The sequence below is a fragment of the Callorhinus ursinus genome, unplaced genomic scaffold, assembly GCF_003265705.2.
Source record: "Callorhinus ursinus isolate GAN/ISIS: 27379988/994484 unplaced genomic scaffold, GSC_fseal_2.0 scaffold4, whole genome shotgun sequence".
In the NCBI taxonomy this organism is placed as follows: Eukaryota; Metazoa; Chordata; class Mammalia; order Carnivora; family Otariidae; genus Callorhinus; species Callorhinus ursinus.
In genome coordinates, this window is record NW_027397066.1 from 65,216,499 (window position 1) to 65,347,998 (window position 131,500).

At 38.8% G+C, this 131,500-nt stretch overlaps 1 protein-coding gene across 3 annotated transcripts; it reads right to left on the reverse strand.

The window, feature by feature from the left end:
- Positions 1 to 7,783: 7,783 nt before the first annotated feature.
- PRKG2 (protein kinase cGMP-dependent 2) lies at positions 7,784 to 121,524 on the reverse strand. Of its 3 annotated transcripts, none has more exons than XM_073891181.1 (19): positions 121,518 to 121,524; positions 106,435 to 106,908; positions 78,515 to 78,681; positions 74,376 to 74,489; positions 72,856 to 72,961; positions 69,324 to 69,387; positions 62,597 to 62,674; positions 60,917 to 61,011; positions 56,929 to 56,997; positions 45,104 to 45,202; positions 43,360 to 43,513; positions 41,230 to 41,366; positions 39,011 to 39,100; positions 36,819 to 36,960; positions 20,633 to 20,796; positions 17,231 to 17,353; positions 16,231 to 16,293; positions 11,868 to 11,934; positions 7,784 to 9,742 (listed from the first exon to the last, which is right to left on the reverse strand). In XM_073891181.1, the coding sequence occupies exons 2-19, from the start codon at positions 106,893 to 106,895 to the stop codon at positions 9,647 to 9,649; spliced, it is 2,289 nt and encodes a 762-aa protein (XP_073747282.1). In that variant the 5' UTR covers positions 106,896 to 106,908; positions 121,518 to 121,524; the 3' UTR covers positions 7,784 to 9,646. The 3 variants fall into 3 exon arrangements, with proteins under 3 accessions (XP_073747282.1, XP_025743322.1, XP_073747283.1); XM_025887537.2 differs by lacking the exon at positions 121,518 to 121,524 and adding an exon at positions 116,628 to 116,758; XM_073891182.1 differs by lacking the exons at positions 45,104 to 45,202; positions 56,929 to 56,997; positions 60,917 to 61,011; ... (5 more) ...; positions 106,435 to 106,908; positions 121,518 to 121,524 and having other exon boundaries at positions 43,383 to 43,503.
- Positions 121,525 to 131,500: the final 9,976 nt, after the last annotated feature.

Consider the following 131,500-nt stretch of genomic DNA (forward strand, 5'->3'; position numbering starts at 1 on the left):
GGATCGAGTCCCGCATGGGGCTCCCTGCTCAGCAGGGAGTCTGCTTCTTTCTCTGACCCTCCCCCCTCTCATGTGCTCTTTCTCTCAAATAAATAAATAAATAAATAAATAAAATCTTAAAAAAATAAAGGATATATTTTTTAAAGATGATGTTATCTATCTAGACACATACATATCCTTACATTTACATATACATATATGCACACATACATATACCTGCATACAGATACTCGCTCACCTAGAACCGGGGAAACCCCAAGAATCATCCTTGCTGGCGTCCTCTCTTTCTCTCATTCCTCACATCCAATCCTGTCACCTCTCTCTAGACACTGTCCCACCCATGGCTCCTTGTACATGACCCATTTGACATTCTTGTCTGAGCCAGCTTCCATTAGTTTTCCCCCTGAATTAAATAATTCAACTGCCTGCTCACCAGGTCTGCTTGCTTCCTTTATTCCCCAATCTACGCTCCATCATGGTGCAGCCACCAAAGTGATCTTTGGAAAACATAAATCAGATCAAGTCACTCCCCTGCTCCAAAAGGGGAAAAAAAAAATCAAATGGCTTCATATTTCATTTGGGAGAAAAACCAAACTCTTTACTGTGGCCTATGAGGTTCTCCTGATCTGGTCCTGCCTACCTCCCTGAGGGCTCACTCTATGGGAAACTTACAAGACCTCTTTCTTTTCTCAAACATGCCAAATTCACGAATAGCCCTACGGCTTGTGCGTTTGATTTTTCTGCCCGGAACACTCTTTCCCAGACTGTCCCAAGCCTGTTTCCTTTCACCACTCAAGTCTCGGCTCAAATGTCACCTACTCAGAAAAGCATTTCCTTACCACTTACTCAAAGTCACTCTCCCCTCTTCTCAGCCCTGCTCTGTCACATTAGCCTGTTTAATTATATTAATAGAGTTTATCACTGTGATGAAAGTTTACTTTTTATTTTTGCAAAGGGAAATGAATTCTCCTTTTAAATTATTAATGTAGGACGCCTGGGTGGCTCAGTTGGTTAAGCGACTGCCTTCGGCTCAAGTCATGATCCCAGAGTCCTGGGATCGAGTCCCGCATCGGGCTCCCGGCTCAGCGGGGTGCCTGCTTCTCCCTCTGACCCTCTCCCCTCTCATGCTGTTTCTCTCTCTCTCTCTCAAATAAATAAATAAATACAAATCTTAAAAAAAATTATTAATGCGATTTTGTTTTTGCCTTCCTAAGAATAAATCTTGGTTCTTTTCTAGAATCATTCACCTGCTGATTAGGATTAATTCCAGTAGGGTACTGAGAAAGTCTTAGGTAACATCAAGCTTTTGAAATTCAAAAGCCACCCTTTGGTCCTGAAAAAGGATTATCTAAATTCCTCTATCTCCTTTAGCTTCTAAAAGGTCAGACTTTTGTGGAAGAGATCAGAGAACTTTATGTATATAAGGGAAATACAGACAGAAAAGAAAGACCAGGAAGCCTGTCCTTTTCTATCCCCTGGAAACTGTGGAAGGAAGAGGGAGGAAAGGTAGCCCCTCCTTCCCACACTTGGGTCTCATCACAAGCTGCCCTCAAGCAAAGCACAGATAGTAACCTTGGGGCCCCAGCACAGCCCGCAGTATGAGGCCCCGAGCTAGAGTTATCCTGAGTCCCCTTGCCTTCTACAGTGTAAAAACAGGACCTGTAACTCTGAAGGTCTGGCTAGGGAAGGTTATCAGAGGAAATTATCTTCGTAGGAAGCAGGTGGCTTTGTAGTGAGTTCTGAAAAGCAGGTCTCAGCTAGAGCCGGAAGGGACCACGGTCAAACCCCAAAAGCCTCTAGTACCAGCAGTAACTGAGAGGAACCCAAGTCATCAAGGGACACCATGGGCCCTGTCTCAGCCCAGAGACAACAGATGATGAGCTTCCCTCACCATAAACTTCTGCTCCAAACATCAAACAATTAGTAAGTAGTTACCTGGCCCTAGAGCTTTGACTCATCCTCCATTTTGGTCAGGGATATAACTAGAAGAGAGGCTAAATGAGAATCTGAGCATTTTTGTCTAAGAGACTGGACATTTTCTAGATAATGGTTCTCATACCCCGTGGTTTATCAGAACCATCTGGGGAGTTAAGAAAGCCCACGGAGGCCCAGACTTCTAGAAGTGGAATGGGGCCTAGGCCTTGATACCCATTTCATTCCCTATTACAATCTGATGCCCACTAAAATTTGAGAACCACTTCCCCTGGAGGGACTGTTCCAATTATTTGTTTGGATTAACTTTAAACTAGAGGTGACTTTTAATCCTCTCACTACCCAGTAGGTGGAAACTCAAAGATGAGATAAACTACAGATATATATTTTTTAATTTACATTTTTTTCTATGTACATTCAACTTTAATGTTGAGTTCAATTATGTAATGCACTCTGTTTAATAACTTACCATTAGCCTCTTGCAATTAGAATATATGCTTCATGATGGGAGGGATCCTGTCTATGTTGTTTACTGCTGCACACCAGTGTCTGGAACAGAGTAGTCACTCAAATATTTGATGAGGAAATCAATCAATCAGTTGATTAATTAACTAATTAATTCATGCATAGGCATTTAGTAGAGAGAATTTGGTGTCAGGAGACACTCTCTGGGTAAGGAAGAAGTAGAGAAACAAGGCATTGAAACTCTGGCAGAGGCAGAACAAAATATTTTTCCAAAACAGCCCAAAAATGTTTAAAGAAGTAAATTACCTGTCCCTATCAAGTGAAAGGCTTACTTTGCATCCTTATATCAGAATTGAGAGGTAAGGAACAAATAGAGTCTGTAAAAATTTGACTTGAAGATTTAAGTAAGTAGGTGCTGAATACTGGAGAGGCCTCTGCCACGGTCTGTCACCTGGCTGGAAAGTGATGTGACAGAGTGACATGTGCCGTTGGCGTCCAGCAGTCCTTTGGTTCCTTGACCTTTCCGATATCTAGCTTACCTGATTCAAATTTTTTTAAAAGTAAATCTGTTCCTTATCATAAGATATAAATCTAATGTATAAAACTTAGAAAATATAGAAGAAAAATATCCATGATCATATTACCTGGATATTATCATCACTATTAACCTAATGATCTAATAAATAGGAGTGTTCATTAGGACTGTGATTTTTGTCCCTCTGCTGTACCCCCAGCATCTATGAGTGCTTGGAACAGCACTCAATAAATAACTGTTGAGTGAATTCATTAAGATATGCATTAAATAGTTTTCTTCACAGTCGTTATCCATTAAAGAGGATTCCCCTTACTCCCTTTGATCTTTATAGGCCCTCAAAAAGAAAAATATATGTTTATATGTTTTTATTAGCCCTTCTTTACTTTCTTTGGCTTTGATTCATGGATTGTATTTTTAAATATTTCTACGCACACTTTGTAATCTTTTGACTCTCCTTCCTAAATGCAAAACTGAGCACAGACTTTATAAGAGACAGGCCAAGCAGAATATAGAAGAGGGCAACTTTCCAAATCTTGCATTTTATGATCCATTTAGCAATCTGAGCATCCTCCTGAATTTTAAATAGTAGGGTTGGATAGTTGACTCATAGTCAGCTTGTGTTCTGGTGTGACACCTGGCTTTCTCCCATCCCCCTTGAGAGAAGCTCCATTTGCTCTACTCAGTTTCCGGGATTGATGCATTGCTGGTGTTTTTCCTTTATTACATCAGATTTTCTTCTGCCTTTTTTTTTTTTTTCATTTTCTCAATGCACATCTCCTTCCTCGAAACAAATTTCATGTTACTTTTCATTATACCATTTTTAATGTAGTAACCAACAATAAAATAAAAATATCTTGGTTTTATATCTTTTCAAAATTGAAAACGCTCCAGCTCTTATTCAATTCAGAACTTGCCTATAAATCACCCGAGACAAATTGTTATTGCTGGTTTCAACTGAGTTGTGTGGCCTATCTCTATGTCCCCTTTGATAACTAGTGGGTAGAAAGAGAGGAAGAAAATCTCATTACTTAAAAATCCAAACTAAATAAATCATATAAGAATAATTATATATTATATATTTTACTAGTTTTGAAATTGAGTGACTTTACACTTTGTCAATTTAGCTAAGCCAGAAATAGACTGTCTCCCAGGAGTCCCTTCTCTGTATGGTTCTGAGTTAGGCTCTGGCCACAGAAGAAATCCACATAAGATATGAAATGCGGAAATGAGGAGCAGCCATATTTCTACTCTGGAGGTCATGCAAGACCAAGCTACTGTGGCGGCTCACACACTCTTGATCACTGGTCACCTAGCAGCCAGGTCTGTGGTTCCTCCAGCTCTAGCCAGATTGCCCGGTCGGCGTCCACAAATCCCAAGCCAGGTAGACATGCAGGGTGCCAGCTTATCCTGCAGGTCACCCCTATGACCAAGTTGGTAACCATGAAAGACAGAAACCGGTTCCAGTTTGTCCTCCTGAGTCCTGGTTTGTCATCACAAATTGTAGTTTTTCCTCAAGGATCCCAGTGTGTCTTCTTGCATCCACAGATTCTGAGTTGGGAACTGGGGAATTGTTTATGTGGCTACTCTGGCTCATGCACTGTCACTAGGTACAATCAAGGTATAGGCTAAGGTTCCAGTCTCAACTGGAGGCCTATCTGGAGGAGCATCTGCTTCCAATCTCACTTCCGTGGTCATTGGCAGGATCTAGCTCATCACGGGTTGTGGGACTGAGGGCCTCACTTCATCACTGGCTATTGGCCAGAGGCTCCTTCAGTTATTTGCCACATGGGCCCTTCCATAGAGAAGCTCATATCATGGCAGCTGGTTTCTATCAGAGCAAGCAAATGAGAAGGCAAGGGGGTAAACAGGAGAGAAGCAGAGTCACTTTGTAACCTACTCTTAGAAGTGACATACCATGATTTTGATTATAATGTTTGTTAGAAGGAAGTCACTAGGCTCAGTCAACACTCAAAGGGGAAGATTATAAAAGGGCATGAATGCCATAAACAGGGGTAACTGAAAGCCATCTTTGAAGTTGTCTACCATACCTTTTCAGACCAAAAGGCCTTCTGAGCATCTTTTTTTTTTATTTTTTTTCAAAGATTTTATTTATTTATTTGACACACAGAGAGAGCAAGAGAGAGAGAGAGAGAGAGGGAGAGAGCACAAGCAGGGGGAGCGGCAGGCAGAGGGAGAAGCAGGCTTCCTGCATGAGCAGGGAGCCCGATGTGGGGCTCGATCCCAGGACCCTGGGATCATGACCTGAGCCGAAGGCAGCGGTTTAACCAACTGAGCCACCCAGGCGCCCCGTTCTGAGCATCTTAAGTATGTGCTGTGCACACCCTCTCTTAAAAAAAAAAAAAAAAAAAAAAAAAAAAAAAAAAAAACTTTTAAGAATCATTTTCCCTATAGCATCTTCACAGGAAGATGTGGAGTATAGACTTTGTCTAATGGAGTGAATCACAGATTTATACATAGGAAGCTCACAAAGTTTTTAAAGAAAATATATCAGCTTGGAATGAAGAGACAGAGACAGACAAATTGAAAAAAGTCATTTCTACCACTAAACAGTTGCAGGCAGGAAACAGGTTAAGAAGTCTACCCAGCTGCAAATACCAGCCATATCTTATAGAAAAGGAAGGATGACTTGAAAGGCAGAACCAGGATTCTACACAATGAGGCCAAGAGCTATGGAGAACGACTGATGGGGAGTATGACTGGGCAGAGAAAGCAGAGAAAAGGTACTATGTGTCAGGCCAGATTCCAGAATTTGATGGACTAGTGACTGCTTCGTGCCTCCTATCTTCTCCCTCTCTGAATGCAAGTATCCATTGTGGTTATTACCATTCAGTGTTGGAAGTGTGCTAATAGATGACTTAGTTACTTAGTTCACAGGCTTCCAGAACTAAAAGAATATATCCACAGAATTACAGCTGAGGATCCTTATCTACACTCAAATGGATTTAGAGGGACAAAATCTTAGATCTTAAGCTTGAGCCTGATGCTGTAATAAAATAATATTTTTAGGGAGGCTCTTGGGAGGGAATGTATTTATTTTGCATATGCAGTAATATTATTCATCTATGACCAGGAAGTGGACTGTGGCAGTTTTTAAAATTGCTTGTAAGTTTTATGAAACTCTCTTCCTTAAGTCTATGTTCCCTTTCCTCAAATCTGGGTGGGCTTTAAATGTTTCCACCAACAGAATATGGTGGAAGTGATGTCATGTGATTCAAGGCTGGTTAGTAAAGGATTAAAAGCTTCTCCCTTGTTTCCTGGAATATTTGATTTTGGAATCCTAAGCGTCTATGGAAGTCTGACTAGTTTAAGGAGGAATCCCAGCTGTGGAGAGGACATGTGTAGGCACTCTGGTCAGATGTCCTAGTCTTTGAGTGGTCTCAGCCTGGGCTCCAAAAAATGGGGGACAAGGCCGTAGGTGATTCTAACCCCCAGCCACTGAGTCAGCTGGGGCTGTGAGTCTTTCCACATGATGCCCCAGATGTTGTGGAATAGAGACAAGTCATCTTCACCATAAGTCTGAAATCCTGACCCACAGAATCTATGATAATGGTTGTTCTAAGCAACTGAGTTGCAGGGTAATTTGTTATATAGTCCTAGGAACTGGGATGAAGCCATGAAAAACCATAACAGCAAAATTGTGAAGGAAATGCATATTCGAAGCCAGTGTTTAGCTTTGAGGGCAATCAACAGTGAGTATGTTTATAATTACTTTAGAATCATGTGTGAATGAGATAATGGATGTAAATACTCCTAGCACAATGCCTATAGCAATAAAGAACAAGGGTTTATTATCATGCCAAAAGAAATATATGTATGTATTTATTTCCAAATGGTTATTGTCAATGACCTACAAATAATAATACTCTGGCCCAATGCTCCAAAGGTTTACATGTACATCTCCAAGTTACAGATGGGTAAAGATGGGGTTTGTTGTTCACACACATCTGGGCAGAGCTAGAATTCAAACCCAGGTCTCTTTAACTCCAAATCTCTCACTTTTTTTTTTTTTTTACATTCCTCTCCCTCCAGACATTTTCATATTTAGAGAAAAGATTAAGAAACTACGATTATGAAAAGTTGGCCCCACAGAGAAGAGGCTCAAGAATGAAAACTTAACTTTGCACTTGGAAAAATGAGAACAGGAATGATTTGATGATTAGGAATATGATGGGTTTCTATACTGGGGGATTAGGAATATGACGGGTTCTGTATTTTTGAAGAATATATTTACATATATAACCTTAGCTCATAAAAAATTAGAATTTAGAAAAGTAGGTGAGCTCTTAATAAAGTGCTTCATTTTGGTGAGGATTAACTCTTCATCTTACATAGTAAAGTTTGACCCACCATCTTCACTTCATGATTTAAAAGAAAAAGATGAATACTGGATTTAATTGGAGTAACTGTACATACAGATACCAATGATACACAGGTTCAGGGCTAAATGGTTATTAGGTCCCCTTTAATTCTAATAGAGACAGTAACAGTAGCTCCCTCCCATGCAGCATTATTTCACAGATGTCAGCAAAGGACTCTTTAGGTATCCTTCTTAATCCCTGAACCAGGTCTCTAAAGTAGGTACTTACTACTCTACTATGTCTTCTTCTACAGATGAGAAAGCTAGTACTTTACTCAAACAAGTGAACTCAGTTTCCCAAGGTCACCCAGCTAGGAAAGAGCGGAGTTGGGATTATATGATGGTTCAATCCCTCATTTCTTCATCTTTATAAAGTACTCTAAAGGAAACAAAATAAAATCACACGTGGAGATGACATACTGATATGGCCAATCACAGGCAAAATAAAACTGCAGTACTCTAAGTTGGTTTTTATTTGTATATATGTAAGTCTTTTTTGAATTACAACTATTGTTTTCCTTTGAGAATATCATTGCTATTATAACTGTATAGTTCTAATATCCATCCAATGCATAAATTTTCTACATTTATAGGTGGGTAATTTAAAAATATATACATGGAAAAACATACAATGCTTACAAACCAAATGCAAATAAAAATCTTTAAAAATCTTAGAAATTCATTAAGCAGGTTATGTTGATCCTATTAAAAATGGTTTGTCTATGTACAATACATAATCTTTAAAAATACTACTCCAAGAAACAAAAATTCTTTGGTTCAGCAAAAAGATTCTCTAAATGTGGAAATTCAATTTGTTAAGGATGCACCCTCTTGGGTTGGGCCTCACTTAACTGGTTTGACTCTTCAGGAAACATATAGCTGACTCTTTCTGAATGCTGAAAATATGGGTGGAGAGTGGGTAGAGGTTGCTTTTCCCATAGAACATTAGCATGTGAAAATATAACCAGAAGCTTGAATAATGCAGGAACTTAGATGTTATTTTTACTCTGCCAGATCAAAAAGATACAGAAAAAGTCTGCTTCCCATCCATTTGGTGGGATCGTGGTTGATGCATGACAACATTCTCTAGTAAAGTTCTTCGGCGCTGGTATCCAGTGCCATTGAAACTAGTCTATTCATCATCTGGAAGATTGTGAGGAGGAGACAGGAGGGCACATTCTGGATGTCCCTTTTACTTAAGTCCCATCACTTCCTCAGCGGCTTGTCTACCTTACAAATCTAAAATTATAAACACATCCATGACTCAAATCTCTTTAAAAAGAGTTATTGATGCAATAGTGATTACAGGGCATCAACATGAGCCAAGGAGATATTCATTAAAAATTAACTGTGGTTATTCTATACTCTTGATTCATTAATGGCAACAAACACAAAACTGGCCAAAATATCTCAGTTGTAAAGAGTCAGCAACCTTACCTATTAGAAATTATTCTCTTCTATATTTAATCAGAAGGAAACACCTTACAATTTTGTGCCTGCGTGTTTTCTACTTTGTGAAAATATTTAGTATATAAGATAAAACCCTACCAGAGGCCCAACTACTTGACCACTCATTATAACTACCTTTAACAAGGCTTTCGAAAAGTCTCTGAGGTATCACAGCTCGTCACAGGAGAACAAAAATATTTTTTCCTTTATTTTTTCAAAGTTCCCCAATGGAATATAATTACTGGCTGGGTGAATTAACTCATTTATGCTAGGAAGTGGTACCATTGACTAATACTTAAACTTGCCTTTCCCCAGACTAGTATCAGATGCATGTTAATATGTTTCTAGGTTAAATCAGGTGAAAATCAAGAGCTTCTATCCACTACAAAGATTTCTGCAAACCACGGGTTTGAGATGCTATAATGCTTACATGGAATTGTTGAGAGTAGGGGAAGTCTTCCAGAGTTCACCCGTGTTCTTCCTTCCATTTGCATGACTTAGTTGCTCAAAGGCAAGACACTTTTTAAAATTTACTAGGACTCAAAGGAGACAAGTATGATTGGGATGGAGCAATAGATTGCAGAGAAAATTATGCCCCCTCAACAAAAATTATTCTGACTATGGAGAGGGGAAGAGAATTGCTTCTAACATTTGAGAAGAGCAAAGAATAGAATACATGAATAATTCAGAGCATCTAAATGAGACATTATAACTCAGAACCACCTTCATATTCGCATTGTCCACCCAGCTCATGGGCAGGGAGTTCTCTTCTTTAATGGTCTCCCCAAAGACATTATAATACTCCAGAGAGAGAAATGATCACTCTTGGATCATTGGTCCTTATAGTCCTCTTCCAGGTGTAGAGGCAATAATCATCTTTTCTTCTGTCAAAAGTCTTTATCCCAGCCTGACAGCTCATCTGGAGGCACTCCTTTTTCAGGGGGATACTTGTCGAAGTAGCTGTGGTCTGTGGGTCCACTGAGCTAATAGAGGAGGAATTAAACCAAAGGTGAGGATAATGCTGACTAAGCATGTTATATACGGGTAATGCTTTTTATATCTGAACACTGCTTTTATACTGCAACCACTGGTAAGTTACATGTAAGGGGACAAGATGACCAACTATCATTTTTGAGTCACACTCTCAGCCTCTGAGATCTCCCCTTTAGTCCAAATGGATCCAGTCACTGCATTACATTCAAAAGAAGCTACCTGGCTTGAGGAAGTATGTCCAAAAGAAAAGGTGACAGAAATGGTATCTATTTTTTTTTTCAGATTGAAAAACATTTTAAAAGTAAACATTTTTTTTTTAAAATCAAAATAGTTGGTTAAGCATCTGCCTTCAGCTCAGGTCATGATCCCTGGGTCCTGGGATGGAGCCATGCATCAGGCTCCCTGCTCAGCGGGGAGTCTGCTTCTCCCTCTCCTTGCTCCTGTGTGCTTGCTCTCAATCTCTCTCTCTCTCAAATAAATAAATAAAATCTTTGATAAAAGTCAAAATTTGCCACTTTTAAGTCCTTTTTCCACTTTATAAAAATTTCTCACCAACCTTGAATTTCTATATGGTTAATTGACCCGTATAAAGTTTCCAGAATGCCAAACAAAGGGCCAGTTCAAAATATTATTGTCCTTGTTGAAAGAGTGAAATGATTCTGGAATTAAACTATTTTACAAAGCAGGTGGTTTTCAATTCTTTGCTTTCAAACAAATTTTAAAAGTACCTGATTGAATTCTCCGCTGATAGATCAGTAAAAATACTACTTATGATAAATCATAATGTGTTTTTTGGGAAAGTGGGGAGATCACTCAGAAGGCATTCAAAGTGACATTGCTATTATAAAACCCTCCACTCCCAGTTACGTATTTATGTGAACACAATTCTCAGCACTTAAGAGCCATATAATTTTAAAAATGAATAGAATTGATGTGGAGCCTGATCCCATTTTTTTTTTAATAAGTAACATTTCTCCCCCGGTACATAAGTAATTTCTCCTCAAGAAATATTTGTTAAATACTTGCTTTAAAAGTTTGCAACATATTTCTGTTGTTTGATACTCCATGTTATAAAAATGTAATTACAACTGAATCCAGAAGAAATATGTGTGTTGTCACAGAAATTCCTGTTTGTCACAGGAATTTTAAAATTTAGAAAACTATAGTTGAAAGCCATTTAAAGAATAATCAAATACTAGCAGGCATAAAAATATTTTTACATAAGATGAAACTTTTTAGGGAAAATGGGATGGAAATATAAAAATATAAATTCAGAGAGGAAAAGGAATTATGTAATATTGCTGTCTATGGATTTTAAATGACTAACGGGCATCCAATCTCACCGGTATTTAGATTACATTACATATATTTAAAGGAGTAATGTTTTACTTTAAAATGTCAATATTTACAACATACTGGAAATCACATCCTCCACAATTTAAACAAGATGTCAATCTAAAAATGGTTTTAAAATTCCTTTAAGGAGAACACAGCATGAAGTGTAGAGGGTGTTGACTGAGGTCATTCCTGAGTCATTCTCCGCGCCCCCACCCTTCCCCACCCTCAGTTAGCAGATGTTCTGTTTAATCCCGAGCTATGATGTCCATCCAACCAGCCACAGGTGGTGACTGAGCACCCCAAAGGTGGCTAGTCCAAATTGAGACTGCTGTAAAATCCATTTGGGATTTCAAAAACAGTATGGAAAAATAAATGTGACATCTCATTAATATTTTATGTTGACTGCATATCAAAATGACAATTTTTTGATATATTGTAATAATTAAAATTAATTTCACCTGTTTCATTTTACCTGTGGCTAACTAGAAAATTTTAAATCATAGTATTATTCATATTTTACTTCTAGAGCCCTCTGTTAGCCTGACCAACATTGATTACCTGGGGACTTAGATTTATATGTAATTGGTTCCTGAGAACTGAGCTGATCTCCATCAAACAAGAAATACTATTTAGTCCCTATAATCACAATTGCTATGACATTTTCACTTAATTTTTAAAAAGTATTAAAAAAATCTAAAATGTGGTATACACCCCTATTCTGTTTATGAAAACAAAAACTAGAAAAAAATTAAGAAAGTAATATAGCAGATACTATACCTCTCTCTGTAAAGGTGATGGAAGGTTCCGTGCTTTCAGTCCCTCCCAATTAAAACCATTTAACCACCTGAGAAGTAGAAACAGTACAGAAGAATATTACTTGCCCGATAAACTATCAGCCGTCGAGTTATCTGTCAGTCCGTTTTGTTGCCCTCGCCCTGCCTGCTACAGTGCAGCTGCAAGTGTGGCGGGTGGGGGAATGCATAACCATACTGGTTGTCTGGTCTCACCTTAAATCCATGCCCACTAACCTCAAGGGGGTAGTTCATGCCGCCCAGCAATTGGTCTAGATTTCCCTGTTGTCCCACTCACTGTCACTCTCCCTTAGACCCATAATTCATACTTTGTCCTCTCTCCTCAAACTTCCAGAAACCACCCCCATCCTCACTCCCCGAATGATGACCTGACTTACTATTTCACTGAGAAAACTGAGCTGTCACAATCTTCCACCAGTCTATTTGCCTGCCTGTTCACATCTGTGGATCCCTTTTCTCGTGCACCATGAGTTCACTGCCTTTGCTTCTAGGGAAGGTCAGCTCAGCTCCTGCACTGTGTACTTGATCCTGTGCACTCCTCTATTCAAAGGCATGCTCCTGTCATTCCCCTCTCTATTGAATCTTCAATGCCCACCTGCTAGATCATCCCCATCAGTTTGGAGACATTTTATTTCTTCCAACCACAAAACACCCTCCCTTGACCTGAGCTCCCACCCAGCTTTCACTTTGTTTCTCTCCTCCCATAGGAGGAAAACTCATTGGAAGTTATCCAATCACTCTACTTACCCATTTTCTCCTGACCACACTACAATCAGCACCCACCCCCTCCACTCCTGTGAATCTCAATTCTCAGTTTTTGTATTATTTCACCTAGGAGAATTTACCACCATTCATTACTCACACTTCCTGAAATACTTTTTTCACTGGCTTCCAGGACATGTTATCCTACTTTCTTGGGTGCTTTCCCTCGTTTCCCACAGCTATTTCCATAGGACTCTGGTGTGCTCCAGGGTATCTGAAAACTGGCTAGAGGCGAGACCATGCAGGTCTCGTAGAACACAGGATTTTATGCTTAATGGGAAGCCATTAGAAAGTTCTAAGGAAATAATGGAATCTAAGCACCCTTCCAAAAGATAATTCTGGCTGCTATGTGGAGCATGACCACAGGGGGCTATAAGGAGGCAGGGTGGTGGTAGAGGTGTGAGGCTGAGGGCTGGGGAATTTGGGTGGCTGTCACACTCCTGTCTGTCACCCACGCCAAAAATGATGCTCTTCCATCTTTTCTAATCTCTTCTCACTGCGGGAGTTGGTTTTCATTCAGTCCTTGACTGGATCCCCCATTCCAAGTCTAAGCTTAGCAAGAATAAAAATACTATAAACAGAGGGAAGGCTCTAGTACATTCCATTTCAGGTGCCATTCTTAACCCAAGGGGCCATTTTAGTATAAGCTGCTGAGACACTAATCAAAGAGTGAAAGTCAGACAGCAACCCTAACTGTAAGGCTTCCCCTGTCCTTGCTACAAAACCACAGAGTCCTCTCCTTGATCCACCCATCAGCTTCTTGGCATAGACTGAGCTTCATTTTTAGGGATTTCTAGGTGCACAGTCATGTGGATTCTTTTCTTTTGCCACCAAATACTGCCACAATTTCTTTTAACATATTTTACAGTGCTCTCTACCCAGAAGCTACTCCATAAATATTAATAAAAATCATTACTGTTACCCTACTGAATCAAAGAGCCTATACATTTCTTGCTGAGTACTTGCTACAATTTGACTTACGGCAATATTTACTTAACATGAGTGGCCATTCACTTAACACTTGGCCTTTTGACACTAACCACATTTTAAGTAACACAAGTGCCAGCATGCATTCATGTGTAAAAAATATTCACCAAAGAAATATTAGCAGCAATGGCACATAAACTGCTTCTTCATTTTTAGAAGACTGGTAGAAGCTATTCTGGAGAGTAATTTTAGCAGCTAGAAATATTACAGGTAACATTAAGGCACTTGAAACAAATTATTCCTCTATCTAGCAGGAAAGATTTAATTGCACCCTACAAATATATTATCCCTCTTTTCAGATAGGTGTTGGGAGACATGATCGATGCCTAGTTCATACGTTAGCTCAGAAACAGGGGAGGGAGGAGCTCTGATCATGTTTAGTTAAGATGATTTAACTCAGAATGGACAAACATAACAATATGCCATGTTAAATTGTATTGTTTTTAAATACAAAGTTAAAATGAATGGTTCATTTTATTTTAGAGAAGAGTGAGAAAATCTGATGGCAAATTTCAGAAAGATTTTCTTTTTAATTCCAAGAGTATACACAGTAGAGAAACTATAAGCCTTGAAGACTTACGGAAGGTTTTAGAGCATTCCTACTTAAAGGCAGGTTCTTAACCACCCCCCCCCCCCGCCCAGCTTTATATTTTAAGAAACACTAGGAAAATCAGATGAAATAATGTCTTTGAGCTCTCTGAGCTCACTGAAACGCACTGTGTAAATTTGGTCCATCTTATTACTGAACTCTTCCCCATGCACTGCACTCCAAATCTACCCTTACGTGGCCAAGAACATCCCGCCTGTTAAGAAGAGTGGGCAAATTAATCCCTACAGGGAAGGAAATTCAAAATTCTTCATTACCATGCTGAGGTGAGAAAATCCTTTAGCTTCAGTTTGCATACGCACCCAATCACAATTTGACAGCTACATTTAAATGAGCCTCAGGTAAATAAGAAAGAAAAGATAAAACCAGAGCCTGTTAACCCAACCATCCGGGAGCAAAACGTGAAGACGCTTCCTTAATGAGCAAAAGGAGGAAAATACATTGGAGGAATGACTTTAATTGATGGGATACTTGTTTGCTCAATATGAATAGTGTGTTTATGTGTCATTTTATAATGAGAAAAGAAATTGTAATAACTGCATGGAGAAAGAAAGATAAATTGGAATCTAAGACAAATAATGAGCTTTACACTGAAGGCAATCCAAAGGATGACAAAGAATAATAAAAATACTATAGGCATTTTCATGTCTATAAAATGCACAGCTGAGTCTGTCTCTTTCATCCTCCCTCCCTCCGAACACACCCTTAAGGCAAAGCCCAATATGAATTTACAATGTTGAATACATGGCTTTATTTCAAGTGAGTTCATGAATAGATAGAACAGGGTTGGCAGCCTGCGGATTTTTTTTTTTTTTTTTTTGAAGCTGCACCACTACTGTTAGGCAAAATGAATAGTGTTTCTATTCAGAAGCTTTTCTCCCTTTATTTCCACACTGTGTTCTGTGCCTCTAATTCTTCAGGAAAAAATATCCAGATAGGAATGAAATACTGAAAGGTGTTTTCGTTTCTGAACATAAACACTTCAGTGTGTTCACAGGTTGTCAATGATGAAATTCTCCAATTTAGTTTTTCTGTTATCAATAGTACTATCAGTTGGTGATATTTTTTGTATATTGTGAACAAAATTAAAACATTTTGAGGATTGCAGGATTTAGCCAGGCATCAGTTGTTTTAAAAATCTGAAAGGCTTGAACTCTACATATATAAATCAAATCAAAGAGGATGATTCATGGAAGTTATCACTGGTTCTGAAGGCCAGCTTCAGAAATCCACAGAAGTGCAAAGATGCATGTTAGATTATTGTATAAGGCTGAAACAGTGTTTGAGGTTTTGTGGAAATCAATGTACTTTATCCCAAATGTAAAATACAATACTAGGCTCAAAATTTGGAGAGCTAGTCACAGGAAAATTGTATTTAAAATAAATATATATTATTAACTAAAACTGAAATATAATACTATTTAACAGTTGATTTCTCTTTAATGTTGACAACAGTGACTATATTGTACTTTAATCACAAATCAAAGGTCAAAATTAGAACTTAATTTCTCTATAGAATCCAAGTTGATATTCTTAAAAAATAATAAGGGGCTCCTGGGTGGCTCAGTGGGTTAAGCGTCCAACCCTTGATCTCAGCTCAGGTCTTGATCTTGGAGTCATGAGTTTAAGCCCTGCATTGAGCTCCACACCCAGTGTGGAACCTACTTAAAAAATAAACATAAAAATAAAAATAGCAGTGTATAAAAAGCTAAGTTGCTATAACTTAAAGACGTGATTTTGTCACTTGTTTTAGAATTTCATCCATTCTTGATGTGAACTTTCAGCATTAGAGAAATCACCTTGAGACTGATTATTTTAACTGCACCTAGTAAAACACAAATTAAAAATAAAACACCAAAAAGGAAAAATTGAGCATCTGTAAAGGGGCTCTTGTGACCTACAACAAAAGCTTCAAGATTACATTTTTCTATAAATTTCTATTATTTTTCTGGGCCAAGCAATAGCTATGTACCTGTGTTTCTTAATGTCATTGATTCCATTCTTCAGATTTCCAAGTCTTTCTGTTGGATTTTGCCTAAAATAAAAATTTATTGAAAGGCAATTTATAATAATTATGCTTTGGTGAATTTTAAATGAAAATTTAACATTTTTTCTTTATGTATGTATTCATTTATTCAACAATATTCATAGGCCAAGCAGCTGAGTACAGGGAAATGAAAAACACATGCCCCTCTCCAGTATACACACACACACACACACACACACACACACACACACACACACACACACACACCCCGGTGCTTTAAATGAGCTATGAATAAGGATGTTATCTTACCAACTTTGCTGACAAAAACAGGGAAATCTTTAGAGAATCATTTACATCTGAGCTGGAATCTTAGAAACATGCAGAGATTTCTGTTGGCAACCCACAACTAGGTTTCATGTTCTAAATTTACTAAATGCTAATGCTTTAAAAAACAGTTCAAATGTGCAAAAAAAAAAAAAAAAAGAAAACAGTGACAAAGTAAAGTTTAAACACAAACTCCAGAAGTCTTCTGTTCTCCAATATATTATTTTTAAGGGTAAATAGAAATTAGGAACAATTTAAAATAAGGCCAGAGAGGTACTGTTTTTTAAAATGAAGACTGACAGAGGGCAAGGAGTGACACTTTGTCACCACCACTGGTTTTCTCTCAAAATAACGAGGTTGTTAATTAATTACTCTCTTATTAAGCTAATGTTCTTTTGCCCTAATACAGATAAAGATGATTCCCAAAGATAAGCTGATTGATAACTACAGATCTCTTTTAAACTGTAAGTAGGTACTGTGATTCTGTAAAATGAAGTAAACTCAAACTCCTAGTGAAGAAATGATTTTCTTTAAATATAATTTAGTTACACAGAAAAGTACAAAAAGTAAGTGCATACCTAATTTTAAATTGTGTGGACACAGAAATGAGAAGACTTCACACATTCCCCAAGAAGTAGGGGTTTTTAATTTTCATTCTCACCTGCAAAGCCTCCGAATCAAATCCTCAGGTCGTCTTGTGATCTTTCTGGGAAAATCCATTTTTTCAATTCCTTTGAGAATCAAATTGTAGGTCATCATTTGGTCAATCCCGGAAAAGGGAGGGCTGGAGAAAAGCCAAAATAGGACACTAGGACCAATGTGTCAGACACATTTACCACTGACTTTCTTACGTTTTCTTCCCTCCCTCCTTCCTTTCTCATTAGTCATTGTATTAAAAAATCTGGATATATGCTAGAAAATAATTTCATTGATTTCATATCACTTAACAAATGACACACATACACATACAGATGATTTGTCAGTTGGCGATAATCACTAAAAAGAAAAATCAAGGAGGGGACAGAGTGACAGAGAGAGGTGTGATCTTCTTAAACCTGGTAGATGGGAAAAGCCTCTTTCATAAGTTGACAATTGAGCAGTGGTATCAATGAAGAGAAGGTGGGAATGAGCCTCACTATTATCTGTAAGCAAAAGATTCAGAGAGAGCAGGTACAAAGGCCATACGTCCGGAGTGGCATGGGTTGCTCTGGAAACAATGAGGAGGGGTGGGTTGCTGGGGGAATGAGTAAGGAAGCAGGAGAGGGGTGGAAGTGATGAGGGCCATATCATGTGAAGCTAGTGGATGATGCTAACGGCCTAGGAATGTACTCTGAGTCAGATGGCGGAGTTTACAGCAGAGTAAACTTTTTAAGAAAAAGTGTGTCAAAAATGACCTTTGACAGTGCTAGCAGTGGGGGAAGGAAGGCCTGGTGGCCTGAACTATGATGGTAGAAGTGAAGGTGGTGAGATGTGGTTGGATTCTGGATCTATTTAGATGGTAAAGCCAATAGGATTTGCCAATGTTGTGAATGTGGTGTGTAGGAGAAAGAAGGGATTCAGGAATGATGCCAAAGTGTTTTGACTTATGGAATGGAGCTATTGCTTACTAAGAGAAGAAAGGCTAGAGTGGGGGCCGAAAGTGGGGGTCCAGAGCATGTTATGAAATGTCCAAATGGAGTTAGGTTTTAAATGTCCAAATAGAGATGCTATGCAGGCAGCTGAATTTGTGAGTCTGGCATTCAGGAAAGAGAGCTGGAGGTGTGATTGTGGGGTGTCATCAGACAGGATTTCTGGCCATGGACTTGATATCAGCTAAGGAGTGAGTAGATAGAAAAGAGACCAAGGACTAAAGTGGCCCAATGTGGAGAGGTCAGGAGGATAAGAAGGATTCATCAATGAAGACGGAGATGGAGCCATCAGTATGGGAAAATAAATGAGAGAAAGGGAGGACCTAGAAGGCATGTGAAGAGAGTACTTCAAGGGAAGCACTGCTAAGGTGAGTAAGAAAGCTTTGGGAATTGACCACTGAATTTGGATAACGTTCTAACTCACATGCTTTGCTATTAAAAATACTTTATTCTGTTGTGTCATTTAATTTGAAGATGACTTTCATGAACTACTCTGCTATATCTTGGCCATGCTTGAGACCTTTTGCTAGTGAGTTCCCACTCTCAGGAATAAACATGAAATAAAGTTGGTGCAACAATCTATGTCTTGCTTGTAAAGAAAATAAGATATGAAAAAATAAAAAAAGAAAATGAGGTATGAAACAAAAAGCATTGCTCTATTTTCAATACTTTTGTATTTACAGTTATGTTGTGTTTGTTGTGTTGTGCTGTGTTTTGGTTGTTTTTCTCATTTTCATTTACCCCCTGACTCTCTAGAGTTCAGGGCATTTAAAATTAACTTTTCTCATGCCCTACCCTGAAAACCTTTATAAGAACAATTTCTCAAGTTCTCGACAGTTCAAAGCCACTTTAACAACTCCAGGTTATTGGGGATCTCCTTTCCTTATTCCCTCACTTTATTTCCTTATTCCTTGTAGAAGCTTATTCCAGCTGATAAAGACTGAGTTCTATATTCCCTAGCTACCACATGATCCATAATGTATTTCTTAGAAATGCAGCTGACAAATTTTGCAGGGATGAGGAACACATTCTTGAAACAGAACTCCTTGTGTCCCAAGACAGTAAACATCTTTCTCTCTGAAGGACGGTCTGGAGAATTTTCTATTCTAACCATCAAAATCTTAAGCAATGACTATTTGAAAATGAATACAGATAATATAAAATAATCTTTCATATCTGTTTGCTCAATGCACATGGACAAAGAAGTTGAATATATAGCCACAGGTAATCAAACGTTAGAAATTTGCAGTATAAAAGTTCCAGGTCTTATGAAACTCTTTTTAAGTATGTGTTGAGACTTGAATCCCCATCAAAGGGCTCATTCCAGCATTTCATATGCCATTCCATAAGCAAATCTGCTCTGAAAATAAGACTAAGAATATTTGCTTATAAAGGTCTGTAAGGATGATCAAAACAGTTGATGAGAAACAGAGGGAGAAAACTGAACTCTATCCTGTGGGGATGTCCATGCATTACATTGAAAATGCATATGTATAAGGCATAGGTGTATAATGGAAAGTGTGTCATATTTAGGGTTAGAAGATCTGCGATCAAATCCCTGACCTTACGCAGGTAGCAGGTAGCTCTCTGTTCTGGCTGTCTAATCCATAACATTTAAGTCATAAAATAAAAAAATTCCTTCTTTAACTCCCACACAAATTCATAAAAACTAAACTAGAGAATACACATGTAAGAGCTTTGTAAACTGTAAAGTGCTTTACAATGTGAGGTAATAGTACATAGAGCCTATGTATGTATGTGTATATGCATGTGTAGGTGTAAATGCATGTGCACTTATGTGTATGCATGCACGCATGATGAATATTTGGGATCCTGGATTCATTAATATAGCCCTTTAATCCCTCCAGGGGCGACAATTCAATTTAAACTGCTAAACCTCCTGCTGTGTCTGGTCTCTGTTCATTAGCACCTCTACAAGACGGCTGACAAGAAGATTAAAATTTAAATCCAGCAATGTTCCTTTCTCTTAGGTTTTCTGGTTAATGATTTATTGGGAAGATAGAAGAATGCAGCTAAATTTAGTTTCACTGTTTAATGGATTTAATTGGAACATGAATACAATTTTCTCCATTACAAAAAATATATGTGAGAGGAAATAATAACAGCCCACAGCCTCAATTCTTCTCCTTATTCTTACAACGGAATTACCAAAACCTTCACACAGTTAACCTGTTATCTATAATAACAGGCCTTGCCATTTTAGGTAAACCAAAGCAATTCTGTACTTCTTTCCTGTACCTTCTGGAATGTTTTCTCCATGTTATAAACCAGCAAGCAAGCTATATGTAAAATATACAAAGGGGAAAAGTCATCACACTTAATTGAAAACATTTCTAAAAATTAAACTCTTAAATTATATATTTTTTATCATTAGTAAATTATTTTCATACTTCTGTGAACTTGAAGGTACTTACTTGCCGGTTAGGAGCTCATACACTAGAATTCCCAGAGACCAAAAATCCACACTGAAGTCATGTCCTTTGTTGAGAATGACTTCAGGAGCTACATACTCTGGAGTTCCGCAGAATGTCCATGTTTTCTGTCCAGATCCTATTTTCTTAGCAAATCCAAAGTCAACCTGGAAAACAATGTCAAAGACATTTTCAGAGACCATAAAACTCATGTTCTTCTTTACGTCTCCCTCTAACTTCTCCTATCTTCTGTCTATACCTCCACCCTTCCTTTTTCACACACACACACACACACACACACACACACACACACACACACACCACTGACCCTCTCATTTATTCTTTTGCAGGACCAGGTATAAATCTAGTTACAATGGAGAAAGTTCCATGCACACACCTCTATGCCCATGACACCTAGAAGATGAGAGGAATGGCTAGCGTAAACCATTACAACAAATGTAAAGCTCAGAGCAAGCAGACAAATAATTTTCTAATCAATAGTGGCATTCATTGGGAAGAGGAGAGAAAGGGGGACTGATCGACCCTGGTGCACCTTAAGCTCCATCATAAAAAGAAAAGTAATAGCCAAAATTGAGAGTTTGGGAAAGGGACCATTGTTGAGAAAAAGAGAGTCTTAAAATTCTGATCCATCTTTAAAAACCATGATGTACAATGTCTGCATCCTTTACATTCTGACATTCCATAGAAAAAGCCAGGATCACCTCTTCTCAACTTTGGCCAGACTATGGACACTTTGAATCCTTCTCCCGCAGTTCAGCTGTGAATAGCACCTGAATGACCTTATTTGTCCTGAAAAGACACAATCAGCACCACCATCGGCCAGGCTCTGTGCTAGGCTTACAGATACAGAGCTGCCTAGGAGAAACTCAGAGTGTTGGGAATACTTACACATATGCGATTAATATTATTTCATGTGATACATCATAGAGTAGAAGATTATGCATAGGGCCAAAAAACACATACTTCTGGAACATTAGGGAAAAGACCACTGGGGAAGATGTCATTAGGAGGTTGATATCTGAGCTTGGCCCTGAACGAGGATCAGGAACTCTCCTCGGGGAATAAGCTGGTGCTACCCTCATCTGTCTTTTCAGAATAGGCCCCTCCACTTCTCTGAGACTCTATTCAGTGAACCAACTCTGTGCACAGAATAGAGACTGGCGAGAAGGCTGGAGCAACAGGAAGACTCACTCACTGAATGGGGGCAGTGTACATGACTGACATCCTGCCCTGCAAAACAAACAGTTGGTTTCTGTCCACAGGCGTTATTTAGCATGTACTTTTCATCTCCAATACATACAGGTATTATTTAAATAAAACCGCCCTTTACCTCCCTGAAGTAAACAAACGCACAAATTATACCTGAGCCTCAAGGTTCACATTTTAAGAGTTTCATTATGCACATGGGCTATCACAATAACATGGCAATGATATTGGGTAAAAGAATAAATAAATAAGGTTAACATATCAAAATAGGCCCTCACCTGAAAGAGTATGTCAATGAACTATAAAATGCAGCCCTCATTTATTTATTCGAATACTAATATTTAAAGTCTTTGTTTTATCTTAAATAAATCTCTTAGAAATTTAGCTTTCCACTAATGCTTTTTAGTACTTATCATGCAACAGCAAGGATTTCCTTATTAGAAAAAGGGAATTTAAGCAGCCTAATTTGAAGTGGGATTTTACTGTTTTCTTTTATCTATACAAAATGACTCATAAAGATTTTATCTAAGGGATGGCTGGGGATACTACGAAATTAAAATTTGTAACCACCTGAGATTAGCTTATATACTTATTCCTCAGAGGAAGAACCAATATGAAAATCCTAGCTAATTTTATAAAGACTGAAATTTAAGAGACAAGAAAGCAATGCTTATAATTGCATTTGTGTGTGTGCACATATGGAAATATTATATTTTGTTGTTTTATAATAGCCTTTCAACACATTTTTTTTCATTGCATTTAAGTTTTCCTTTTAAAACTGATTGGGTGTTCATTAGATGCTTAGGAGAGTTTTTCTAGCTCTGAAAATGGTGAATTTTAATTTGAATAGCTGGTTTTGCTTTTGTAGTATTTAAATATTGACCCACACAGATGGCTATAATTATACTAAGATTTTAAGATTTATGAGAACTTACCACTTTTCTTTAGTCTAATCTTCAACTTTAGTCTAATCCATTTGGTCAGAGGAAATTGACACTCAGACTTACCCAAAGTCACATGCCTAATCAAGAAAGCCCCAGATCTTCTGATGTCAAGTTCTGTGTATTTTCTATAACCATTCACATCACCTCTGCCTTATACCACTGTGGATTCCACCACAAAGCTTCAGCCTCTTTTTTTTTTTTTAAAGATTTTATTTATTTATTTGACAGAGAGAGACTCAGCGAGAGAGGGAACACAAGCAGGGGGAGTGGGAGAGGGAGAAGCACACTTCCTGCCGAGCAGGAAGCCCGATGTGGGGCTCGATCCCAGGACCCTGGGATCATGACCTGAGCCGAAGGCAGACGCTTAACGACTGAGCCACCCAGGTGCCCCAAGCTTCAGCCTTTTTAACACTATCTCTTCGAGGTCACAGAAATGTAAGTTCCTTCCTTCACTCACTGAATAGCTATTGAATACCAGTATGTACCAAGCACCAGTCCTCTCAGAGATAGCATTCAAGAGAAAGAGAACTAGCATAAAAATAGAAGATCATATATAATAATGCCAGAGAGTGACATACGCTTGCAGAAACACATGGCAGAGTGGGGTACGGCAATCAATAGGAATTTTATTTTCAATAGGGTGACCAGGAAAGGGCTCTCTGAGGAGGTAGCATTTGAGCAGATTTCAGCAGGAATCTGACTGAAATAAGAAAAAAGGATCCATAAAAATCTGAGCAAGAGTGATTCTGACAGAGAAGGAGAAGCGTGAAGGCCCTAGCCTTTGGGAACGTGCGTGGTAAGTTCAAGGCTCGGCAAGAAGGCCAGTGTGGCTGGGCCACTGTGTGTGAGGGGAAGAGAGACAGGAAGCGAAGGCAGATTAGGTACTGGTCTGGTAAACCCCAGAGAGAACTTGTTTTTTTTTTTTTTTTTTTTTTTTTTGTCTAAGAGGCCACTGGAGGATTAAGAGAAGGTTATACATGTCCTGAATAATGTTTTAAAGGATCATTCTAGAAGGCAAGAAAATATTCCCACACTTTTAAAAAAAAAAAATTCTACTCACAAAACTGAGCTTTCAGGAAGAATATCCAGAGAAGTTACACACAGGTTTTCTCTTGTCTCTATTAAATTTCCATTATGAAAAGCAGCTTACATGATGTTGAGAGTTTAAAAACATCAAGTCTCCAAAGATTTTAATGAACTAGAAGGTTTTTAAGATGCTTCTAAATCTGCAGTGGTGATTGCATCATTCAGAAATAGAAAAATTAGCATTGTGGCTTGCTGGAGCCTGTGTCCAGTTAGTATTAGCTTTTTCCCAGAAGTTTCTCTCTGGGTCAGTAAATTTGTCAGCTATTGGTTCTCTTGGTCACATAAAAAAAAATGGATACAAAATGACCAGTCTAATTAAGCCAAGTGAGTCATGGGGACATAACATTCCAAAAAAATATTTATGTGGAATTTTCAGAGCACCTACTTTGCCCAAGTCTAGACAAGGGTACAGTGGAATCTGTTTATCCTGTCTGCAACAACCAAAGATGATTTCATGTCCTTGTGATACTAACGTCCATCCACTAAAACGGGCAACAGTGGATGGCTTCCACTGGATGGGAGTGAGGGAGGCTAAGGTATGCATCTTTCATGGCAACAACCCATTCTTTATTCACCCAAATACTTAGTGCATTTACTCGGAAGTGGGCAAGTTGAAGGGGAGCTCTGCATGCAAGAGCACAAACTGAAAAAACTTTTTGGACACTCATCTCCTATGCCACCACCTCTCTGAAGCCTTCCTTGGATTTATAGAACCAATTCCTTTCTCCTCTGAGGTGTTTAACACTGTTTATATTCCACAGTTACGTCCCTTGGGGCAGCATTCTCTAGTTGTGTGTGATTAAATCTAGCTCCTTGAGGAGAAGCATTATATCCTATTCATTTTGTAACCCCTACAGCATTTGCAACACAGCAGATGTTCAACACCTGTTTGGTGAAAAAAATTCTGAATGAAGAGATAACTGTTAACATCAGTTTTGATAAGATATGTAAATGCACATGTATATGTATGATCTTCACAACAGCTTGGGGAGCAAGCAACTGTTATCCCGATGTTAAAGAGGAGAAAATTAAAGTCTAGTATGGTTGTGGATTCGGGAGGTGAGACTTGAACCAGGTTCCAAAGGGAACCTTCCCATTATATATAAATCGATGAGGAAGTAGAAGATTTTTAAGAGAAAAGAAGCAACATATATTCAGCACATTGGTGGGAAAAGCTAAGCTAATAAGTACAGCTAATAATGGTCTAGCAGAAAGAATATAGTGGGAGCTGATAATTACTTTTATTTGTCAAGTTAGAAAAAAACCTGAAACATAAACTAATGTGACCCATATGCAGGTTATAAAGCACGAGCATAAAAGCACGCCCCATAGCTACTGCCGGGTTAACGGAGCAGAGCCAATGCAGAGCCCTGTGTGCTCCTTCCCTGGCGTCCTACTGCACACTGCCAAGAGTCACCACTCCCCTGACTTTGGTGTTCGTTGGGTACTCGCATTCCTTTCTAATTTTACCACATATTTCAGATCGTTAAGTAAAATAAGTTCTCGTTTTTAAAAACTTCAGATAAATCTTACATCTATTCTTGGGCAAACTGCCTATTTTTGTTTAAAATTATCTTTGTGAATTTAATTGATATCAGGGTACATTTATTTTCACTGCTGTTTCATACACCACTGAATTAACATGAAATGATTTTTTCTGTCCATTATGCTGTTGATGGGCATTTGCCTAATATCTAATTGTATGCTATCACAAAAATGCTTCTATTAATATCATTTTCCATATTACCTAGCAGAGGTTTATGTAAGATGGTAGAATTACAAGATCAAAGATGCAGTGTCTTCAATTTTACTACACATTGTCAAATTACTTTCATTAGGGATCAGACTGCACAACCCACCTCCTCCCCCAGCAGTAATGCACAGAGTTCCGGTTGCTCTACATCCTTACTATCCTTTAGTGATAACAACTTTTATTTTTGCCGTTTGTAAGTATTAAATCACTGCGGTTTTAATTTACATTCCCCCCACATTAGTAATTAATGTGAAGGATAGCATTATAATTTGGATATCTGAGAGAATTTCCTCCCACCCTCTTCTTGTTTGCTTTCAGAAATGTCTCTTGGCTAATTCTTGGCTCTTGGTTAGTCTATATAAACTTTAGAATCGGTTTGCCAAACTTCATGAAAAGCTTTGCTGGAATTCCACTGAAGTGTATCTAATCTGTATATGATTTTGGAGATTTCATATCTTTGTGATGTTGAGTCTTGCTATTTTGAAACGTCTACATCTTTCTGATTTAGGGTTATGCTACAGTGACTGTTGAACAAACATATCTAAGAAAGTATAAAAGCTTAAACTCTACATTAATTTATTTCTCTTCTCATAATGAATTTTCTTGAGCAGTAGGGGGATCTCTAAGCAGTGGGTCAGGGACACAGGCTCCTTCCATTTTCTTTTTTTAAAGATTTATTTGAGAGATTGAGAGAGAGAGAGAGAGAGAGAGAAAGAGAGCGTGCATGATCAGGGGGAGGGGCAGAGGGAGAAGGAGAACTAGAGATGAATCCCAAGCAGAGTCCCTGCTGAGCACAGAGCTCGACATGAGGCTCAATCCCAGGAGCCTGAGATCATAACCTGAGCTGAGATCATGACCTGGGCCGAAATCAAGAGCCAGACACTCACCCGACTGAGTGACCCAGGCACCCCTGCCGGGCTCCTTCCACTTTATGGCTCTGCCAACTTTAAACCTCAGTATTTATAAGCCCCAAGTCATAAAGACTGGGTGGAGATCATCTGCAGAGGTCGCTATCACCCAGGCCTGATCGTGGTACACAAGCATGTCAGCTCACACTTCACTAGCTAGAACTGCACCACTGGGCCACAGTCAGCCACAAGGAAGAATGGGGTATGTTGTCTAGCTCTGTGCCCAGAAGAAAGAGAATGAGCCTATTAATCTACATGTTTTTAATGTCTTTCTATAAATTCGTCTACGTTTCTCAATAAAACTCTTACATTTTTTTAGATTTATTCCTAGATACATATTTTTATTTCTATTATGTAAACATATATATATCTGTATGCTTTTTAAAAGGGTATTTGTATTCCTATTTATCAACTACGTTTCTGATATTTAAAAATACACTGAGTTCTTATATTATTAATCTTATATCCAGCAATCATACTAAACTCTTCACTTAATTTTAATAATTTGTTGTTATATTTTGGATTCCTACATAATCATATCACATAGGAAAATAGGTTTTGTTGTTTATGTCTCCATCTTTCTTCTAATTTTATTTATATCTTCCTGCATTGGGTTAGAACCTCCAACAAAATATAGAAGTGCTTATTTCACTGACTTTTAAAAGTATACTTCTAATGTTTCATCGTGTTGTACAGTGTTTGCTCCAAATCCTTGTTAGGTATCTTTCATTGGGTTAATAAAATTTATTTCTATTCCTGGTTTGCTAAGATTTTATCACAACTGAATGTAGAAACATATCAAAATTTTCTTTGCATCCACTGAGGTGATTAAAGAATTGTTTTTCTTTCTTAATCTATTAAAATGGTGATTTGGTTTAATAGAATTTTTAATGTTAAACTATGCTTGAATTCCTGAGATAGATCCAATTTTGTTATGATGTCTTGTTACAATTTATAGTCAGTTCGCTAATATTTTACTTATGATTTTTACACTAAATTTATGAGCTGGATGGGACATTAATTGGCCTTCCCTAGGAGTTTCCTTCGGAGAATCAAGTTTACAGTAGCCTCACAGACTAAGATGGATATTATCTCTTACTGCTTTCTGAAGAAATTCACATCTGATTAGTATTATAAGTCCTTGAAGTGAATTCTCTGGATGTTCAGCTATAGACTATGTCTGTACAAGATTCCTATGTCAAAGCTCTAATCCCCAATATAATGATATTTGGAGGTGGGGTCTTTGGGAGGCAATTAGGCCACAAAGGTGACATCCTCATGAATGAGATTAGTGTCCTTATGTAAAGAGACACAGGAAAGATGATCTGTCTGCCAGAGGACAGTGTGAGAAGACAGCCATCTGCAAACCAGAAAGAGCCCTCACTGGAACCTAAAGATATATATGATGTCACATATATATACTCACATGTATAGTATATACATAAATAAATAGATATTTCACAGATAGTAGTAAAGTTGCCCAAATACTTTCTAATCCACATAAATCTCTACTTTAACTGAAATGATGTTCCTTCATAATAGTATTTATCTGTACCTCTTCTCTGTTTTCTTTTGAACAACATTTCCAGTTTGTTACTTTTATTAGTCTTTTCAAAACATCAACCTTTGGCTCTGTATTCCTTTTATTTCATCATATTTTATTAATTAATATTCTTAACTTCCCCCCCATCTTTTCTTTGGTTTTATTGTTTCTCCCATTTCCATCTTCTTAAGTTAAATGCTTAGCTCCTTAATTTTTAGCCTTTTTAAAAATTTTTTAAAAAAACTTTTTATTTATTTATTCATGAGAGACAGAGAGAGAGAGAGAGAGAGAGAGGCAGAGGGAGAAGCAGGCTCCCACGGAGCAGGGAGCCTGATGCGGGACTCGATCCCAGGACCCTGGGATCATGACCTGAGCCGAAGGCAGACGCTTAACCATCTGAGCCACCCAGGTGCCCTTTCTTATTTCCTAGTTGAAACATTTAAAACTATAAATGTTACTCTATCATTTTAGTTGCAACCACATGTGTTCATATGTAGTGTCTGTTCTGCAGTTCAGTTTTATAATATGAAAATTTCTTCTTCATTGATTGATTTATTTTGAAATATCCTTAAAATTCCAGTGAGATGAGTTATGATTTTTGTTAGTGGTTTCTTCCTGTTTTTTTTTCTTTCAAATTTTGTTTTTAACTTCTAACTTAAATACACTGACATCAGTGAACAAAACCTTTATGCTCCTATTTTGGGAGCGAGGAGGAAGCTGCCCCTCTGACCTTTCATTCATTCTTATATGCTAAGCAAATTTCTAAGTCTGGCAGTAAACACAATATAGCATGGTTTCTGCCCTCATGGGGCTATTAGCAAAGAAGGGAAGATAGGTCATGAAGAAGCAGGCAATAATATCAACATTTAATATGTTCTACATTGTATTTTCTTACATAATGCTCACTATAGGATTAAAAGTTCCTCTATTACCACATGAGAGGTATTACTCCCATGAGTTAATAGAACAACCATATAGAATATTTACTGATGAGTGATGAGTTAATAGCATGACCATATAGAATGTGTATTAATTTATTGGATTATTACCAAGTTTTCTGCTGAGCAAACCCAAGAAGGGAAACTACTACATTAATTCTGCTTGGGTTGAGAACAAGGTGGATTTTTCTTTAAACTCTTTAAGTATTGTCCTACACTTTATTATTATCCTTGATTCATTCATGATAACCAAAAGAAACACTCTTAACCATTATTTCCTACATCAGCTTTTCTCAGCCTTGAAAGTGGAGAAAGATTCAGGAAATTATTGGATGGGCGGGTGAGAGATGGCAATGTGATGTTCTTTTGGTAATCTGCTAATCCTTGATCTCCTCTCAGTGTGTTTACTGATAGAGACACCTTGGACCAGCCAGGATTCATTGGGAAACAAATCTGGCTGGCCATCTCAATTGTGAATTGGGAAGGAATTGTAGAATGAAGTCTTCACCCCACACTACAAACTCATCCTCTGTAATTATCATAGAAAGGCACATCTCTACAGCTTCTAGAGAGACACTTCCAAAACCCAGACCTTTCTCTTACATGGGTCTTTTTCCCCATGGTTTCACTGGTCATGCTTTGCTGGTAAAACAAAACAAAACAAAAAACAAATAAACAAACAAAAAAACACTGTTCCTTTCTTTCTGTCCTTAGATATCTGATCCCTCACAGATATTGCCAAGAAATGATGTAGGAAGATGAAAAACACCATTTAATCAAAATTGGTGAATGAGGCCAAGTTCAGCCCTACATGAAGTCTTTCACCCTTGAAGACTTGACATCTGAGGCTGGACAGCCCAGTGTCCATCACCCAGATGTGCATTCTTGCTGTGCTGTCACCAGGCACCTCCACCACCCCCATCCTTACTACAGTCCCCTCAGGAACTCTCAGGGGAACAGCTTGGCCGGGCCGCCAGCCGGCAACCCAATTCCTATTTCTCATATTTGCTGAAACTTGCTTATGGCCCTAATGGATGATCACATGTCGTTAATTTGTATTCTTCAACTCTTGGGAACAATATTCTATAAGCCCATTAGATCACGTTTATTAATTGTCTTGTGCACATCTTCTAAAGCTTTAGTGCTATTTGGTCCGAATGTTCCATCAATTTCTGAGAGAGGTGTATTAAAATTTCCTACAGTGGTTCATTTCTCCTTATTAGTTCTTTCAAATTCTGCTTATTTTTGAAGCATTTTAGCAGGTAAATGAAAGATCAGGATTTTTATATCATGTTGGCAGAATGAAAGGATAACACTTTGTATCTCTAGCAACACCCCTTCTCTGATAATTAAACCAGCATTTCAATTTGTTGACTATTTCCTAGACATATTTTTTCTGTCCTTTTTCACTTCCACCTTTCTGCAGCCTCGTGCTTTAGGTATGTCTCTTGTAAACATCGTATAGCTGGTTTTTATTTTCTAAATAAAATAAACATTTGACAATCTTTGGTTTCGATCTGGAGAGCTGTCTACGCATGTTAGATTTGTTTCTGTTCTCGGTGCGTTTGCTTTCTCTTGGATTGTTTCCTAGGTTTTCTGTTTCTCTCTTGCTGCCTCCTTTGAAGATGACTGACATTTTCTCCTACTTTAATTCCAATTATACCAACTCCCAGTTTTCATGTCGCTGCTGTTCAGTTATTTAGCGTTTTCTCATTTTCAGTACTAGATAGCAGAATGAGAAGGATCCCTGTACACCATCACTTGAAGAGATTTAACATGTTTACCATCTTTCTAAGGTTGCATCTCAGAGGATCATTTTTCAACTCCCTTAAGCACATCCTTTGTATGAAGGTGGTAAACACCCTTCATCCTTGTTTGAAAATGCCTTTGTTTTGCCCTTTTGAAAGATAGTTTCCCTGGGTTTACAATTCAAGCTTATTAGTTATTTTCTGTCAGAATTTTAAAAATACTCCTCCACTACCTTCTGGATTCTCTTGTTGCTATTGTGATGCCAACTGAAAGCCTAAGTTTTACTCCTTTATACGTAAACTGTCTTTTCTCTTTGACAGTTTTTAATACTTTGTTTTTGTTGTCCCCTCCCACAATAAATCTCACAGTAAATTAGGGCTGGCCCTATGTGACCAACATAGTGGATACAGTGGAAGCACTGAGATGCGACTCTGAGCGTAGGTCTTAAAAGGCATTGTAGCTTTCCCTTGGATGACTCATTCTGAGGGAAGCCAGCTGCCATGCCATGAAAACAGTCAACCTCTAAAGAGGCCCATCATGCCCCCAAATAACAGCCAGCATCAACTTCCCAGCTATACGAGTAAGTGACTTTGGATTCGGATGTCCTGGTCAAGCCCTAGACAAGCTTCCAAGTGACTAAAGCCCCAGCCAACATCTGACTGAAAATTCATGAGAGACCTCAAGTCAGAACCACCCAGCTGAACCACTCCCCAAATTCTGACCCACAGAAATGGTGAGAGATCATAAATGGTTCTTGTTGTTCTAAGCCAATACATTTTGGAGTGATTTGTTACCCAAAGATAGGAGCCACAACAAATACAATTTGTCCCAGATGGGATTTGTTTGGGTTCCTTTATCTGATGATTGTTGTTTCTTGTAATTCCCAAAAAATTCTCAGCCAGTATTCTTTAAATACTGCTTTTCCCTCATTTTCTATATTATTTTTATCCTGGACTCTGAATTATAGTTTTAAGAACTTCTCACTCTGTTCTCTTATTTTTCACCTTTTTTTTGGTGTCTCTATGCTACATTCTGTGTAAATTACTTAAATTTATCTTTTGGTGAACTGATTTTCTCTTTATTTGTCAATCATCTGACATTGAACCTATTACATTTTTCAAATTGATGTGTAATTTACACACAATAGTGTGCATAGACTTTTGGCATACATTTGAGTTTTGATGCAGATTATACATGTAACCACAACTACCATATAGTCAAGATACAGACACGCTCATTCGATCAGAAAGTTCCCTCATGCCCCTTTCCAGTCGAATGCCTCTCCCAGGAGCAGCCATTGTATTCATTTCTACCATGGATTCTAGAATGTCAATAAATGTAATCATACAGAATATACTCTTGTATCTGGCTTCCTTTGCTCAACATAGTTTTTAGAATTCACTCACATTGTTGCTTATTGTAATTCATTCCTTTCTACTGCTGAGCAGCATTCCATTGCTGAACATACTGCCCCCATGTTTATACATTTAGTTGCTGACGGATATTTGGGCTGTTTCTGATTTGGGGACTTTTAGAAATAAAGCTGTGATGAACAAGATTTTGGAAGACATGATTTTAGTTTTCCTAAATAAATACTAAGGAGTGAAGTTTCTACCTGGAAGTTGAATTTTTTTGTTTTAGATTAGGTGTATGTTTGACTCAATATAAAACAGACCGACTATTCTTCAGTTTTCTTTCTCCACTAGTAATTTAGGAGAAAGTCCTCACCTACACTTGGTATTGTCAGTCTTTTAAATTGTAGTCATTTTAGTGGCTATGAAATGGTTCCTCTTTGTGGTTTTAATCTGCATTTCCTTGATAATGACTTATTAATGGCTTATTAATCATTCCTATGTCTTCTTTTGTAAAGTGATTTTTCAAGATCTTTGACCATTTTTTTTAAATGGGTTGTCTTTTTATTATTGAGCTGTAGGAGTTATTTGTATATTTCCCAATACAATCAAGTCCTTTGTCATATAAATATGTACTGCAAATATTTTCTCCCAGTCTATGACATGACAATTCATTCCCTAATGTATTTTAATTATCAGAAGTTTTTAATTTTGATGAAGTCTAATTATTATGGACTGCATGTTTCTGTCTCCCCAAAATTTGTATGTCGAAACTCTAATCCCCAGTGTGATGGAATATGGAGGTAGAGCCTTTAGGAGGTAACCAAGCCATGAGGTCAAGCCCTCATGATGCGATTAGAACCCTTATAAGAAGAGAGCTCCCCCCAAACTCTGTGTGTGTGTGTGTGTGTGTGTGTATGTGTGTGTGTCTTTCTCTCTCATGTGAAGGAATGAAAAGGCAGCTCTCTGTCAGCCCAGCAGCAGGTCCTGACAAGACAGATACCAGATCTGCCAGCACCTTGATCTTGGACTTCCCCGGCTTTAAAACTGTGAGAAATAAATGTTTATTATTTAAGTCACCCAGTCTATATTTTTATTATAGTAGCCTGAAATTTTTATAATTAATACAAATTAATACTATTTGTATTCTAAGAAACCTCTGCCTACCCCATGTTGTGAAAATATTACCGTATTACCATCTTGAGTTAATTTTTCTATATTGTGTGAGGTGGGAGCAGGTTCATTTTTTTCCCCACATATGCATATCCAGTTGTTTCAGCATCGTCTATTGAGAAGACTGGCTCTTCCCTTTTTGCTAAAAATCAGTTGATTCTATGTCCATCTCTGGACTTTATTCTGTTAGATTATGCTATTTGTCCTGTTATGACACTGCCTTGATTACTGTAGTTTATAGTATCAGATACTATAAATTCCTCAATTTTGTTCTTCTTTTTTCAAAGTGGTTATGAACTTCTCTAAACTCTGAGTTTCTGTGTAAATTTTAGAGTAAATGCCTCAGTTTCTAAAAATGCACCTGCTCTAATTTATATTACAATGACCTTAAATCTGTAATTAATCTGGGAAGAATGGACATCTTATCAAATATTGAGTTATCCAATATGTGAACACAGTATGCCTTACCATTTAGTTATATATTTTTACTCAGTAATATTTTGTGGTTTTCAGTGTGGAGGTCTTATACATTTTTACACGTTAAATGTATTCAAATTTATTTTATAATTTTTGATGTTATCATAAATAGTATTTTTATTTCATTTATAAATATTTACTGCTAGTAGAGAGGAATAGTTTTTATTTATATATTGACTTAAGTGACTTACAATTTTATTTATGTATTAACTTTGTACTGGTAATCATGCTTATTTCTTCTAGTACTTCTTTGGTAGATCCTTTAGGTTTTTCTACATAAACAATCATGTTGTCTGAAAATAAAGACAGGTAACTTCTCCATTTCTCATCTTCTCATCTCATCTTTCATTTCTTTTTCTTGGTTTATTTTATTGGCTAAGGCCTCTGTTATAATGTTGAAAAAAGTGGAAAGAAAATATTCTTACCTTGTTCACAATCTAATGGGAAAATGTTCAATATTTCACTGTTAGGTATGATGTTAACTAAAGATTTATCTCCATGCCTTATACAATAAGGTGTGTCTTGGAATGAATAGTTTAAAACAGCTGTAGCAATGTGGATTTTTCATCCAGCATGGTTCCCTTTTCTCAAGGTTTAAATGTCTACTTTTTGTTGCTCTCTTTCACATGTTTTTACACACATATTATAATTAATCTCAGCAAGATTAGTCCAATGGAAGCTGCTCCATTAATGAGACTTCCTTAAATATATAATTTCAATTATTATATTCTTAAGTCTTTAATAGAAGTTTTATTAGTTTTTTTCTAAAACTACTAGATTTTTTTCCTCTGTTCATTACTCATTTGTCATTCCCTCTCTTATTTTTAAAAGGCGTGTTAGATGGATTTATTTTACATTTTGTATCTGATTACTCCAATAATGAAGCACTTATTTGCCTGCCAAATAATGCTCATGGTACTTTTTTTTCCCCTCATATATACTTTTTGTTTTATTTTTTTTAAATGTGAGCTCATGTTCTCTGGGACTTTATCCCTGGGAGTTCTTTGTATTCTGAGTCAAGAGTACCTTCGTCCAGACAGAATATACACTGATTCTTGAAAAGTTGGGCATGCTATCAACATGAATCCATTTTCAAGTTCTTGCGTGGGGAAGAACTTTCCATCTTTGAAGACTGAACGCCCAACCTCCATGAAGACGAGCCTATGGCCGAGAATTCTTAAAGGAGACTCTTTTGCTCCTCTACCAAGAGCCCAATAATGGGAAAAGCATGTTTTCTTGCAAGTACTCTGTCTTCATAAATTAGATCTTTTTTCTTGCTTTCCATTTTCCTGAGAGTGTGATCTGTGTGATTCCTGGCTCTGGAAAATGTTCTCTGATTCAACTTCCCACACTGCCCAGGTCCAAAACTAGGTGCAGCTACTAAAATCAGACCTCTGAGCCATCTTGGATTGCTGGGTGCCCACAAGACAGCAGCTTCATTGTTTGAGATCTATAGGCTATACTCCTCCTCAAGCATGGTTCCCAACCGTGGAGGAATACCAGTGTTGTCTTATAAAGTCAGCCATGCATGTAATACAGCTTTTTCATGTTTCATCCAGTATTTTTAGACATTTGGTAGTGAGAGGATTTCAGTATATCTAGTTTGATATATAGCTAGAAATGGAAAGATTCAACATTTACATTTTAATCTCTAAAGGCTTTAGTTGTCATTCTTCATTTAGCTCATTGGCAAATGAGTTAGCTGGATGGATAACCACTGGCTAACAGGGGAGATATTTATGGACCCCCATGGCTATTAATAATAAATATGCTATCCGATTTTTAAAAAACAGCTCTGAAAAAAAAACAATGAACCTAATGGATAGTCTGCATCCCTCATGATGGTTTTAGTTCTAGAAAATTCCAAGGGGTTTCCCTAAATAGCTGTAAGAGGCATAGCCAAAGAAGGCATTGTTGAGAAGAGGAGGGATTGAGGCCTGTGTTACTACCTCCCCAGTTCTCAGAGCTACCTTTCACAGATAAAATAAAGCTTGAATGGATCAAAATGTTTCTTGGAAGTTCACTAGATTTCACATGAAAGGACTTATTTTACCCCTTTACTGTGGAGAGAAATTGCTTGGCAATTACACATAATAAGTTTAATTCCTAAAGCTAAATTACCCACTATAACATATGGATGATAAAACCTACCTCATCAATTGTTAAATATATTAATTGCAAAATGTTTAGCACAGATCTTGACACAAAACACACTAAACTACTTATGAAATGATAGCTAGTATTAATTTCATGTATGAAAGTCCTGATGTGAGAAACTTTTAATATCTTTGTAAATGTTACATTCAGAGATGGTTTCATGTCCTTGACATACTGACAAGATAAACTCAAGAAAACTCAGCTAGAGCACCCCATGTGGATGGGGTTCCGTCGAAAGTGCCTTGGTTTCTCCCCTCCATGACAGCCCAGTTCTCTTAGAGTTTCGCACTGAAAGTAAATTTATGTGACTGGTAGTATAACCGCAAGGGTATGCACGGTAGGCATCAGAGGATTACAAAGATGGATAGCAAGGAAAGTCTCTGTCCTCAAAGAGCTTCTAGTCTAGTGTTGTGATTCTCAGCCCTGGTTGTGCTTTAGAATCACCTAGAAAGATTTAAAAAAAAAAAGCGTACCAACATTCATATGTGTATTTTCCTCCCTATACTGACAGTGGCTATCTTGGGACAGGAGACAGACTATCATCTTTCCTTATTCTTTATTATAGCCAGTCCCTATATGTAACAGTAATGCATTAAAACCTATTTAAATATATTAAACAAAAATATTAACAAAATTCAATATTAAAGGCATTCTACTGTGTGAATCCTTAGTTGCAGTCACCAATATGGTTGAAATATTAAATTCCTACGCCAAAAAGAATATGCTCGCAACACTTCCCCGTCTTAAGGGTGTCAATGTCACAGGCCCTACCCCACCACAGTGAAAATAGCAGGTACCCCCAAATTAAAAGCAACATGCAAATATGACACAACTTTGTATTTAGAAATATCTCTTATGATATTGTTACAAATTTTTTCTTACCAATTTAAGATAACCTTCAGCATCTAGAATTAAGTTTTCTGGTTTCAGGTCTCTGTAGATAATACCTAGTCGATGCAGGTAATCAAACGCTTCTGTCACACAAGCAACGCAGAACTTGGAGGTGGGTTCATCGAAGCTACCTCTGCAATGAAATCATTTTCCCTCTTAATACTCTAGACACATATATTTATTGTCTATTCCAGGTGTCAGTTATTGCATTGGTAGACTTACACAATATAAATGTTTTGGAGGGCATCAACACTAAAAAGTATTTCGTACTGCCCATGAATTAGACTGATGGTGGTAAAGAAATTTAGGAGGATACTTGAGGCAAATGGAGAAGTACTTCACTCAAGTTAAAATGTCTCCATCCCAATAGTTTCTGGTAACCGTATATGGATACATAAAAGAAACGTAAGAAAACAAGACTTTTTAAGATATTTATGGCAAACTGGAGAAAATGCAACTATTTTAATGGAGAGCTTAAAGCAGACTTCTGTAATTTATTGCCTGACTAAAAAATGACTCAAGTGATCATTTTCATTTCCTGTTGGTATAGCATGTAACAATAACCCATGTAGAAATGGGGTCATAACTCTTTCCTGTTTGGGGCACCTTGATGATATTAGACTTGCCCTGTGAGGGCACTGCATATGGGTTTCCACACTGAGTTATTAAAAAGTGGTGGTGATTTGCGGCGTGAAGTCGTGGAAGCGTATGGCTTTGGAGTAAGAGAAACTGGCTTTGACTCCTGCTTCTTCCACCACCATATCCTCGGGCAAGTTGTGTGGCTGTTCTGAGCCTCATTTCCCTATTGGTAAAATGGGTTTACTACTTCCTGAACGTGTTGTTTCAAGAGTCAGACACAGTGCCTAACAGAGAGTACCAACTCCCCTTTCTAAACAGATCTGCATGTTGAAGCAAAGGTGGAGGAAGCAAATGTTTCTGTAGGTATCATGCAAGTCTTTGCATCCTGCTGGGTTTTCCCCATTCAGATCCATCCAACAACATATTCCTGACACAATGCATCCATCTCTTCGCAGATGCTCAAAGGTCTGCCATTACCTAGGTCTGGGATTCTCCACCACGAATGCACATTAGAATTGCCGGAGAGGTCATTTACTAGACCCCATCCAAGGTGAACCAAATCATAACCTCTGGCATTAGGGCTAGGCATTTTTACTTTGTAAAGCTCTCCACGTGATTGTAATGAGAAGCCAAGGTTGAGAGCCACTGGCCCAGGTAACACTGTCCAAATGTTTGGCCTGGCATTAACCTCCATAACCTCGTGCAAACTTAACTTCCTACCTCTTTCGCTGGCCTTGTCTTCTACTCAAATCCTGCCATGAAACACCCCCAAAGACACATAATCCTATCTCAACTTTCCTGTTGTATCTTACATCCCTTTCCCTTCCTTTCTGCCTTTCCAAATTTTGGTCATCTTTAGAAGTTCGGTCCAGTCTTCCCCTTTTTCATCACAGTTTTATATCTTTCCTCTCCTCCGAATTTACAATCTGCAACACTCATTTGGCATTTAATTACAAATTGCCAACTTCTCCATCATATTTAGTTTTCACACTAAATAATAAAATGTTTTAAAACTGCACATCATGTTATCTACCCAATCTAAAACTAAATCTAAATTTAAAATCTAAACTCACTGGAGGAAAAGTTTACTCTTTTTACCCCTCTGGTTAGGAAAGTTTACATTGTCTAGAACCCCTGCCCCCCGCAACTGTCCACGATGGAGCCTTGCATACTGGTGGTGCTCAGTAAACATCTGTGGTTTTAGTTATGCAGAAACCACCCCTTTTGTAAAACTGAATCTTTGCAGGAGTCTCACTCTACCTGACCACTCCACACCCCTTTCTTCATTTCCCTTGTAGAGATTCAGAATCAGTAACATTTGGGTTTCCAGCTGCTCTGCCTCGCACTAACCATGTGACTCTCTTTCGAGGCCTGGGATTCTGTGATCCCTAATATGGAAATGACAGATTGCCTTATAGGGTGTCTATTGCATAAGTACAATGTTAGCTAAGAAAATACCACCATTACTATTTTATCAGATGATAATATTTTCTTAGGACCATTTCTTAATGACTTTCATTATGTCTCTTTAAATGATCGTGAATAAAGCATCCTTTAGACCAGATGTGAGAACACAGCTTAATGCTTATAATCCTTTTTCTTACCTGTCCCTTAATATACTCCATAGCTCCCCACCTAAGCAGGCCTCCAGAAGCATGTATACATACTTATTGTCCTTGAAAGTACGATATAATCTGTGAAGACACATAAAAACATGGTTATTATTAAAAATCTAGTTTTAAAAGCTTTTTAAAGTTGCTTAAAAACATCATCAATATCATTTGGAACACTGGTGCTCATCTCATTCCAAACATCCTCCAGCTACATGGGACCTCTCACCGAATGCTCTTTGATCTTTCTTCCTGCCTTGCTTTTGCACATGTTAGACTGCCCTCCTTAGACTGCCCTCCTTGTACACACAGACTGACCTTCTTCATCTTAGTTTCACTGTAACAGTGTCATCCATTCCTCAAGACCAAGCTCAGGAGCCCGATACAGCAGCTCATCTTTCCCCCTACTAAATATGGCCTCTCTTCCTTCCAAAAGTCCAGAGTTCTCCGCATTAGTCTCCTTTATGAGCTCCCTTCATGCCCATGTCTTATATCCTCTGGTTGGTCTCAAAAACTAGACTGTGAGACGGAGACCTATCAGTAGTAAGTTTAGCGGGTAGTGTACTTGGGAACAATCCCCTGCCCCAGGGGAGGAATAAGACACACAGACACATTTGGGCAGCAGGAAAGTTGGTTATGATCGAGTTTCTAGTTTCAGTGAAAGCCTCAGCTTCAAGGAGCTCTGCCATCATTGGATGCAGGCTGTACCTGGAAACAGAATATGATCTTGGGCAAGGTGGCTCTCTTCGCCTGAGAGCAATGACCAGGAAAGGACCGAGCTAGAGTCATCAGTTGGCAACGCTCCCAGAAGCTGTAGGAATGACAGCCTCAATCCTGATGTGGGAGGGACCTGGGCAGGGTAACTTATGTTAACACTGGGTGACAACAGCGCACCCAGATCGTGCGCAGACAGCAGAAGCAATCTAGCAAAGTAGCTCAGAGTGGGCTCTGGTTCCAAGCAGCTTAGTGTGGGCTCTGAATCCAAGCTGCTTAGGCTTGAATCCCTGATTGGCCATTTATGAGCTATGCAGCCTAGTTTTCTTATTGCTCTTGAGGACAAGCATAACATTTACCTCACTGTTATATCATAAAGATCAGATGAATATATAGTAATCATTTGATTTTCTATTAATTATATATTAATTTAATATATGTTATATATGTGTATACATAATATATAAAATAAATATAAATATAACATATTTTAAATATATATTAAACATTATATATGATATATCACATATATATTTTGCTTAGAATAGTGTCTGGCACATGCAAATTTCTCAATAAATGTCATTAACATTTATTATTATATTATTATTTCCTTATATGCCAGGCACTTTGCAGAGAGCTGGAAATGAGAATAGGAATAAAACCTAATTCCTGCCCTGAAGCTGCTCCTGATAGTTTGTTATGAATTATTGATGAAAAGGGGGGCATTCTGGGAACACAATTAATATAAAAATAATTAGATGACTCTATTGCTAGCATTGCCTGGGTTCAACTTTTTTAATGTTGAAAAAAAATGGATGTGGGAATATGGATAGGCAGGAAGATTCTCTCAAGGCATCTGATCCAAAAACATAAATTCTATCCACTTTAATAAGGGCACTTTACCTCATCTGGAAATCACTGAAACTATACTCTTGGGCTATGATCTGTATGAAAATATGTCTCAACTGGCCTACACCACTAACTCATGAATTCACAAGTAAAGACAGCGGTGGCCTAGAATAACATAATTCTCTCCCAAACTCTGGGAAAGGATGAATAGTGACTATTAGGAGATGGATCTTTCAGGATCTGGGCATTGCTAGAACCAGGCTCTATAGGTCCTTGCCAGCTGACATGAGCCCAAATGCCACTTCTTGCAGAAATTCAACAGCAGTCTGTCCCCTGAGGGTTTCAAATGAATTATTTGCTTCCCAAATTCTGTAGTAGGTATGGATTAAATAATCAGTTCAAGTTATTCCACAATAATTTTATATTCTCTCTCTCTCTCTCACACACTCACACACTTTTCCTGAGATTTACTCAAGAATAAAAAATCTGAACTCTTGACTCCAGACTTCAAACTTCTAACATTTTATGTATTGTTGCCGTGACAGGGAGGGATGTCTGAGTACGGCCTCCTTTTCCTCTTCTGTTATCTTGCATGGAAACATTCAAAAGTGTCTACAATCCTAAATTCTGGGAGCCAAATGCTCACTTACTTCACGATGAAGGGAGAACACAACTCTTCTAGAATCCTCTTTTCTGAGTAGACATGCTCCTGTTGTTTTGTGTCAACTATGTGCTTCTTCCTTATACACTTCATAGCAAAAGCAACATTCTCATTTTTCACTTTAACCTATGTAAGAAGAGAAAGATCCCTCAAAATTAACTTACTGGAAAGATTTATAATACCTATATAAAACATGTTAACCAATGAAGAGTTGAACTTCTTTCACATTTAAACAGTATGTAACCTTTTAACCACGTATCCCTCTGGGAGCTAAGTTTTATTCAAGTGCACACCCTTCCCTTTCATTGTAATTTCCAAAAAAGTTCACATATCTGGAACATGCTCTTAAAACGTTTGCATTATAACAAGAAAAACCAACTCTAGTTAGATTTAATGTTTATAAATCTATTCACTTTTGAGTGTGTGATATGAAAAACTTTGACCAGAATTGCCAAAAATTATTCTTTCTTAATATGCACTTCTTTGATTTTCAAAACAAAACATATTAAATCAAAATCCATAGCTGCATTATCCAACATGACAGCAACTAGTCACATGAGGTTATTTAATTTTAAGTTAATTTAAATAAGAAATTCAGTTCCTCAGCTGCACTAGCCACATTTCAAAAGCTGGTGAGCTGCTAGCTACCCTCCCGGACAGCAGAAGGATAGAACAGTTCCCGAAGTGCAGAAAGTTCTTTCGCAGCCTGCTGCTTTAGATGGACAAACAAAATTTTCCCTTGAAAGGAAATAAAAAATTTTAATAAATATGTACTCAGATAGGCTTATAACTCCATAAGCAGACTACATTTGATAAATAATGAAACTGTAAATTTGGCTGGACCCCACATTTTTCTCACATTTGCCATTAGCTCTGCCTAGGATTTTTAAACCAATGGTGGAATTATTGTTTCAATTATTATTATCTAACTAACTAAACTAACTAAAAAAAAAATATATATATATACGTATATATATATATACATACATATATATATACATATATACATATATATATATATATATATATATATATATATATATATATAAAACAGATCTCAGCATTGCTAATTCAATCCTTTTGCCAGGATCTTTGGTGAAAAATACCACTGCAGATAGATATTGCCCTTGTCTCTCCATATGGCATAAAAAATGTGATTTATTTCTTATGAAGAAATTGTTTTTCACTGCCCCCCATCAGAGAGGAGGTCTTGATGGGTGTGAAGTGTATTATCGAGAGTCTCCTGGCAGCACTTCTGATCTGCTCATGTCCAGGGCCATCCAGCAAATGAAGGTGTCAGCATACTGCCCGAAGGTTAATGTACAGTGAATCGTTAAAAATCTGCTGGGCGAAGAAGGGCTTGGGAATAGCCAAGGGTTCAGAGCCATCTGTCTCCAGTAAGGTCACACATCTCCATTCTACGGTTTCCCCGGAGCACTTGATCCGACAGGACTGCTCTGTTACTCCTTGGAAGCTAGTTATAAAGCTCAGAGAGGTGGTGATGTGGAAAATACAGCCAAAATCAGGCCGTACATTCCCAGCTGTCCTGATCAACACTACAGAAGGCTGCTCCTCAAATATTCCCTTACAATCATCTTCTTTTCTTCTTTTTCCTGATAGAAAATCTTGAGCAACCCAAGATGGGATAATGACAGCCAAATACGGACATAGCAGTGGAATTGTGTCAACTATAATATTAAAGATTTTATTTCTAATAAATAAACTTCCACTGGACACATTCTTCTTTTCTTTAGTATATAGTTAACGTGTCATGAGTATGTGTGTATACACATTTTCCTGTTAGAAAATACATTTTTAATGATTTAGAGCCCCTGGGAACGCTTACTTGGTACATTCTCCAATAATTATAGTCAAGAAAAGAATTCACAAAAGGATGTGACACAGAAGCTTGAAATCGCAGCTATATTATTACAAGTGACTTATTAGCATAGACTTGCTACTATGCAACACGCAGTGAAAAATGTACTTTCTTAATTTCAGTTCAAAGCAACATTTAAGACAGCAATAACAATTTATATGTTCCTCCAAGATACACTGGAATATAAAACAAAAAAAGTCAAAAGGCTTCTCTCAGATGCTTGAAACGTAAACCCCTTACAAGCTCAACTCTTCCGAACCCACCAACGCCCAGTGTTGCGATAATCTCAAGGTTCTGGAATGGGGATGATGAGGAAAATCTGGCCACCTTCTCCTTCAGCTGAATCATCTCCAGAGAGAGTGCTTTGGACAGCTTCCAGTTAGACATGGATCTCCTGTATAAGAAAAGTGAAACTTTGCATACACCCCCTTAGTCAAGCCAGAGCCATGACACACATAAATTCCACTCGTGCAATAGTCTTATTTCTGCCAGGACTACTGCCCATAATTGCTACAAAGGCTATCTCAACTTTTATAGGATCAGATTTAGTTACATCTGGGGAGGAAAACAATAGAATAAACAAACAAAAAAATTCTCACACATACACAATAATAGATAAATGTCAAACTGATACAATGAGGTAAAAAGAGCTGAATTGTGTAGTATTTAAAGTCTATCTCAATAAATATGTGTGTGTGGTTTTTTTTGTTTTTTTTTTTTAAAGATTTTATTTATTTATTTGAGAGAGAGAGAGAATGAGAGATAGAGAGCACGAGAGGGAAGAGGGTCAGAGGGAGAAGCAGACTCCCCGCCGAGCAGGGAGCCCGATGTGGGACTCGATCCAGGGACTCCAGGATCATGACCTGAGCCGAAGGCAGTCGCTTAACCAACTGAGCCACTCAGGCGCCCTGTGTGTGTTTTTTTAAGAGTCAGTGAGAGGAAGTAAAACCAGTGAGCCATTCCTTTTACTATGTACACAGGAGAATGCCACACTGAGAATTTTTGCCGTGTTTTGCTATTTTTGTCAGATTTTGAAGCTTTCCATGGTTGAACCAGAATGACTGCCTAGTAAAACATGAAAGATACATTTCTTACTTTATGTCTAAGTATCATTGTTTGGAAATACTCATTTTTCTTTTTAATTAAGATATACTGCTCTGATCTATATTTTATATATATATATATATATATATACATATATATGTTCATAAATTGTTCTTACTACAAAAGATCTTTAAGAACATAAAAACTGCAAATATATTCCTTGCATAAAAAGACAAAAACAAAAAACTTAGGAGGTCCTGACTGAATGTTCTAATTTAACTCAAATGTCAGTTTTCTAGAACTTTTGACTCCAGCTTCATTAGTACTACCTGGTGAATATATGCTTAAGTATTTACTCTACAAACTATAAAGAATTTTCAAATAATTTTAATTTTACAAAGTATTTTTTCTCTTAAGCAAAAATTTTCATCAATATTACTATATTTAGTCCAGCCCAATTCCTTCCTACACACACACACACACACACACACACACACACACACACACACACACAGCCCAGGGCAACAGCTCCCTTATATTCTGAAATAATTCTGCCTCTCCTCCTAGCTCTTTACCTGGAATCAGAATGAACGGGTTACTCTAGTGCCTTGGCATTCCTGTTTGATTTCCAGGGGCAATATAGGCTTCATTTCTGAATAACATCCTTTTGTCATTGGAAAGACAATGTCAAGCAACCATTTCCCAATGCCCCCTCTCAGGAAATGTCTCCCTCACATTACTACTCATCAACCCAAAATAAGAAGCTACTTCCAGACTAAAGTAACATCCATACTAGTGGTAAGTGGCATCTTTGTGCAAGAACAATTTAAAAGAACTGCCCCCAGTTTTCTAGTGCTGACACACTGAAAGTTACCACAGAGTGACTCACACACACTTGACAGAAGTCACATGCGGCTGAGGAAAATACTGCTTCACTTACTTTGCATGTCTTTTCTCATCATCACGGTTCAGGTTTGCCACATACCCTTCAAGGTATTTTTGGAGTTCTTCAAAAGTCCCGACTGTTTGGTTGAATGTTCTAAGTGAATAAAATAAATAGTTATCTTTGCAATTTGACATTTCCCCAGCTCTTAGAAGACTTTGTGTATGATTTTTGATGGCTTTGTAAATAGTTTTTCAATAATTTAGGTTACAGTAAAGTTGCCAAAAAATGTAGAATAGCTATTAGAAGTTACATAACTAATCCTTCAAGTCTGTGAAAGCAAAGAAGAGAAAAACTTTCTGTAGTTTTCTGCCTTCTGGTTCAGGTTTACCAGCAATTTTTTTCAAGAAGATAGTGGAAAAAAAATAGCCTATATAATCTATTTACTGAATCAACAGGTTACACGGGTTGCAGATTTTCCTGACTTCATCAAATTAAGCTATTTATTTAAAAATCAAGAATAAAATTTTTTGTTTTTATTTTATTATGTTATGTTAATCACCATACATTACATCATTAGTTTTTTATGTAGTGTTCCATGATTCACTGTTTGCATATAACACCCAGTGCTCCATTCAATAGTGCCCTCTTTAATACCCATCACCAGGCTAACCCATCCCCCCACCACCCTCCCCTCTAGAACCCTCAGTTTGTTTCTGAGTCCCTAGTCTCTCATGGTTCGTCTCCCCCTCTGATTCTCCCCTGTTCATTTTTCCCTTCCTATTTTCTTCTTTTTTTAAAAAAACATATAATGTACTATTTGTTTCAGAGGTAAAGGTCTGTGATTCAACAGTCTTACACAATTCACACAATTGTTTCCTGAGATGAAGAATTCCTCATATCAGTGAGGTTATATGATACATGTCTTTCTCTGATTGACTTATTTCGCTCAGCATAATACCCTCCAGTTCCATCCATGTCATTGCAAATGGCAAGATTTCATTCCTTTTGATGGCTGCATAATATTCCATTACACACACACACACACACACACATATACATATATGGTATATATATATATATATATATATACCATATCTTCTTTATCCATTCATCTGTCGATGGAAATCTTGGCTCTTTCTATAGTTTGGCTATTGTGGACATTGCTGCTATAAACATCAGGGTGCACGTACCCTTTTGAATCCCTACATTTGTATCTTTGGGGTAAATACCCAGTAGTGCAATTGCTGGGTCGTAGGGTAGCTCTATTTTCAACTGTTTGAGGAACCTCCATACTGTTTTCCAGAGTGGTAGCACCAGCTTGCATTCCCACCAACAGTGTAGGAGGGTTCCCCTTTCTCCACATCCCCGCCAACATCTGTCATTTCCTGACTTGTTAATTTTAGCCATTCTGACTGGTGTGAGGTGGTATCCCACTGAGGTTTTGATTTGGATTTCCCTGATGCCGAGCAATGTTGAGCACTTTTTCATGTGTCTGTTGGCTATCTGGATGTCTTCTTTGGAAAAATGTCTGTTCGTGCCTTCTGCCCATTTCTTGATTGGATCATTTGTTCTTTGACTGTTGAGTTTCATAAGTTCCTTATAGATTTTGGATACTAGCCCTTTAACTGATATGTCATTTGCAAATATCTTCTCCCATTCTGTCGGTTGTCTTTGGTTTTGTGGACTGTTTCCTTTGCTGTGCAAAAGCTTTTTATCTTGATGAAGTCTCAATAGTTCATTTTTGCCCTTGCTTCCCTTGCCTTTGGTGATGTTTCTAGGAAAAAGTTGCTGCGGCTGAGGTCGAAGAGGTTGCTGCCTGTGTTCTCCTTTAGGATTTTGGTGGACTCCTGTCTCACATTCAGGTCTTTCAACCATTTGGAGTCTATTTTTGTGTGTGGTGTAAGGAAATGATCCGGTTTCATTCTTCTGCATGTGGCTGTCCAATTTTCCCAACACCATTTGTTGAAGAGACTGTCTTTTTTCCATTGGACATTCTTTCCTGCTTTGTCAAAGATGAGTTGACCATAGAGTTGAGGGTCCATTTCTGGGCTCTCGATTCTGTTCCATTGATCTATGTGTCTGTTTTTGTGCCAGTCCCATACTGTCTTGATGATGACAGCTTTGTAATAGAGCTGGAAGTCCAGAATTGTGATGCCGCCAGCTTTGCTTTTCTTTTTCAACATTCCTCTGGCTCTTCGGGGTCTTTTCTAATCCCATACAAATTTTAGGATTATTTGTTCCATTTCTTTGAAAAAAGTGGATGGTATTTTGATAGGGATTGCAGTATATGTGTAGATTGCTCTAGGTAGCACTGACAACTTCACAATATTTGTTCTTCCAATCCATAAGCATGGAACATTTTTCCATTTCTTTGTGTCGTCCTCAATTTCTTTCATGAGTATTTTATAGTTTTCTGAGTACAGATCCTTTGTCTCTTTGGTTACATTTATTCCTAGGTATCTCATGGTTTTGGGTGCAATTGTAAATGCGATCGACTCCTTAATTTGTCTCTCTTCTGTCTTGTTCGTGTATAGGAATGCCACTGATTCCTGTGCATTGATTTTATATCCTGCCACTTGACTGAATTCCTGTATGAGTTCTAGCAGTTTTGGGGTGGAGTCTTTTGGGTTTTCCACATAAAGTATCATACCATCTGCAAAGAGTGAGAGTTTGACTTCCTCCTTGCTGATGTGGATGCCTTTGATTTCTTGTTGTCTGACTGCTGTGGCTAGGACTTCTAATACTATGTTGAATAGCAATGGTGATAGTGGACATTCCTGCCATGTTCCTGACCTTAGGGGGAAAGCTCTCAGTTTTTCCCCATTGAAAATGATGTTTGCTGTGGGTTTTTCATAGATGGCTTTTATGATATTGAGGTAGGTACCCTCTATCCCTATACTCTGAAGAGTTTTGATCAAGAAAGGATGCTGTACTTTGTCAAATGCTTTTTCTGTAACTATTGAGAGGATCATATGATTCTTGTTCTTTCTTTTATTAATGTATTGTATTACATTGATTGATTTGCGGATGTTGAACCAACCTTGCAGCCCAGGGATAAATCCCACTTGGTCAGGGTGAATAATCCTTTTAATGTACTGTTGGATCCTACTGGCTAGTATTTTGGTGAGAATTTTTGCATCCATGTTCATCAAGGGTACTGGTCTGTAATTTTCCTTTTTGATGTGTCTTTGTCTGGTTTTGGGATCAAGGTAATGGTCTCATAAAATGAGTTTGGATGTTTTCCTTCCATTTCTATTTTTTGGAACAGTTTCAGAATACGTATTAATTCTTCTTTAAATGTTTGGTAGAATTCCCCTGGGAAGCCATCTGGCCCTGGGCTTTTGTTTGTTGGGAGATTTTTGATGACTACTTCAATTTCCTTAGTGGTTATAGGTCTGTTCAGGTTTTCTATTTCTTCCTGGTTCAGTTTTGGTAGTTGATACATCTCTAGGAATGCACCCATTTCTTACAGGTTCTCTAATTTGCTGGCATAGAGTTGCTCATAATATGTTCTTATAATTGTTTGTATTTCTTTGGTGTTGGTTGTGATCGCTCCTCTTTCATTCATGATTTTGTTGATTTGGGTCCTTTCTCTTTTTGATAAGTCTGGCCAGGGGTTTATCAGTCTTGTTAATTCTTTCAAAGAACCAGCTCCTAGTTTCGTTGATCTGTTCTACTGTCCTTTTGGTTTCTATTTCATTGATTTCTGCTCTGATCTTGATTACTTCTCTTCTCCTGCTGGGTTTAGGCTTTATTTGCTGTTTTTTCTCCAGCTCCTTTAGGTGTAGGGTTAGGTTGTGTATTTGAGACCTTTCTTGTTTCTTGAGAAAGGCTTGTATTGCTATATACTTTCCTCTTAGGACTGCCTTTGCTGCATCCCAAAGATTTTGAACAGTTGTGTTTTCATTTTCATTGGTTTCCATGAATTTTTTTAATTCTTCTTTAATTTCCTGGTTGACCCATTCATTCTTTAGTAGGATGCTGTTTAGCCTCCACGTATTTGAGTTCTTTCCGACTTTCCTCTTGTGACTGAGCTCTAGTTTCAAAGTATTGTTGTCTGAAAATATGCAGGGAATGATCCCAATCTTTTGGTACTGGTTGAGACCTGATTTGTGACCTAGGATGTGATCTATTCTGGAGAATGTTCCATGGGCACTAGAGAAGAATGTGTATTCTGTTGCTTTGGGATGGAATGTTCTGAATATGTCTGTGAAGTCCATTTGGTCCAGTGTGTCATTTAAAGTCTTTATTTCCTTATTGATCTTCTGCTTAAATGATCTGTCCATTTCAGTCAGGGGGGTGTTAAAGTCCCCCACTATTATTGTATTGTTGTCGACGTATTACTTTGCTTTCATTATTAATTGGCTTATATAATTGGCTGCTCCTATGTTAGGGGCATAGATATTTACAATTGTTAGATCTTCTTGGTGGATAGACCCTTTACGTAGGATATAGTGTCCTTCCTCATCTCTTATTATAGTCTTTGGTTTAAAATCTAATTTGTCTGATATAAGGATTGCCACCCCAGCTTTCTTTTGGTGTCCATTAGCATGGTAAATGGTTTTCCACACCCTTACTTTCAATCTGGAAGTGTCTCTGGGTCTAAAATGAGTCTCTTGCAGACAGCATATCGATGGGTCTTATTTTTTTTTTATCCAATCTGATAGGCTGTGTCTTTTGAGTGGGGCATTTAGCCCATTTACATTCAGGGTAACTATTGAAAGGTATGAATTTAGTGCCATTGTATTGCCTGTAAGGTGACTGTTACTGTATATTGTCTGTGTTCCTTTCTGGTCTATGCTGCTTTTAGGCTCTCTCTTTGCTTAGAGGACCCCTTTCAATATTTCTTGGAGGGCTGGTTTCGTGTTTGCAAATTCCTTTAGTTTTTGTTTTGCTGGAAGCTTTTTATCTCTCCTTCTATTTTCAGTGACAGCCTAGCTGGATATAGTATTCTTGGCTGCATATTTTTCTCATTTAGTCCTCTGAAGATATCATGCCAGTCCTTTCTGGCCTGCTGGGTCTCTGTGGTTAGGTCTGTTGCCAATCTAATGTTTCTATAGTTGTAGGTTACAGATCTCTTCTCCTGAGCTGCTTTCAAGATTTTCTCCTTTTCTCTGAGACTCGTAAGTTTTACTATTAGATGTCCGGGTGTTGACTTATTTTTATTGATTTTGAGGGGGGTTCTCTGTGCCTGCTGGATTTTGATGCCTGTTTCCTTCCCCAAATTAGGGAAGTTCTCTGATATAATTTGCTCCAATATACCTTCTGCCCCTCTCTCTCTTTCTTCTTCTTCTGGGATCCCAATTATTCTAATATTGTTTCATCTTATGGTATCGCTTATCTCTCGAATTCTGCCCTCGTGATCCAGTAGTTGTTTCTCTCTCTTTTTCTCTTCTTTATTTTCCATCATTTGGTCTGCTGTATCAGTAATTCTCTCTTCTGCCTCATTTATCCTAGCAGTTAGAGCTCCATTTTTTATTGCACCTCAATAGCCTTTTTGATTTCGACTTGGTTAGATTTTAGTTCTTTTATTTCTCCAGAAAGGGTTTCTCTAATAACTTTCATACTTTTGTCAAGCCCAGCTAGTATCTTTAAAATCATCATTCTGAACTCTAGTTCTGACATCTTACTAATGTCCATATTGATTAGGTCCCTGGCAATCGGTACTGCCTCTTGTTCTTTTTTTTCAGGTGATTTTTTTCTATCTTGTCATTTTGTCCAGAGGAGAACAGATCAATGAGAGAACAAAATGCTAACAGGGTAACAACGACCCCAGAAAAATATACAGTAAACAAATCAGAAGAGACCTTAAACCGAGGGAAAAGAAAGGGAAAAAAAAAAAGAAAATGAAAAGGATAAATAAAAAAGAACATCAAAAAACCCAGAATATGATCAAATATGATCAGGCTGATGTATAGGTCGGTGTCACATACTAGATTTTGGGCGTATTTTGGTCTGTTAGAAGAAAGTGCCTCCCAAAATTTTAAAGAAAGAGAAACTTACATAATATATTGTACAAAAATAAGGGTAAATACGATGAAGGGATGGACTATGACTTTAAAGATGAAAATTATAAAAGATTTTATAAAAGGGGTTAAGAAGTTTTTGAAAAAAGAAAGAAGAGGATAAAAAAAAGGGGGGAGAGAATGTGATCAGGCGGGAGACTAGAACAAACCCATACACCAGAGATTTAGGGTATATTTTGGTCTGTTAGAAAAAACTGTATCCCAAAATTTTAGAGAGAGAACAACTTATATATATATATACCAAAAATAAGGTTAACTACTATGAAGGGATAGAATATGACTCTAAAAATGAAAAATAAAGATTTTTTTAAAAAGGGAGTGATAAGATGTTGGTTGAAAAAGGGAAAAAGATACAAATGTAGGGACCCGAAGGGGTACGTGCACCCCAATGTTTATAGCAGCAATGTCCACAATAGCCAAACTGTGGAAAGAGCCAAGATGTCCATCGACAGATGAATGGATAAAGAAGATGTGGTATATATACACAATGGAATATTATGCAGCCATCAAAAGGAATGAGATCTTGCCATTTGCAACGACGTGGATGGAACTGGAGGGTGTTATGCTTAGTGAAATAAGTCAATCAGAGAAAGACATGTATCATATGACCTCACTGATATGAGGAATTCTTAATCTCAGGAACAAACTGAGGGTTGCTGGAGTGGTCGGGGGTGGGAGGGATGGGGTGGCTGGGTGATGGACATTGGGGAAGATATGTGCTACGGTGAGCGCTGTGAATTGACTAAGACTGTTGAATCACAGATCTGTACTTCTGAAACAAATAACGCAACATATGTTAAGAAAAAAGAAAAAGAAGAAGATAGCAGGAAAGGAAGAATGAAGGGGAGTAAGTCAGAGGGGGAGACGAACCAGGAGAGATGATGGACTCTGAAAAACAAACTGGGGTTTCTGGAGGGGAGGAGGTGGGGGGATGGGTTAGCCTGGTGATGGGTATTGAGGAGGGCACGTTCTGCATGGAGCACTGGGTGTTATGAACAAACAATGAATCATGGAACAGTACACCAAAACAAATTATGTAATATATGGTGATTAACATAACAATAAAAAATTATAAAAAAAGAAAAGAAAAAAAAGAAAAAGGGAAAAAGAAAAATTCAAAAAAAAAAGAAAAAAAAGAAAATTAAAAAAATTAACTTTGAAAGACTAAAGAATCATGGGGAAAAAGCCATGAATTCTATGTGCAGTATTCCCCTGGCACTGGAGTTCTGCTGTTCTTATTGATTGGTAAACTTGGTCTTGGCTGGCTGTTCTTGCTGATCTTCTGGGGGAGGGGCCTGTTGCCATGGTTCCCAAATGTCTTTGCCGGAGGCGGAATTGCCCCACCCTTGCCGGTCCGGGCTAAGTAATCTGCTCGGGTTTGCTCTCGGGAGCTTTTGTTCCCTGCAAACTTTCCGTACAGCTTTGGAGGACAAGAGTGAAAATGGTGGCCTCCCAATCTCCGCACGATGGAGCCGAGAACTCGGGGCCCCGCTCCTCAGTGCACCCCCAGAGAAAAGCATTCAGTCACTCCCTCTCTCTGGTCTCCGGCCGCACTCCATGCTCACCTGGCCCGTGACCAAGCATTTCTATCTCTGGCACCCGATCCCGTGTGGAGTCTCCAAACCCAGCAGATCCCTGTGGTTCGCTCCCACGCCACTCCTCCTGGAGGAGGAAGGGGAGTTTCCCTGGATCTGTCACTTGTTGGTTCCCTGCTGGAAGATCAGTGGCCCGACTGTGCCGCGGGTCATGGTTTATGGCAACCCTGAGCTGAGAGCCCACTCCTCGGCTCTGTCTCTGCAGCCAGCTTCCCCGCTCCGATCCCTGGGAGCTCGGCCGCACTCAGGCAACCCCGGTCTTTCTGTGACCCCGAGGGTCCTGAGACCACACTGTCCCATGAGGGTTCCACCCCCCCACCCCCTTAGCCACTGGAGCGACGTCCCTCAGCGGAGCAGACTTCTAAAAGTTCCGATTTTGTGCTCCACGGCTCTATCACTTGCTGGTAGCTGCTGACGGAGGCCCCCTCCCCCGCCGTCTATCCTCCCGAATATCACCTCGGATTCATTTCTTTGCACGTCCTACCTTCCAGAAAGTGGTCGCTTTTCTGTTCAGAGAGTTACTGCTATTCTTTTGTTCGATCTCCTGTTGAGTCGTAGGTGTTCAGAATGGTTTGATCCCTATCCAGCTGAATTCCTGGGACCAGACGAAATCTAGGTCTCCTACTCCTTCACCATCTTGCTCCTCAAGGATAAAATTTTTCTTTTCTTTTCCCTTGATAATACTCCTCATTTTACATTCCTTCATAATTAAATCCTTTTTTTTTTTTTTACTTTATCTCTGGTTCTCTGAGGCTCAGTCAACATCTTCCCTTGACCACTCTCGCCTCCACAAATCAGATGTCTTTGGTGTCAATTAATTTCACTACATTGTTTGCGGGAATTCTTAATCATAGCTTTGCCCATTAGAAATAAAGAACTGCCCTCCTCACCAAGTGAAATAAATTTTCTTGACCATCTTTTCAATGCTTCCCCATCCCTACACTAGACAATCTACCTCAATTTGTGATTTTTAGAGTAGTTCTCTTCCTTACTGCAAAATAGTATCCTTCTAGAAACTGTGCTTTAATCTTCTTGCTGAATCTTAAGCACCTGAGCATAGCTAAATGAAAGGAATGAAAACTGACCTCAAAACACCTAGAACTAATAAACCAGACCCATCTCATTACTGTACTGTTGCCATCTGTTGCCTGCCTAGCCCTGAAGACCTCTACCCACATTGAATTGGCCACCAATCTACATTTCCATTATTAAGCAGATCTTATATACCATGCTGGGTATTTTCCATTTTTCCCTTCAGATCTACTCTCTCCTCTTTTCCATCCTCCTCTGTGGACTGTCCTTCATTGACTGTAGAACAGTAAGAAACAAGAGTATTGCCATGAAATTTCAAATTTCCAATAGTTGAAATTTTCAAGTAAAAGGGAAATACTTCTTATAATTCATTTTGCTTTTATTTATTCTATGTCACCATTATTGGCCTGCTGTTAAACTAATTAAAGTATCGTAAACAAATCTCATGTTTAAAATGTAGGCTTACACGGGCATCCCGGGTCCCTAGAAATTCTTCACAAACTCAAGTTAAAGCAAATTTAAATGGCTACAACATGCTAGCTGTAACAAACAGCCCATAATCACTTTGATGGTACAGCATGAGGTGTAATCACTTCCTTTGAGAGCTATCCCAACAACCAATGATGGAGATGTCACAAATCACACTTCCCACGTATTCAGAGCTACTGCCATTTTGCACATTTTATTACACTCTAAAAATAGGAAAACTAACTCTCCTCCTTGCAGTCATTCTATGCATTTTGAAAACAATGCATTAGGAAAGAAGAAATAAAGAGCCAAAGGCTTTCAGTCACTACATTTCATTGCAAGGATGATGCCCTTTATTCAGGCAACATGTGGAGCCCTTCCTGTCTGCCAAGGACTAGGTCATTTGCTGGCCTTGCAAAAGCAGTGAACAAGGAAATGTTTCTGCTTTCATGAAGCTTACAGAAGACTGGGAAGACAAATGTTAAATAAAGCAATTATAATGTGAATGATGATATAAGGGTATATAGGGTACGGTGGGAGAATAATCATGGGATCTTAACCTAGTCTATTAGTCATAACTATGATGATGATATAACTCACCATTCAAGCTGAATACTTTTCAGAGTGAAAGGTGGTGCCAATAACAAATATGCTGGGACAATAAGAACTATCCAGGAAATCCAGGATGTAGGTCAACCTGGTCATACCTGATATTCAGCTTTTCTCACCCATAGAATAAATTCATGTAATATTTTAAGTCTTGAGCCTAACACAATACTCTGTACACTACAGAATCTCAGCTGTATACATGTAAATGGAACATTTTAAAATTATAAACTTCCAAATAATATATAAACTCTACAAAATCCTTGCATCCTTTTCGGGGATTATGAATACATGAGATATTGTATAAATACTTGCTTGTGTGGTTACAATGAAGAAAAAGGAAAGGAGTTCTTCCTTTTTGTCATATTTTTAGTCCCAGCATTTCAGAGCAATTTATAAGATTCTACTGCATAGCTAATGCTATCTAGTGCATGCATATATTTTTAATGAACTCATACACAAAACAATACATTATCAGGACAATACTGTACCAATATATTTTCCATTTGTCAGATGGCATCCAAAGATTATCTTTATCTGAACATATTTTGCACTTTCTGGCCCCCATGCCTTTGTTTTTAAGTTATACTTCACCTGGAGAGACTTCTACACTTCCCATTTGCCTGAAAAATTCCTATTATTTTTTAAGCCCCATTTCCTCACCTAAAAAAAAAAATAAACTTTGCCCACTTTACGTCATTGTGACTGCTCCTCTTTCTGAACACATGCTATGGGAGCCAAATGGCACAGTGGAAAGAACTCAGAGAAATCTGTGCTCCATCACAGATGGCAATGCTGGGGCAACTCTTTACCAATACGGGACTTCCTCTTCTTATCCATGAGAGAGAGATTAAAATAATTTGAAGTGATATTAAGAATTATTGTTCTATGTGTGGTGATGGATGCTAACTAGACTGACTGCGGTGGTCATTTTGCAATATATACATCTTTCAAATCATTATGTTGCACACCTGAAAGTAATTTAAAGTTATGTATCAATTATATCTTGATTACAAATAATAAATAAAAAAGAATTATTGCTAACTGGGTGTGTTAATGTTATTGTGGTCATGTATTTTAAGTAATATTTATCTTTTAGAGATGCTACTAAAATTTATAGATGAAATAATTTTATGTGGAATTTGCTTGAAAATAGTATGGAGAAGGCAGGGAGGGGGTGGCAAAGTGATACAGATGAGGCATTAATTGATAATTTTTGAACTTGCATTATGGGGTTCATAATACTATCCTGCCTGCTTTTTAATATGTGTGAAATTTTCCATAATAAAAAGATTTTTTAAATGTTCTAAAGTTCTTTCCAGTTCTAAATCTCCATAATTCTATGTTCAATATGAATGTTATGTTCAATTAGCAATCAACTACATACTCCCTTGTGATACTTCTTGTCATTTTACTATTTTTTGCTAGTATTTCATATGAGTATGCCCTATTTCTTTGACTACACTAAGACAATTTCTTAGACAATGGCCTAGCTTTGGTATATTTGAATTTCCTTTATTATATCTAGAAAATCAGTAAACCTACAACTGATTAATGAGAGACCTGAAGGGCCAGATTCAAATATGATTTGAAATGAATTAAGGACACAAGGTAAGACTTTTTCTGAAAAACAACCTGAGACAGTTAGAGATTAATATTAACACACACCACTTGCAACTTACTACAAATGTTAAATTAAACCTTCTCTGGAAATACATAGAGCTAATGGCTATTTTATATTATGTTCAAGAGAGATATGTTTTATTAAAAAATTTTTTGACAGCTTAGAGCATTTTAGAAATAAATTATGGAATTGTTCACTATATTGTGTTGGGAAAAAAAATCCAAGAGTACTAATAAGCTTATTTCTCTGGAAGATGAAGAATTTAAATCAGTCTATCACTGATATTTATGTACAAACTTTGCACACAAAATATTTAGCCTGCAGCATCTACCACTGCCCCAGACAGATTCAGATCAGAAGGCCCAGTTCCTCCCCATGAATTTTAATAGAATGTACTCGCAGCTGAGGATTGGCCAGCATTTCTAAGTGGTGATGAATGAGAAGACAGATGGGCCCTTGGAGTAACAGAAGGCCAAGTCTTCAAAGGTGGCCGCAGCCTACCTTCTCTGACAACATCAGCATACTCACTCTCGATCTATAACTAGGCAAGCCACATCATTTTCTTCAGCAATAATGTTAGCTGATCTGACATCCTCACTGCAGACAGAAAAAGGGAAGTCAATTTTCCACAGTTAGAAATTAAACATCCATTTTTATTAGAGAATCTACTTTTTTATGAAACACCATCACTTAAACCTTCCAAAGACTGCTTTTTTTTTTTAAACATCATAACGTATACTCTATCCCTTTCCAAAAAAGGATTGGAAATGCGTCCCAATAAAGGTTACATATGCAAGAATTCAGACAAGATAACTGCACTGGGAACAGAGAGGAATCAGTGACTGTGACTGTCTATGGAATCTCCTTCTGGGCTTTGTGTCAGCCAAAATAAAATACCTCTCCTGCGATCAAGTGGGAATTGCTAATTATAAGCAGCCAAAACTGAAATTAACGGATCAAAAAAATTTACTGGGAAAGCATTCAAGTAATTAACATAGAATAAAAAAAATCAAGAATAAAGCCCAAAGAAAGTGTTTTGAATACCATATCACCCAATGATTTAAATAAACACGAAAGTAATTTCATAAAGCCTAAGATGTACATTTTCCACTAAAATCTCTGAAATCAGAGCATGTCCTACAACTGATGATGAATCACAGTGTAATTAATAGGACGGTCTTTCTCAAGGGTACATAATATAATTGGCGCATCTCAAAACTGATATCCTAGATACAATGAATTATGACATATGATCTAATGACGGTAAACTTAATGACCTAAAGGGTACCAACACGCCAAGCACTGGGTAAAGTATTTCTTTAGAGACCTTTATTTGTATTAGTTTCCTCCTCTATAAGTTACAAACAAAAGACACTGAAAAGTGGTACAGCCAGATGGCACCCAGTGCTGTGAGATTCAGTCAAGGTAACGGGGAGGAACAAGGAGATTGAGACTGTTCGAAGCAACTGCATCAAAAGTGGCACCACACAAAGTACATATAGTCCTTTCTTCTTCCCTTCGTGATGGAATAGGAAAAACTTGGTGACCCATTTCTCATTCCAAAGAAGTCCCTTATCCACACAGCTAACATCCAGGGTCCTTCTGATATAACTCATAGTTTCCCCCAAATTTACAGGGTCCTTGCTAGAGGACATTAGTGAAAACATGCCAGCTTGATGAGCTTTTGAGCTGAGAGCTGGGTAGCCTGTACTCAACTTGTATGTGTGTAGACATCTATATCTATATGTAGAGATAGATATACGTATACACATACATATGCATATGCATATGATCTTAGATATGAGCCAATTGGACTTGTGAGTTCAGAAAAACAAAGGTATGGCATCCCTTTCACTTGTCAGTGTCAAGACTGACTAGCAATATTCTCTGCAAACACTTTATAAATATTAGGGTTTATAAATACACATATGTTTCTTTCATAATAACTGTGTAAGTGCCATGGATAAATTTTCGCCCATAAAATGTTGCAAGAACTCTTGGGACTAATTGTCAAGTCCCAGAAATACACAGACTATAAGGAATATTGAGTCACCATCAGTGGCCCTAAAAAGTGATAGCAAAGAAATGCACAAAAATGTAAAAATATTTGTATCCAATGCTCCTTTTCCTTGATTTTAGCTTTATGCTTCCAAATGCCTGGGGAGTTGGGTATCTATATTAAATATAAATTCCCATGTTTCTCATGGGAAAACACTGTAATTGGCTGGCTGCAACATATAGCATAAATTATTTCAGGTCCAGCAAAATCAGACAGTGTATTTCTTTCAAGAGCTTTTTGACTCTTATGGTGCATTTATAAAGTTCTCTGCACTTTCAAACTTCAGTTGTTTTTTTTTTTTTTTTGAAGGTATGAGAAAAATAATCTAGTAATGTTAAGAACAAATACATTGAAGTTTTGAATAACAATATTACATAATTATATTACATGAACCTATTCATATTGTCACAACCAAAAAAATTAAAAAAGACAATTTCCCTGTTGTTGAAACAAGTTAATTACGAGCTAGAAAATGGGAAAAAACATTTTAGCTTGTCTTTAAATTCCATTTTTAAAAATAACCATAATCTAATTTACTAAGTTTAAACAGTTTTTCCTTTAAAAATAAGAGCTTCATTATTTTTAAATAATCAAATTTGTCTCCCAGTAATTTATGAACACCTTTTCTTTGCTCTATACTTAATATCATCACATACAAATCAGCAAAACTGGCACATCATGACAAAAATTTAAAGGAAGAAAATGAACAGAAATAATACTCGTTTTTTTAAATGTTGGTGTTTTTTCTAGTTTTAGAAATCTTGGTATTTTAAAGAGTGTAATCACACCACATAAATTTTCTTTAGATGATGTGCGGAAGAAACTGATTGAGAATGCAGGAGTAACTGTAGGGAGAAACATTTTCATCACTGATATGCTTTAGAACTACCCAAATGAATTACATTGAGGGTAGTCAAATAAAATAGATCACCCCACCACACTCACTGCATAGAAAGTGGTTAAGTTTGACATAAGACATGTTGGATGTTTTGAAAACAAATATTGTACTGAATTTAGTTTCTCAGGAAAAAATAAATTACTTTGTTGAAAAAAAAGAATACTCGTTTCTATAAGTACAAATTTAAATAAAAACCATTTAGTAATAACATAAAGTTTAAGTGATGTCTCAACTAATTTCAAGTAGTCCTTTAAAAACATACGTAACTCCAAAAAAGTATTGCTCAAAACTCTACACTTGATCTTAGTCAAAAGGCCAAGAAGCAATTCAAAACTCTAATTTGATCTTTTATAAGTTATTTATTTTTTTTAAGATTTTTATTTATTTATTTGACAAAGAGAGACACAGTAAGAGAGGAACACAAGCAGAGGGAGTGGGGGAGGGAGAAGCAGGCTTCCTGCAGAGCGGGAGCCCGATGTGGGGCTGGATCTCAGGACCCTGGGATCACGACCTGAGCCGAAGGCAGACGCCCAATGAGTGAGCCACTCAGTTGCCCCTAAAGTCATTTATATTTAAGAAAATGTGTTTTGTTTTTTTTTTTTTACTTGAGGTTGTTTTCTGAGTCCCAGGAAGTACACAGTGTCTCCTGATACATTTTTTGATCTTTATAAATATTTCTTCCATAAGTTAGATCAAGAGTAGATAAACTCATCCATCAAAAGACGTAAGGTTCAGGTAGAAGTTTCATACACACTATTTTGAGTTGTTTCTAAAACTTGCAAAATAAGCTGATAAAAATTCTTAAGAAAATATTGCTTTTGGCATAATGATTTTAAAGCACACAAAATATGTAGTCATTATTCAATAATTTTTTACAAAGGGGAAAATGGCAATATTTCAAAACTTGGAAATATAAAAAACTTATTCTTAAAGGAAAATTATAATTCTCATGTCTTTAGTCTCTTTCTTTTTTTTATTATGTTATGTTAATCACCATACATTACATCATTAGTTTTTGATGTAGTGTTTTTAGTCTCTTTCTTTTGACACTCTTTGCAACTAAAGATTCTAATAGAACACCAATTTTATTTTCACTAGCAAATTTAAGCTTTCCCCATTTCTTTTCTGTTCAAAATTAGTCCCCTTATTTCATGCATAACAATGAAATTTTTAGGGGCGCCTGGGTGGCTTAGTTGGTTAAGTATCTGCCTTCGGCTCAGGTCATGATCCCAGGGTCTTGGGATTGAGTCCTGCCATTGGGTTCCCTGCTCAGCGGGGAGCCTGCTTCTCCCTCTCCCTCTGCCTGCCTCGCTGCTTACTTGTGCTCTCTCTCTCTCTGTCAAATAAATAAAATCTTTAAAAAAAAAAAGAAGAAAGGAGAACAAAACTTTCTTTTAAAAAAATGAAATTTTTAGTATCCAGCTTAAAATTTTTGTTTAATTTCTGAATATTAGCTGATATTAATTTGGTAGCTCAATTTGACATCTCTAAAGGAGTAGTTGCACATGCAAAGCATTCAAAGAATTATTTACGTATGGTACAGAAATTCACAGATTTACCTGATAAGAGCTTTTTCTCCAAAGTATTCTCCTTTCTGCAGTGTTTTTATCAGTTGTGGTTGATCATGGCCCTCTGTGCTCTGGGTGACTTTTACCTAAACGATGTTAAACAATTAAAAAGAGAGGGGAAAAAAAAGAAAAAAATGAGAATCTGAACACATATCCATTCAACCAGACCCTTTGGATCTATAAAAATTTGACTGAAATAAGGAAATAGACAAGCCTTTGCTTTAACTTTGTAGTAGTTAGGACAATCTTGCTACAGTCAACTCATTTGGAGGGACCGAGAAATCCTGTGATTTAACACAACCAAATGACTCCCCATCTGTAAGAGAAAGATTCTCCATTCAAATCCTACCTCTCAAAGTTAAAATTTTTTATGTGAACCCAGCGATTCCTTCCTAGAGATATTCAAGGCAAATAATATGGTCCTGTGGGAACTTCTATTATTTCAAAATCCAAAGAGAGTTGACAAATTAATCAAGAATAAGGCTAAGTGTCAGGAGTTTTGAATCTGGTGTCCATGATTGACTTGTTGAATCCCTTTACCCTCTAAAACTGGATGCAAAATGTGGATCTGGAGAAGGGTCATAACTTTCATGGGTGTCTCAGTGTGACCCATGGCCCAGGAGAGTTTAAGAATTCCCATGGCAGAACTGAACAAAAACGTCAAATATTCCTGTTTGTGGCTAGAATTACGCCAATTCAACATAATAACAAGGGTTGTTTTGTGTTTGTTAGACATTTTGATTAGCATTTACCAAAGTTGCAATGAATTAAAATTTTAAAAAACAATAAATGTAATTTGTTTATTAGTCGGAATGCTTTCAAAGCATGGGGCAGGATGGGGAGAAATGATAAAAAGTGTTTCTGAGTGTTGAAGAGTTTCTGAGGTTTGAAACTATTTTGTTAATCTTGTTTTCCTTCACTGGGTGCCCAGGTCAAAGTTCAACCACAAGTCAATTTACAAAGGGTAGTGCCTGACTCTCTGATGACAAACTTTTCCATGGAAGAAAGAACATCTGTAAAATCCAGGCAGGTTATAGATGTAGGTGCTCAAGCTTCACTCTGTCATTCAATATTTCACTAATGCCTTTTATCTCTGAGGAACATTGTAGAGATTCAACATAAACTGGTAACATGTTATCCACTCAGTATCTAAGTAAAGAAAAAGATCTACTGTATATATACTGGCATAATATTTTCCTCAGCATCTAAACCAACTTGTGCTATGATATATGAATTGAAGTTTGGAGCCATATTGTTCTATAGCTTCATCACTGGCCACTGTTGTCCTCAACTGCCGAGTTCATTCTCCCCACACTTGTCACATTCATTGGATGGAAAAACTTTCCAGCCTGATCTTGGACCCTTGGGCTCATTGAGAATCTCAGATAAAAGAGATCTTAGAAAGAATCTAGTTATTTTATGCACAATGAAGAGAGGTCCAAAGAAAGTCAAGTGACATGCCTAGGATCACTAAGAAGTTACTGTCTCAGCTAGTACCCATCACAGGTCTCTTGCACCCCCAAACTCGGTGTTCAGACCAAACCTCACAGGACTCTTCTGAACAGAAGCTCCTTCACCTGTTCAGTGCAGAGATTTTCCATAGCATTAGTTCCCAAACTAATGGGAACTGACCTTTAGATTTACTTTAAGTAAGCTGTAATTAATATTTACCTTTCCTTTTGCTAAGATGAAGAAAGTACTTCCTTCCTCGCCCTCTCTAATAATGTAATCTCCTTTGTCATAGTATTCCTATTGGGATGAGAGAGAAAGAAAAGGTTAAATCCAGTGGAGACATATAGATGAAGCATAAATGAAATTGAACTCTTCGTGTCTCTGAAATGAGCATCCCATGCCTCTTTCTTTTATTTGTTGCTTACTGTCACTGTAATCTTCTCGAACATTGCAGTCATAAGCTGTAGAAAAAGTACGGAGACTTTTGTTTTATTATGTGCATTTATGTTTATCTTTCCCAGAGAAAATTCACCTGGAAGACTCACTTTCAGGCATGGCAACTAAAGAACATGAAGAGAAATGAGAGCAAAACAATAATCACTGATATACAGGGAGCTTTCACCCAAATAATCTAAATACAAGCTGTTCAGTGATCTGTAATAGTCTGAAACTGGGTCTAGAGTTTAGAAAAAGATTATCTAATACACTGAAAATATTAGCCGTAGTGGACAGTAGGAATATCAGCCTCAATTTCTAATTCCTTGAAGAGCAAATGCTGGGAAAATCCTACCTACATAGTAAGTAGCTCTTGCATATGGATTCTTTTAAAAAATTTATCATCATAAAAGATCAACATTAGAACTTTTCACATGTAACTTGCATTCTTCCATGTAGGTTTATCCTCATGAAATCTCAAATTTTCACTTATTTCTTTGTTGCCCTCATGTATGTGTCTGTAATCAGAGAATTCTTGGGAAGGGAAAAGTAATTCATCCATTTGTCAGACCAAAAGAGCATTTCAGTCTCTTAGAAAACAAAAGATGGATTAAACTGTCCACCTCTACTTCACTTTAACATTGTCTCAAAGTCAGAGAACCAAAATGGATCTCTTAATTATTTATACAAATAAAAATGGGCCTGTTTAATTTATTTAAAAAGGCATAATTAACAACATAATAGCTCTCTCTTATTTTTCTTTTAGATTTGAAAATAAAATCCAAACAAAACTACTTTTGTGTCTGCTATATTTCAATGCCCTTTTTGGTCATTTATGCTTAAAACCTATTTACATTTTTGAAATAAATATGACTCCCAATACAAATAAACATACCCTTTATTTACAGAGCACTATGTACATTTTGTAAGACATTTCAACATCTCATGGAAAGGAGCATAATATCTTAGGGGAGAAAGTCCTTTGAAGCCAAACAGATGTAGATTCAAATCCCAATTCTGCTTTGAATTTCACATCCATCAACCCATAAAGTTCAAATAAGAACATTTACCTTCAAAGATTTAGAGAAGCACATTAGTTTTCTATTGCCACTGTAGCAAAAAACCACACATTTCTTAGTGGCTTCCAACAACACCCATTTATTATCTCACAGTTTCTGTGTGTCAGAGTCCAGGGTCACCTGGATTTTTCTCAAGGGTCTCCCAAGACTGAACTCAAAGCGTCAGTCAGGCAGGCTGTGTTCCCTTCTGGAGGCTCTGGGGGAAAAGCCACTTTCAAGCTTCATCAGGCTGTTGGCAGAATTCAGTTTCTAGGATAGGGTCTCATTTCCATGCTGGCTGTCAGCCCCTTAATTCCTAGAGACCTCTCTGAGGTCCTTGCACAGAGCCCCTGTGCTTCATAACCAACAATGGCTCATCAAATTCTGCTTAGACTTGAAAGCTCCCTGACTTCCACTTCTGCTGCATCTCTCTGACTCTAGCCAGAGAAAATTCTCTGCTTTTAAGGGCTCATGTAAATATATTCATCCCACCTAGATAATCCAGAATAGTCTCCTTAAGGTCCTGAACCTTAATTACATCTGCCCAGTCTCTTTGGCCATGTAACATAACATATTCACAACATTCCAGGGATTAGGACATTTTTGGGGGGTCCATTCTGCCTACCACAATAAGCCAATTAAAGACCATGTTTTGACACATTAAAAGCACCTGAAACACAGTAAATACTCAATTAATGATTGCCATGTTGAGGAGGAAGATGATTATGTTTTGCTTAACTGTTACTTAAATTTTCTATGCCTAAGTTTACTTTTCTATTGAATTAAAATGGCATGACCTACCACACCTAATATTGAGATAGTGTATCTAAAGCAACTGGTAGCACATTTGATAAACACTGGGCACCTGGTGACTGAATTCCTGTGAAAGAGACTGTGAACTGGTCATCAAAGCCTTCCACATTATACATGGCTGTCCAGGTTGATTGCACTCCTCAGCCTCTCTGTTAGTTGTAGCATGTGATTAAATTCTAGCTAAAAGAACCTGAGCTATGTGATGGGTGCCTTCCCCGGGCAAGGTCCATGAGCTGTTTCAGGCATGTGTCTTCATAGAGAGATCTTGGGAGAGGGATCATCTAGACCTTAGCTTGAGTTCCTGAATGACTTCAGGTAGCCACCTGGGACTACCTTCCCTGGACTGTTATGTAAGCAAGAGACAAATCTCTACTTTATTTGGAAAATGATATTTTTAGTTTCTTTTATCCCAGTTTGCTTACTCCAACTCTCTATTCTCTCCTGTTTTATCTTTATCACAAACATTCATCACACAGAAGCTTAATTTTACAGTTGAGATGACTATGAGCCTTGGTGTTTGAGTGACCCCACTACACAGTTCAGCATTTTCATTATGCAGCTACCATTCAATTCTCTTTCACTGGGACTGCTGGTGTCCTGTTAGATGTCCCTGTTACAGTCTGTTCTATAGTCTCTCCTGTTCCTACCCCAATCTCAGTCCCCACCACTACCTACATGGAACAGAAAGAACATGGAGAATTTCCAAAGCGCTGGCAGGCTGTTCTTCAGTTATTATAAAGCCTTCGGTGTGTGCAGATGTGTGGCTCTAATTCCTTTCAGTCAGAGAGGCTAAAGGGAAGCTTGAAAGGGAACACTGAAAAAGAGCTTTATTGTTTCTTAAGGGGCAAACTTCCTAGTGGTATTTTTCCTAGGGATGGTTCTTTGTCACCCAAAACCATGGGAGGAAGATAAATAATACCTCCCAATGGGTTGACAGTAACTTCACAGATCAGAAAGGCTGTGGATGTAGGTCAGACCAAAAATATATAGTGGTAAGTACAGGCTATGATGCTAGACTGGCCAGTGTTTGTCGACTGGGGAGTGAAGCCAGTCTAGCCAGGGTGGTCACCAAGACCAAAAAGAGAAATGCAAACAGTGTGGTTATTGTCCTGTGGTTACACGGCAAAGGGGTCCCTTATAGGACCAAGAAGCCATAGATCCTATTCTCTGGAGCAATGATTTTCAAGTATTTTTTACTCTTACAGTGAAAAATACATTTTACATGTATACCCAAACATACCTATTCAAGCATGCACACATATAAACATTTTATAAAATTGAAACATATTTAAGTAATACTTGTACTTACTACTCTGATATTTTAAAAAAATGTTCCTCCAAATTAATTTCCTGATCTACTAATGAATTGTGACCCAGAGTCTGAAAAAGATATTTTAAAAGAAGATGTGTAGAAACCCTGAGAGTAGTTACTTGGTATATAGCAAAAGGGAAAACTAAGGGAATCGATCCCAGGGCAGACTAAGAGGTAGAGGTCAGAAGAAAACTATACAAACAGCAGTAGCTAAAGATACAAACAGCTGTAAAGAAAATGCTCATTCTGTGATATCTAGAAAATGCTAGAGCCTGAATGCCTATAAATAGTATATATAAACCAGAAGAAAACCCCAAGGTGATGGAGAACAAAGACCAAGAAGCAAGCCCATAGCTTCCTTAAAGTCTTTAGTGTGTGGCTAGAAATCTTCATTACAAAGAAGTATTGATGATACACAATCAGATGTGTGATACATACACACACGCACACACACACACACACACACACACACACACACACTCCTGGAATCATGTGACTATGTACCTAAGTTGGTTGTTTAAAAAACTGTATACAATTATTTGGGTTGTTACCAACAATTTTTTGCTTGACCAAGTATGGTAGTTAAACACCTTAGAAATTTTAAAGCAAATACATCTGGATCAGGTGGACCCTCATCAACCATTCAGGCAAAATTTAGTATCTGATTGCTTATTTCCAAGGAACTAGAGCCTACAAAATGAAAACCAACAGAAATCCCTCTAACTTGGGTGAGCCAACTGTTTAGAATTCTGCAACTGAAACACTGAAAGAGCCTGTAGAGATCTGGCCGACACACCCTTATTTTGTAGATAAGAAAACCCTGATGCCTACCATAGTTAATTGACAGCTTCTAGTGACAGAGCTTGACCATAAACACTAATCTCCACACTTTGGACTAGTGAACTTTCTATGACACCCAGCTGCCCCACCTTTAGCTAACTGGTCCATAGGCAAAATCCACAATTATCTCAACTTTCTTATGACTTTGGATGTAATCATTAAAATGAGAAAACACTCTGGCTTATGCAGGTGTTAGCAGGAACTGTAAGAAAGAAAACTAGATTTTTAAAAAATTATGAAAAATGGAAAACTCCTGAATAAAAAGACAGACTATGGCAAACTCTAAACATATGTATTCTATTCATAACTTTAAACTAGTGCTTCTCAAATTCTAATAAGCATAAGAATTGCATCAAGTGTTGAAGTGTGCATTTCTGGGCCGATACCCCAGAGTTTCTGATCCAGTAAGTGCGAGGTGGTACCTGGGCATCTGCCTTTCGAGCAGCAGCACAGGTGATGTGGGTAAGGGCAACAACCTTCCACAGGACCCCACCACTACCCCATTCCTACTATGCCTTCAGTTTCATGAAAGATGGCATGTCAGAGTCACAGGGCAGAGGGTCACTGGGTCATGTACCAAAGCTCTGTAACAAAGAGTGAGGTGACGTTTTGGTCAACCACCATCAAATCCTGTGCTTCCTGTGTGTGGGAACAGAAACTCCTCCCACTTTTGTGCTCCATACTGCACAATTGCAGAATTCACCTGATCATTTTCATTACCATTAACACTTACACTACATTCGGAATCTGTATCATGCTTCGTGATGTTCACTAGTTAACCCTTGAATGTGTTAGTACTGCTTTCCCATCAGAACACAAGAAAGGCTTAAAGGGGATGTCTCTGCCTCTAGAACTGCATGTGCTGCGTGATCTAAGCTAAAGCAAGAAATGCTATCAGAATACTGAGCAATTGGAGCCATGGGTCTAGATGTTAAGGAGTCAGAGTCTTCACAAACACTCCAGATCAATGGCTTGGTGATGGGAAATTCCAGTATCCCTTCCCCGTCCCCACACAAAAATTAAAAACCTCCCAAATCAATTCCTAAACAGCATGCCAGATTCAGCCTGTTTTTCTCAAAGATTATGGAGCCAGTTTGCGGGACGGGGCAGCTGGTCCTGGAACTCAGCGGGCGTTCTGTTATAACTCCAATGCATTAGTGATTGGCTGTTGTCAGGGCTCTGTTGATGGGTCATTAGTCCAAGCTATGCTGGTAAATTATGTGTTTTTCTTAGCACTACCTAGATCCCATTACTCCCTTGCTAATCACTTTTGCATTTGAGACTTTTCACACGCTATAGAGACACATTTGTTTGCCAGGTTTGAATAAAGGGCCCTTCATAAACTGTGCTGCTGTCTGCAAATGCTGAGATATAATAAAGCCTTTCTAGGGTGTTTTAAAAGATGAGAACTTCCAAACTCAAATTGTGTGTTAATTAATACTGGATTTGCACCTCCATCTACACATTCTGTAGCTATTGCCTGTGGCTGCAATAAATATGTCTAATTTACCATTTATTTTTAATGATACTAAATTTTAATATTTGCTGTCAGCATGGAATTCCCCTCTGGTGAATCTACTCTATTAGTATTATATTAAAAACAGATTTCCTCAGTATACAAAAAAAATATAGGGCTACCCCAGCTTTAAAACACACACACACACACACACACACTCTCTCAGAAATTAGGATGAATTATTAATTTGTAACATCTGTGATTGGGTTATGTTACGTTGGGAAAATCCCAAGAGATGCAGGGCAAGCAGTCCTCTTGAAAATGACTTCATATCTGAACACTCTGGGAACACAAGGCCAGGCACTGTCATCATGGCCTGTCCTTGATAAACTGCTGGATAGGTTCCATGAATTGTAAATGGAAACATTACTGGTGTCACTTACACTTAAGGATAAAATGGTCAGTGCTCTTTCTCAAGAGATATTAGTTTACATTGTATATTGTGATTGACAGAGGCATGAATCTGTCAACAATCAGTCTTGGAGGGATTTTTATATCTCCCACTGAGAATAGCTTTGTAAAAGCTTAAAGTTGGCATGTGACTTCTTTACTGTTCCTTACCTCCTTTAAATTCCGTAAAAGCCATTTTGGTTTCCCCCCCAACAAAAATCAGAGAGAAATTGCTTGTGTTGAATTTTAATCTCTGAAATCTGAAGAGGTTTTCATATAACGCATATCATTAGAATCTAAGGTACACATTATAAAAGCTTTATTCACAAAAAGACTTGACTAGTTTTGGACTAGAACCAACCATCTGGATGATGCCTCATATGAGTTTTTGAACACATTCCAATATGCTGTCTCCCCAAGTCCATGTGAGGTGGTCTAAGGTTTTTCACAACAGAAAAAGGCTCCTGGTCTCTGTAAACTGGTGACCTACCCTCTTTTCCTTGTTACTCATTTACAGTGCTAATAACAACCAGATTCTACAGTCTTTTAATGAAATGTATTTTTTCCTTTATAATTTCTTACCACTTCCAAGCAGTCGATGATCTTGGTTAGTTTATCTTCAGGTAAATTCTTCAGCAAGGATACACTTCAAAATTAAAAAGAAACCTTTAGTTATTGTCCTGAATTAAACTATAAATATGCACCTATATGTAGTTCAAAAAAACTTTACCTTCACCTAAAAAAATATAATGCACTTAATTTTTCCAAAGTAAACCTCCAAAATATGTAACACATAAACAACTGAATTTCAAATGCATTGAAATTATAAAACCACATATAATCACAGATATTTACTATAGGCAAATACATAAAGATAGTAAGATGCCATAAAGAGAAAAAAATAAATTTTTTTCTGTTTGGGGAAAAAAAAAAAACACTTTATATTTGTTGTTGGTTTTCAGAGTGAATCACATCCAGAAATGTGTTTCCCTCCACATCTCAGTATCTCTTTTTTTAGCATGAGTGAGGAGCTCTGCTTCCAGAGGAGGATCAGATTTTCATCTAAATCCTTGTAATTAAATAAAGGCTGAATCCAGGGGGGGATGTAGGAATTAGCATGGAAATCATCTTTGATTATTAGTCATACTGTACTGTCTTTTAAAATTAATGGTAGCCAGGGGCATGTAATTGGAACATTTTTACAGATAATGATATGCAAAGAATGAAATAGAATACTGGAAATTATTATTTGAAAAAAAAAATCAGGGGCGCCTGGGTGGCTCAGTCAGTTAAGTATCTGGCTTCAGCTCAGGTCATGATCCCAGGGTGCTGGGATCGAACCCCAGGTCTTCATCCATCCCCATCTATCCAGTTCCCTGCTCAGCGGGGAGTCGGCTTCTCCCTCTCCCTCTGCCCTCCCCCCCCACCCCCGGCTCATGTTCACACTCTCTCAAATAAATAAAATCTTTAAAAAAAATCACTATGGACTCTGAGAAACAAACTGAGGGTTTTGGAGGGGAGAGGGGTGGGGGGGTGGGTTAGCCCGGTGATGGGTACTGAGGAGGGCACGTACTGCATGGAGCACTGGGTGTTGTACAAGAACAATGAGTCGTGGATCAGTACATCGAAAACTAATGATGTATTGTATGGTGACTAACATAACATAATAAAATAAAATTTAAAAAAATAATAATAAAAATCAGAAATTCCACTCAGTATGATTAACCAAATGATTAAATTATTCTTTTAGAGAAATTTCTCTTCTACCTTACCCATTTTTACTCAGGACTGTTGAGATAAATACTTCTTTCGTTCCATCTAAAATTTGACACCTCTAAGGAAAAAAATGATGCTACTCCAAAAATACATGATTGGATCTAATTTTTGAAAAGATAGCTAGCTCTACACTGACTCTTGCATGTGCACACAGGGAGGCACGTAGCCAAGGAGACGTAGATGAGAATGTTCATAACCCAATCATTTGTAATTGTGAAACACTAGAGCACGCCCCAATTGGAGAACAGCTAAACACACTGTAGTAGAGTCAGATAACCAAACTCTACAACAGGAGAAATGGCTGAACTAACCAGATGGATGAAATAGTAAAAAATACTGAGTAAAAAATTGAGTCACAAAAGTAACATCGTTTGCTTTATTTTTAAGTTCAAAAATAGGTTAAATCAAACTATAGTATAGAAGCTATATAAGCTTGAGTATATAGACCACTCCCAAGAAGAGGCATGTGGGAGGCTGGGAAATGAATGGGGAGCTTGTGAGAACAACAATCAAAGTTGTTAATGTTCCAATTGTTAGGCTGGGCAGTAAGTAGCTTGATGACACTCATTTTGTTATTATGTTTTATAACTTACATATGTACTATATACCTTTCATACATATATTACATACTTCATAATAAAAAGATGTAAATGGAAAAAGAGCTTATTGTCTATTATGAAACAAAAAGAAATGTCTTTCTCTAATCTACCTTCCTATGAATGAAAAGGTAAAAGGTAACCAAAACTTGTCATTGATTAACATACGCTCATTGTGAAAGTTCTGCTTCTGGTCCAAACTGGGATCTATAATGTTGGTGAAAATTCTCTCCTGTAAACTTGTCACCCTTGGGGATTAGTGAGGAAATTGATATGAGGAAAAATCTTTAGTCTGTTTCCCTTCCATAAAGAAAGAGATATGGTTTTTCTGGGTTGCCACTGAACCCACGATGTTTAGGGCCTAGCAATAAGAATTTGTTAAATGAATGCATGAATGAGATAACAAAAGGAAGAAAAAAGGAAAGAAGGTTTATGTACTAGTAAATTCTCTGAGCTCCTTCTACTAAGACAGAACACTCTAGACTCCAAGGGAATGAAATGCAATATCCAGTGGCTCAAGTTTTATCTCATGCATTCAGATGCAATTCACAAGCACTGGTTGATTTATTTATCCCCTCTTGGTCCTTGCATGAGTGTAGTTCATTCGCTTTTAGTGCTGGTCTGTGTTGCTCAGTTGTTGGATTTTTAGACTACCTAGACCCGGACAGGCCCCACAACACGTTAGCTGAGGTGCTGGTTTGCATTTCAGTAAGGCACTTGCTTATCGCTACTGTTGCTTTTTGCCAGGAGTCAGTGTTATCTCTGGGAGGGCAAATCAGCAAGATTCTATAGGAAAACCCTTAACACCTACAATGTTCTATTGATTAACAATGTGTTTATTTACTATTTATTGAGTCCTTACTATATACTAGGCACTGTACAGCTCGAAAATCATTGACTTTGCAGGCTAGTTATGCAAGATAAACTCACTATATCTAAAAAGAGCTTACAATTATCATTATTGTTATTATTATCACTTACCATAGGTAACATTTCATTACAGTTTGTTCTACGGCTTTAGAGACTGTCAAATCTCTCACAAAGAAACACAGAAATAGTTTAAATAAAGAGCTTACATTCTCCAAAAAATATCTTTTTATAATCATAACTGGATTTTTCAGTGAGATAGGTATTTGTTTCTCTATGAATTGATGCATCCAAATTTGGGGCAGGGGTACAAAATAGCTCACAAAATTTGTTCCAAGGATCTGTGTCATCATGACAAGCATAGTAACATTTCTGGCAAGTTAGTTTGCTACAAATAATAATAATTTACAAGATGGGGTGGTTATACAAATGAGACAAAATGTCTCAGGTAAAGCAATTACAGATAGTAAAATAAATTAATTTTAATATTATTCTAACCAAGGCATTATTAGGAAGATTATCTTTTGCTATCCACTTCCAAATTATAGGATGTCTTTCAAAGTCAACTGAGCAACCCAGGTGAATATTTTAGGATTTTTTTGCACATTCTTCTATACTGCATCCAGTGACTCTGTCAATACAAGGGCAAAATCAGTGAAAGGAATAAATCAGTGTGCAAGGCTAACTGGAATTAAATATAATTTTTTTACATAGTGGCATTTACTGCAAGGGAATACTTTTGTTCTTGTGGTTTAGTCATGTGGAAAATGCTTAAATGAGAAAAGCTATAGTAAAATAATTATTGTGATAAAACCAACATATCCACAATTTGGCTACACCATCTTCTACTCTTTCCACCAATGTGTTATTCTTACCTTCTGAGGAAGTTTCTGTACTGTTCATCTCTAGCTTGAGCTGTCCTTCTCATTATATTCTGGAATACCTCTCGATCTAGTGCCCAAGTTTTAACATTGGTAATAGCTTTAGAAAAATCAAGAAAATAATAAAATATTGTTTAGCCCCACATTAAGAAAACATTCCAAAATATTAATCAATAAATTTTTCATATATTCTCATAAAATGATATTTCTTGGAAAATGCATTATTTGACATGCAAATGGAAGGAAGTAGTGACAGAAATAGTGGGTAATTTTATAAAATCATCTTTGGCTTTGAAATGAACCATGATTTGGAAGTGAGTAGCAAAAGATTTCCTCTCTAATTATGTTTTGCTTAGGATGATATCAAAATTAGTTTGCAATTCCTAATTACATACTACATCATCAGGATGTATTTCAGATTTGTGCTGTGATACAAGAGAAAACCAGCAGCTTGTAGCTAGATCAGAGAGTGAAGAATTCACAAGTCGATAATTGGAAGTTAAAGATCTCTCAGTGTATGAGTATGTTTTTATGTCTTTTTATGTTGTTCAGACATTGTAGCTAATGAGAGCTAATATATTTTAAGGATCTCTATGGTTACTTTTGTATAAAGTGCATACAAATCATTTTCATGGAGATTATGCAAGACAGCTTTTGAGGCAATTTTTTTTATAGGAAAGACATGGAAAGCAAGAATAAAATCTAAAAAGGAAGAAGAGCAGAAGCTGCAGCTCTAAAAGATCTAGATGAAATTATAATTGTAATTTTTTTTAAAAAAAGAAGTAATGAGAGTCTATAAAATAAATCAAACTCCAAAGCTTTGGTTTACCAAACTTTAGAGTGAATTAGATTTATCTTGACATACTTGTTAAAAATACAGATGCCTAGGCTCCATTGCCAAAGATTCTGATTTAGGTTTGGAGTGAAGCCCCAGAATCTGCATTTTTATCAAATCCTGCAGCAATTCTGAGATGCTTCAGCCAGTCCTAGACACTGAGAAACACACGTAATTAATTTCTGCCCAAGATTACCATGAATAAAGTCAATAAAAACAGAAACCCTTAAACTAATCCCAAAAGTCACTCAGGAAAACTCTCGTCAATTAATTCACATCCCTTTTGATATTTATATACTCTCCTTGGTTTCATTAATTTTTCTGGTTTATAATATGATCAGAACATCATGGAGAATGAAAAGCAAACATTCTGGATGAGCCAAAGGCAGATGTTTACATAGTAAAAAAAAAAAAAAAGTGAAGTGGCAATTAAAGCAAATATTGCAATAATTCAACAATATGAAGCCATTTTCATATTTTATATGCAGGTACCTGATAGAAATGTTCTCTTAATTTGAATTGTTTAGACAAGGACTTTCAATATAAATCCTGTAAGCACAGCATTTCTATCACACATGGGGCACATTGGGAGACAAAAATACTCAGCAGGCAATAGTGACTCAGATTGTCATAAACATTGGGTAATAATTCAAAAATACAACATTTCATCCCCTGTTACCTTTCACGGAGGCAGTTCTTGTACAGTTGTATAAAATGGCTAGCTCCCCAAACGTGGTCCACATAGGGATGGATGATAGAAATTTCTCCCCTTGGAACACCTCTAGTCGGCCCTCTATCAGTCAGAGTTAAAGAAAAACACAAACAATCAAAACCCATCTGGATTCCATAAATTAAAAAATAAGACAATCAGAAAGTACACAAAGCATACCGGCAAGATGTCTTATGATTCTCATTATAATATTGTGGTCGAGAGTGTAGACTGAAAGCAACTTGGCCATATCAGCTGATCATCTTGAAAGAAAGAGTTACCTACTCTGCCGGAGGTTTTTTGTCAGTAATGGGAATACTACTAGTAATATTTACTTCATAGAGTTGTTGTGAGAATTAAATATGTTAATATAGGTAGGGAACTTAGAATAATGGCTAACACATAGTAAATGCTATATTAGTGTTAGCTATTGTTAATATTATTATCATTATTACAAAGTTCTTTCCCTGAAGCGGTGGATGGCAAGTGTTATATTTAAAAATCATTCTACCCCATGAAAATGTAGCACACAAAACTATTTCTCTTGTGCAAGGAACACAACAATCCCTGTATGTCTTGAAAACACAGCAGAGCTGTTCATACTAACAGAAGGACTAACTTGTCCTAACTGAGAAATGCACTGGCCCTGGATTCTGACTGCCTGGATCTGACCAATCACTGGCTGTGTAACCTTGGTTAAGTAATTCACTACACCACCACTGTGGTCTAAAATCTCAATCATTGAAATGAATTAATAAATGGAAGTTGCTAAGAAAAGTGCTTGAGAAAAAAAATATCAAGAGAATTAGAAGACAAGCCACAGATTGGGAGAAAATATTTTTGCAAAAGACACATCTGATAAAAGAATGTTTTCCAAAATATACAAAGAACTCTTAGAACTCAACAGAAAGAAAACAAACAATCTGATTTAAAAATGGGCCAAAGAGCTTAACAGACACTCATCAAGAAAGATATACAGATGGCAAATCAACATATGAAATGATGATCCACATCATATGTCATCAGAGAAATGCAAATTAGAACAACAATAAAATGCCACCACATGCCTAGTAGAATGACAAAAATCTGGAACACTGATAACACCAAATGTTAGTGAAGATGTGGAGCGACAGGAACTCTCCTACATTGCTGATGGAAACACAAAATGGGACAGTTACTTTGGAAGATGGTGTGGCAATTTCTTACAAAATTAAATGCAGCAATTGCCCTCTTTAGTATTTACCCAAAGTTCAAAACTCAGATCCATACAAAAACCTGAACACAGATGTTTATAGCAGTTTTATTTATAACTCCCAACACTTAGAAATGCCCAAGATGTCCTTCAGTGGATGAACGATAAACTGTGGTACCTCCAGACAATGAGATATTATTCAGTGTTTATAATGAAATGAGCTATCAAGCCATGAAAAGATAAGGAGGAACCTTAAGTGCATACTATTAAGTGAAAGAAGTCAATTTGAAAGGGCTGACATACTCTATGATTCCAGCAATATGACATTCTGGAAAAGGGAAAATGATGGAGAAAATAAAAAGATTAATGGTTGTCAGGGACAGGGTTGGGGGAGATGAACAGGTAGAGCACAGAGAATTTTTAGGGCAGTGAAAAACACTCTGCATGGTATTATAACGATGGATACATGTCATTATACATTTGCCTAAACCCATAGAAGGTGCAACATCAAGAGTGAACCCTATGGTAAATTATGGACTTTGATGCTTTATCAATATAGGTTCACCCTTGGTTAAAAAAAAAAAAAAGTACCATTCTGGTGAGTGATGTTGATAACAGTGGAAGCTATGCATGTGTGGGGACAGGAGAGTATGGAAAATCTCTGTATCTCCCTCTCAATTTTGTTGCAAACCTAAAACTGCTCTAAAAAAAGTTACGTCTTATAAAAATGAGAAATAGTGCCCGACACTACTCTTTATCTAGCAAGAGCTGGGGAAAGGGAGAGAAGCAGACTCCTCACAATTCTTTCGGCCTGGCGATTCTCTTTTCCTTTCCCTTCGAACAAGGGCAAATAGAACCTTACCTAGCAAACAGTCATATACTAAAAAGACCTACATTCTTGAGGAAGAAAAATGGTGGGGTTATTCTCTTTCCCTTGAAGAATTATTATTTCCTTCTCCTAATTCACTGCTAAGCAGCTCTCTCCAGCCATCCATTCACCAAATCGGATTTGAGTACCTGTGTTATGCTAGGAACTGGTCCAGCGGCCAGAGAGACAGCATGGACAAAACACAAAAGATACTTATTCTGATGGAACTTAAATTGTAGTGAGAAATAAACTCTGTTTTGGCTCCAAATCCTACAGACATAATATGAAATTTAATAATTTCTCATTACAACTAAATTCTATTCCATTGAAACCATTTAGCGGTACTGCTGAGTTATCTCATGGATTGTCATGCATTTCAAGTTTTTTTTCTAATTGATTATGACTCATGGTACTTGAGCAATACTGAAGAATTATATGGAATATCAGAAGTTTAAGCTAAATATGCTTTTATTATGGGCTATTCATGCCATATATTATAGAGGGGAGATTTTTAATTAATTTGCTCAATCAATTACATCAGGCAAGTCAGTCCTTAGATAACACCGTAATTAATTCAATTAAGAAACTGTCCAATTTTCAGTGCCATGTGTGCTCTAGCCCTGATTTCTACGACTGTTATTGAGACTGGTTTCTGTCCTAACTCTTCTCTGCCCTAGCCTTTCATCAGAGTCACTGGCAAGGAACATGATGGGCTGACATGAGTTTCTCATCCTTTCCTAGCACATTCCATAAAAATTTGTTGGGTTAATGATGTATCTTTTCTTGTCTTAATTTCTGCTGTTGCTAAAGCAGAAGTGAAATGGCCAAGAGAAAAGCTGAAAGAGGGGGAAATTGCTCTGGATTGTCTGTCCCTAAAAACTGGAAGGCTGGCTAAATTCAGACTATAATTCATTTCCTGGGTAGAATAATTACTTGAGAATGACTGTATAATTTTAAGGGTGTCTACAAAGATGTTTATGGCATATAAACACCAATATTTACGAAACTAGCGTGTCTGAAGAATCAAAGTGTATGAAAACAATCTTTCATACGGTTATAAATAGAATAATACATGTTTATTAATTTGCTTGGATAGGCAACTTCTGCCCCACACCTAAGGCCCTAGGGAAACAAGGATCATAAAAGCATTCTTAGATTGCCAGGAATTAGCAGTAGAAAATAAAAGGCCACAGCAAATCTGAATTTACCACTCCATCTGGGCAAGCCACTTTAACTTTCTTCCTATAACTCAAAAAAGTAGGGGATTCAGAATTTGACAAGACGTTCAATAAGCATATGTCCTGTTCAGATCATTTCTTGCTTCTCTATCTAAAATGATTTTTTGAGTACCACTATAAGGCATGTACTTGATATGCTTTGAGAAATCATTTGCCTATCTAATTTTTAAAATCTATCCAGCATATAAATATGTTCCTTATAAGCATCTATGTAGAAAACCATTTAAATGGTTCTAAAAACACCAGTGTTAATCTTAAGGCATTCCATTTGATTCCTATGTGCTTACATGTACCTAAATTATCTTTTGAAGTCATTCGTATATAACCAAGTATTTCACAGAACCTGGTACAACAACCTAAAAATGTCAACAGAAGCAGTGATATTTTGAATAGAAACACCTTTTTGCAGTTGTTGAGTAAGTGGCACTGTGATTAAAAGTACTGACTCAAGTCAGATTGCCTACATTTGCATTCTACCTCCACCACTTAGGAGCTTTGTGGCCTTTCTTAGGTTACTTAACCTCTCTGTGACAGAGTCCACGTTAGGAATATGGAGAAAATAGCACTTGCCTAACAGAGTTGGTGAGACGATGAAATGAGATCTCTCCATTAAGTGCATAAAAAGCATTCAGTAAATATTATCACCAGTATGATTAGATCAACAATGTTACTATTTCATGAACTCAGATTCTGTTACATTTTGTATAAACAGAGCAATTGGTTTTGCATTTTTATAAATGTTTGCAAAAAATAATAAGACAATAGGCAAAATATTTGTTATATGATAACTGGAAAAATCTGTGAAACCCACCTGCTAGTACAAAGATATGGTTTCCTGGTTCTCCTTGCTTAATAATGTAACTCCCTTGCTGGTAGTTCCTCCCATACATGCATTCCACCATGTCTTTGATCTGCTGAGGATCCAGTCTCTTTAGAAACTGATTTTTATTAAGGGCCTCTGTAATGAGCTTCTTCTCACTGGCGTAATGGAAAAGAGATGTTAAGTTACATGAACGAAAGCATGTTTTGCTATTTAGATTTACCATTTAGATTCCTGATATTACCACCTATGTACTTACAACTTTCCCGGGAGAGACAAATTTTTTTCCAGCCCCACCAGCACTGACCCTTATAATTACCATACTTCACATGTAAAACCTTTGAAAATATTTTTGAATAATTTTCTGTAATTGGTATTATATCAATTTTATTATCACTCCTAGCTGTCATCATCACAAATGTAGCATCTCTCAAGATCTCTAGGTTAACATAAATAATATTAATATTAATAATAACAATGGATACATGATTTTTTAGATAGAAAGAAAATCTGGTTGGTTGGTAGAAGGTGTATTTAAGAGACTACCACACAGTACTCATTTATTCATGTATACTTGCATGCATAATGCCTATAGAAGTTATTTTATACTTTATTTAGTCTTCACCACTATCCTCTGAGATAATTACTATTCCTACTTTCTGGACAAACAGACTAAAAAGTAAGAAGCAACTTAATCCCCCTAGGATTTAAATCTAAGTCTGTGAGTCTGAAGACTGTGTATCTATTGCCTCTTCTGAGCTAACGAAGTCAGCTCCGTTGGGACTCGCTAGATTTGACCAGAAACAGAGGGTGATGGTGGTAGACTGGGTTCACCTAGGTTTTGACCCTCAGGATGTCTAGACTAGACAGAAAATGTATTTCCAATCTCATAACCCAAATCCAAGGCCCTCTTGCTGATAGTCCTCAAACATTCTGCTTTCTTTTGGAAAAGAAGTAGCTCAAAATAATTACCCAATCTTCATCACCATAAATTTCAAAGGTTTTAATTAACATACTTTATATGTAGCTATCATAGAATTATTGAGCTGGCAGAAAAGTGGCCTTGCGGGCTAAGTCAGAATCTCTGCACAACATATTTGCTTTCAGTCAAATTCAGTGTGATTTCTAAAATAGGGTTTTTTCTCTGTATCTTTCATTCAAACTCTTTCCCATCACTACCTTTACTGTTTCAAAACTTGAGATATTTTCCTACACAGAAAGTTCTCAAATGTAAAGTAAAACTTCATGGATTGGATACTTCCTTCATGACCCTACCCATCAGATCATTAGGCTATGTGAAGAAAACAGAATGAAGAAATTCCTCCTGCTCTACAGTGACTCCATCATCCTCAGAGCCACACAAACTCTTTGAGTACCTTGAGAACTTACTTCCTCCTGCAACTATCACCAAATCTTGTCATTTCTCTTTAGAAAAAAATCACTGTTACTCATTTCAATTTCTATTTTCAAGCATGTCACCACAGTCCAAGAAAAAAACTTAGGTCTGGACAACATTAATAGCTTCTTTTCAGCATTTCAGCTTCTAGCCTCTTTCCCCTGTAGTCTACTTTATATTTTATTATCAGATTATTCTTGCTAAAAAACTGACTTCATCCTGATCTCATTTTCCACTCATCTGCTAAAGCCAATAATTCATTCAGTTAATATATACTGAGAAGATACTTTGGTTACATGTTCTTCTCAGAGCAAGCAGTAGAACTGTGAACAATGCCAAAAATCCCCAGCTTTCATGGGCCTTTCATGCTCTCCTAACATTCCAGCCAGTGTTTCATCAATGCCCACATAGACTAATTTCCCAAAATATGTTCCAAGAAATGCTCTTCCTTTATAAGCAAAAGTGTGCTGAGTTTGAACAATTTTGGAAATTCACAATGCATACTTTCAGAGTTCAAAGAAATCTTCCAGTAAACAAATCTCTTAAACCAATGTTTCCAAACCTCAATGTCTTTTTTATTTATTTCTTCTTTTGGCTTAACTTCCATGAACATTCCATGGAAGTAGTCTGAAAACCCTTTTGCCCATAGAAGAAAAGCAACATCCCACAATCTGGTATTCACCATTTCCCACCACATGACTCCACTCCATCCATCCAGTACCTACTTGCTAAAACAAATCCTTTGCTTCAGATAGGCTGGTATCCTCATTGTCTCCTATGCCTGCCAGCTTTATCTTTAGGCTTAGTCCTTGTTTTCTCCTCTAACTTAATTTCTTCTTCCCTCAATTGGCTCAAACCTTATAATTCTCCCTTTATGATCTAGTCAACCCTGCCCAGATGCTGTAGCTCACACAATCCTTTAAGTCTATTCTAAACTCCTAGATTATTGTATTCACATCTATTCAATTCAACAAATTTTATCAAACATTTACTTAGGACATAAAAATTAACAAAGCATGGTCCACGGTCTCAAAGAGTTCCCAAATCTTTTTAACTTAATTGAGTGTATAACCCTATTATAATATTCTACTATTGGAAAAGAGTTCTTTCTATGACTTTTTCTCCAAACTAGATATAAGTTCTTGAAGGACTGGGTCTTCTCTTGAATTGTCTAAGAGGTAGTGCACAACAATGACTAGAGTATGAACTTTGCCACTCCTTCTACAACTATGATAGACCAGCTATTACCAAAACAACTCTCCCTGCTCACACAATACAACTTACACAACTTCAAAAGCTAATTAAAGTATATATTTACAGATCTGTTTGAAAGCACTGAAGACCTATCAACATAACCACAGCTTGAAAAGCCATGATCGACAAGAGAATATGAGCTTGACATTCACCTCTGCTTTTCCCTTCAAGGCATTTGCTGATTTGTACCCAGCACTGAGCAGAGTTTTGGCAGTCTCAAAGGACTAGAAAGACCAAAGTTAATATTCAAGGCACACCGTGAAGGAAGAATCCTGGTAAAAACCCTGGATTTCAGATGGGACAGCTGTAGGGCCGCAACCTATGAATAAGCACCAGCCCAAAAAAGGCTAGCTCTGGAAAAGACTGAACATTAACTTCAAAATGACAAATTCCTATTTTGGTTAAAATTATTTGCTCCTAGCCTGACTGCCTGCCATAAGCAAAGGTAAGTGTTTTCTCTAGGATATTCACAAAATCTAGAGACTCAAATTTTCTCTAGAGCTTTTCCCTAAAGAGTATCTGGTATGACATCAGACATACCAAGAGAAAAGACCAAATGAGTGAAGACCAAGAGAAAAAAAATAATAGAAACAGACCTAATAGATCAATATATTGTAGATATCAGACACAGACTTTCATATAACCTTATCCAAAAAAATCATATCTAGGACCATTACAGTCAAATTACTGAAAACCAAACAGAAAGGGAAAAATCTACAATGCAGCTGGAGAAGAGACACATTACTTCAAATGACCAACAATATGACTGACTTACACCTCAACTGAAATAACAGAAGCCAGAAGACAATGGGATATCTCCAAAGAGCTTTAAAATGCCTATTTCCACTATCTTCACCCAGTGAAAATAGCCTTCAAAAATAAAAGCAAAAGGAATACATTTCAAAATGTCACTCCATTGGCAACAGACTCATAATAGTGGAGAGCTCCAGATAAACAGAAAATGATCCCATATGGAAACTAATAGATGCTAGAAGGAAGAAAGAGCAATGGAAAAAGTAAATATGTGGATGACTAAAGGAAGCTTATCTTTATAAAAGAGTATAGCAATACCTTGTGGATTTTAAAATGTATGATAAATAAAATGTTTGAGAACAACAGTCAAGTTGTAGGGGCGGGAGGATGGCAGTAAACATAAAGCATTAATCTATATCAGAAATTTAATAAATTAAGGAAGCATGTTATAATTTAGGGTAACCCTTATAAGATGAACGAAAGAATGTTTAACTAGAAAGCTAACGGAAAAGAAAATGGAATAATAATATGCATTTAATTAATCCTGGAAAATGTCAAGAAAGTAGAGAAAAAGAAACCAAAGAAGTGTAACAAATAAGAAACAAATAGTAATATGTTAATATGAAAATATTTGTATTTACATTAAAGATAAATATACTAAATACTGCAATTAAAAAAAAGACTGTCAGATTGAAAAATAAAATAAAAAGGATATATGAAATGTGTGTTACTTATAAGAAGCATTCCTTAAAGATAAGGATATAGAAAGGTTGTAAGTAAGAAGGTAGAAAGATATTTATACTATATAAACACCAATTATAAAGAAAATGTTTCTTGATAGAGGAAAGTAGACTTTAATGAAAAACACATTTCTAGAAATAGAGATATTTCATATTGATATAATCAGAAAATATAAGTATTCTAAATGTATATGCAATTAATTAGATAGCATCAAAATATGAAAATAAAATTGACAACAATAAAAGAATAAACTAATCCACAATTGTTTTGGGAGATTTTAATACGTCCCTTTAAGTAACTAATAGAACAAGCAGACAAAAATTAGTTAGAACATATTTTTAAACAACTGACTATCAAACTTAATTCCTTGACCTCACTGATATTTTAAAAGATTGCATTTGGGGCACCTGGGTGGCTCAGTTGGTTAAGTGTCCCACTCTTGCTTTTGGCTCAGGTCATGATCTCCGGACTGTAAGACTGACCCTGGTATCAGGCTCTGCACTGGGCATGGAGCCTGCTTTGGATTCTCTTTCTCCCTCTCCGTTTGCCCCTCCCCACCTCCCTCTCTAAAAATAAAATAAAGTAAAATAAAATAAATGATTGCATTCAACAAATTCAGAATACACATTCTTTTCAAGTACACAAAAACTTTCATGAATATCAGTGATATGGTGAGCCATAAAGCATGTCTCAACAATACAGAGTATGTTCTTTGAACAGTAGAATTAAGCTAGAAATCAATAACAAAAAATAATAAAAAAATTCTCAAATGTTTGAGAATCGAGCAACACTTTTTTTGAGCAATATATATTTTACTTTATTTTTATTTTTAGAGAGAAAGTGTGCATGCATGAGCTGGGGCGTTGGGGGGGCAGAGGGAGAAGGAGAGAGAGAATCTCAAGTAGGCTCCACACTCAGCATGGAGCCCAATGCAGGGCTTGATCTCACGACCCTGAGATCATGACCTGAGCCGAAATCAAGAGCTGGACACTTAACCAACTCAGCCACCCAGATGCCCCAAGCAATACATTTCTAAATAGCCCATTATCAATGATCAAATCATAAGGAAAATCAAATAGTATTTTGAAATAAATGATAAAAATGTGACATACCAAAACTTGTGAGATGTACATGATCATGCTAAGAGGGAAACTTACAGTATTAAATAGATATATTAGGAAAGAAGATAAAATCAAATAAGTGCTAGAAAAAAGCAGAGTGAGCTCAAAAAAGGGAGAAGGAAATAAACAAAATGAAAGCAGAAAATAGGAAAATAGGGGGAAAAAAGTACAATGAAGAGAATCAACACAGCCCTAAGTAGTTTCTTTAGAAAGACATAAAACTGAGGAATTCATGGCAAGACAAGGAGACAGAGAGAATAATTATCAATATTAAAAATAAGAAGGGAGACATCACTGTACATATTACAGATATAAAAAGAAATGAGTGGATATAGTATAACCACTCTTAAAAATTCAGATGAAATGAAAAACTTCCTAGAAAAATACAACAAACCATATACGCCAAAAGAAGAAGTAAAAAAGTGATTAGCAATTAGAAAAATTGAACAAAAAATAAAAACAGTCTCACAAAAGGAATTCCAGATCCTAGCATTAAGTTTTCCAGACACTTAAGGAACAAATAACATTAATCTTACGTAATCTTTTTCCAAAAATAAAAAAAGAAGAATTCTTCCCAACTTACTCTAGAGTATGAGAATAGCCTGATAACAAAACTCACATCACAAGAAAGAAAAATTAATGTGATTAACCACATGAAACGAATAAAAGATTTAAAAAATAGCAAAATCTTATTGGATACAGAAAAAGTATTCAATAAAATTAAACACCTGTATATGATTTCTAAATTTTAAAAAAGCTCTTAGCAAATTAGGAATAGACTGGAGTGGAATTTCATTAATCTTAAAACAGAAACAGAAAGCATTATATCACATGGTAAAATATTGAAAGCTTTCCTCCAGGTATCAGAAATGAGACTTTTCAATCTGACCCTGAACCAGGAGTCTGAGCAAATGTAATAAGGTAAGAAAAAAATAAACATAAAGAGAAAAAAAGAAAAAATATCAAAGATGTAAACACAGGAAAAGAAGAAATAAACCTGCCATTCTTTCTAAAGACATGTTGGGTAAGTGAAGGATTCAAAGGGATGTACAAGTAAACTATCAAAATTAACAAGTGATTTCAACAACTGGATACAAGGTCTCCAAACAAATTCAATTATATTTCTATATCCCAGCATCAAATAATTAAAAATGAAAATTTTAAAATTATATCACTTTAAAAAGATAACAAAACATCAACTATACAGGATTATAGCTAATAAAAATGTGTAAGACCTCTACAGAGGGAAGTACAGAATTTTAAGAGAAATGAAGGAAAGAAATGGAAGCATATATCACAGTTGTGGATGAGAAGACTAAATTTTTTTATGTCAATGCTACTCAGATCGATCAGGTTCATTGAAATCCCAATCAACATTCTGAAAAAATTTATGAAAATTAACAAGCTGCTGACAAAATTCTTGGTCATAAAAAATTTATGAAAATTAACAAGCTGCTGATAAAATTCTTGGTCATAAAAAGGCCCAAGAATAGCCTTCACAACATTGAAGAACAATAACACAGTTGGAAGACTTAAAGTAATGGATATTAGGAATTATTATATATCAAAATAATTAAGAGAATATACTCATGGCACAAGAATGAACAAAAAGACCTTTGGAACAGAGTAGAAAGTCTAAAATCCACCTACACATACATAGAGACTTAATTTAGGACAATAGTTGTACTACAGAGCTATAGGGAAAAGGGAAAAACAGACATCAATGGAAAATACATACTTCTAAATGGGTCACCCTTGTTAATATCAAGGAAAAGATAACCAAAACCATAACCAGATATCACAACGTACACACCAGAATGGCTAAATGAAAAAAAACAAAAAACAAAAAAAAAACTGACAATGCCAAGAGCCCCTGAGCATGTAGAGCAACTTAATACTCATAGGTTACTGGTGGGAGTATATATTTGTTCAACTACTATGGAAAATTTCGTGGCACTCTATATTAAATGTGAACTTAGATACGTACTACCCTGCAATTCCTCTCCTAGGTATATAACCATCATAAATCATATATATATGACATAGTGTGTATGTATAGATAGATGTAGATACAGACAAATATATACAGAGAGAGAAAGACATGCAAAAATGTTCGTGGCAGCCTTACTCAAAATTGCCAAATACCAAAATCAACCAAATGCCCAACAATAGTAGAATTGATGAGCTGTGGTATAACCACCCAATAAATACTACATAGCAATGATAATTAATGTTATTAATTATTAGTAATTAATTAATAATAAATTACTGCCACATACAATAACATAAGTGAATCTTGCTATATAAAACAAACAAGCTAGACTTATGTAGAATAGATACTCTATAAATCCATTAAGATAAAATTCAAAAAAAAATGGGGCGCCTGGGTGGCTCAATTAAGCATCTGCCTTGGGCTCAGGTCGTGATCTTGGGGTCCTGGGATTGAGCCCCATGTCCAGCTCCCTGCTCAGCGGGGAGTCTACTTCTCCCTCTGCCTCTGCCCCTTCTCCCACTCATGCTCTTGCTCTCTCGCTCTCAGATTAATAAATAAAATCTTAAAAAGAATTCAAAAATAGGCAAAAAGTAATCTGTGATAATCCTAGATACTGGCTACCTTTGAGGTAGATAATGGTAGAGATTAGAGGAGAGAAAGAGGGGCTGAGGTACTGGGAATTTCTATTATCTGGTCTGTTTACATGGGCTTGTTCACTTTATGATTTGTGTGCTTCAATGAAAAGTTAAATAAAAAAATTAAAATGTGTAAATGGGTTTGGAGTCAGAAAATCCTAGGTTCAAATCTCAGCTCTGCCACATCCTAGTGGTGTCACCTTGGACAAGTCACTGAACCTTTCTGAATCTCGGACTTCTCCTCTGTGAATAGAGCGTAGTAATCATATCTACTATATAGGGATATTATGCGCATTAACCAAGATAAGGTGCCAGTAAATACTTTAAAAATGGCATTAGTAGTAGTTGGCAATGGGGGTAGTCACAGCATGCTTTTTGGGGGGTGGGAGAGTAGAATGGGAAAAGTTCTACAAACCAGGGAGAAATAAAGAGGTACTGCCAAGACACTCAGCTCAAAGTTCCTCCCGCCGGCCTGGATCTCGAATTCATGCCCATCGGCGGCAGCATCGGTGATCCTATAATCCTTTTACATCCTCCACTTACATAATCAACATTCTTGGAAACAATAAATTTCTGTCCTCTAATTTGCTTCAGGAACTTTAATTGGTTGAAGTCCACCAACAGTTCTTGTTATGTTAGAGTCCTCCATCTTCTTTCTCTGGTCCTGAATTTTAGAGGCCTCTGTTCTCACTGTTCCCTTTTGTTGAGCTACAGCAGGTATCCTACAACCTTCTTTGCATAAAGCTCTGTGCAAAGCAGGGGCCAGTGGCCTCTGCCTTCTTTCTTATCTCTCAAGAATTTCTTGTGAGCCTAGAGGTTGAGGCCATGCAACTTGTGTGACATTTCACAGCTTAATTATATATACAGATAGAAAGCATATTGCAAAGCATATTTGTCAAGGGCACACGATCTGGAGCCACAATGTCGCAGGGTTTAATTCCTAATCCTGTCCCTTATGAACCGTGGAACCCTGGGCAAGTCACTTAATCTCGAGTTTCCTCAACTGTAAAATTACAATAAACACAGTCCACAGGTCATAGGATTTCTATGACAATTTATTGAGTTCACAGTATAAACCTCTAAGAACAGCGCCCTGCACGTAAAATATATTACACCTAAGGGATAGCTATCATTCTTATAAGTCAGCAAGTTACCAGCAACTTAGAAACCTCTCAGTCAAAACAGCCCTAAAAACTACACTTAAGACCTGCCTTGATTTTATTTAGGGAGACCCCTTCCCAATGGTGGTAAAATTCTTGACAATTCAGCCTCCCTGCCTGTTCGGCCTTCCGGTGCTCAGAGCACCACAGCCCACTGAACGACTTACAAGTCCCCAAACATACCAGGACACTGTCTCCCTGTGAGCTATTCCTCTTTCAAAACCCAGCTCGAGATCATCTTTTCCACGGAGCCTTCCCCGATCCCACCAAGCAAAGTAGGCTCCCTCCTTCCTCTGTATACCTACCTCTCAGGATACGAATCACACAAGACTACAGTACATTTTAGTTTCCCTAAAGAGACTGCGATCTCCAACTGTGTGGCCACGCTTTCTCCACCCTTTTAGGACCTAAAATCTAGAAGTGCTCCTGGCGCCCAGGAGGAACTCAACAAGATTAAGAATGCTAACGGACATTCAAATTCTTTCTCCAAGTTTAAAAATTATGGGTACAGAGACAAGAATGGAAATGAGAAATGTCAGCCACTAGGTAAACAAACCACAGATAATAAGCTAAATAAGCATCTCTTTATTTCCTCTTCCCAAATACCTTTTGAGCGATAAACCGACAAGGAAAAAACCTAATAAATGCACAAGTTTATAATTTGAGAAACTAGCATGAGAACGATGAGATCATTCCATGCGTAATCAGAAAATGAGCATGACCTTCTCCTGTCAGCTCTCTCACCCTATTGCTCGTGTAATTAAATACGGTTGTAATTTAATCATGTTTACTGTTACTTCATGATCACAACAAAGACTTCTCTCTCCCTTTCTTAAATGTGAGCAGATGATCCTATTCCCATAAGCATCCAAGAACAGAGTTTAATAATGAAATGTTGAAAACAACCAAAATTTACAAGGAGGTTAATCTGACACACTCAATGACATGCATAATCATCATTGTGCTGCATGGTAATTAGGTAGAAATGGTAAATAGTTCCCTTAAAAATCTGTAATGAGTTTTGCTCTTATATTGTCAAACTGAACATTTCTGGAGTCAGCTATAGGGAAGCCTGTTCTATAACAAAATACTGGCTCCCAATCATCACTGCACATTATGATCCTCTGGGAGATTTTATAAATCTTGATGCCCAGGGCACTCACCTCAAGCCAATTTAATAAGACTCCCTGGCGGTTAAACCTCAAGCATCAGTATTTTTAAATACTCCCCAGGTGATTACAATGCGCATTTAAGGTTAAGAATTACAGCTGTAAACAAGAAAATGCAAGGGAGCTTGAAGTTGTCCTTTCCCTCTTTATTGCCATTGCACTGGAAACAGGCCTCCACTGAAGGCTCATGGAGCAATCAATTACTATTAAGTAATTAACAGTGATGATTAATTAACAATAATCAATTAATGTCTGTTGCAGGAGTTTTCCATATCTTATTCTCCTCTGCAATGTTACAAATAAACACAGAAATAAGAAAATCATTACTCGTCTCTCCCTCCTCCCAGGAAACCATATAGAACCTGAAACATGACCTAGCACATTGGGGGCAATGCTGTCAAGTAAGCCCCAGGACTCTGGATTTTTTTTTTTAATTGTGGTGAAATATACATTATACAAACTATACCATTCTAACCATTTTTAAGGGTATAGTGTAGTAGCATTAAGTATATTCTCATTGTTTTTCAACTATCACCACCATTCATCTACAGAACATTTTTCATCTTCCCAAACTAAAACTCTACCCATTAAACAGTAACTCCCATTCTCTGCTCTTCCCAGCTCCTGGCAACCTCCAATTCTGCCTTATGTCTCTACTAATTTGATTAGGTATGCCATATAAGTGGATTAATAAAATATGTGTCCTTTTGGGTCTGACTTATTCACTTGGCATGATGTCCTCAAGGTTCATTCATGTTGTAGCATGTAAAAGGAAGGAATTTCCTTCCTTTCTTAAGACTGAATAATATCTCATTGTATGTATATACCGTATTGTGTTTACCCATTCAACCCAACCCAGTGGAGATTTGGGTTGTTTCCACATTTGGGCTACAATAAATAGCTCACAACATGCTGCTACAAACACGTGTGTACAAGCCTCTGGACTTTTTATGTATGGCTTTACATCTCCAGCATGGCCAACATTCTTAGCCAGGGAATCTCACACCAGAAAAGCAAAAGGGCCTGGTGTAGTGTGCAGAATTCTAAGATGGCCTCATGATCTCCAACCTCTGGTGTCAAGCTCTTGTATAAACCCCAACCCTTGAGAGAGATGGATCCTATGATTTGCTCCTTGCCAACACAATATGGCAACAGTGATAGGAGGGTCACCCCATGTGTGTAATACAAGATTTCAGCTTAATCCACTGTAAAGAGATTCTCCAACTAGACTTGAAGAAGTAAGCTGCTATGTTGTGAACGGGCCTGGGAGCAAGAATATGGCTAGGAACTCTGGACAGCCATTAGGAGCTAAGAGTAGCCTCTGCTGACAGCCAGCAAGAAAATGGAGACCTTGGTCCTACAACCACAAGGAACTGAATTCTGCCAACAATCACTTGAACTTGGAGAAGGCCTTCTCCCACTAAAAGCTCTAGGAAGGACACAGCCAGCTGACTCTTTGACTACAGTCTTGTGGAAACCCTGAGCAGATGACCTAATTGTTGTGCCTAAACTCCTGACCCACGGAAACTCTGAGATAACAAATATGTGTTGTTCTAAGCTGCTAGGTTTGTGGTGGTTTATCACACAGCAAGAGAAGTTAATACACCTGGGTTTCCCTGAGTTTCTGTTTCCAAGAAATTTCAGATAGTAATCTTTGTTTGTTTGTTTTGTTTTGTTTTATGAGCAATAATTTCCTCTTTCTTTTCTTTTTTTTTAAATTTTTTATTGCTATGTTAATCACCATTCATTACATCTTTAGTTTTTGATGTAGTGTTCCATGATTCATTGTTTGTGCATAAAACCCAGTGCTCCACGCAGAACGTGCCCTCTTTAATATCCATCACCAGGTTAACCCATCCCACCACCCCCGTCCCCTCTAGAACCCTCAGTTTGTTTTTCAGAGTCCATTGTCCCTCATGGTTCATCTCCCCCTCTGATTTACTCCCCTTCATTCTTCCCCTCCTGCTATCTTCTTCTTCTTTTTTTTTTTCTTAACATATATTGCATTATGTTTCAGAGGTACAGATCTGTGATTCAACAGTCTTGCACAATTCACACCGCTCACCATAGCACATACCCTTCCCAATGTCTATCACTCAGCCACCCCATCTCTCCCACACCCCCATCACTCCAGCAAACCTCAGTTTGTTTCCAGAGATTAAAAATTCCTCATATCAGTGAGATCATATGATACATGTGTTTCTCTGATTGACTTATTTCACTCAGCATAACACCCTCCAGTTCCATCCACGTCGTTGCAAATGGCAAGATCTCATTCGTTTTGATGGCTGCATAATATTCCATTGTGTATATATACCACATCTTCTTTATCCATTCATCTGTCGATGGACATCTTGGCTCTTTCCACAGTTTGGCTATTGTGGACATTGCTGCTATGAACATCAGGGTGAACATACCCGTCGGATCACTACATTTGTATCTTCGTGGTAAATACCCAGTAGTGCAATTGCTGGATCATATGGTAGCTCTATTTTCAACTCTTTGAGGAACCTCCATACTGTTTCCCAGAGTGGCTGCACCAGCTTGCATTCCCACCAACAGTGTAGGAGGGTTCCCCTTTCTCTGCATCCCCGCCAACATCTGTCGTTTCCTGACTTGTTAATTTTAGCTATTCTGACTGGTGTGAGGTGGTATCTCATTGAGGTTTTGATTTGGATTTCCCCGATGCCGAGCGATGCTGAGCACTTTTTCATGTGTCTGTTGGCTATTTGGATGTCTTCTTTGGAAAAATGTCTGTTCATGTCGTCTGCCCATTTCTTGATTGGATTATTTATTCTTTGGGTGTTGAGTTTGATAAGTTCTTTATAGATTTTGGATACTAGCCCTTTATCTGATATGTCATTGGCAAATATTTTCTCCCATTCTGTCGGGTGTCTTTTGGTTTTGTGGACTGTTTCTTTGGCTGTGCAAAAGCTTTTTATCTTGATGAAATCCCAATAGTTCATATTTGCCCTGGCTTCCCTTGCCTTTGGCGATGTTTCTAGGAAGAAGTTGCTGCAGCTGAGATCGAAGAGGTTGCTGCCTGTGTTCTCTTTTAGGATTTTGGTGGACTCCTGTCTCACATCTATGTCTTTCAACCATTTGGAGTCTATTTTTGTGTGTGGTGTAAGGAAATGGTCCGGTTTCATTCTTCTGCATGTGGCTGTCCAATTTTCCCAACACCATTTGTTGAAGAGACTGTCTTTTTTCCATTGGACATTCTTTCCTGCTTTGTCAAAGATGAGTTGACCATAGAGTGGAGGGTCCATTTCTGGGCTCTCGATTCTGTTCCATTGATCTATGTGTCTGTTTTTGTGCCAGTCCCATACTGTTTTGATGATGACAGCTTTGTAATAGAGCTGGAGTCCAGAATTGTGATGTCGCCAGCCATGCTTTTCTTTTTCAACGTTCCTCTGGCTATTCGGGGTCTCTTCTGGTTCCATACAAATTTTAGGATTATTTGTTCCATTTCTTTGAAAAAGTGGTTGGTATTTTGATGGGGATTGCATTGAATGTGTAGATTGCCCTAGGTAGCATTGATATCTTCACAATATTTGTTCTTCCAATCCATGAGCATGGAATGTTTTTCCATTTCTTTGTGTCTTCCTCAATTTCCTTCATGAGTATTTTATAGTTTTCTGAGTACAGATCCTTTGCCTCTTTGGTTAGATTTCTTCCTAGGTATCTCATGGTTTTGGGTGCAATTGTAAATGGGATCGACTCCTTGATTTGTCTCTCTTCTGTCTTGTTGTTGGTGTATAGGAATGCCACTGATTTCTGTGCATTGATTTTATATCCTGCCACTTGACTGAATTCCTGTATGAGTTCTAGCAGTTTTGGGGTGGAGTCTTTTGGGTTTACCACATAAAGTATCACACCATCTGCAAAGAGTGAGAGTTTGACTTCCTCCTTGCCGATGTGGATGCCTTTGATTTCTTTTTGTTGTCTGACAGCTGTGGCTAAGACTTCTAATACTATGTTGAATAGCAGTGGTGAGAGTGGACATCCCTGCCACGTTCCTGACCTTAGGGGGAAAGCTCTCAGTTTTTCCCCATTGAGAATGATATTCGCTGTAGGTTTTTCATAGATGGCTTTTATGATATTGAGTTAGGTACCCTCTATTCCTATACTCTGAAGTGTTTTGATCAAGAAAGGATGCTGTACTTTGACAAATGCTTTGTCTGCATCTATTGAGAGGATCACATGATTCTTGTTCTTTCTTTCGTTAATGTATTGTATCACGTTGATTGATTTGCGGATGTTGAACCAGCCTTGCAGCCCAGAGATAAATCCCACTTGGTCGTGGTGAATAATCCTTTTAATGTACTGTTGGATCCTATTGGCTAGTATTTTGGTGAGAATTTTTGCATCCATGTTCATCAAGGATATTGGTCTGTCATTCTCCTTTTTGATGGGGTCTTTGTCTGGTTTGGGGATCAAGGTAATGCTGGCCTCATAAAATGAGTTTGGAAGTTTTCCTTCCATTTCTATTTTTTGGAACAGTTTCAGGAGAACAGATATTAATTCTTCTTTAAATGTTTGGTAGAATTCCCCTGGGAAGCCATCTGGCCCTGGGCTTTTGTTTGTTGGGAGATTTTTGATGACTGCTTCAATTTCCTTAGTGGTTATAGGTCTGTTCAGGTTTTCTATTTCTTCCTGGTTCAATTTTGGTAGTTGATACATCTCTAGGAATGCACCCATTTCTTACAGGTTCTCTAATTTGCTGGCATAGAGTTGCTCATACTATGTTCTTATAATTGTTTGTATTTCTTTGGTGTTGGTTGTGATCTCTCCTCTTTCGTTCTTGATTTTGTTGATTTGGGTCATTTCTCTTTTCTTTTTGATAAGTCTGGCCAGGCGTTTCTCAATCTTGTTAATTCTCAAAGAACCAGCTCCTAGTTTCGTTGATCTGTTCTACTGTCCTTTTGGTTTCTATTTCATTGATTTCTGCTCTGATCTTGATTATTTCTCTTCTCCTGCTGGGTTTAGGCTTTATTTGTTGTTTTTTCTCCAGCTCCTTTAGGTGTAGGGTTAGATTGTGTATTTGAGACCTTTCTTGTTTCTTGAGAAAGGCTTGTATTGCTATATACTTTCCTCTTAGGACTGCCTTTGCTGCATCCCAAAGATTTTGAACAGTTGTGTTTTCATTTTCATTGGTTTCCATGAATTTTTTTAATTCTTCTTTAATTTCCTGGTTGACCCATTCATTCTTTAGTAGGATGCTCTTTAGCTTCCATGTATTTGAGTTCTTTCTGACTTTCCTATTGTGACTGAGTTCTAGTTTCAAAGCTCTGTGGTCTGAAAATAGGCAGGGAATGATCCCAATCTTTTGGTAGCAGTTGAGACCTGATTTGTGACCTAGGATGTGATCTATTCTGGAGAATGTTCCATGGGCACTAGAGAAGAATGTGTATTCTGTTGCTTTGGGATGGAATGTTCTGAATATGTCTGTGAAGTCCATTTGGTCCAGTGTGTCATTTAAAGTCTTTATTTCCTGGTTGATCTTTTGCTTAGATGATCTGTCCATTTCAGTCAGGGGGGTATTAAAGTTCCCCAGTATTATTGTATTGTTGTCAATGTGTTTCTTTGCTTTTGTTATTAATTACCTTATATAATTGGCTGCTCCCATGTTAGGGGCATAGATATTTACAATTGTTAAATCTTCTTGGTGGACAGACCCTTTACGTAGGATATAGTGTCCTTCCTCATCTCTTATTATAGTCTTTGGTTTAAAATCTAATTTGTCTGATATAAGGATTGCCACCCCAGCTTTCTTTTGGTGTCCATTAGCATGGTAAATGGTTTTCCACCCCCTCACTTTCAATGTGGGGGTGTCTTTGGGTCTAAAATGAGTCTCCTGCAGATAGCCTATCGATGGGTCTTGTTTTTTAATCCAATCTGATAGGCTGTGTCTTTTGATTGGGGCATTTAGCCCATTTACATTCAGGGTAACTATTGAAAGATATGAATTTAGTGCCATTGTGTTGCCTGTAAGGTGACTGTTACTGTATATTGTCTGTGTTCCTTTCTGGTCTATGCTGCTTTTAGGCTCTCTCTTTGCTTAGAGGACCCCTTTCAATATTTCTTGGAGGGCTGGTTTCGTGTTTGCAAATTCCTTTAGTTTTTGTTTGTGCTGGAAGCTTTTTATCCCTCCTTCTATTTTCAATGACAACCTAGCTGGATATAGTATTCTTGGCTGAATATTTGTCTCGTTTAGTGCTCTGAAGATATCATGCCAGTCCTGTCTGGCCTGCCGGGTCTCTGTGGATAGGTCTGTTGCCAATCTAATGTTTCTACCTTTATAGGTTACATATCTCTTCTCCCGAGCTGCTTTCAGGATTTTCTCTTTGTCTCTGAGACTCGTAAGTTTTACTATTAGTTGTCGGGGTCTTGACCTATTTTTATTGATTTTGAGAGGGGTTCTCTGTGCCTCCTGGATTTTGATGCCTGTTTCCTTCCCCACATTAGGGAAATTCTCTGCTATAATTTGCTCCAATATACCTTCTGCCCCTCTCTCTCTTTCTTCTTCTTCTGGGATTTCAATTATTCTAATGTTGTTTCATCTTATCGTATCGCTTATCTCTCAAATTCTGCCCTCGTGATCCAGTAGTTGTTTATCTCTCCTTTTCTCAGCCTCTTTATTTTCCATCATTTGTCTTGTATATCGCTGATTCTCTCTTCTGCCTCATTTATCCTAGCAGTTAGTGCCCCCATTTTTGATTGCACCTCATTAATAGCCTTTTTGATTTCGATTTGGTTAGATTTTAGTTTTTTTATTTCTTCAGGAAGGGTGTCTCTATAACCTCCATGCTTTTTTCAAACCCAGCTAGTATCTTTCAAATCATGATTCTGAACTGTAGGTCCAACATCGTACTAATGTCTGTATTGAGTAGGTCCCTGGCAGACGGTACTACCTCTTGTTCTTTTTGCTGAGGTGATTTCTTTCATCTTGTCATTTTGTCCAGAGGAGAAGAGATGAATGAGAGAACAAAATGCTAACAGGGTAACAACGTCCCCAGAAAATATACTCTAAACAAATCAGAAACGACCTGAAACCAGGGGAAAAGAAAGGGAAAAAAAGAAAAAAGAAAGAGAAAAAAAAAAGAAATAGAAAAAGATAAAAACAAAAACAGAACAAAACAGAAAAACAGAATATGATCAAATATGATCAGGCTAGTGCATAGATCAGTGCACACACTAGATTTTGGGTGTATTTTGGTCTGTTAGAAGTTAGTGCCTCCTAAAATTGTAAAGAAAGAAAGACTTATATATGTACAAAATAAGGGTTGATACAATGAAGGGATGTAAGATGACTGTAAAGATGAAAATTATAAAAGATTTTATAAAAGGAATTGATAAGTTCTTTGAAAAAAAGAAAGAAGAAGATTTTAAAAAAAAATGGAGGGAGAGAATGTGATCAGGCGGGAGACTAGAACAAAGCCATACACTAGAGATTTAGGGTATATTTTGATCTGTTAGAAGAAACTGTATCTCAAAATTTTAAAGAGTGAACAACTTATATATATATGCCAAAAATAAGGGTAACTACTATGAAGGGATAGAATATGACTCTAAAAATGAAAAATAAAAAATTTTTTTAAAAAGGGATTGATAGGATGTTTGAAAAAGGGAAAAAGAAAAATTCAAAAAAAAAAACAGTTAAAAAAATTAACTTTGAAAGACTAATGAATCATGGTAAAGAAGCCATGAATTCTGTGTGCAGTATTCCCCTAGCGCTGGAGTTCTCCCGTTCTCCTTGATCGGTAAAATTGGTCTTGGCTGGCTGTTCCTGCTGATCTTCTGGGGGAAGGGCCTGTTGCTGTGGTTCCCAAATGTCTTTGCCAGAGGCGGATTGCCCCGCCCTTGCTGGTCCTGGCGAAGCAATCTGCTCGGGTTTGCTCCGGGGAGCTTTTGTTCCCTGCAAGCTCTCAGTACAGCTTTGGAGGATGAGAGTGAAAATGGTGGCCTCCCAATCTCCGCCCCGGAGGAGCCGAGAACTCGGGGCCCGGCTCCTCAGTGTGCCCCCAGAGAAAAGCAATCACTCCTGTCTCCCCGGTCTCCGGCCGCACTCCGTGCTCACCCGGCCTGTGACCGAGCATTTCTATCTCTGGCACCCGACCCCATGTGGAGTCTCCAAACCCAGCAGATCCCTGCGGTGTGCTCCCGCGCCCCTCCTCCCAGGGGAGGAAGGGGAGTCTCCCCGGCTCTGCTGCTTGTTGGGTCCCTGCTGGAGGAGCAGTGACTCGACTGGGCTGCGGATCACAGTTTATGGCCACCCCGAGCTGAGAGCCCGCGCCTCGGCTCCGTCTCTGCAGCCGGCTTCCCTGCTCCGATACCTGGGAGCTCTGCCGCACTCAGGCACCCCTGGTCTTTCTGTGACCCCGAGGGTCCTGAGACCACACTGTCCCGTGAGTTTCCACCTCCCGCTTAGCCACTGGAGTGACGTCCCTCACTGGAGCCGACTTCTAAATGTTCCGATTTTGTGCTCCAGGGCTCTGTCACTTGCCAGAAGTGGCAGAGGTCCCCTCCCCCACCATCTATCCTCCCGAGTATTGCCTCGGATTCACTTCTCCGCACGTCCTACCTTCCAGCAAGTGGTCGCTTCTCTGTTCAGAGAGTTGTTACTACTCTCTTCTTCGATCTCCTGTTGAGTTCGTAGGTGTTCGGAATGGTTTGATTCCCATTCAGCTGAATTCCTGAGACCAGACGAAATCCAGGTCTCCTACTCCTCCGCCATCTTGCTCTGCCCCTCAGGTAGTAATCTTGTTCACTTTTTACCTACCTTCTCATTTGATCTGGAAAGAAGGGACTGGAAGCTACAGATCTTTCTTTCCTTCATATTTCCCAGAGCTTGATCTATAAACCTCAAAAAGATGATCAAAACTGCTGCTTGAAGTTTATTAGTTAAAATTAATTGGACACGATAAACATATATTCCTTGAAGGATTAAATGGACATTGAGAGTTCCTGATTGCTCACATTTTAGTCTGAATTATAAACAAGATACCCTCTGGCCATTCCTGGCTATATACTCCAAAAATCAAGACAAAACAAAAAAAGCCAACCTCACAAAAACCTGTCAAACGAGACCGCACTAAAGTATCTATGACTAGCAAGTAGTTTGAAGGACAGTCAACATGGAGGGGAGGAGACAAATTATTTTAAAATTAGACTTTAAGAAAAGGAAATAGTTTTAATCAAAGGATAAATACAAGAAATGTATCTTTCACAGAGAAGGTACTTCCAAAAAGAGTCTAAAAAGTGAAAAGCTTTATCCTTGGCTTCAAATATGTTCCCTTTCTTGAGAATTCCATTGCAGTTTAAAACCTAGAAAAAGTCAGGTGACAGGAGCGGAGCTGCTCAGGCTTCCAGAAAGAAAAGGGAGGCTTCTTGCAAGCCGACTGTGCTGCTTCTTAAGAGGCAAAGGTCAATGGTAAGGCTTCCCTCTGACCCAACGAGCACAGAGAGAAAGGTCACTGTTTTCTGGACTATACTGTTTCTAATATCCTCTTTCCTGTGAATCTAGCAAGGAAATGGGCAGTGTCCAGGAAAGCATGCAATGTCTGTAAGAAAAAACTGGGTCAGAACAGAGTAGCCCATTTCAGAAGACACGTAGAAGATGTGAGTGAGGGGAGCTGGAGGTTCCTGCTCAGGCCTCCAGGGCGGTGGTTCAAAGCCAGCACTGCTAAATTCATCTGGAGGAACTTATCTGCAGTCCAGCAGATCCACAAACTGCGATAAATATCATATACATTAGTATCACAGCAAGTAAGATAAAACGGGTATAGGTTTCGGAGTGACTCTGCTTAAGTGGCCAGTGTCTTGACATCCAGGGGAGGTCACAGAGCTCGAGGCACGGCGAATGGTGACCCAGGCTAGTTACTTCTGCCTGCTGAGCCTCAGACAATAATACTTAGCCGGCAGGTTAGTTGTGAAACTAAATGAGATAACTCTAACCTAGGTCATACGGCAGTGTGCCTGGCCTGTACTAGGTACTTGAAATTGGTACTGGTGGTCACTGACTGAGAATGGAGGAAAATGAGGAGGGAACCAAAGAAAAGTACATGTAACAGAAATGGGAGAGAGGAGACAGACATACAGAAAGGGGAAGCAAAAGAGGAAGAAAACAAAATTAAAGATTGAGCTGATTAAGAAATTCAATATTCGATAACGAGTTGTTGAATGGAAGCTGTTGACGTGAGGACTGAAGGAAATCTTGGACACTACATAGCTGCTAGCCAAGGCTACTGGTTTTCGTGGAGTCTAAGAACAGCACAGTGCGTGCTAGGACTCTTGGAGCGTACACCACCTGCGGAGGCATGGCTCCGAGGCAGCTGGGCACGTTCACCCTGACTTGGACTCTGGACTGTTCGCAACAGTAAGAACTCAAGTGCCGAGTGTTTTCCGAGGCTTAATGAAACATTTTTCCTAACACCTGGCAACTGGCAGCCCGGAAGACTTGAGGATAAAGTGAGAAGGAGCCAAGGGAGGCAATGAACCAAGCAGAAGACCATCTGAGAAGCTGAGAGAGGACCCCAGGGTGGGTGCACGGTGAAGGGGAGCCCAGGGCCTTTGTCTCCCAAGAGAAAGAAGACAAGTCAGAGGCCGGAAGAGAGAGGGACTGGGGCCAGGCATCAGAAAGTCTGCCTAAACCTCAAACCTCTTTAACGTCACCAAGATGTCCAGGCAGCTGCCACATCATTTTAGGCAGGTTCCTCAACTTGTCTGTGCTCCTGACCTCCACACCCCATTTTTTTAAACAGCACCACCCTCCCCACCCTTCCCCTCCAAAGCACACCTCCAAGGTGAGCCATTCACACTGCAGACTGTACTTCCTATAGGAGCTGCCCGCATACACCATGGTGGAGAACACGCACCTGGCATCAGGCAGGCAGAGATTTGAATCCTGGTTTAGGGAAATACCAACACCACGACCTTGAGCAAATTGTTGAATGATTGAGCTTTCATTTCACCTTCTCTGGTGCCATGGAAAAGCAACTCCCACCACATCAGGCAAGTCTCCGGCCTCCATGAGGTAACGTTCAGAAAACAACAGACATCCAGCAGTTAACTGGTAACGGTTTTCTCACACATCCCCATGTAGCTGGGTCTGATCGGGGTGTCTCAATGCACACCATTGCTGTAAAACATAACCGCTGTTCTCAAACATTCTGACCACTTACACCAGACACATCATCCAGCTGCCTTCACCCATAGCTTCTGGCTATCAGATCACCACACAATTGGACTTTCTCTTCTTTCTTTCCTTATAGAGGGAGTTTCATTTCCTGCTTTTTGGAAGACTCAAGTGAAGGCAATTGTAATACAAATTTTTTAACTATCCAACTGATTATTAAAGCCCGTCCATATACTCCTTCAAATCTTTCATAATCTATTATGTGAAATCTAGATATAGAATCTCTCAAACAGCAACATCTAAGTCATGATTTCATGAAAGGGTAAAAAAAAAAAAAAAAGTTTCTTTCCCTCCCATCCCCAGCAAATGTTCCTCTCCTGCAAACTGACAGCAGGGCAGCACTTTCTGGAAGCATAATTTTCAGGGAGAAATAATAGCTGGGAGCTGTTTGTAATCATAAAACCAAAGCATTAGAAAAGTGTCCATTTCTAATTATATATTTAATTTTTTAAAAGGCTTCCCAGCTAAAATGTAATTTTCATCTTGGAAAAGTGGGATATAGGAGTTGTTAGAACAGACTTCAGAGAGCAGAGTTTCTGGTTTTGAATCCTGGTTCTGATATTAAGAGCTGTGTAATCTTGGGCAAGTTATTTAATTTTGCATGCCTCAGTTTCCTCATCTATAGAATGGGGGTGAAAATAATACTATCTGTGTATAGGTTTGTTGTGAGAATTAAATAATTAAGTATTTGTGAAGCATTCAGAACAGTGCCCGGCACATAATTAGTGATATATATAAATGCTATTATTTTTACTTTTACTTCTACTAGTCATTCCACACAAACACTTCTGCCCAATAAAGGAGCTACATTTCTGTAGTGCACATTCGAGTGCTCGGCCCCACTTTAGAAAGGAAACACAAATGATAACAACCATACTCTTTCTCGACCCCTTGATGTAGATCTTATTTACATGGATGACTCACTAGCATTTTCCACTTTTACCTATTCTGCTCCTGGGGTGGCAGTGACAAATGAAACTAATTGTCCTTCCTAAAACTAGAGTCAACACCTTAAGTCAGACGGCAAGTCTTTGTTTTATCCTTCCTTTTCAGGGAAGAACAATGGTTTCAAATGATAGTTTTTGCATTCTTAGAGAAAGGCAGTCATACTAGCAACTTGCCAGATGGCTCTGATTAATTTGCCTGTGTTCCACCAGACATTCAGCATGAGCTTGTAATTTTGCTCTGCCAATGCTGAAGTTTGCTAAACAATGTCTACATAAACAGAAAATTTAATTTCACTGAAAGTTCTGACCTCTGAATCCATGGTCTTGGTGCTCAAGGCAGGTCAGACATGGTCAGAAATGCTATCTGAACTCTTCCTCGCTCTCCTTTGTCACTGATATTCAGTTCTCAGCCTTGAGAACTGTACTCATTTGGGAACCCATTTATGCCTCTCCATAGATATCACAGTCTGTGCTATCAGGTGGATCCAACACATTCCCTGTATTACACAGACCTGAGCTCTGAGGATCCAGCACTTGGTGAACATTGATGCAGTGGGTAAGCTCTGCTCAACTCTGCTTGTAAGAAGCCAGGAAGCACCATTGTTCTTCCTACCAATCAATAAGGCACGTCAAAATAAAGCAGACTGGTGCCCACACTGTCTGACGTGAGGACTTTGATTTTTGTGGGGAATTCTAAGAACATTAGGATTGTAGAGAAAAAGAACTGGTTTCAAGGTCAAGAATCTTGGATCCTAATCTTAGCTCTGCCACTTACCATGACATATTCTGCAACTCCCCTGCACCTGTTTTCCCCCTTCTCCAGTAAAGGTTCTTCTAGCTCTAAATCCTCGGCTGTTTGCCATAATAAATTTAAATCAGAAATCAGAGCACTTGATACACTGTAGTGCTCTGACTCATCATGATTTATGACACTTCAGTAAGGCTAAGTACCTGTAATAGAAACGGGCTATGTGCCCACATAGCTCTATGCCTCTGAAGATCCAAAATGGTCAGTGATACAAAGCCAAGTCACTACAAAAGGCTATGACATACTGCAGGTTCAGTGCCGTTTAAGAGTGATCCCACACTGTGCCCACCTCATGTATATTCTCATTTGCTGTGGCTTTGTCCTAGAACTAAACACAGGTCCTATGTTGTCTGCATAGTTTTCCCAAACATCTCTAGGTCATAATTCCCATCTCAGGAAATATAAGTTCCAGTCAAAAACACACAATCTATTTCCAAAGAAGACTTGCAAATGGCCAACAGACACAAGAAAAGATGTTCAAAATCACTAGTCATTAGGGAAATACAAATCAAAGCCACAATGATATATCACCTTGCACCTGTCAGATGGCTAGTATCAAAAAGACAGGATATGACAAGTGTTGGCAAGGATGCGGAGAAAAGGGAACCCTGTACACTGTTGGTGGGAATGTAAACTGGTACAACCAGTACGGAAAACAGTATGGAGGTTCCTCAAATCATTAAATACAATCCAGTAATTGCACTACTGGGTATTTACCCAAAGAAAATGAAAACACTAATTTGAAAAGATATGAACACCTCTATGTTTACTGCAGCATTATTTACAATAGCCAATATATGGACGCAACCAAAGTATCCACCAATGGATGAATGCATAAAGAAGATGTGGTACATTACTCAACCATAAAAAAGAATGCGATTTTGTCATTTGTAACAACATGGATGGAACTAGAGGGTATTGTGCTAAGTGAAATAAGTCAACGGAGAAAGACAAATACCACACAATTTCACTTATACGTAGAATCTAAAAAACAAAGCAGAACAAACAGACGCATAAACACAAAGAACAAACTGGTAGTTGCCAAAAAGGAGAAGGGTGGGGGATGGATGAAGGGGAGTGGGAGGTACAGGCCTCCAGTTCTGGAAACAGTAAGGGATGAAAGATACAGCATAGGGATATAGTCAATGGTATTGTAATAATCCTAAAGAGCCGGCAGATGGAAATGACACTTCTGAGGAGCCCGGCATTACTTACAGAGTTGTCAAATCACTATGCTGTACATCTAAAACTAATGTAACATTGTGTGTCAACTCTACTTCAGTTAAAGCATAACACATAATCTAGAACTGCAATATCCAATACAGCGGCCACGAGACACATGTGGCTATTTAATTTTAAACTTAATTAAAATAAAAATTCCATTCCTCAGTGGCAATAGCCGTATTTCCAGTGCTCACAGCCCCATTTTGCTATTGGTTACCACACTAAACAACACAGATTATAGAACATGTCCATCACTGTGGAAAGTTCTATTGAACAGCACAGAATTAGGAGTTTCCCAATGCCATTAAGAGTATATATGTTCTTCCACATAAACCAGGGAGGTACATCTATACAGCTTAAGCTACCCCTTCAAACCCTACGAGAATACTTGATGGGTACAGGACAACAAAGTTGGCACGAGTGAGCTGCCTGGCAGTTGATGAAGTTTACTTGCCATTTATAACACCTTTGAGCATGGGGCTCCAGCAAGCTCACAGAGTACTGTGGAAGGGTTTTACAGTTTCTCATGAATTACTGAATCTGAATCTTCAAATTCCAAATCTATCAATCCCCCAATGTTATTTTATGGTTTCTGTCAGTACATCATATATCCCTAATGTTGTTGATTGCAAGAGGGCTGGAAATCTCCCCTCACTTTCTTGCTCACTGTTAAGTTCTGTATTCATCTGAGACATCCTTTTTGACAAAAAGACTGAAAAGCCATTCAATGGCTTTCTGACTCAGTGCGGAGGGAGGGACTCCAAAATGCTGTTGCCACATATCAGTAGGAACAAATTTTGTCATAAATTCAGCCAGGAAACTTTATAAATGAAGTTCAACAAATAAGTCATGAGAACCTAAAAATAAATGAAGGAACCATTTTGACGGATACCTTAAATTCTCTAATATCTAACAGTAACTGCTTGGAAAAGTAGCTAAACCAATGAGTGCTATACATCATCCTTTTTATCAGCAGTTAATGATGCTCCCATCTTTTCTAACACTCTAACTTCTAGAAGATTGTTTCTTGCAAAATTTTTTATAGACTATATAAAAGATATATTATAATATCCAAAGTTTACTTGGGGCTTTTCTCTAAAACTAGAACTATTTGAAACTGGAAAATGATTTGTAATGCTGACTACTTTAAAAAAAAACTGGAAAATTTAAAATCTCTGACTTGATGATGTTAGCTATCTATGTTTAGCCAGTTATTCCAAACTTAAGAAGAAAGACATCTGCAAGGGAGATTGCAAGAAAAGTTGAGGCAAAAACTTCCGTAAGGGAACCTGAGGTACAAACTAATCAATGAAAAATGAGTGGTCCCCAAGTTCTAATTAATTTTTTTTCAATTTAGAACCAAAAGGCTTTATGAAAATATATGGGGGAATATTAGGGCAGGAATGATCTAGTTTGGTCTCTTCAGGACTTATTCATTAAAAAAAAAAAACCCATTAGCCTATTTCTTCATCATGACCTCAATATAGACTTGTACCCATCTGACTTGCCTTTATGATGAGGGGAGTCATTGCTGATCCTTATTGAAGAGCTCTAATGTCTTCCCTCCTGTGTCCCACTCACTATAGACAGGTGGTTTGGCCCAGAAATTGACTGTACCTAACTACTGATTTTCTTTTCCTGATTATAATACAGCTAGTGAAGAAATACAAAGAAAACAATTTTTATACAAAGGAATATGTTTATCTTGGATGGTTCAGTTCCCTAACACCAGGAGAATGGTGTTCTGCCTCAAGATGGGCAAGTCTTTGGAACAAAATCATTGAACATAACTTTTGCTCAAGAGAAATCTGGTGGAATATGTAGGGAGGGTCAAAGAAGATGAATTGCTATTTCTCCGATGCTTCTCTCAGATACACAAGAACATTCTTATTTGAAAGATTTTTTTGTGGGTAAATAATATACTGTGCTTACATACATAAAATAATATGCTATGTAATATGTAGTATTACTATATATGCATATATCTCTTATATCAAAAGAGAAGACTAGATGATTTCCAATTTTTGTAAAACAAGCACAAATCCACACCATTAAAAATAAATATTACTTTTGCAAAGAGAATAGATAAGACCTTTCTAAACCAACTAATAATAAAACTCTCGGCTTATAACAAACTCTTCTTTTTGTTTTTTTACAACAAACTTCTGAACTCTAATATTAATCAGATTTCTTTCACCCACAGAGTATTATGATTAATAACCCAGCATGACTTGTTTCCTTGGCAAATATTTATTGATCACGCACTATGTGACTGTCAACAAATTGATGAATTAAACCTCCCTTTGTAAGTCTGTTGTCAAAATTAATCATTTATTTGTTTAAGTCAGATGTTTTATGTTGATTTATATGACTTGTGTTTGAGTAAGTTAAAATTTGTTTTAAATTCACAAATCTTGCATTTTGCATGAGAGATCCAGGCTCAGCCAAGACATTATCAAGGCAAAAGATCTAATTTCAACTAATATTTTTAAATAATTCATTTAAAAATAATGCAGAAAAGAGACCCTAACTTGGGATGTTTCTAGTCAATCTTTCCTGGTTAGGAAATTCAACCTTCAGTTAGAAAAGAAATGTACACACACATACACGTGGACATGCATGCACATACAAGAATGCTCTCACAAACACATAATTTCTTGTAAAAATCAAAATTAATTTTGAATAACTAATTAATTAAATTTAATTAATTAAAATTTCAAAATTAATTCTAACTTTTCATTGTTCCCTCTGCCTGAAATGCCCTTTCCACCTCATCTATGCGTTTTTTCTTCCTTCAGGCCTCAGGTAAATGTCACCTCCTCAGCCAGGCCTCCAGGACAATCCCAATTCTGTTGTCTGCTGCCTCTCTCTCCCCCTAATCGCCGACACCACCACTGTACCGTTGGTTTCCATCATATCATTGATCCCAATTAATAATTACACAACGTCTACTTGTTTTTGTGTAGACTGTCTGTCTTCCCCCGAGAAAGGCTCTGTGCTTATTTACTCACTACTATCCGCTTAGCACCTAGCACAGTGGCTGGTAGGCGGTGGCGCTCAACCTAAACTGTGGGATGAATGAATGAATTCGTCCCCCTTTGAGGATCCAACTTCTTCCTTTCTGAATGCTAGCAAGCAGTTTTTGCTACACATATTCATCATTCACTGTGCTTTGTGTACACATTTAAATCCACTCCTATAGACGGAGAGAAGGGCAGACTTCCTAAGACACCCTCTGCACTCCCCTAGGGTTTTCAAGATAACGGACAATGACTTTCATTAACTCAGCTCCTCCGTTATACGATTCACACACCAAAGTCCGGGTAGAGCGCAATTCCGAATCTAAAGAAAAGTTCCGCTTCGAGGGAGCCCCTTTTCCGAACCAAACCCATTTTAGAAGTCCCTGTGTCTCCAGATCTGAAAGGGAGCGGCCTAAAAAAATATCACCCTAGATCACCCTAGTCTGGTACAATATTAAAGCTCTTGGAGTCAGAGAGTGTGGGAACGTCTTACCTGGAGTCTTTTCTGACTCGTGCTTTCTCGAACGAAAACTCCGGGGGTTTATTGAGGTCGTAGGTTCGGGTCGTTGGCTCCGCAGACACCCCAGCTTTCGCTCCCCTCCTGCTGTGGAGGGAGACCAATCCTGAGGCCTTGCGGTGGACCTCAAGAGGCACTTTTTCTGGAGAGGCCAGCAGCGGGCTTCCTCCCTGCATGTGCACCACATCCTGGAGCTTGTTCAGCTGGATGCACTTGTTCTGGAGCTCCTCCGTGAGCTCAGCAATGGCCACGGTCTGCTTGGACAGCTGTTCCCGCAGCTCCTTCAGATGGTATTCCCGCTCCTGGATCTCGGCCTCCTTCCGCCTCAGCTCTCGCTCCAGCTCTGTCACCTTGCTCCGCAGCGCATGCGTACTGAGGTTGCCGGAGTGGCCATCCGGGTGCTTGGAATGCTTGGGTTTCACCGACCCATTTCCCATTTTGCTCGAGGACCTGAGAGAAAGCAGAGAATCGGGAGTTACCTGGTGGAGCTTCACCACCTCACAGCCCCCACCACTCCTCATTCCGATCTGTTTCATAAATAGAAACACAGCAGGTCGTCACTATTTGATAAGCAATACATTCCCCTGCTTGCAGAAGGAAAGCTATCGACTGATTTCCTTTATCTCTCCATGAGTTGGCACTTGGTTTCATTGTTCCCTGTCTCTTTGATGGCACAGGTGTCACACCTAAGCATTTCGCACAAGTGGCCCGAGTTACCTGCTCTTCTCTCTGGTCATTCTCCCTGGACAGCTGTCAAAAGCCTCACAACAAAACTGCGATCTGGATGTCAGCAGGACCAAGATGCCACACAAAGGAGCAGCTACAGAGGCAGAGGCTCGGACATGTCACCACTCTCCCAGCTCCCCGTGCAGCTACAGCAAGAAACCATTCCCTGATTTAGAAAACAGCCCGTCTGCATTCCTCCGCCTGACGAGACTGAGCCTTGCTATTTAACTCTTTCCTCCTGCTCTGTGTACCTACTATGTTTTGTATTTCTGATAGTGCTCACTGTTAAAAAGTTCTGGGTGGCAGTTCCTAGAAAGTGAAACAGAGGTATGGGGATTCTTTGACATCCTTTACTTTACTTCCTAAAGCCAAGGTTGTACGAAAATGATGATGTATGGTACAAGGCTCCATTCTTTTCCTATTAAGAATATGCTCAATGTAGGGACGACTGGGTGGCCCAGTTCGTTAACCATCTGCCTTCAGCTTGGGCCGCGATCCCAGGGTGCTGGGATCGTGTCCCACATTGGGCTCCCTGCTCCGTGGGGAGCCAGCTTCTCTCTGCCTGCCGTTCCCCCTGCTTGTGCTCTCTCTGACAAATAAATAAACAAAACCAAAAAAAAAAAAAAAGAATATGCTCAATGTAGGCCCCAAAGTGAGTCCCTAATCCAGCAGAGCAGATCTCAGGCTGTGATACATAAATCAGGATTATCAGAGTGGTTTTAGTTGATTCAGAATTTTTTGTTGTTGTTGTTCAAAGCTATGTGCTATTTTAACATTCCTTATAAATACAAATAATTGGCCCCACAAATTGTGATTTTGTTGATATTATTGCTTAAGTGGAAGATAAATTAGGTATCAGGTTTACTGAATCAATTCAATGAAAAATTTTTAAAAATCACCTGCAGATAGTAAGTGCACATGAGCAAAACCAAAAAAGAGAACTTGAAAGGGTGAGTTTGGAAAATACTGCTTTGATTAATTCCTGTAAGGTTTAAGTCTTTTCAGGCTACCTATTTAAACTTCGTACTTCCGTGTGTATACTTCTTAACAGCCATAACTCAAGAAGCATTAACAACACCTGTAAACTAAGTTTAAATTATCTCTTGTTATGTAATACCCAAAGAGCTAGATGACATTTTGTAGTTACATAAACCACACATTCTTGCCCCCTCTCCCTCCAAATTTCAAACTCAAGGAGAAATGAAATGCTCAGACTGATTTCACTAGCTCCCCCAGAATAATCGTGACCTCTACAGCAATAAAGGCATAGATGGAAAGATGTAAAACAGCCTCTAAGTCTCAAGCAGATGCAACCAAATAGCCAAGGCACATCGCCTAAGATGGATGGCGCAAACAGAAAATAAACGTACTTATAGAAGAAATCTTGCAATACCCAGATATTCCTGTAGAATTCAGGTTCAAAGTAGTCATTAATAAACATTAGCCTCCAGAGAACTGCCTTGCTCTGTTGCAGAGATGTGGCAGGTTTAACCTTTAAGTTTCTCTTGACTTGGCAGCATTTACTATTCTTATATATTAAGAATATATAAAAAGGTTGAGGAGACTAGAATTCAAAGAGGTGGCCCTGGACACCATTGTATCCAAATAAGCAATTCAGAAGATGTTAGACTGGGACCTAGGAATAAACTTGAATGCAATTCTGCATGGTAGGCATGAGATGGGGGCTCCCAGAGGTATCTTAAATTAATGTGTGCACAAGTTTTTAACATCCAGCAGTGAGATCTCTCATCTCCTAGACATGCTTTTTAGGTCCATGGACAAGCATTCCCAACCAAGGCAGGATGGAGGGAGGGGCATGGTCAGAGGAAAAGGGATTGCCTTATAAAGAAAAGTGAACATAAAAACTTAAAATATAACATTAATTTGTTCTTTATTCAAAGAACGACTGTTTGCTAAGACCTAACTCAGTGTCGTGTACTATATCAGGGGCATAACTCCATGAATTTGCAATCAAATTGGACAGAGAAAACAGTTCCAGCATTCTAAATATGAAAAGGCTTAGAATCATTTTTGCTCTATGTATGGTATTCAAAATATCCTGTTTCAATCCAATAATTTTACAAACTTGAAACACAATTAGGCAGGTGTTAAATTCTCCCAAAACACCAACTCTTCTCTGGTTTTAATGAATACGGCTTAGATGCTGTGTAAATCTTTCAAGCTATTTAGAATTCTAAAGAGGGGTGAAATGAACTCATCTTTCAAGTAACTAATTTAAGATATGTAAGTAAGTTACTGAATGGCTCAATACTAAGTCTGATTTCTTAGTTCACTCATTTAAATTTTGTTGTCCCTCAAGCCAAGGCTTCAAGTGCCTGGCTTCACCAAACCTAATTAGATTCACTCTGTTTCCTATATTAGTCACTAAGATAGATAAGCTATTTCTCAAAAATGTATCACTAGCCACAAGGAGAATATATTGTTAGAAACATAGGATGTTGCTCCATCGATCTAGCAACTATAGGTTATTAGAGTCTTTCTTAGAATCAGAGGGCAAGACATGATGTAGTAAGAAATGAGCTTGGAGGCGAAGATCAGAATTTAATGTGAGCAAAGGAGTCAGGCCAGCCAGGGTAGGAAGACAACCTGCCCTTTCCTGGCTGTGTGACCTTTTATAAATAACTTAGAATCCTGTTTTCCAATCTAGCAAACAGGTATAATTATATCCAGCTCATAGAGTTATTATGAAGATTATGTTTATAAGGTATCCTGTACAATGTTTGACACACAGCAGGCACCAAGTAGCCCTTACAATGTGTGGCTGGAGACAGGCAGTGAGTATCTTGGTGGGAGGAAACTCCCAGAAGAGATCACTGCTGGGTTGGACAGAGTCTAATATGTTGGATGTCTTCCAGACAAGAGGTCTCTAAAGATGCCAATTATTCCCTGGGGTGAGGGGAACCTTACTCTGCCTGGCTTATCTCTTCCATTAAGAAAAGAAATGATTCAGGGGCACCTGGGTGGCTCAGTCGGTTAAGCATCTGACTGTGGCTCAGGTCATGATCCCAGGGTCCTGGGATTGAGCCCCGCGTCAGGTTCCCTGCTCAGCGAGAGCCTGCCTCTCCCTCTCCCTCTGCCTGCCGCTCTGCCTACTTGTGTTCTCTCTCTGTCTCTCTGTCAAATAAATAAATAAAATCTTTAAAAAAAGAAAAAAAGAAAAGAAATGATTCTGGAACAGCCTGGGCAACCTTCCCTGATAAGGGAAGCTCCACCTAAAAATGGAGACCAGAAAACCTCATAAATGACCCAGCCCAGGTTCCAAGACTGAAGGACCCTGCAAGCTTTGTAATTCCCTCATGCTGCCTCTACCCATTTTCACATATTGCAGGGTAAGCCTTCAACCAAAAGGGCCCACCTAAGTATCTTGGAAGACAATAAAAACAAACAAACAAACAAACAAAAAACATGGCTCACTGTGAAGGCAGTATTCTTCTGTCTCCAGAAACAGGCAAGAGGAATAGAATGAGTTGTGGCATTGAGCAGGAAGAGAAGAAAACTACACACCATTTGGAATTATTATTACATTAATTTGATCACCACTTCGGAAACATCATATACAAGAAGTAATTAGAAAAGACACAGGAGAAGCAGAACTGCCTGTGACGGATCTTGCAGGTGGATGAACACCTGGTAGACAACATGGGAGGAATTAGGCCTTGTTGTCTGTTTTTCCTCCAGGCCTAAAGTAGTTTGAATCCAAAATCTTGGCTCTGATCTAGATAATATCTATTTCTCTCTCTCCCCATCTGGAGTCTTATATAAATACATTTATCTGTAAATATGGGAGATGGTATGGTGCTGGCTAAGGTGACAAAGCCAGAGTCTCAATCCAAGCACTTCACTTAGTATATATCTGCCCTTGGGTATGATTTTGGGCTTGAGTGTCAATAATAGAATAGATGGACAGACCCATAGATAGAGCCATGGGCAGATAAAATCACTATGCATATCATGTATGCATAGGGTCAAGTGAGATAAGCTGTATTAAACATTATTATTATTATTACTGTTACCATTATTTACCCAACAAAATAACTCATCTTAGTAGAAAAACTTACTGATCAAAAAACATGTACTAAATGAACACAATATTATAAGAGAACAGTCAGTGGTGATACAACCAGACTTCAAGACTTACTATAAAATAAAAGACGTACTATAAAGCTGCAGTAAACAAGACAGTGGTATTAGTGAAAGAACAGACAAATAGATCAATGGTACATAATAGAGCTCAGAAATAGACTCACACAAATACAGTTAACTGACTTTTGACAAAGGAACAAAAGCAGTTCAATGGGGAAAGGATAGTTTTTTAACAAACTGGACACACACACAATCTAGACACAGATCTTATATCTTTCACAGAAATTATCCTCAAATGTATCAAAAACCTAAACATAAAACACAAAACTATAAAATTGCTAGTAGACAATAGAGGCAAAATTCTAAGTGATCTTGGGTTTGGTGATGACTTTTTAGATAAAACACCAAAAGCACAATCCATGAAAGGAAAAAAATTGATAAGGTGGACTTCATTAACATTTAAAACATCTGCTCTGCAAAGACACCATTGAGAGAATGCAACAACAAGCCCCAGACTGGGAGAAAGCATTTGCAAAGCACATATCTAATAAAGGATTAGTATCCAAAATATACAAAGAACTCTTAACGCTCAACAGTAGGAAAACAAACAGCCCAGTTGAAAAGTGGGCAAAAATAGGGGGTGCCTGGGTGGTTCAGTCAGTTAAGCGGCTGCCTTCGGCTCAGGTCATGATCCCAGGGTCCTGGGATCGAGCCCCATGTCAGGCTCCCCGCTCAGCCGAGAGTCCGCTTCTCCCTCTCCCTCTTCCTCTCCCTCTCCCCCTGCCTGCCACCGTGCCTGCTGTGCTCTCTCACTCTCTCCTGTGCCAAATAAATTAATAAAATCTTTTTTTAAAAAGGGCAAAAATATAAACAGATATCTCACCACAGAAGATACACATGTGGAAAATAAGGATATGAAAAGATGCTTAACATTATATGTCATTTGAGAATCTCAAATTAAATCAATAGTGAAATATCACCATATACCTATCAGAATGACCAAAAGCCAAACACTGACAACACCAAATGCTGGAAAGGATGTGGAGCAGCAAGAATTCTCATTCATTGCTGATGGGAGTGTGAAATGATCCAGCCACTTTGGAAGATGGTTTGGGAGTTGCTTATAAAGCTACAAAATTCAACTGATATGAATATGTATGTCCACACCAAAACCTGCATATGGATATTTGCAGTAGCTTTATTCATAACTGCCACAACCTGGAAGCAATCAGGATGTCCTTCAGTGGAAAGACAGATAAACAAACTGTTGTAAACCTAGACAATGAAATATTATTCAGGGTTGAAAAGTAATAACGATCGAGCCATGGAAAGACATGGAGGAATTTTAAATACATATTGCTAAGTGAAATAAGTCAATCTGGAAAATCTACATACTGCATGATCCCAACTATATGTTGTGCTGGAAAAGACAAACCTTAGAAACACTAAAAAGATCAGTGGTTGCAGGGACCTGGGGAGAGGAAGAGAGGAATGAATAGGAGGAGCACAGGGGAATTTTAAGGCAGTGTACCTCTTGTGTGATGCTGTAATGGTGGATACACATCTTATATATTTGTCCAAACCCACAGAATGTACAATACAAAGAATGAACCCTATTGTAAACTAGGTACTTTAGTTAATAATCACGTATTCATCAATTATAACAAATGTGCCGCACTGTTGCAAGATGTTAAGAATAGGGGACAGGAGGAGGGGGCAGGTGAGCATATGGAAACTCTCTGTAATTTTCACCTAATTTTTCTATAAACCTAAAATTCTCCTAAAAACTAAAGTCTATTAGTTAAAAAAAAAAAAAAAGAACGTGTAATTAAGGAGTGTATGCAAAAAAGCTGACAGCATATCCAGGAAACAGGCTGAAATGCATGATGGGAGAAAGTGATGAGCATAGAAAAGTGTAGTGCAGGAATAAGATGCTGAAGAACGTCATATGCCATGTTATGGTATCTGCATTTTAGTGTAGGTCAAGTTTTTTTCAAGTTATATGGTCAGATTTGTCCCTGAGAAAAATAATTTCCTTGGCCATAAATATGGAATGGAGTGAAAAGAGCTTAGAGGGAGAGAAACAAAGTAAGAGGTTATTGCACCAATCCAAGTAAAAGGTGATGAGGATAGGATAAGGCCAAAGTCCCAAGCCCATTCTCGTGTCTTGAACTTCTTGAACTCAAGATAAATCTGTTTACATGGACCAACTCCATGGTAGCCAGAAGAGAAAACCATGATCATCAGGGATTTGGTAAAAGCTATGGCTATAGGTAACTGTGCAATTTCCTTCCCTTCAATAAATCATGAAAAGTATAATCGATTCTTTTTTTATGATATGGGTAGTTTACCATGAAATCAGAGGAGTGAATTACACAGATTTTTATCGTCTTCTAAGTCTATATGAAACTGATGCATTTGGTGCTATCCTTAATTTGTTTCACCAAAGTTCTTTTATAAAATAATTAACCATCACTAAATATATAAATCCCTGCTTCTTCTCCCTGAAGCAAAGCACACGGAGCTGCCATTGTGAGAACAATTCAATTCCCTGTCGAAGCCACAATTAAAAGCAACTGCCCATCTTGTGACTGATGACCTGGGGCTCAGTTTTTAATCTACTGCTTGTTTTCTCTATCCATAGCATATTAGTTTGGAGAGTAATCTTCTTTGTCAGGCAGTCATATGAGCTTCAGTTTCAGCTACTCCAGAGGTTGACTATCCCTTTGAAGTGCCTCTCCACCCAAGAGAATGTTCGTGGTGAATTTTACAAATGACACATATCCTATATTTTCACTGTCAAATGTGGTGGCATTCCATTCAGCTATTTTTGGGTGCTAGAGTATCAGAGAGACAGGCCAAGAGAGAGAAATGTAATTTTATAAGTGTAGGTCAGTAGATTATAGCTGATGGGATTTGAGTGGTGATAAGAAGAAAGAGAACAAAGATTTGGAAATTTCCATTGTGGCAACTGGGTAAGAAGTGATGTGATTAACCAAAAGGAGGAGCAGATTGGAGGGATAATGAGTTTAATTTTGGAGATGCTCAGTTTGAAGGACCTGTGGAAATTAATATGGAGGAGCTCAGTAGGCAGTAAGACATGAGGGACTAGAAAATCAGGAGCAGGGAGGTGAAAATATGTCTTTGATAGCCTAAGTAGAGGCTGAAGCTGAAGTAGTAGACGAGAGTGCTCAGGAGACTGGCAGTGAGGAGAGGAAAAGTGTCTAGGCCTATATGACATGTGAAAGAAAAACTAGAGATACGGTAAGAAGAAGCTATTGCTTTGGTAAAAGGGAGAGGAGGTATGAATGGATTCAGAGTAAAAAATGAGAATGGTGGGAGGAATCCCTCAGGGGCTAAATCCCTCAATGTGGTGAATAAATGGGTGTACATAGAGGGAAATAAAAAAAAAAGAGTGATTCCAATATTTTGATTTTAGAAGGCTTGGAAGAAGGTAGTACTATTAACTCATTCATTCATTCATTCAAAAATGAAGAGAGCACCGTCTATGGTCTGGGTACTGTGACACTGACTAAAGTCAGGGGAATGAGTGGGCTTCATGGAGACAGTAATGAAGCTGAATTTATCTAAGCTGAGTATGAGGTGCCTACATGTCATCAAGGTAGAAATGTCTAGAAGACAGTAGCAAAAAAGAAAGGTCAAGGCAAGAGACTGCTTTACAGAGGTAAGAATTTGAAGTCCCATTGCAGATGAGATCACTGGAAGAAAAGAAAGGAATGCCTCCATCATTATATATGTACATCTAGATAATACCTATGGATCCTATTCATAGAAGAGGAGGAGGAGAAGCAGATAAAGATGGGGAAGAAATAGTTGTACAAATAAGAGATCTAGGAAGAGTATCATAGAGACCAGGAAGATAAGATTTTCAAGAAATGAGCAGGCTGCTATTCACATCCCACAGATAGACCAAAGCAAATTAAATCAGAGGGAAGAGTGCGGAATTTAGCCTTTCACACAAGAGTTGGGATAGAAATCTGATTACAAAGGACTGTGGGAAGAGCTGATGTTGAGAGTAGGGCCTTCAAGATGGTATCTTGGTTCATGAAATGGATTTTTAGAACAGTGGAAGCTTGAGAGTATTTGTAAGCCCAGAATACTGAACCAGCGAAGATAGAGAAAATGAAAACATAGGAGAAGAGGGAATAATTGATAGGAAAATGGCCTGGAGGAAGCAAGACAATATGGGATCAAAAGACCTGGGCAATATCCAAGCAACATATGCCTTCACTGTGTGGTGAATTAGCCTCACTTGTATGGATTCCAGAGGACTATAGTTAAGTATTTCACATGGAACAGAGAGATCTCTGTGCACTGTCGTTTATTCTCAGTTACACAGTGTCTCAGTGCAGACAGAACGGCCTCTAATTCTCCAAAGAGAATTCTCCACCATATTAGCTCATACTCTCCTGTGAACTAAACAGGAGTGCTGGCAACAGATACTGTATGCTATGTGGGATGCTCACCTTGTCCGGGAGTAAAATAGAAACTTGCAAAGAAAAGAGACTATAATTTCTAAAGAGCTGGGGAGGGGAGGGGGGCCAGAAGCTTATGTTGCTCCCTTCCTTTATGAAAAAAGCCCCTAGGAACTTCCAGAACAAGGTGAAGATCAGGGCACCAAAGCTACTATCAGACCTTTCTACCTGTTAATTCTGCCTGAGTTGTTTCTTTCTATTCTCATCTCTGGCCTCAACTGCCATCTATTTGCAACCTAGTTCTTCCCAAACTTGAACCCATTGCGTTCTCTCTCATCCCTTAAGTAGATGATTTATTGTTTTTGTTTGCTTGCTCTTGTTTCTTCATCACTAGGAAATACAGAGCAAGCAACGTCAAAGCGCCTCACGGTGCTGGGAGCGCCACAGAACACCCACACAAGTTTACAAGGACTCATGAAGTCCTCGCGCGAGTACTCGGCTCCTAGCAGCTACCCAGGGCTGGCCGAAGCCAGGAGCGCAAGCCCTGACAGCACCGCCAAGCCCCCAGCCCGGAGCGACAGTCTTCAAGGCTGCTCTGCTCGGGGCTCAAGGAGTGACAGCCCCGAGGAATCCCCACTGGGGCCGAGCTCTCCCCTCCCGCCCCTAGCCAAGCTTCTTAAAATCGAGTAGCCTTCCCTCGCCTCCAGGAGCTCACAAAGGGCTGCCACACCAAGCGAACGCAAAGCGAGCACACGTCCACACACAGCACATGCACGAGACCGGCGGGGTGTGGAACGGAGGCGCACAGCGCGCAGTGCACGCACAGCATGCACACGCGCGCACCCCGACCCCATCCCTCCCTGCGCTCCCCCGGCGCCCAAGCCTCCCTCCCTCGAACCTCACCAGAGAGCCGGGTAACTTCCCAGGTGCGCAGCTTGTCACCTTGGCGCCGCAGCCCCTGGGTCTCCGCGTCCTCGCCCGCGTCGCCCTCCCCAGCCGCCTGCGGAGCCCCAGCCGAGCGCAGGGCAGCTCTGCGAGCCCGGGCGGTGCGCAGGGCGCGCAGCGCAGGCCCGGGGCTGCCGCCGCCGCTGCTCGGGCTACGTGGGCTCCGGGGGCGCGGGCGAGCGCGCTGCGGGCAGGAGCTGCGGCGGCTTGGGTGCTGCCGCCTGGCTCCTCGGTGGGGGCCGGTGCAGAGCAGACACGCAAGGAGGGAGGGAGGGAAAGAGGGAGGAGAGGAGGAGAAGGAGGTGGGGGAGGGTCAGCGGGGCTACTGCGTGGAAGAGCAGGGAGCCGGCTTCCCAAAAGGTGGGGTCACCCGCTCGCGCGCCCACACTGGCCGGAACCTTTGCTCCGGAGACAAGGTCTCCGGAGATAGCCGCAGGCTGCACTTTATACCCCATACCCTCCAGAGTGAGGCAACTTAAGGAGGGAGATAACATCGTGGTTGTAAAGCCTTTTTTTTTATGTTATTATTTCTATTTCAAGTGTGTGGGACGAGGGGAGAGGAAAGTTCAGGGACGTGTTCATCTTTTCCTTTCCCTCCCTCTCCTCCCCACCCCTCCAGTCTATTTTCCCTGCAGGCTCTCTCCCACCTCGCCTTCCCTCCCAGAGCGCAAACAGGGGCACACATCCTGGACGTGTTCTCCTCGGTCACACCGATGCCCTTCTAGAAGACATGTGACCCCGGAGGGGCTAGGAGACGCGCTCTTCCCGGACTCTGGAGCCGTAACTTGCATCTAGTCTGCCAATTCACATGATGCCGGGGCAGTGGTTGGAACCGGGTTTTAAGGGACAGAGATTATACCTTCGGAATCTGTAGGTCCTTGAGCAGGGAGCTTTCTTGATCACCCAGGCTGGTGTTGCTCTCTCAGTCGCCTTTTGATTATATGTTTTGTTTGGTTTTTTTCTCACCCTGAGGCTTGCATTATGGTTTTCTAAATATATAATCCACACCACATTATTTGCTGTGCTCTGGAGTTGTAAGATCTTCGTGTGGCTTTCCCCCTTTCCTCCTGCCCCCAGAGGAATTTCACTGGCAAGTCCACCAAGGACAAGGGCAGTTTGTGTGTTGAGGAATGGGAAGTACAGTGAGGTTTTATTCTTCCCGGTGCCTCTAGAGAATGTCGGAACCCGACTCTCCGGGGTTTTAAACCACATGGTGGCAGTGGGACTCATGTAACACTGGTCTGCACTAGTACATACATAAACTTACATAGAAATGAGGCCCATGGAAGATATGTTGAATGGGGCCATTACATTTCAGAGGAGGAAGAATGTAGTCCTGTTTGTTTTTGTGCTAACTGAAAAAAAAAAAAAGCAGAAGTACAAAATACTTTTTCATGAACATATGCTAGAGTCTTTCCATTTTATGCAGGCCTTCAAAATAGCCCAACTAGAGGAGATGGTCTGGGGAAGGATTCCACAGGGAAAGGAAAAATAATTAAGTCATCGTTAAGGTCACTGTAATCATGGACTTCTAAATCAATAGAATGGATTTTTATGAACAGTGTAACAACAACAAGAAGGAAATCAGATTTTCAAAGTCCTTTCATTCATTTAGTCCATGGGGGGGGTAGATAGTAGATTGCTAATTAATGGGTCCACATTTTTAATAAAATAGAATAAAAATATCGGAGTACATCATGCATAGTAAGTAAATATGCTCTGCATATCTTTCGTTTCAGTTAAATATGTGTATATTGGGTCAACCATGTAATATGTATTTTACTGTTCCTCTAGGCAAAAGCTTGAAAACCACAGATACACTCCTGCCGCCTGGGGTCACCCATCTAGTCAGTTTGAAGGGGAACGTAAGCTCCTTCCCAGAGATCCTGTCTTCTGGCAACAATACCATGCTGAGCTGTAAAAAAAAAAACAAGGAGGATGGCAAGGAGGAGAAGGAGAAAAGTGACCATTCCTTGAGCCTTTGTTCATTCTTTCAACAGCTGTGCTTAAGCAGCTCTTATGCCTCAGGTACAATCCGGAAATTCAGTGGTGAACAAAATCAACGTATGATCTTGGCAACTCAGAATCTACAATCCAGTGGGGGAAACAGACATCACACCCATAAACACAGAAGTAATATGTATGTAAAAAGTGCCATGAAAGAAAATATGATAGGAGAGGAAAAAAAAATACGGGGTTATAATCTAGATGCAGGAGGCTGCAATTAATAATTAACCTAGTTTAAAATGTCTTAAATGATAAGGAAATTTACTGTTTCTTATGGCTTGAAGTCCCAAGGTTAAGAGACTCTCACTGGTAAATTCAGCACCTCAGTGATGTCAGGGTAGGCCTGGGCTGTTCTCTTATTCCCCCTGCTGGCTCCAACATGCCAACTCTGTACCTGGGTCTGTCCCCACCCCATCGTGGTCCCAGGATGGCTGGAGCAGCTGCTGCTACGACAGAGAATCCTGACAATGCCCAGTAGTATCGGAGTGTGTCTCTTCTCAAGAGCTCATGGGAGCTCCCAGCCAACCTCCTCTCTCTTGTCCTTAGTCCCGGCTGAGTCTCATGCCCACACCTAAATGCTGGCCATGGAGGGAGGACTACCAAAATTGACTTAGGCTCTTCAGAATTTGCCCTGGAACTTTTCAGAATTGCATTCTTTGAGGGGTTGATACCCAAACGAAAAGGAGAAAGTGGAAATGGATGTTGGGTAGGCAATCTAGAGTCGGCTAGAGGGGCTCGGGGATGACTTCTCTGAAAAAAAATAACATTTCATTGTAGGCTGAGCAAGAGTTAGCAAGGAGGAGGAGCCTTCGGGCAGAAGTAATTGCAGGTGTGGTCTGACTGCCACATGTTAAAGGCATACATAGAATTTCTCATTTACCATATCGAAGAGGTAAACCAACCTCAGGAAGCAAGCTCAGAGAGTTAAATAACTTGATCAAGTTCACAGAACTACTAAATTGCAGAGCCAATCTATCTAATTCCAGAGCCTAAATGTTGACTTCTCCTTCTACTGAGAGAGGGAGAAGCCAGATTCCCCTGGCCTTCCTGGTCATGGACTGAGGAACACAGCCCCCTCCAGGACTCCTCTGCAAGGTTTCTCTGGGCCTGCTGGTGGTGCGGGACATGTATTCATGAATAAACCTTCTCCCACTGGGTATGCCTCTGTTCCACTGGGTATCATGGTCTCTGCCAAACACTGTCACCAGAGCACGAGGATTACCGTGGTGTCAAGCCCAGAGGTAGCCTGTGGCGATGTGGAGGGTAAAATGCAGGTCTTTGCATTTACGAACATGCAGTTCAGGGAAGTATCCAAGCAGCCCTGAATTTTACAAAGTTCTCCTGATTTTTCCTACTTTCTCGCTGCATCCAAGGGACTGAGCTGAAAACAGATCACAGTAGTGCTGAACACAGGCTCCCAAGCCCCTGCATGACTTAGTTCTGGTTCCAGCTCACCCAGCCTGAATCCCTGTTTGCTTGGGATCAAGTGCCTCACAGGAGGCTCCAGAGTTGTCCTGGCACACAGACTTTCTGTCAGGCCACCCCATCAAACCAGCCTTGGTGCTCACTGCGTGTAAGCCCCAGCTCCAAGACTGCCCAGGCTCAAGCTGAGCTCTCTGTTATGAATCACCAGAAGATCTGAGGTTGGGATAGGGTCAAAACCACCGTCCAGTTTCTCACTATCTCTCTGTTTTGCCCCCCTCCCTCCTTTCCTCTTTCATTTGTCTGCTGGGGTCACAATAAGTGCTGACACCCTAGGCAGTCATTTCTGTTGCTAAGGCTAGAACCTTAGGTCGCTGTGCTATTCATTCAGTTTAGCTTTGCCAAACCCTGACCTGGGACCAAACTACTGCTGGCCTTTGGTGTTCCTGCCCTCCAGAGTGCCAGCATCACTAGATATGGTAATGAAATGGAGCCAACTGATTGCATTGTAGTTTTTGTCTCCAACCTCCCTGCAGCCAACAATCCCGCTCTTCACCTCAAAGCCATTTATTTCTTCCATGATGTCTCCACGGAGGCTGCAGGATAGTGGCTCTCTCCTCTAGGATCCCACAGCAGCATGTTGCCCCAAGTCACAAATACCTGTTAACTGTCGGTCTTGCTTACTGGACTTTAGCGCAGGGACTTGGCAGTTTCAATTCATACATCTTCAGAACATACATAGCTCAAATCTTTAATATGTAGAAAAAAATCAGAACATGCCACTTTTCAATCTACTGCCTCGATTTTCTAAATCAATCAATCTTTTTTTTTTTTTTAATTGCTTCCCAAGATACTAGAGACTTGAGAAGGAACCCTGTACTTAGTGTCTCTCCTTCCTCGGTGGAAGCTCATTACTAATATCACACAATCTTCCAAGCCCAGCTCTGGGAGCACCATTCTCCATTCCACTCTCGTGTCCTCAAGGGGACAGTGGCCTCTCATTTGCCAAATCCCTCCCTGCTGATTCCTGATGGAGAGGAGAGTGAACCCTGTGGGCATGAACCCGTAGCATATTTGTCTGGTTTCCCAGTCCACCAGGCAGCTGCCAGAGCCTACATGTGTCCCGCACTTGAAACTGACCAGTCTCTTGCCCATGCTCTCCTTGAAAGTCCTCCCTCCTCCATCCCACTTCCACTCATTCTTAGTTTGCCCAGGATTCTGTCCTTACTCCCTGCTTCCCTCCCTCTCCCCAGCTCTTTCTCTTTCTCCTCATAGCTTCACTCATTACTTCTAGGTGTATGCCTTCATAACTCCCACAAGACTGCACTTTATCTCAGCCCTTTAATGATGTTTGTCACTCTCTACTTTATTATTGTTATCTCTCGGCATGCCTTATCACCCCAGATTCACTGTAAATACCTGGAGGGCGTAGTTCATCTGCTTCATCTTTGCTGTATCTCTCACAGGACCCACAGCAAGCCCAAATCCTAGGGACAGAGTGAGCTATGATTTACTACCCAGAAGAATTATGCCTATGTTTCCACAATTCTTTTTTTTTTTTTAAGATTTTATTTATTTGTTTGACAGACTGAGAACAAGCAGGGTGAATGGCAGGCAGGGGAAGAGGAAGAAGCAGGCTCCTGGCTGAGCAGGGAGCCCGATGCGGGGCTCGATCCCAGGACCCTGAGCCGAAGGCAGCCACTTAAAAGACTGAGCCACCCAGGCGCCCTGTTTCCACAATTCTTCAGAAAGAATTTGAAATATGTCTTGGTTTTCCTTCTGGAATAAAAACAATTGTTTGGAATAATGGCACAACTAATTTACAAATTCATAATCTGCCTAGTTGACAATCAGATAATAGTAAGTTTTACTATAAAAGACTAATATATAAATACATTTCATTTTGCTTTTCTCTGCACATACTGAATTTCAATCCATAGTGTGTTGACTTTCTTAAACAGTGATTTTTTTCTAGTTATCGGTGCTCGTTAAACAATACAGCCAATGTATATCAACTATGCACTAAACTCAGTGTTTAGAATCCCACCATCCTATGCTATTTCAAAGTCAATGTACACCATCCATCCAATGCTTTGACCTTGCAACTCCTTATTCCTCATATCAAATACTCTTCATCTCCAGTCAGCTTCAGCTATCCACTCCCAGAGTCACATCTGGAATCTCTTCTAAAATCACTGATCCAGATGGTATATGTGCACCCCAGATCAGCTCAGCCCTGCCTGCCCCCAAGGCTTCAGCCCTTTGCCTTGCTTCTCAGACACAATGGTCATAACAGTGCCTCATTCTGCTCCCATAGCTGTAAAGCCTAGGCTAACACAGCCGTTGACCTCAGTCTCCTCTAGAGTGAGGAACAGACCAGCATGGCTTCTGTGACACCCACCACCGAGGTAGCCTAAACTATTCCAACTCCCAGGTCTGACCTGTCTGGACCCACAGAAGCTCCAGCTTCCCTAGCTACTACCTGGAGGGGGCCCAAGACATATCCTAGAAATATAGTAGAATTAATTCCCTATGGAGTCAACTTCGACCGTTGAGAGACAGGAGCCAAGAAGAAGCTGGCAGATAATTGCTCGTCCTTCCTGCCCACCCGGGAGCTGTTCAAAGATGCAGTGGTTCTGTACTTCTGGCTTCTCTAGTATGACTCAGCAACCAACTTTGTTTTCTAAAGAACCTGTGGACAAAGTGGTAACATACCACCTTGAATCTGCTTTTTCTCCTTCTCTCCCTCATTTCCCTTTTTCCATTACTCCCGCTTCCTTAGGATGGCACCCCCTAATTAAGAATTAGCATGTGAGCTTTGCCGCAGGCTCGATTTTCTTTTTCTTTAATTCAGTTAGCCAACTTATAGTACATCATTAGTTTCAGATGTAGTGTTCGGGCTAAGATAAGATGGTATACTCTATGACCACAGCCTTCCATCCTTCAGGTTTATTTGCCCAAATACTTTCTCTTCATTTTTGATTTTAAAGTGACCTCCAATTCCTTGATTCTCTATTTCCTTTCTCTCTCTCTTTACCCAACTTCTTACTCTCTTCAGTATGCAGGGCTATATACTGAATATATACTAAATATTACTAAATGTAGTATTTCAAACTGTATCATAAAATTCCAGTAATTAAAACAGTACAGTATTGACATAAAACAGACACATAGATCAAGGAAACAAATTGAGAGCACAGAAATAAACCCATCCTTATTGGATCAGTTAATTTACAACAAAGGAGCCAAGAATGTACAATGGGGAAAGAATAGTCTCTTCAGTAAATGATGCTGGGGAGAACTGGACAACAACAGGCAAAAGAATGAAACTGAAACACTATTTTACACCATACACAAAAATTAACTCAAAATGGATTAAAGGTTTGAATAGAAGTCCTGAAACATAAAACTCCTAGAAGAAAACATAGGCAATAAAGTCCTTGACATTGGTCTTGGCAATGGTTTTTGAATCAGACACCAAAAACAAAAGCAACAAAAGCAAAAATAAATAAGTGGGACTACATCATATTAAAAAGCTTCTGCAGAGCAAAGGAAAGCCATCAACAAAATGAAAAGTCCACATACCTAATGGGAGAAAATATTTGCAAATCATATATCTGGTAAGGGGCTAATATCCAAAATATATAAAGAACTCATGCAACTCAAAAGCAAAAACAAACAATCCCATTACAAAATGGTCAGATTACACAGGGCCCCATCGGCAATAATGAAGAGTTGGGTTTTATGCCACTCTCAATTCTTAATACCAATGTCATCTGGGTACTAAAGACTCCCTGATAATCCTGCTGAATTTACCTGGTGAGCCTTCTTTCTACTATAATAAAAATAGTTTATCTTCTCCCCTTTCTTCAAATCTTTATCTCACCACCCGCATGGTAGTTGGCCTTACTGACTCTTCAGAGAAAGGACAATTGTAACAGTGGCTATGGACTGAATTGTGTCCACCCCCTCCAAATTCATACGGTCAAGTCCTAGCTCCCTGTACCTCAAGTACGACCTTATCTGGATCTAGGGTTATTGCAGATGTAATTAAGAGGAGGCCAATAGCGTGGGCCCTGATCCAATATGGCTGATGTCTTTATAGAAAGGGGAAATCTGGACGTTTGGAGAGGTGATGCGAAGTGACACGGGGAGATGGCCACCTGTAAGCCAAAGACAGGAGCCTGGGACAGATATTCCCCTCATAGTCCTGACAGGAACCAACACTGCCAATGCCTCAATTTCAGATTTTTGGCCTCCAGGACTCTGGAGACAGTAAATCTCAGTTGGTAAGCCACCCAGTTTGTGGTACTTTGTTACAACAGCCCTGGAAAACTAATATAATAATAATGATAGTGACATGTGTTGAGCTCACACAACACATGTGAGCCCTGTTCCTGACATGCATGAATGCAGTTAATTCCCTTGACCCTATGAGATAATAGTATGGTTAGTATTATTTTTATTTTAACTTAGGAAACTGGAACACGGAGAAAGTAGGTACCACTCATCTGTAAGGAACTACCTCAGCACCCCCACACCAAATCTAGGAACCGATCTGCACCCGTATGTGTTCTTTCCTCCTCCATTCCCCACATGATGCTGTGTCCCTCATCCTGTCCGCGCTTCCATCTGTGCTCTCTATCCCTCCCTGCTCCACTTCCCTCCTGAACCTCCTAACTCTCTTTCTGAATCTGTCATCTTCCTGTTTTTACTGATAGCTTCCCATTAACATATATATGTGTGTGTGTGCTCATATGTATATTAGAAACTTATGTTTCAGGGCACCTGGGTGGCTCAGTCAGTTACGCGTCTGCCTTTGGCTTGGGTCATGATCCTGGGGTCCTGGGATTGAGCCCTGCATCGGGCTCCCTGCTCAGTGGGGAGCCTGCTTCTCCCTCTCCCTCTGCCACTGCCCCTGCTTGTGCTCTTTCTGTCTCTTATAAATAGATCGAGTCCCACATCGGGCTCCCTGCTTGGCAGGGAGTCTGCTTCTCCCTCTGACCCTCTTCCCTCTCGTGCTCTCTATCTCTCATTCTCTCAAATAAATAAATAAAATCTTTAAAAATAAGTAAAAAAATAAATAAACCTTAAAAAAAAGAAATTTAAGTTTCTCCCACCTAATAGCACATACACACACACACACATACATTTATATTTATATTTATATTTACCTTTCTCCCACCTTAAGCAAGGGCTTCTTCCATTGTATCTTATATAGGGCCTCCCTCAAATTTCCCAACATTTACACTTACTGTCTTCATTTCCTCTGTCATTTCTTTGACTTCCAATGTATCAGTTTCTTCATGCTGCTGTAACAAATTACCACAAACTGAGGGGCTGAAAGCAACTGACAACACACACTTACTTTCTTAGCATTCTTGAGGTCAGACTCTAAGACCAGTCTCACTGAACTAAAATCGAAGTGTCCTCAGGGCTGCACTCCTTCTGGAGGCTCTAAGGGAGAATCGGTTGTCTTGCCTTCTCCAGCTTGTGGAGGTTGTCCACATTTCTTGGCTCATGGTCCCCTTTCGACTTCAGACCTAACAGCCTAGCATCTTCAAAGCTCGCTTTGACTCTGACCCTCCTGCCTCCCTCTTTTACTTATAAGGACTCTTGTGACTACACTTGGCCCACCCAGAAATTCCTGGATATCTCTTTACCTCAAAACCCTTAACTTAATCCATCTGCAGAGTCCTTTTTGCCATTTAGGTAACAACTTCACAGGTTCTGGAAATTAGGACATGTATGCTTGGGGAGGCTGTCTACCACACTCAGTAATCTGGTTTCCCACCACTCTACCAAAAATACTTTCCCCGAGGTCACCAACGACCTCTGTATTTCTAGTTTCCTTAGAATATGTCTGTTTGGGTTGACCTCTCAGCAGCACCGCATGCAGCCACGTCCCTTCTTCACAAGAGAGCAGGCTCCGTGAGCACATATTCTCCAGAGTTTCTCTGCTTCTTCACTAGCTGCTCCTTCTCAAGCTCCTTTGCCAATGGGTCTGCCTCTAACCATAAGTGTTCAAAGTCCTGGCAAGGTTGTTCTTCATTGCTAAGAGTGACCATCCTCTTGAAGGTAGTGCTCCCTTTTGTTCCCACAATAAAGAAGGAGGTGCATAGAGACATCTTTGTTTCAACAACCATCTGCATGATGGTGGCTCCCAAGTTGACATTTCCAAATCAGGCTTCTCTTCTGTGATCCCAGAACAGATTGTTCGTCTGTCTTTTTAGTATTTCCACTCAGGGACCAAGATGTGAGCCACTTGGTAACAACATGTCCAAAAGTAAAGGAACATCTTTTTCCCCAAGAACAAACTGTTCCTTCAGCATCATTCGTATGCATAAACCATTTTCCAGTTAGATTTCTGGTTGGAATTCGGGGAGTCATCTTTATCTTCTTCTCTCCCTCACTCTCCATATGAACTTCATCTCAAAGTCCTGCCAAATCTACCACATATGTATCTTTAATATCCATGAGATTCTCTCCATCACCACCACCAGCCTCATCTCTTGCCTGAGCTGCTCTGAGAGTCCCCTCCCTGTGTCCCTACAGCCACTTTGGCTCCCATCCAGCCCCAGTGCATTCTCCACACTGCTGTCTGAGTGATCTTGTTAGAACGGAAAGCCGAGGAGCAAGATGGCGGAGGAGTAGGAGACCTGGATTTCGTCTGGTCTCAGGAATTCAGCTGGATAGGGATCAAACCATTCTGAACACCTACGAACTCAACAGGAGATCGAAGAAGAGAGTAGCAACAACTCTCTGAACAGAAAAGCGACCACTTTCTGGAAGGTAGGACGTGCGGAGAAGTGAATCCAAGGCAATATTCGGGAGGAGAGATGGCGGGGGAGGGGGCCTCCGTCGGCTGCTTCTGGCAAGTGATAGAGCAGCAGAGCACAAAATCGGAACTTTTAGAAATCGGCTCCGCTGAGGGACGTCGCTCCAGTGGCTAAGCGGGGGATGGAACCCTCGCGGGACAGTGTGGTCTCAGGACCCTCGGGGTCACAGAAAGACCGGGAGTGACTGAGTATGGCAGAGCTCCCAGGGATCGGAGCGGGGAAGCCGGCTGCAGAGACAGAGCCGAGGTGTGGGCTCTCAGCTTGGGGTTGCCATAAACTGTGATTGGCGAAACAGTCGGGCCACTGCTCCTCCAGCAGGGACCCAACAAGCGGCAGATCCGGGGAGACTCCCCTTCCTCTCCCGGGAGGAGTGGCGCGGGAGCGCACCGCAGGGATCTGCTGGGTTCAGAGACTCCACACGGGGTCGGTGCCAGAGATAGAAATGCTCGGTCACAGGCCGGGGGAGCACGGAGTGCGGCCAGAGACCGGAGAGATGGGAGTGACTGACTGCTTTTCTCTGGGGGTGCACTGAGGAGTGGGGCCCCAAGTTCTCGGCTTCTCCAGGGCGGAGATTGGGAAGCCACCATTTTCACTCTCGTCCTCCAAAGCTGTACTGAGTGCTTGCAGGGAACAAAATCTCCTGAGAGCAAACCCGAGCAGATTGCTTAGCCCAGACCAGCAAGGGTGGGGCAATTCCGCCTCCGGCAAAGACATTTGGGAACCACGGCAACAGGCCCCTCCATCAGAAGATCAGCGCGAACAGCCAGCCAAGACCAAGTTTACCAATCAATGAGAATGGGAGAACTCCAGCGCTAGGGGAATACTGCACATAGAATTCATGGCTTTTTTACTATGATTCATTAGTCTTTCAAAGTTAATTTTTTTAACTTTTTTTTTAATTTTTCTTTTTCCCTTTTTCAACCAACATCTTATCAATCCCTTTTTTTAAAAAAACATATTTATTTTTCATTTTTAGAGTCATATTCTAACCCTTCATAGTAGTCACCCTTATTTTTGGCAGATATATATATATAAGTTGTTCTCTCTTTAAAATTTTGAGATATAGTTTCTTCTAACATATAAAAATATACCCTAAATCTCTAGTGTATGGCTTTGTTCTAGTCTCCTGCCTGATCACATTCTCTCCCCCGCCTTGTTTTTTTTCTCTTTCTTGCTTTCCTTTTTTTAATCCTCTTCTTTCTTTTTTCAAACATCTTCTTATCAATTCCTTTTTTAAAATTTTTTATAATTTTCATCTTTACAGTCATATTCCATCCCTTCATCGTATCAACCCTTATTTTGTACATATATAAGTCTTTCTTTCTTTACAATTTTAGGAGGCACTATTCTAACAGACTAAAATACACCCAAAATCTAGTGTGTGGCACTGATCTATGCACCACCCTGCTCATATTTGATCATATTCTGTTTTTTTTTGTTTTGTTCTGTTTTTATCTTTTTCTTTTTCTTTTTATTCTCTTTCTTTTTTCATTCTTTCCCTCACTTTTCCCCTGGTTTCAGGTCTTTTCTGATTTGATTAGAATATATTTTCTGGGGACATTGTTAACCTGTTAGCATTTTGTTCTCTCAATCATCTATTCTCCTCTGGACAAAATGACAAGACGAAAAAAATCACCTCAAAAAAAGAACAAGAGGTAGTACCGTCTGCCAGGGACCTACTCAATACGGACATTAGTGCAATGTCAGACCTCGAGTTCAGAATCATGACTTTAAAGATACTAGCAGGGCTTGAAAAAAGCATGGAAGTTATTAGAGAAAATTAGTTATTAGTTATTATTCTCTTCCTGGAAAAATAAAAGAACTAAAATCTAACCAAATCGAAATCAAAAAAGGCTATTAATGAGGTGCAATCAAAAATGGGGGCACTAACTGCTAGGATAAATGAGGCAGAAGAGAGAATCAGTGATATACAAGACCAAATGATGGAAAATAAAGAGGCTGAGAAAAGGAGAGATAAACAACTACTGGATCACGAGGGCAGAATTCAAGAGATAAGCGATACGATAAGACGAAACAACATTAGAATAATTGGGATCCCAGAAGAAGAAGAAAGAGAGAGAGGGGCAGAAGGTATATTGGAGCAAATAATAGCAGAGAACTTCCCTAATGTGTGGAAGGAAACAGGCATCAAAATCCAGGAGGCACAGAGAACCCCTCTCAAAATCAATAAAAATAGGTCAAGACCCCGACAACTAATAGTAAAACTTACGAGTCTCAGAGACAAAGAGAAAATCCTGAAAGCAGCTCGGGAGAAGAGATATGTAACCTATAAAGGTAGAAACATTAGATTGGCAACAGACCTATCCACAGAGACCCGGCAGGACAGAAAGGACTGGCATGATATCTTCAGAGCACTAAACGAGAAAAATATTCAGCCAAGAATACTATATCCAGCTAGGTTGTCATTGAAAATAGAAGGAGGGATAAAAAGCTTCCAGCACAAACAAAAACTAAAGGAATTTGCAAACACGAAACCAACCCTCCAAGAAATATTGAAAGGGGTCCTCTAAGCAAAGAGAGAGCCTAAAAGCAGCATAGACCAGAAAGGAACACAGACAATATACAGTAACAGTCACCTTACAGGCAACACAATGGCACTAAATTCATATCTTTCAATAGTTACCCTGAATGTAAATGGGCTAAATGCCCCAATCAAAAGACACAGGCTATCAGATTGGATTAAAAAACAAGACCCATCGATAGGCTGTCTGCAAGAGACTCATTTTAGACCCAAAGACACCCCCACATTGAAAGTGAGGGGGTGGAAAACCATTTACCATGCTAATGGACACCAAAAGAAAGCTGAGGTGGCAATCCTTATATCAGACAAATTAGATTTTAAAACAAAGACTATAATAAGAGATGAGGAAGAACACTATATCCTACGTAAAGGGTCTGTCCACCAAGAAGATTTAACAATTGTAAATATCTATGCCCCTAACATGGGAGCAGCCAATTATATAAGGCAATTAATAAAAAGCAAAGAAACATATTGACAACAATACAATAATACTGGTGGACTTTAATACCCCCCTGACTGAAATGGACAGATCATCTAAGCAAAAGATCAACCAGGAAAAAAAGACTTTAAGTGACACACTGGACCAAATGGACTTCACAGACATATTCAGAACATTCCATCCCAAAGCAACGGAATACACATTCTTCTCTAGTGCCCATGGAACATTCTCCAGAAGAGATCACATCCTGGGTCACAAATCAGGTCTCAACTGCTACCAAAAGATTGGGATCATTCCCTGCCTATTTTCAGACCACAGAGCTTTGAAACTAGAATTCAGTCACAATAGGAAAGTCAGAAAGAACTCAAATACATGGAAGCTAAAGAGCATCCTACTAAAGAATGAATGGGTCAACCAGGAAATTAAAGAAGAATTAAAAAAATTCATGGAAACCAATGAAAATGAAAACACAACTGTTCAAAATCTTTGGGATGCAGCAAAGGCAGTCCTAAGAGGAAAGTATATAGCAATACAAGCCTTTCTCAAGAAACAAGAAAGGTCTCAAATACACAATCTAACCCTACACCTAAAGGAGCTGGAGAAAAAACAACAAATAAAGCCTAAACCCAGCAGGAGAAGAGAAATAATCAAGATCAGAGCAGAAATCAATGAAATAGAAACCAAAAGGACAGTAGAACAGATCAACGAAACTAGGAGCTGGTTCTTTGAGAATTAACAAGATTGAGAAACCCCTGGCCAGACTTATCAAAAAGAAAAGAGAAATGACCCAAATCAACAAAATCAAGAACGAAAGAGGAGAGATCACAACCAACACCAAAGAAACACAAACAATTATAAGAACATAGTATGAGCAACTCTATGCCAGCAAATTAGAGAACCTGTAAGAAATGGGTGCATTCCTAGAGATGTATCAACTACCAAGATTGAACCAGGAAGAAATAGAAAACCTGAACAGACCTATAACCACTAAGGAAATTGAAGCAGTCATCAAAAATCTCCCAACAAACAAAAGCCGAGGGCCAGATGGCTTCCCAGGGGAATTCTACCAAACATTTAAAGAAGAATTAATATCTGTTCTGAAACTGTTCCAAAAAATAGAAATGGAAGGAAAACTTCCAAACTCATTTTATGAGGCCAGCATTACCTTGATCCCCAAACCAGACAAAGACCCCATCAAAAAGGAGAATGACAGACCAATATCATTGATGAACATGGATGCAAAAATTCTCACCAAAATACTAGCCAATAGGATCCAACAGTACATTAAAAGGATTATTCACCATGACCAAGTGGGATTTAACCCTGGGCTGCAAGGTTGGTTCAACATCTGCAAATCAATCAACGTGATACAATACATTAACAAAAGAAAGAACAAGAATCAAATGATCCTCTCAATAGATGTTTTTAAAGCATTTGACAAAGTACAGCAGCCTTTCTTGATCAAAACTCTTCAGAGTATAGGGAAAGAGGGTACATACCTCAGTTTCATAAAAGCCATCTATGCAAAACCTACAGCAAATATCATTCTCAATGGGGAAAAGCTAAGAGCTTTTCCCCTAAG

Coding starts and splice junctions, on each gene's coding strand:
- PRKG2 (XM_073891181.1), bottom strand. CDS start 106,895: ATGGGAAATGGGTCGGTGAAACCCAAGCATTCCAAGCACCCGGATGGC. Junction 74,490..78,514: donor CCATATCTTTGTACTAGCAG/GTGGGTTTCACA, acceptor TCTGACTGATAG/AGGGCCGACTAGAGGTGTTC. Junction 17,354..20,632: donor TATGAGCTCCTAACCGGCAA/GTAAGTACCTTC, acceptor GCTTTTCTCCAG/CCCTCCCTTTTCCGGGATTG.